The sequence below is a fragment of the Podarcis vaucheri genome, assembly GCF_965113315.1.
Source record: "Podarcis vaucheri genome assembly, chromosome: 8".
NCBI lineage: Eukaryota > Metazoa > Chordata > Lepidosauria > Squamata > Lacertidae > Podarcis > Podarcis vaucheri.
In genome coordinates, this window is record NC_138766.1 from 77,647,305 (window position 1) to 77,791,483 (window position 144,179).

At 43.8% G+C, this 144,179-nt stretch overlaps 3 protein-coding genes and 1 long non-coding RNA gene across 4 annotated transcripts; 2 read left to right on the plus strand and 2 right to left on the minus strand.

Moving 5' to 3' along the window:
• Positions 1–38,291: 38,291 nt before the first annotated feature.
• Positions 38,292–108,609, minus strand: EIF3H (eukaryotic translation initiation factor 3 subunit H). The gene is made up of 8 exons (XM_082235801.1): positions 108,334–108,609; positions 94,161–94,317; positions 52,521–52,688; positions 49,802–49,901; positions 46,061–46,210; positions 43,329–43,449; positions 41,158–41,290; positions 38,292–38,573 (listed from the first exon to the last, which is right to left on the minus strand). The coding sequence occupies exons 1-8, from the start codon at positions 108,592–108,594 to the stop codon at positions 38,476–38,478; spliced, it is 1,188 nt and encodes a 395-aa protein (XP_082091927.1). The 5' UTR covers positions 108,595–108,609; the 3' UTR covers positions 38,292–38,475.
• Positions 46,217–48,378, plus strand: LOC309539678. Its single transcript, XR_014222944.1, has 2 exons — positions 46,217–47,709; positions 47,966–48,378. It is a non-coding gene; the product is annotated as an uncharacterized lncRNA (long non-coding RNA).
• Positions 108,610–109,477: 868 nt separating the features above from the next.
• UTP23 (UTP23 small subunit processome component) lies at positions 109,478–115,528 on the plus strand. The gene is made up of 3 exons (XM_082235926.1): positions 109,478–109,701; positions 112,939–113,113; positions 115,007–115,528. Exons 1-3 carry the CDS (start codon positions 109,514–109,516, stop codon positions 115,397–115,399), a joined length of 756 nt encoding a protein of 251 aa, XP_082092052.1. The 5' UTR covers positions 109,478–109,513; the 3' UTR covers positions 115,400–115,528.
• Positions 115,529–122,780: 7,252 nt separating this feature from the next.
• RAD21 (RAD21 cohesin complex component) lies at positions 122,781–142,238 on the minus strand. The gene is made up of 14 exons (XM_082235665.1): positions 142,080–142,238; positions 137,835–138,002; positions 136,577–136,706; positions 135,787–135,886; positions 135,087–135,193; positions 132,833–133,036; positions 131,759–131,884; positions 130,829–130,951; positions 130,023–130,246; positions 129,232–129,376; positions 128,772–128,923; positions 127,400–127,549; positions 125,472–125,555; positions 122,781–124,577 (listed from the first exon to the last, which is right to left on the minus strand). Exons 2-14 carry the CDS (start codon positions 137,976–137,978, stop codon positions 124,386–124,388), a joined length of 1,881 nt encoding a protein of 626 aa, XP_082091791.1. The 5' UTR covers positions 137,979–138,002; positions 142,080–142,238; the 3' UTR covers positions 122,781–124,385.
• Positions 142,239–144,179: the final 1,941 nt, after the last annotated feature.

Here is a 144,179-nt window from a genome sequence, read left to right on the forward strand (position 1 = left end):
CTCTTCAACCCCTTCAAGGAACCGGAACCTCAGGCACTTTCCGTAATCTCATTTCTGCAGTTTTGCATGATGTTACTTAATCTGCACGTGTACTAGATGAGACTGTGAATGTGCTGCAGAATGTAACGTTCTGGCCCCCCGGCCCAGTTAGAGGCCAGGAACAAGGCATTGGCTACTCATAGGAAAATGCAGAGCATTGGGGGGGGCACATATCTTCATAAATGTCTGCTCCTTTTTTTTGTTTGCAATTGTTTTAGGTCTTTTTTATGCATTTTCAAGTATTTTTATTGTTGGTTTTTGGCAGATTTCATGCTGTTTGATAGTCACCATGGGAACTTCAAATCCGGGAAAAGAAAAGGCAGCATAAGAGGGCAGTTTAGGATGCAGCAGAACTCCAGCTCAGCTGGCTTTAAGTCCACAATTCAATCTCCAGATACACTGGTGTACAGGGGATTCCCCTTTTACAGGGGGGTTACGTTCCAGCACCCCATGGGCATAAGTGAAAATCACGTAAGTGGGGAGCACCCTCTAAACGCCCCCTAAATGCCCTCTCTGCCACTCTCTCTCCAATCCATATCAAAGACACTGTATCAAAAATATCCACAACTGGAATTAAAGTTCTGAAGCTGGCAGGAGGCTGGAAGAAGCGCAGAAAAGGGATGTTGCTGTTGTTGCTGCTGCTGCTGCTGCTGCTGCTGCTGCTGCACTACCCCACATATCACCAGTTAGGTGGGGAGGCTGGGCAGTATAAACAAAGTTCTGCTGCACCTTCAGTTTCTTCTCTGACCTCACTGAAGTCCTCTTTAGGCTCTGGGCATGCCACGAGGACTTTCCAGCTCTCTCCCTCCATTTCCCAGTATGAATTAATGGGCATTTCAGGGGTGTGGCAGGACTAGGGAGGGGGAACTTAGGTTGGATCCTAAGCCCATTCAGCTCAGTCATGTGACCTGGCGACCTGGCATAAAACACTACTTTGAGGCTTGTATTCACTTTGCGGGCCTTAGGCAGAGCAGTAGCAGCAACCCTGCTGCTGCACAGAGATGGGATCTGCTGTAACTTTATGCCGGCGTAACTTACATCGGCTTGCTTTCCAACAGTTTGTTGTGCAAAGGATTGTGTGAATGAATAAATAACAGCAGACTGGCAGGGACTGAGGAATGGTTTATTTTATAGCTGTTGCTCATGTGTCTTTTTCTCTAGGTTTTCAGCAGAAAAAAAACATATTTTCTGCATCATCTCTCTCTCTCCCTCTCTCTCTCTCTGGAAAGCTGATATTCCCAGGATTCCAGTTATAGGTCATGTGGAACCTAATTTCCAGGTCCTTCTGCAACCAGTACATATCATGGGAACTCGCATTCTAACTTGCAATCTGAAAATCTGAAATTTAGCACCAGCCCTGTGATGCTTTCCTTTAGGCATGAGTGCCTTTTATCTTTTATTTTAATGCATCTTGCCTTGTTCATCCTTTCCTGCCAATAAGATCTCTAATTTAAAAGTGCATATTTGATTGCTATCAGGCGTTATTATCTGTTTGGCTCCTTGAAAAGAAATCTGGACTCGCACCACAGCGTCTAACAAACAGCAGGGTCCCTCTGGGCATCCTGAGATTGGCAATTAGCTGAAGAGGTACGATCTTTTCTCAGATGGAGAAACCAGCAATCTGATAAAGCTTCCTTGGGGGTCACGTGTCTCCCCCATCCTTGCTCTTTCCCAGATGCAGACTCTGCAGGTCATGACACTGACTGAGGACGTAGCTCAAGGCTCTAGGAGCAAATCCCATCAAACTTTCTCTTAAGCAACATACATGGGGTTTAGCTGCACATTTGACCCATCATTCCTTCTCCCCAGGAAACTCAGAACCAGGGCCAGTCCTATCATTAGGCAGTGTGAGGCAGCTGTTAGGGATGCAAAGCTGTGGCAAGGTATTGGAGGACCCAGCTATGGGTACCTGCATTCCATACGGTTGTCTGCTGTCCTGAGGTGCAGTGGAGGTTTCTGTCTTGTCCCCAGTGTTAAAAGAAGGTGTGGTCTGGTCTGTTTTTGTGCATAGAATCGGAAGGGAGGAGCTGAATCTCTTCCTTTGCCTCAGGCAGCAAAATGTCTTGGACCAGAGGCAATTAATACTACATCCAGCAGAGCTTTACTGCTACTGAAGGCAAATGAGCATAATGGTCACAAATCCAATACCTTCAGGATTAGCACTGTCCATAAGAAATCCAGTTGCAGCAGACTTAACGTAAACTTACAATAACTTATAATACTACTTCTTCTTTGGCAATCACTTGTAGCCAAGTAAGATGGTCTTCCATAAACACAGTTTTAACAATGAGTCCGTAAGTGACTGTGGTGGCCAATTCTGGATCCACACGTCCTTCCACACTGGGGACATTGGTTTCCAGGCGGGAGTTGATCACGGTGTGGATTTGCCAAGCATGCCTTCCTCTTAGCACGTTTATCCCTTGCGTCCTGAGTTTGAGTGTCTTCAAAGCCCATGACACCTTTCGTAAAGGAACCTTAACACTATATACAGAACACCACACCAGATGAAAAAAGAGACAGAAAAGGAAAGTGTGAAACTCAATCTCCTTCTGGCCTATTATTATAGTCAGCATGACCTTGACTGAAAGAGATAACAGAACCAGTTTAAACCAGCTGTACTCAGCTTCTCTGAAGGAATAACCTAAGCATCATGAACCTTCTGCTTGCTTCTTTCATACAGAGAAGCTTCCAGAACCCTCCTGAATTAAGCAGAATAGGAAAGATCTCTACATATCAGATCAATACTTTCTATACTAAGAAATGCAAACTGAAAGAACTCTCATAACTTTGTTCGAGTCAAAGCAAGTCTAGCTCTGGTCAGTGTCTGAATGGGATATTACCAGGGGAACCCTTGGTATAGTGCTCAGAGCTCTGTTAAGGAAAGCCAATATCAAAATGAAATAAATGAAATGTTGAGAAAACTTGGGGCCGCTGCAGAGATTTTAAGAGGATGAGGGCACTACACAGCACTTGTCTGTATCTTCTGAACCATTCCGTCTGCTTTTTCTTCCCAGAAGTAGACTACATACTATAAGGATCTCATAGCTGTATATAGGAATGGAAGCCTACCTCCTAGGCAGTGGTTTTCCACCCCCACCCCCACCCCATGGCCTCTCCTTCCATAGCCTTCTGGAATTTGTCCTGCCATCAATGGTCTTATGCAATCTGGGTTTAATCCTTGGCTAAATGAATGAAGCACGTGAGTTATAGTATTGCTAGTTAGGTGCTGCATGCACTTTAATTAATTTTTAAGGGGGAAATGGCTGGATTAGCTCATATAAACAAATATTAACACGATCATTGATTGGGACCTGTGAGGTTTGTGTAAAATGGCCTTTGGCAAGCCGGCAGCTATCTGAACTTTCACGACTGTGTATATTTTATGGAATATATGATCCACATGCATAAAATATGCAGGTAAAATGTAAAATTTGAGTCTAGACTCATTATGGACATTATAGAACCCCTGGAACTTCACACTTATTATAGGCTTTGCACAGGTCTCTGACTCTTGGCCTGAATCCATGCAGTGCACCTGAATTCCATTTCGCTTTAAGGAGGCAGGCTAAGGTTTACTTGAATTGTTCTTTAGCTTTAGCATCTAGGCTTGGATCCTTCAGGCTAAAGGCAGGCTGTGCCCTCAGATTTAATGGGGAACCATAGGAGGAACAAGCCTTCCACTCATCCTCTCCCATCTCTCTTACCCACTTCATGCATGAGGGAAGATTAGAAGGCTCGGGTGCTGGTTTGTGGCAAGCCAGAGTTTGCCCTTCTGTCTGAAGCCACTAAGTGGTGGTTTGCACAAACCATAGTTTGCTGGATTTGGACTCAACAGAAAAAAATATGGTTTGAAGGAAACCAGCCTCAGAGGCTTATCTTTCCTCATCTTCTTGTGTGCAGGGAAAGGGAGGAAGGAGCAAAAGCAAATTACCATAGATCCGTCTCAAAGCTCTTGGAGAAAACTTGTTCATCATCATGCACTTAAGAAACAAGGAGAATGGAAATAGAATTTGGGGTTCACACCACTATGAGTACGGCCACCATGGAAGAATGAGCTGCACTGTGTGGCAATATTAGAAGCAGAAGTAACAAGTGTTTTAGAATGCAGTCCCTTAGGAACACCTGTTTCCAGGAAGGAACAGTTGAGCTTCTGTCCAACTCTTGACCATGGACCTTGTGCAGGAGATGTTCCTGATGGACTGAGCCCATATATTCACAACCCAATCAAGTCCTTATGTGGGCAAAAGCAAATTTTCATATGCATGTATCTGTTGCATGGAGCAAGAGGAAGAAAGAACTACACCCAAATAGGAAATAGGTAAAAAATGGCTACAACTTTGACCGGTGGTATTTGACTCCTAGTAAGTTAACAAAAATGTATAGAACAAGTACAAATACCTGCTGGAAATGTAAAGAGGAAAGAAAGTACCTTTTATCATATGCAGTGGTCGTGTAAGGTAACAAAATCTTTCTGGGAGATGATATATAATGAACTGAAAAAATGTTTTAAAAAACCTTTTGTTTAAAAACCAGAAGCGTTTTTATTAGGAATTATAGGTACCGACATTCCAAAGGAGCAGAAAGGACTTTTTATGTATTCAACAACAGCCGCACAGATGCTTCTACCCCAGAGACAGAAAGAAGAAAGAGTCCCTACCAGAAAGGAATGGAAAACTAAGCTGATGGACTACACCGAAATGGCAAAGCTGACCGGAAAGCTGAAGAACCAAGAAGACAAAAACTTCAAGAAAGAATGGGGGAAAAATATAATTTATTTAGGAGACCACTGTAAGCAAATGAGAACATTAGCAGGATTATTGTAACACTTGTAGTGTAACAAATACGATGGATAATATGGATAGATATAAAATAGATTACAATACAATACGCAGTTGAAAAAGTTGACATTAAGACCCACTGAGGGGATGGGGGGGGGGGAGTCATGAGATTCAGAGAAATCTCTCTACATGGAAATGTATTTGGTTTTGTTATAAGTTTACATTTGAAAAATCAAATGAAAAATATTACAAAAAATATATGCCTACAACTTTTTATTGGTTGCATCTTATGCAGACTCCCCATTTGAGCATTCAGCCTGCACAACTCTAATCACATGAGGCAGGAGAGATGGGGCCACACATCTGCCCATAGCTGTCAACATTTCCCTTTTTTTAAGGGAAACTTCCCTTAAAACCGAATAGGATTCCTCGCAAGAAAAGGGAAAAGTTGACAGCTATGTAACTGCCCTGAACACACCCTGCCCTGGCTTCTACTCAATGTTACCCACACATTGGGGGCATGACTGCAGGGGGCAGGCCATGCAAGTTCCCCCAATGCCTTTGCAGGGTGCAGGAGCATGCATCATCCTGCTCTCTTTACACAATTAGCCGTGTGTGGCTGAATGCCCAAATAGGGCAGGCGTTTGGCGTGGCATAGGGCAAAGATAAACAGCTCTGGTGGTCTGGCTTCTGAGCAAGACCATCACCCAGCCTGTATCTTGGATGGAAGGCAACCAATTCTGCAGGTTGTCACGGCTGAATCAGGCATGCGGCAAGTATACTAGGCCCCCAAGCTAGGCCAGGTCTTGAATCAGCACCCCAAGAAACTAGCCATCACAGCAAGATACTAGCAAGGTTCCGGCTATGTTCTATCTCCACTGTCAGAGGCAATATGAACAACACTTGCTGGGAAAGCGTGTTCTCCAATAAATGAGAGCACGTGTTGCGGTGTGGGCCACCAAGCCAGGCCTCTTGTTGCCAGGCAGGTTAATAGTTGTTGCCTGGCATCATGATTGGGTAACCGGGTTGCTGGGGCAAATTGTATGTTGCAAATTGGGTGGGTGGGACCATAGTCTTTAAATATTGGTGCACTCTGGTTTCTCTTTCTCTTTGCAGAGTGCATCGGATCACCCGCCCGCCCGCCCTCTTTCCGGTTGACCTTGCTTTGCCTGTCATGGGGTCGTCTGCTTTGGAGCAGGGGCCTAGTAGGAATTTTGCCATTTGGTGATTGGCTGTGCCATTTGGTTTTTGCCTACTGCTCAGCAATTCGTCACAACTTGTAAGGTTGCGGTTAGGCATTGGTTATAATATGCTGGTGGTGGAGGGGTCAGGCTGGGCCTGCCCCTCCTATTGCGCTGAAGGGAATTCCGTTAAAGGAATCCTGGGGCTTGCCATGATTTCGTCCAATCCCTGTTATGGGAATCCTTGTTATAGGACCGGGCAGGCAAGCTTTCGGGGAGCTGCTGGGGTGAGCGGCGTGGGTCCGACGCTTAGCTCAAATGACCCCCAAGTTTGACTTTCTCTTCTACTGGCTACCGATCGGACCTCGGGATGTCAGTTCTGTCCCAGGTGGGGGGACAGATAGTCATAAACAATGTCTAAACAACCACTCACTGATTTTGTATTTTAATAAAGTTGTGGCCAAAATAGTGCCCAAAAACCAAAACTATAATTACGTGTTATGTGTGAAGTTATTTGAGGGGTGGCCTGGGGACCTACACACGCAATCACAAGTAGGGAGAGTGCTCAGGTGCTTTTTGCAGGCTTCCCATAGGCATCTCGCTGGCCACTGTGAGAGCAGGATGCGGGACTCTGGTGGGCCTTGGATCTGGTGCATCTGGGCCATCATCCTGCAAGAAGGTCTCTCAGGGGAAGTCCGCTGTGCATCGTGCCCAGTCAGAACCATTGTAATGAAATCATAGAGCAAATTACAGTGGTACCTCGGGTTAAGAACTTAATTCGTTCTGGAGGTCCGTTCTTAACCTGAGGTACCACTTTAGCTAATGGGGCCTCCCACTGCCGCTGCACAATTTTTGTTCTCATCCTGAGGTAAAGTTCTTAACCCGAGGTACTATTTCTGGGTTAGCAGAGTCTGTAACCTGAAGTGTCTATAACCTGAAACGTCTGTAACCTGAGGTACCACTGTAGTAGAACCCCTTGACTAGGGCTACTCCCAAAATGTCAAACAGATAAGACCCTCCGGCCTTAGAATTTGCCTGCTTGGGAGCTCATTGCTTGCTGGGTGAAGGTTATAGGCTGCCGCCTTCCTCTCATATACACAGGTGTAAATCGTATGAAAGGCAACAGGGAACTGGGTACGATATCATACCGCTGTAAAAGGATTTTAGGTTCCCTAGTGTCGAGGGGCTGGGTGAGGACAGAATAGAGGTCGGGACAAATAACATTGACTCTGATGCAGACCATATGATCTGCCTGTGGAAAAAGGGGTTTTCTTCAAGGAGGTACAGCAATAATGCAAAACATCTTGCTCCCTATTCTGACGTTTCATGAACTAACCACAAAAATACTGGCATTCCCCCCCCCCTTCCACCACCCCTTCATTAATATTCTATTAGTTAAATGTACACCAGAGACAGGTTGCTCCGGAACATTCCTCTCCCTGCCCTCCCACAACCGCTCCCGACTGCCTCTTGAGAAAACACAGCCAAACAGATACCACAGCTCAGTGGCAGAGCACATGTGTAAAGCGTGTATAAAGGCCTCAAGGTTTACTGTCTCCAGTTAAAGGATCTCAGGTGGCAGCAGAGCTGGGCCCTTCAAAGGCTTCAGCCACGTTCACACCACACATTTAAAGCACTTGTTGCTGGCATCCCTCTGTCTCGAGAGACAACGGAGTACGACTCTGGGGGTGAAGCCAAACCTCTGTATTAGCAGCAACGAAATAACCTCCCCAGGGCACAAGCCTGGGCAATGTGTACGGAGGTCCTGGGCTTCCCAGAGGACAAGACCTCACTGATGTGGTCCAAAGGAAAGTGGAGCAATACATTTGGCACCAGCTTGGCTGCAGGAGACGTAGAAGGCACCATCCAACTACCCTAGGGACCCCACTATATGTGTGTAGGGTTTTACTCTTGCGGAGGTTTAGGATCAGCGTTTTCCTTTTTCTAGATGGGTTACCTTCCCAGCTTGACAAGCCACATCTGACCCTTCCTTCCCTCCTCAGCAGAAACCACCTACTTAACCATTGAACCCACGATTGGTCTCATCCGCTCAATTTGCCGGAGCCTGCCTCCACATGCAGCGGAAGTCCCTAACTCACTGAGGGTTTGAGACCCATCGGCTACCCTCACCTGGTTTAGCTGGCCACTCAAAGCCGTTTCCTAGAGTTTGACTGCTGTTGAATGCTAGCAGCTTCTAGGAGCCACAGGTGAGAACTGAAAGCACTACTGTTGTTGTTACCGTTATTACAAATAAATTTATACCCCACTTTTTTCTGCTGGCAGGACTCAAAGTGGCACTTTAAAGAGCCATGGCTCAGCCTCAGAACTTATGCCAGGCTGAGAAGACAAGACTGGGCTCTCGCATGGACTACTGCAATGCGCTCTATGTGGGGCTACCTCTGAAGGTGTCTGGAAACTACAACTAATCCAGAATGCGGCAGCTAGACTGGTGACTGGGAGCGGCCGCCGAGACCACATAACACCAGTCGAAGAAGAAGAAGAAGAAGAAGAAGAAGAAGAAGAAGAAGAAGAAGAAGAAGAAGAATAGTAGTAGTAGTAGTAGTAGTAGTAGTAGTAGTAGTAGTTTGGATTTGATATCCCGCCTTTCACTCCCTTTAAGGAGTCTCAAAGCGGCTAACATTCTCCTTTCCCTTCCTCCCCCACAACAAACACTCTGTGAGTTGAGTGGGGCTGAGAGACTTCAAAGAAGTGTGACTAGCCCAAGGTCACCCAGCAGCTGCGTGTGGAGGAGCGGAGACGCGAACCTGGTTCCCCAGATTACGAGTCCACCGCTCTTAACCACTACACCACACTGGCTCTCCTACACCTACATTGCCTCCCAGTATGTTTCTGAGCACAATTCAAAGTGGTGGTGCTGACCTTTAAAGCCCTAAACGGCCTCAGTATATCTGAAGGAGCGTCTCCACCCCCATCATTCTACCCAGATACTGAGGTCCTCCGCCGAGGGCCTTCTAGCGGTTGCCTCACTGCGAGAAGCCAAGTTACAGGGAACCAGGCAGAGGGCTTCTTGGTAGTGGCACCCGCCCTGTGGAACGCCCTCCCACCAGATGTCAAAGAGAACAACAACTACCAGACTTTTAGAAGACATCTGAAGGCAGCCCTGTTTAGGGAAGTTTTTAATGTTTGATGCATTACTGTATTTTAATATTTTGTTGGAAGCTGCCCAGAGTGGCTGGGGAAGCCCAGCCAGATGGACAAGGTATAAATAAATTATTATTATTATTATTATTATTATTATTATTATTATTATTATTATTAGGACCTTTGGGCCAATGCTATGTGGCAGCTTTGTAGGTTCAGGCAGTAAGAATTCAGTGTTGCTCTTTACTTAATGCAGCACGTTGTTGACCCTGGGTGAGGTTTGCACACCTGAACCTCAACATGCTGGATTGGCTTCTGTGCCATGTATTCAGGAATCACACAAAAGCACTTAACAAGATAGCCTGCCCCCTTTACCAACCAGCTGTTTTGGACTACTGGTCTAGACCATGGACAGCTCCAAGTGAGCCTTGTCCTCCAACAAAGGTTTGGAAGCAGGCTGAGGCCTTGTAAGTCTCTGTCCCCAGATTATATCCTCTAGGCTCCGCCCACTTGCAGAGAACTTCAGAGCCTTAAAGGGCAAACACCCTGGCCTGAAACTGGGCACCCTTCCTGTGTTCCATAGCTTCCCTCCCAGCACACTCCTTGCACTCTCAGACTAATTATGTATGGCAGGAAGCATTGGGTTCCTCAGGGGAAGGCGCTCGTGAAGGTCCAGGCTTTAACCCCACAAAGTCTTGTGGACAGTAGCATGTCCAACAGCCTCAGGCGCAATGGTCTCCACATCTTCAGCAATCAGCTGTGAACCCTGAACCTGACTTGGCTCCCCTTCTGGTGTCCCTGCAACCTCCAACTCTGTGTCCAGATCGCTACTGGATTCAGGGGTCATGACACTACTCCTTTCCAGTGTTGCTTTTAGTTATTAAAGATTTTCTTGTGTAACAAACAAACAAGTTAACAAAGAAGAGTACTGTCAGGGCTGCCTCAGGTCTCAGCTCACAAAAGACCAACGCCAAGCTCTTCTTATATACAAAGATGTTTATTGCAGTTCATTATTGGTTCCACAACCGAGGCGCACAGCCCCGCGTCTCTTAGCCTAGACATTTGAAGTCCCCTCTGAATCGGTCCCGCCTCTACACCAGTTTAAGAGGCTTGTGCTAGACCACCTCTTCCTGTCCTTTCTTTTCCGCAGGGTCTTTCTGCCCCCCTGGGTTCCTTCCCTCCTGCTCTCCCCTGACGCGGATCCCTCAGATGCCTGCTCCCCCCTCCTTCGTGCTTTGGGGCCAGGCTCCTCCTCCGGGCTCTCTCCATTTCCGCGCGCCTCCACATTTGAACTTGGCGCGCGTTCGCTACCCCTGACCTTCCTTTTGACAGCTACACTACTCCCTGTACTACTCTCCGCCCCTTCCGGCTCTGCTCCGTGTGTTACACTGGGAACTCCACCCTTCTCACTCCGTTCCTCCTGGGAAGCCGACCCCGACCTCCCACTCCCACTCGGGGTTTCCCTGCTGCTTCCCTGCTCCTGGCAGGTCCCCCCTGTGACCCCCCTTGGCCTGACTAGGGGCACCCCCTTCTGGGAATCCTCCAATTCACTTGAGAGACTCATGGAAGACCTCAAGTCATTGTCATCCTCTTCCTCACTGTCCTGGGTTTCTTCCCCATCGCTCTCCGTCTCCCCCCTCACCTGTGCCTCTGTCCCTGAACCCCTGACAAGTACATATAGTATATCCACTTTCAATTCGTAGAGTCGTTTTAACAGTTTGTTTATATTTGGCATGAGGCACTGGGAAAAGAGAGGGGGAGAGATGGGGGATAATGATCTTTTGTTTTATTGAGTAGTATTTGTGCAGGTTTTTTGTGTCAGCATCATGCGGGTAGGTTCTTTCTTTCTTTCTTTCTTTCTTTCTTTGTGCTGGCATTGCAAGAGATTGGGAGGCCCATTCCAGCGTTGAGGTAAGATATAGCTGTCAATCTGGTTGACTTCTGTATGTGGAATTGTGCAAGGGGAGGGACGCCATCTTGTTTTTCCTCTCAGCCAGCAAAATGTCTTGGGCTGGCCTTGCCAGGTGGCATGGAAAGAGCCGTGGTTGGTTTTCCTTTATTTCTTTTGTTCCATCATCTTCTTCTCCAGTCAAACAGCTTCTGCATGTTGTTATTGATGTTTTCTAAACCTGAACTGAGCAGGTCTCTCGGAACATGATTTATTGAGCCTTAGGAACATAGCAGCAAAGGAAGCTGCCTTATAACATGCCAGACCACTGGTCTATCTAGCTCAATATTATCCACACCGATTGGCCACAGCTCCCCAGGGTTTCAAGCAATGAGTTTTGCCCAGACCTAGCAAGAGATGCCAGGAATTGTACCTGGGACATTTTGCATGCAAAGCTCCACCCTTTCCTCAGACTCATTGTAGTGGCAGAACATATTCTTTTTTGAACTTTTTGAAGTGAGGGAACAAAATGTGCTTTGAGCAATTGCACTGACAATGTGGGGCGGGGGGGTACTACATCTAATCTCATCATAAAAACTGGATGGTGGATATTTCCATTTGAAATGGATCCATTTTTATGAGAAGAATACATTTCAACACGCTCCTCTACGGTTCTCATGCTGGCACCAAAAGCACAGATCGTATTTTAGCAAATCATTGTGAAATATTTTTTAATGAAACCTGCATGCAGTTCCTCCCTCTAAGGAAGCCCGATGTACCAGACTAATATATCAACAGGAGAGGAAAATGAAATGTAGAAACAAATGCTTGGTTAGGACAGCGGTGGGAAATGTCAGGCAGCCGACGGGGGGGGGGGGGGAGGCAGATTTTTAGAGCGCAACTCTCAATTTTAGCGTTAATACAACTCTTGATCATTATTTGAGCTCTCCAAAGTCAGCCACTCAGGATGAAGTGACACGCATTAATTACCTCTTAGCACATTTTAACCAGCACAAAGCCACACTGTCAATCACATGGCCTACATTGCTACAGATGATGATTCACCAAACACACAAACGCCCATAGAATTGTAGAGCTGGAAGGGACCCGAAGGATCATCCAGCCCAACCCCCTGCAGGAATCACAGAAAAGTCAAGTAGGTGGCGATGGGAGCCTTGGTGTCTATTGGACCCCACTAATCTGCTAAGGGATGTGGGTGGCACTGTGGGTTAAACCACAGAGCCTAGGGCTTGCCGATCAGAAGGTTGGCGGTTTGAATCCCCACGACGGGGTGAGCTCCCGTTGCTCGGTCCCTGCTCCTGCCAACCTAGCAGTTCGAAAGCTCCTCAAAGTGCAAGTAGATAAATAGGTACCACTCCGGTGGGAAGGTAAACGGCGTTTCCGTGTGCTGCTCTGGTTTGCCAGAAGTGGCTTAGTCATGCTGGCCACATGACCCGGAAGCTGTACGCCGGCTCCCTCGGCCAATAAAGCGAGATGAGCGCTGCAACCCCAGAGTCAGCCACGACTGGACCTAATGGTCAGGGGTCCCTTTACCTTTTAATCTGCTACTGGGATGAGAAGAAAGGCAACATCAGGAATGCAGTAATCTAAGCTGGATGTTGCCAGGTCAAGAATTACCATTCTTCAGCTATTGTTGTTGTTGTTCATTGAATTTATACACCACCATATACCCAGGGGTCTCAGAGCAGTTCACAGAATAAAATCAAGATATAAAACCACAAAATACCTAATAAAAATTAAAACAACAACCCAATAGCCCCACCCCAAAAGAAACCACATTTTAAAAGGGCATAGGATGCAAATCTGATCAACCAAAGGCCTGGTTAAAGAGGAACGTTTTTGCCTGGTGCCTAAAGGTGTATAATGAAGGTGACAGGCAAACTGCCCTGGGGAGAGCATTCCACAGACGGGGGGCCACTGCAGAGAAGGCCCGTTCTCATGTTGCCACCCTCCGAACCTTTTGAGGAGGGGGCACATGAAGGCCTGGAAGGGTCACAGCTGCCACACAATCATTTCTGGTAATGATTGCTTTGCTGCAGCTTAATCACATAGATTTTAAAAACATATTTGTTATCAGTGCTCCTAACCCGAGATCTGTGTGAGTGCCACTGTACACGCAGAGCCTCCTGGCTGAGCAAGGTAACTCGTTCACTTCAATAGAGGAAAAAGGCTCACCTGCTCGTTCTGTTATGTGTATGAGGTTTATTGTGTATGTTATGTGTATGAAGTTTATGCATGGTCTTTATGGACAAGGACAGCCCATGCAGGTACCACTTGTTAATGTCTTTGTTCAAAGGGAGCCTGTAGCGCTGCAGACGATAGACCCTTGTCTCTGACTATTGGCTATGCTGCTGGGAATTGGAGTCCAACCACAGCCACAGAGCCACAGGCTCCCCATCCCGCTTCTGTGGGTAGAGGTTGCAGTGTAGACCAAATAGCCACAATGCACAAGAATCCTCTGATAAGGGCCTCCATGGAACTACCCCAGTCAATAGGACTGGGGTGGGGTGAATTCAATTCAGTTTGCCTTTAATTTATTTATAAAAAATATTTATAAACCACTAAGTCATAAATATATATAATGGGACACAGGTGGTGCTGTGGTCTAAACCACTAAGCCTCTTGGGCTTGCTGATCAGAAGGTTGGCGGTTCGAATCCCCACAATGGGGTGAGTTCCCGTTGCTCTGTCCCAGCTCCTGCCAACCTAGCAGTTCAAACGCACACCAGTGCAAGTAGATAAATAGGTACCGCTGTGGCAGGAAGGTAAAGCATGTTTCAATGCACTCTGGTTTCCATCACAGTGTTCCGCTGCGCCAGAAGCGGTTTAGTCATGCTGGCCACATGACCTGGAAAGCTATCTGTGGACAAATGCTGGCTCCCTCGGCCTGAAAAGCAAGATGAGCGCCGTAACCCCAAAGTCACCTTTGACTGGACTTAACTGTCCAGGGGTCCTTTACCTTTACAAACATACATACATGTGTGTGTGTGTGTGTGTGTGTGTGTGTGTGTGTGTGTGGTTTACAGCAATAATATTTTTATTATTTGTTAAATTTATATTAAATTTAAAGAGTGGTAGTCTTGTAATCTGGGGAACCGGGTTCACGTCTCCGCTCCTCCACATGCAGCTGCTGGGTGACCTTGGGCCACTCACACTTCTTTAAAGTCTCTCAGCCCCACTCACCTCACAGACTGTTTGTTGTGGGAGAGGAAGGGAAAGGAGAATGTTAGCCGCTTTAAGACTCCTGAAGGTGAGTGAAAGGCGGGATATCAAATCCAAACTCTTCTTCTTCCTCCTCTGTATACTGCCCTTCACTCGAAGATGTCAGAGCAGGTAAAACATAAAAGGGACGAGGCACATCTGCCTCTTGAAAAGAAGGTGTTAAATGCGTAAAGACCTGCTAACATTGGATTGTTAGCAATGAAACAGGAGAAAGCCCTTTGTGTATGAGTGCACATCAGGATTGAAACTGACAAATATACCTACAACACGCACACAAATATGAACATTTGCAAATGTCATGCAAATTTGCACCATGGCCCTGTGCCTTAAGTCCTTTAAGTACTTAGCCACATCCCTGGCTGCTGGGGTCACTCAATTTGACCTTGGTCCGGCCTGCAAGCCAGCCAAGGGCAGTGCAGGCTTCCTTGGACTTGCAACAGATGCAACTTCTAGATGCAGCTGAACAGATGCTCGCCCCAGGAGGACCATAGCTAGAAGGCTCTTCCTTGGAAGAAAACATGCAGCAAGTTAGAAGGATGGTTGCGATCAAATGCTGCGGAGAACCTGGAGGCTATTTATGCCAAATAGAAAAACAAAGGCGATTGCCCCTGAAGAATACTCAAGCAGTATCTCTTACATCCTCCCCACCAGGCTGCAACTGATGGTAATTATTCGCTGTTTTCTATTACAACGGTTTCAGTACTCTCTCTCCTGTTTTCTTCTTCTCACCACCCCATGCCTCTTCCTAGGAGAGGGAAGGAAAGTTAGCAGGCAGCAATTTTCCATCCCTGGCTAACACATCTCTGCATGTCGAGAACGCTATGAATATATCAAGGCTGATGGAGCCTTTGATGGATGGAAAGAGAAGATCATTCTGTACACGCGGCCACTGAAACATTAGCTTCTGAGAGCAAAGGTTATTTTATCAGGAAATAAATCAAAGCTCCCTTTCACGGCGAGGGTTGTTGTGTTTCTTTCCAGCTCATCTCAGTGATGATGAGTAGGGTGTGTGTTTAGACCACAGGAATTTGAAAAGCCACCAGCTTCTTGCCCATGCTCAAGTACTCGTGGACTCTTCTGAAAGGCCCTTTTTTCCTTTTCCTTTTCTGTTTTTGCCCATCTTACTTATTTGGTTTCTTGGCAGTGTGCTTGTTTGGATGTTCTCTCATTTTTATAACCTGGGTGATTACAGCTTGCTTTGAAGACTCGGAGCCAAAGAATCCCTGGTTTTCTTCATACCACTCGCTGGTGCTAAACTGGGAACAGTCAGCAAGCAATGTAAGGTGCTCCTCGTTCCTTTCTGGATTGTTTACTGGAGCCCAGCACTGAGCTAACACCCTTTTCTCTCACTTTTAAAAACGACTTGCCATTGTCGTTGTACTACTTTAATGGTAATGGTAAAGGACACCTGGAGGGTTAAGTCTAGTCAAATTCGACAATTGGGTGCGGTGCTCATCTCCACTTTCAGGCCAAAGGAGTCAGTGTTTGTCTGCAGACAGCTTTTCTGGGTCATGTGGTGAGCATGACTAACCCGATTCTGGGACACTGGGACAAGTGCCAGGGAGCACAGAAATGCTGTTTACCTTCCCACTGCGCTGGCATGTTTTCAAAATGCTAGGTTGGCAGGAGCTGGGGCAGAGCAATGGGAGGTCACCCCGTCATGGGGATTCAAACTTCCAATCTTCCGATTGGCAAGCCCAAGAGGTTTAGCGGTTTAGACCACAGCGCCACCCGCGTCCCTATTCTACTACTTCTTCACTGCAAGACAACTATATATAACATAGTTTCAAGTACAATAGGCACTAAGGGACACAGGTGGCACTGTGGGTTAAACCACAGAGCCTAGGGCTTGCTGATCAGAAGGTCGGCAGTTTGAATCCCCGCGATGGGGTGAGCTTCCATTGTTCGGTCCCAGCTCCTGCCCACCTAGCAATTCAAAAGCACGTCAAAGTGCAAGTAGATAAATAGGTACTGCTCCGGTGGGAAGGTAAATGGCGTTTCCGTGTGCTGCTCTGGTTTCTCCAGAAGCGGCTTAGTCATGCTGACCACATGACCCGGAAGATGTATGCCAGCTCCCTTGGCCAGTAAAGCAAGATGAGCACCGCAACCCCAGAGTTGTCCACGACTGGATTTAACAGTCAGGGGTCTCTTTACCTTTACCTTTACAATAGGCACTAGGCACCAGTACATTCCATGAACATGATGCCTTTGAAACACTTGCTCTTTCCAGATGTCCAGCCTGCACACATGAGGGCCAGAGTGGGTGGGCGCCCATGTGCCACCTCTATCACCAGTGTCTCCATGCATTCCAGACATGTCCACCTGATCTTCCCACACTAAGCAGGAAGACCTTCTAAGAATATCCGGTTGGACATGCACAGAAGTGTCCTTGTCCTATCAAGGTTCTTTATTTCAGAGAGACCTCAGACTTTCATACTAAACATAAAAAGGTCAGGAATAGAGATAATAGGATGGGGAAGTGCACATGGAGAAATTGGTCTAGGGATGGTGCACACATACACGCTCATTTTCCCTGCACATGTTAAGAATATAAGTAGACTAAAGGTCCACCCAGTCCGGCATTCTGCTCTCTCAGTGGCCAGCCAGGTGTCTGCAGGCAGGACCAGATCCCCTCACAGCACTCTGCCCGCTTTTGAGTCCCAACAACTGGTATTCAGAAGCATACGGCCTCTGACAATGGAGATGGAACAACTTCAGCCGGACTGCCTGAAGATGCGTCCTGTGCAGCTATTATTTGTGTTCCTAGCGTTCGTGTTTCTTCGATAAATAGCTAAAAACAAAAGAGGCGGAAGAGCCAAAGAAGCCGGAGGAAATGGGGATTTGGGAGAATGTTTGGGAATTGCAAAGGGGCTGGGAAATCAGGAAAAGGACTGCAGGGCTTGGCCCTTGGAGAAGCACCACACTCCTTCGAAACCTGAAATAAACATGGACACCACACCTTCAAGAGAAGATACAGTTATTTAGGGACATTCCAGCATTTGCTTTGATGCTATTTCAAACCTGTAAGATATAATTTAGCTTTTGGGGGATGAAATGGGAAAACATGGCCTAAAAAACAAATCTAAGGACATATTATTATGTTTGGTTCCTGTAGCAGAGGCCTGTAGCCAGACCTATTAAATGCTTTTCTGTCTTTATTAAGTTACCTTTTCCATGTTCTGTTTTCTAATGAAGGTTTCAGATGCTAAGAGTTATTGTTTTGTTTTGTTTTTAATTTAAAGAGAATGTCCTTGATTTTTAAAAACAAACAAGCAAGGAGCTTGGACTTTATTAAGCACTAAGCGATGGAACAATAGCCTTGTGTGATTAGCAGGCTGTTCAACAGTGGAACAGTCTCCCTCAGAAGGTGGTGGACTCTGCTTCCTTGGACAGATAGATAGATAAAACTTTATTCGCATTAGCCAATGGCCATAGCAACAGTAAAACATTACAGTATACGCAGAAAAGGAAGTTTGATATAAGAGCACAATTTAAAGTCCCGAATCAGCCGTCAGTTAGTGGCCCTTATTCTGATCACCCCTGCTATGAACCTAGCCACCTTTGCTGTTATCTGCTCATTTTGATCTGATGGAAGAAAGGACATTGTGGCAGTGGCTGAGCGCCCTGGGATGGTTAGTACAAGTGGGGTGATGATCTCGTTCCTCAGGTCTTTGTAGAAAGTATAAGACAGGAGGACGTGGGCCGCTGTTTCGGTGCTACCATCTCCACAGGGGCAAAGACATTTCTCAGGTGGGATCTTTCGGAATCAACCCTCAAGTACCGCAGATGGCAAAACATCCAGTCTTGCAAGTGTAAAAGCACGTCTGTATTTTGGGATAATAAGTTTATGCAGATATCGGGCCAGAGAATCAAAATGGAGAGGTGGAAAATGAACCTACCAAGGGCAGAATTTCCTTATAGTGGCCAGGTTGTTCTGATGCTCAATATCTTTTAGGTGTTGACCAATTAGACTGTTTGTTTTAGTAGGGCCCATAGTGAGTAGGTGTTGTGGGGATAGGCCACAAGAGTGAAGTTTTTGATAGACAGTTTTAAGCCGGACTTCTGGGTTAGCGCCTCCGGCAATGGCGGATTTCCTCTGATCGGGAGGAATCCGCTCCATGGAAATCAGGGTCTGAACCGCCACGGCGAGGTGGAGACCCACTAAAAACCACAGGTGGGAGAAGCCTGTGGATGTGGGATTCGGCTGGCACCTTTTGCGCCTCCCCTACTCACGGGGAAACCCGGTTTCGGGGTTCTGGAGCGACGTGGGGTGAGCGGCGCGGTGCTTCGAATCGACTGCTTCTTTCACGGAGTGAAGCCGCATTGCTGTGGCCGGAGAACGCTGACTTTTTTCCTGTGGACAATTGGACTTTAAACAACTACCCGTGAGTAGAACGGAAAATTGGATCTTTAAACACCTTAATTTGGCATCGAAACAGGAAGGTTTCAAACAGGAAGTCCGCCTTCCTCTTTTGTAAATAGATTGAAGCAAAGACGTTGCAAACTAAAGTCTGGAAAGCCTTTTGTAAAGGATTAAATTTCCATCGGTTAAAACTACTAAGCCCCCCTTGGAAGCAGGAGAAGAGGGGGGAAATTTTAGATCGCCTAAGCCTGCAGGAGAGAGAGCGAAGGAAGATAAATTACCACCATTTTGAACCTGGGAACGAGCTGCCAGTAAGATCAACGTTTTGGGAAAGTTCATTGACTGTGAATAAAACGCATGTTGACAGATAGTTAAATAAGAGAAATATATTGGTTCCATTGTTTCCTTTTGCACTTGAAAAGGAGCAATTGTAACTGAAAATCGAACTAACTTTGTTGCTGGATCTGTGTTTAAAAGGACGGATACAAACAGAAACTGTTTCCCCTAGAGGGAGTACTTGAAACTGTTGCAGGAGTGGAGCTGGGGAATTTTCCAGCTGTAGAGATTAAAAACTGTGAGAAACAGAGATTGACCTTGAACAAGAATGTTGACAGAAGAAGCCTTAGTGATTGCATTCTGCAAGACAAGTGCTTTATTGGAACAGCTTCATAAGAAGACGGATATGATGATTATTAAAATTGACAATATGGGACAAAAATGACTGATTTGGGACAAAAAGTGAATACCTATACAGAAACAACTCAGGATTTGATTCAGGAATCTGTTTTGACATGGCAAGCTGTGGAGAAGACGAAGGAGAAAGTTGTTGTTGAACCTCAAGTAACCCAAGTGAAGAGAGCCCCAGCCTTACAGAGGCAATTTGATGAACATAAGCTGTTGCCCTTTACGACTGAATCCAGAGAAAGTCAGATTTGGAGGGATGGAGTCCCGCTTGGACTGGAGAAGGAAAGTTGGATAGACCCCCTTATGCAGGTTTGGGATCTGGATGTGGGTCAGGGGGAGATTGGAGTTGTGGGGGCCCTCAGCTTTGGAGGGATTTTGAAATACGCTCTGAAATATTTTTTGGACTTTAGTTCTGACTATGGAGAATGGGCTGACCTGTCGAGAAGGAATAAGGACATTGTTAGGTTGGAGTTTCCCGGAGATCTACTCCTCAGTGCCAAAGGAAGGAAATTAAGAACAAGATCAGCAGAAGACAAAGTAAAGCACATGTATAAATATGAAGAAGATCTGCAGAAGGGACATGGAAAAGAGTTAAGAGCCTCGGATAGAAGATCACCAGGTTGATGCACCATATGGAATTGATAGAAAGGACTGACAGAATCCAAGACCAGGGAGAAGAGACGGTGGAAGAAGATTGGAAAAAAGTTTTAAAAAATTATGAAGAGAAATATTGTAAAATTAATGAGTGTTAGAAAAATGTTGGAATGAAATTATACGGCTTTAGTAGAAATGTTATAAGGAGTTAAGTATAAATAAGTTTAAGGGTTTTAATGGTAAGATAAGGTTAAAATAAATTAAGACAATTAAATGACAGAAAACAGTGAAAGATGGAAAGGATTTGCTGAAATAATTAATAACTAGAACACAAAAAAGGGAGGTGTGAGGAGGTCAATGAAACAAGTTAATGAAAGATAAAGATATGGAAATATTGGTTGTGTTTTTAATTGTTTTTGCTTTTGTTTTTGTTCTGATGTATTGTGTCTTTTGTCTTTTTTATTATTATTACACGTACTGTAATGTATTGATTTGTATTGTTTATCTTTTTTTTTCCTATTTCGCTTTGTAATTCTTAAACTTTCAATAAATTTTATTTTATTTTATTTTTTTTTTAAAAAGATAGACAGTTTTAAGCCAGGCACTTTTATGGGAGTCTTGAAGTACTAGGGATAGTAAACCGGGAGGATTTGAGTTTAGGCGGAACCAGAAGTTAAGAGTTCTTTCTGTTTCCTTGAGGGTTTTTAAGAAGAGGTTGGGTGGCCATCTGTCTTGGATGCTTTAGTTGAGATTCCTGCATTGCAGAGGGCTGGACTAGATAGCCATTGGGGTCCTTTCCAACTCTACAATTCTATGATTCTATCTCTATACATACATACATATCAATTAGTATACAGGTGATGCGTAAATGATCATTCCACGTAAGGCAGTTTTATCTGTTCACAATAAGTGGATTTTAGCAACAGTCTTATCAGTGTGTAGAAATTGTCTCGACCAGAAATACAGCTGCTGTCTGTGATGGGGAACTCGCGATTCTCCAGATGTTTTGGACTCCAACTCCCATCATCCCTGATCGTTGGCCATGCTGGATGGGTTTGATTTAAGAAGGATGTTGACAAACTGGAACTCTGCAAAGAAGGACAGTCAAGATGATTGAGGGTCTGGAAACCAAGCCGTATAAGGAAAGGTTGAAGGAACTGGGTATGTTTAACCTGGAAAAGAGGAGACTGAGAGGAGATATGATAGCCATCTTCAAATATTTCAAGGGCTGTCACATGGAAGAGAGAATAAGCTTGTTTTCTCCTGCTTCAGAGTTTTGGACTCAGAGGTTGGGTGACCATCTGTCGTGGATGCTTTAGCTGAGATTCCTGCGTTGCAGGAGGTTGGATTAGATGACCCTTGGGGTCCCTTCCAACTATAAAAGGTAAAGGTAAAAGGTAAAGGTACCCGTGACCATTAGGTCCAGTCACAGACGACTCTGGGATTGCGCACTCATCTCGCTCTATAGGCCAAGGGAGCCGGCATTTGTCCACAGACAGCTTCTGGGTCATGTGGTCAGCATATCTAAGCCACTTCTGGCGAACCACAGCAGCACGGAAATCTGTTTACCTTCCCGCCGGAGTGGTACCTATTTATCTACTTGCACTTGACGTGCTTTCGAACTGCTAGGTTGGCAGGAGCTGGGACCGAACAAGAGGAGCTCACCCCGTCGCGGGGATTCGAACCGCCCACCTTCTAATCGGCAAGCCCTAGGCTCTGTGGTTTAGACCACAGCATATTTCTATTATTCTATGACTGTATGGTGCGAGTTGAAATCCAATAACTTCTGGGGACCACAGCGCAGACGTAGATTTGGGGGAGTGTGACTGGTTCACCCACACTGGGTGCCGAGCCAATAGGGCTCCACAAAGGGTGCCACAACATTGACTCAGAATGCAAGGCGAGAGTGGGGCACCAAATGTTGGTGTCACACAGGGCACTGCTGAAGTTCGAAAGCCCCAAGTCCACCACTGCTCACTGGGAACATAAGAATATGGGTAGAGCCTGTTGGATCAGGCCAATGGCGCCTCTAGTCCAGCATCCGGTTCTTACAGTGGCCAACCAGATGCCAGTGGCAAGCCTGCAAGGAGGACCCAACCACAAGAACACTCCTGTGACTTCCAGCAACTGGTATTCAAAAGCCTACTTCCCGCCTAGTTCCTGCGAGTGAAAGGAAAATATGAAGAAGGGCTGCGAAAGGGACATGGAAGAGATTTGAAGGCCTCGGATATTAGGGCACCAGGTTAATGTGCTAGACTAATGGGAGAAAAGGACTGACAACCCCGGGACCAGAGGGAGGGGACGGTGGAAGAAGATTGGGTTGTTTTCATTTTATTGTATTTTCTTTTTTGTATTTGTATTTTCTTTTTTGTACTTGCATTATTATTATTAGAAATGTTTGATGAATGTTGGGAAAATGCTGAAATGAAATTATTTGGCTCTTGCTAAAATGTTTTAGGAATTTGGTTAAAAAGGTAATAGTTATGAGAAGTTGGTAAAAAAGATTTAAGTTTTAAGCTCTAAGGTTGTTTTATATGATAAAATGAGAATAGAGTAAGGTAACGTAATGTTAAAATGTTTAAATATTATGAATTATGGATTTAAGTTTTAAACACTAAGATATATTTTTTTATAAGATAAGATGATAATAGAGTAAGGTAAAGTAATAACAGAATATTATGAACTTTGAAAAGGATTTGCTGTGACAATTATTAATCAAGATGGGAGGAGGAGGAGGTCATGGAAAGAAGGTATTGGAAATTGGAGAATTTGAAAAGGATGGTTCTATTTTTGGTTTTTTTTCTTATGTTTGTGCTTTTTTCTCTTTTTTGTAATTTTGTCTTTTTTTCTGTATTTTTTTATTAAAAAATTCTTTTGTCTCAATAAATATTATTATAAAAAACAAAACAAAAGCCTACTTCCTCTGACAGCGAAAGTAGAATATAGCCATTGTAGCTATTGATACATGGCATTCCTCACATACGGCATATAGAAATACTTATTAATACTTTTCCCCCAAGGAGTCATCACTCTGTGGTTCGAGCTTCAGTTTTATAGTTCGCAAAAGGTGAGCAGAGGAACTGCTGGGCACTTTTAAAAAGAGAGAGATGAAAACATGCATTCTGTACGGCAATAAATGCAGTCAAGGTATTTAACCACAGAGCCACCACACCTTAGACTTTACAGGGGGGAAAACACATTTAGCTAAACTTCCAAATATGACACATTAAGAAAAGCTGAGATGGTGTCTCTGCTCTCTAATCTTTAATAATGTCTTTCTTCCCTATGGCTGGCAGAGCTATTAGGCGAATTCCAGCCTTAACTTGAATTCTGTGTCAAGAGCTGCATTTAGAGAATAATTTGTGGGTGGGTGAGCACATTATATTTTCATTCAAAAGACTTCTGAGGACTTGTAGATCATACAGTGTTTGGGGTAGTAAGCACCCATTTGTCTAAACATTGTTTTGGGTGGGACAGGACAACAGAAGCGATATCTTTCCAAGACCAGGTAATGATAAAACCTATGAACAGCAATTTATAAGTAATGGCAAAATTCATTAGCAGTGCAGGAGGTAAACATCAATAAAAACATCTTTGAAAATGTAGTATAAACACCAACAACTGGGAATCACTGGCCTGCAAGTGCTCAAATTGGAGAACAGCCTTTACCAAAGGTGTCATGGGCTTTGAAAACGCTCGAACTCAGGACGAAAGGGAGAAATGTGCCAAGAGGAAGGCACACTTGACAAACCCTCACTGTGATCAACTCCAGCCCAGAAACCTATGTCCCCACCGTGGAAGGACATGTAGATCCAGAATTAGCCTTCACAGTCACTTATGGAGTCACTGTTCAAACAGTGTTAATGGAAGCCAGTCTTACTCGGCTACGAGTGATCGCCAAAGAAGAAGAAGAAACATCAATATCTTACTAACGATTTCTCCTGTAGTCCAGAAAGGCAGCTTCCACTCAAAATATTTTAGACCTTATATGCATTACAAACTTATATAGAAGCTTTGTACCACTCACTCTAGAATGACTTTCCCAATTCCCAAATAATCTTAGGGACTGCAGATAAGGTTCATTCGCTTTTACAGGACTGCGGTTTCCAAAGATCTCTGGGCTAAAGGGGTGCCTGGTGAACTGGTGTGAAGCCTGGAGTACAGATATAGCATTTGAACTGCAGTGAATCCCACAATCTAGGAATTACTGGGATGAATACAAAGCTTCGGCCTCCACAACAGAGTGAGATTTCCATTTTCTTACTGCAGTTTAGGGTGGCCCAGGGTATCTAACTAATGCATCTCATCAGGGCAAGATTTACCTGTACACAGAGAAACTTTCCTCCCTCAGAACCAAGTGTCTCCTAGATCTGTTCTAGGGGTTCCCCCAACCTTCGGGAATGGATTTTGGGAGATTGCAAGGTGTGCACATGGAGGGGAGGAAGAAAGTTCCAATGCAGGAGCATAAATCCCTGCAAGGACAGGTTATGTTAGTGCCAATGTGATATAGTGCCTAGAGAGTTGGACTGAGACCAGGGAGACCAGGATTCTAGTTTCCACTCACTCATGAAGTTCAATGGGTGACCTTGGTCCAGCCACTGTCTCTCAGTCTATCCTACCTCAAAGGGTTGTTGTGAGAACAGAGAGGACCGTGAATGCCACCTTGAGTTCCTTAGAGGAAAGGTGGGACATCAATGTGATAAATATTAAATAAAATTAGATACTGCTCCGTAGGTCATATTGTCCTTGGCGGGCTGTCAGAGGACAGTGAAGAGCCACAAACATATTTCTGAGGTTCATGGTGAGCGTGAGGACTAGTAACTTGGCTATTTTATAAAAGAAACCTCAGACCCAAAAGCAATGCTATATTCTTTCTGCACAGAGCTGCCAATATTTAAGAACGCTAAATGCCACATTTTACTTCCGTTGTCCAGAAGCGGAGAATGCGAGCATGTATGTCACTTCGAAAGCCATTGATCTGTAGACTAAATGATCTCTATTGCATAGTACACGTTGGCTGGTGAGCCAGAGGATTAAAATGCTACATGCTGAGAGGAATTAGGAAGTGCAAGTTTTCATAACTCCTATAATTTGTAAAGACCAAAGGGGGTGGGGGGGACCCTGGTGGAATTAATCTATTTCTTATGCTCATTCCAGCTGTGTTTAATTTACCCTTGGCTATTCCTCTCCTCTGATCAAGGAATGCTGTGCCTTACATTGATTCCCCCCACCCCATAATACTCACACTGAGCTTAGGGTTGTTTTTTTTAAAAAAATAATTGTTTAAATATGCAATGTTCCAGAGCTGGAGTAACTACGACAGCATGACAGCTATATTCTCCCATCCTCTTTGTTGTCTTAGGGGCCCAGTTGGTACATATTATAACCTCTCTAGGGAAGAAATGGATCTTATTTTGTTTCATTCTGTGGAAGGGGCATAGCTCAGTGGTAGAACATCTGCTTCGAATGCAGAAGGTTCCAGGTTCAATCACTGGCATCTCTAGGTAGGGCTGGAAGAGACTCCCAGCCTAAAACCCTGGAGAGCAGTTGTGAGTCTATGTCAACAATGCCGAGTTTGATGAGCCAGTGAATTGACTCAGTAGAAGGCAGCTTCCTATGATCTGATTTGTGTTCGAAGGAGGACTGGTGGGCAGTTGATGTTTTGAGAATCAGCTGGTGACCCATGCTTGGTGGCTTTTGATGACCAGGAGATGTATCATTTTATTCATATACAGTGGTACCTCAGGTTACATGCGCTTCAGGTTACATATGCTTCAGGTTACAGACTCCGCTAACCCAGAAATATTACCTCAGGTTAAGAACTTTGCTTCAGGATGAGAAGCAGTGGTGTGGCGGCAGCGGGAGGCCCCATTAGCTAAAGTGGTGCTTCAGGTTAAGAACAGTTTCAGGTTAAGAACGGACCTCCGGAATGAATTAAGTACTTAACCTGAGGTACCACTGTACCGCCTTTCCATTGTTTAAACCAGGAATCCCCAAACTCGGCCCTCCAGATGTTTTGGGACTACAGTTCCCACCATCCCTGACCACTGGTCCCATTAGCTAGGGATGATGGGAGTTGTAGTCCCAAAACATCTGGAGGAGGGCCGAATTTGGGGATGCCTGGTTTAAACCATGCTCAAGGCGGCTTGCAACATGAAAAGATTTACATAATTGCAAACGTAATAAAACTAGTCATAAATAAAACACATCAAAAAGTACACATTCCAACCTGAACCACTTCCACATGGAGGAGTGCCACAGGAAAGAGGCAAAGACTTATGAGTCTGCTGCCTCAGAAGGGAGGAATGAAGCCAAAAAGACTTACCTCAGAGGAGAGGTGGTTTTGGTTCAAGGTTAGGTTCAACATCCTGATGGTAAGAGTGATTTGGCGATGGCTTTGGAAGGGATACTTAGGTGTTCAAACGCTCCATCAAAGAAGAGAGGCAGGATATAAAAATATTTTAAGGATCCAGGGCAGGTCAGCAAACCTTTTCAGCAGGGGGCCGGTCCACTGTCCCTCAGACCTTGCGGGGGCCAGACTATATTTTGGAGAGAGAAAAAATGAACGAATTCCTATGCCCCACAAATAACCCAGAGATGCATTTTAAATAAAAGCACACATTCTACTCATGTAAAAATACGCTGATTCCCGGACCATACGCGCGCCGGATTTAGAAGGCGATTGGGCCGGATCCAGCCCCCGGGTCTTAGTTTGCCTACCTATGATCCAGGGGGTTGAAGGGGCTCAGCCTACTTCCTCCCTCCCACAAACTCATCACAATACTTTAGAAAAACCCACACCATCTCAATAACAAAAGTGATAAAAGTCACAGTAGCTTCAGTTTAAAGAAAGAGCACCCTTAGGTGTGAGAGTGAGGAGGGGCATTGAAATTTTAATCATTAATGTCTGGAGAGCAGACTGAGTGGCACATAGCTCACCTGGTCACAGTCTTCTCCACCCAGGTGAGCCCATCTCATGGAGAACAAGGCCATCACTAGCCACTATCTATGATGGCTATGTCCTACCACCACTGTCAGAGGGAGTGTGACTCTGAATGCCAGCTGTTGGCATTCACAGGTATGTGTGTCCCATAGGCATCTGGTTGGCCACCTTGAGAACATGATGGGCTAATCTTAGTGTCTTTGTTGTTGTTTAGTTGTTTAGTCGTGTCCGACTCTTCGTGACCCCATGGACCAGAGCACGCTAGGCACTCCTGTCTTCCACTGCCTCCCACAGTTTGGTCAAACTCATGCTGGTAGCTTCGAGAACACTATCCAACCATCTCGTCCTCTGCTGTGCCCTTCTCCTTGTGCCCTCCATCTTTCCCAACATCAGGGTCTTTTCCAGGGAGTCTTCTCTTCTTATGAGGTGGCCAAAGTATTGGAGCCTCAGCTTCAGGATCTGTCCTTCCAGTGAGCACTCAGGGCTGATTTCCTTAAGAATGGATAGGTTTGATCTTCTTGCAGTCCATGGGACTCTCGAGAGTCTCCTCCAGCACCATAATTCAAAAGTGATTCTTCGGCGATCAGCCTTCTTTATGGTCCAGTTCTCACTTCCATACATCACTACTGGGAAAACCATAGCTGTAACTATACGGACCTTTGTTAGCAAGGTGAGGGTTTTATATTTCCGTAATTATGACTAAATTTGCATCTAAAGCAGCATGTGCACGTTTCATGCAAATCTGTCCCTCTTCTGACCTCCTTCTGGTGCACGGAAATTATTAGTTTCTTGCAGTGCTATTTTTTTCTAGAAAAAAATGGTGCTGGATCTCACTGCGAACTTCTCCCCCTCTTCTTTCTTAGAATGGCAACAGCGCCTACCTAAGAGGTACTGAAGCTGAGCTCCGGTGAGCTCCAGCTGAAAAAAAAGACCTGGTTGCTTGGTTGCCCACAATTTTTTTTTTTATTTATTAGTCATTTGTGCCCTTCAAAGGAGTGGGGGGGCGGCGGGATCTCTTTTGTCATGGCAGCTTGTCTCTGGAGTACACTATCTGTTGAGAGAGACGTGTTATTCTTTATTGCCTTCTTTTGTGTGTCTGGACCCTTGAAGTATCCAATGCAATTGTGTGCTGCCATTGTTCTGTTATTTTATTGCAACACTGTTCCTTGTTTTGCTGCGATGTTTATGATCTGTTGCTTTCATTGTGGGCTTTACCAAGAGTAAGGCTTGAAGAGCAGCGTTTAAACATCCTAAGTAAAGAAATAAAAGACACGGCGCTTTGAGAGAGAGAATGGACAAGCTTTTGCAAAGCCTTTGCCTCGTCCACCTGGAAGCGATTTCTTCCTTGCAGTTGGTGACCATCCAAGAAGGTCCTACTTACAAAACCACACTAGCGCCCAGTGTGAAGTGTTGGAAGCCTTCAGCAGAGACAGCCTCTCATTATCAGATTTTAAGTTGCTTTGTGCAATATCCTTTTGCTTGCTTTAAAAAAACGACAACAACAGCCCTGTCCCATCATTTCCCCTTCCAAATTGGTGCTTTCGCTTCGAATTGACAAACAAGAAGAAACCATGGCTGTGTTGCTTGATTCTCCTCCCAGATGCCCATCAACACCACAGTGCTCCTGGTAAGCCAAGCACAGGATTCCAGTCTCCCTTGGCCACAGGTATGTTTCACCACCGTCTGGGCGGCTGCTTCTATTTATTCCACGGCGTTCTAAAAATTGTGCCTTCCAGGTTGGAAGCCAAAACCACTGCCAGAGTCTTTTCTTTATTAAAAGTAACAACTCGAAGGTATTGAAAAATCACAAGCCTTTTGGAAACATACTGAATCCTTTATGGGAGGGGAAATAATCGAATAGACAAGCTGTTGTTAATTTAGGGCCTTAATTTTCAGACACACTTCTTGAGTCAAGAGTACTTCCTGCTCTAGAATTCCTGCAGGGATACAGGTGGTCCCCGTTCGCCATCTCTGTCTACTGTACATTTAAAAAAAAAAAACCCCGTTTCTGACTACACTTAAAACAGTTCTGAAATCTCAAGTTTATGTCTAGACTATTTTAATCAGCTAAATGTCATAATAAGCCATACGCGACTCTTGATGGCTTACATATACCAGCCCTGCTCGTAAAGCGTAAGAGGTGTTTTTAAAAAGGAGCTTGTGTTTGTTTTGCCATGGAAATGGTGCTTTTAGCCTATTGTATCGAATGCCCTGGCAGGATTGGAAAGGTTCTTACGTAACGCCTGGATCAAAGCCCTGCTCCGGAGGCTGGAGATGAATCGGCCTGCCCTGCTCTTTCCGCATTTGGGCAAATTCCACACAATTTATGCCACTATCCATGTAGAACAGGGATAGGGAACCTCTGGAGGGTCTGCGTGTGTGTGAACACAACACTACAGTCCTGTCTATCTGGCTCTCAAGATGCTCACCAGACAGTGCTCTCTCTCCCACGCCAAATGTCTTCTCTCCAGGCCACACCCCTTACTTTCCTGCTTGATGCCCTCCTTCACTGAGAATGGATCATTAAACAGGGATAACGCTTCATTTCACCCTGTCCACCTGTCATCTGTAGAATGAACGATTATTGAGTTAGTGTGTAGGGTGGTGAATGTAATTACGTTTAGCCTGCATTTTAGGGTCTTTTTATGTCAGCATTGTTTTATAGGCTGCAATTATTTATAATAGTTTTAAAGATGATTTGTTAATTCTGTTGCATAACGCTATAATGATTATGTTCCGTTATGCTGCTGCTGCTTATTGTTTGTAAGCTGCTTTGGGAGTCATTGAATGGGAAAAGCTGTAGAAACTAGAATCTATCTTTTGGTTCCTCTCTCCTTTTCTGATTTGCTTATCTGCATCTCATCTTCTGATGCCTGGGATGCACCCAGTCTTCTTCGTTGCCCTGAATATATTTTCCCCTAGTTCTGGTTGTTTTGGGAAAATTAGCTCCCCTCAACACGGACACTGTTTTAGCTACCATCACGTGGAGCTGAAGAGGGTTCAGAAAGGACAATCGGAATGATCCAGGGGATGGAGCAAGTTCATGTGAGGAAAGGTTGCAGCATTTGGGGCTACAAGAGGTGACATGATGGAAAATGCAAGAGGTGACATGATAGAACTGTATACAGTTCTGCGTGGCATGGAGAAAGTGGACAAAGAACAGTTTTTCTCCTTCTCTCAGAACATTAGAACTTTCACATCAAAATGAAGCTGAATGTTGGAAGATTCGGGACAGGAGAAAAAAGTGTTGACATTTCCATTCCACTTTAAGGAGCAGACGTGTGGAAATGTTGCGTGTCACATGTCTGTTTACATTCCAGCACAGCTTGCAGGGAACTTCCATTGTGTATAGATTTTGTTATTTCCTGTTCTCTCTGAGACGACGAGAGAGACAACATGTTTGTTTGTCCTGATTTATGATTAATAAATCTGTAGTTGTAGTATGCTTCCACAAGCCTCACGCCTACTCTGTGTGCACAGTTCGATCTTCTGATCGTGTGCCCTGGCTGTGAAGCCCAGGTCCCTGATTTACGTCGGAGCAGAGTGATGGTCTTCGCAGCGGGACGGCTGGAAGGAGATGGCCCAGCTGGGGCTAGCCAGCTGGCCTCCCGGTCCTCTGCATGCCAACAGAAAGTAGTTCTTCACACAATGCAGTGATGGCTTTAAAAGAGGATTAGACAAATCAGTGGCTACCAGTTGTGATGGCTGTGCTCTGCCTCCAATCAGAGGCAGAAATATTTCTGAATACCAGCTTCTGGGAACCACAGGAGGGGAGAGAGCTCTTCTGCTTGGGTCCTGCATGCAAGAAGTTCTCTCTCTCTCTCTCTCTCTCTCTCTCTCTCTCTCTCTCTCTCTCTCTCTCTCTCTCCTTAAAGGTAAAGGACCCCTGACAGTTAAGTCCAGTCGCAGATGACTCTGGGGTTGCAGTGCTCATCTTGCCTTACAGGCCGGGGGAGCCGGCATTTGTCCACAGACAGTTTTTCCGGGTCATGCGGCCAGCAAGACTAAACTGTTTCTGGTGCAACGGAACACCGAAACCAGAGCAGTGCACAAAATCTCCGTTTACCTTCCCGCCGGAGCAGTACCTATTTATCTACTTGCACTTTTTGGCATGCTTTCGAACTGCTAGGTTGGCAGGAGCTGGGACTGAGCAACGGGAGTTCATCATGCTGAGAATATCTCCTGTATTTTTCCTTCGCTAGCAATGAATGAGAAAAGGAATTGCTTCTTAAAATTAGCAAAGAGGAGATAAAATATTGGTGAGAATCTCATGGATAGAGTGTAGGCTATCTGACACGTGAGGTGGCCAAGAGGCGTTTGTGAGTCTCTTTTCCTTCATTCTGCAAATCATCTCAAAACGCTCTGCACTCTCCAGACTTGTCCTGGGAGTGCAGGCGTCTGGGTTTTTCTTTCTTTCCAGATCAGGCAATGAAGGTAGTCAGGCAGGCTATTTTACAACGATAAAGTAGCTTCAGAATCCAGTACCCATTAAAGGACCGCCAGAGAGTCCTGAGAATGAGAGAGAAGAATGGACGCCTCTTTGCAAAGGAAGAAACTGGAGGACAGAACTTGACGCATCACTAACTTAGTCCTATGCCACTTCCATGGCCCTCCCACTTTTCTTGTGTCTCCCCCACCAAAAATAAAATAAAATCATTGACTAATAATGCATACAATACAATAGCACTTAAGATTAATATATGTAGGTTTAAAATATGTTGAAGGCAACATACTGTTGTACATCATCCTTGTAATTCCAAAACATTAGGAACAGGTTTGTGTCTCTGTTTGTGATAGGGAAAGTCTATTTTTCGCTTTTGTAAAGCACTAAGGCTCTTTTTAAAGGTGCTTAATATATAATCTCCCATAAACAGAGAGGTAGATTTAGACATTCATTAGTTTCTTGCCTGGATCACTATTTTTATATTGGGCCCATTGTTTTCAGCACTTTAGGCAACACCTAAAGGCATTCCACTGCTTTCCCCTTTTTTATTTTAAAACAGGGATGGGGGACCAGCGGCCTCCAGGTGTTCTTGGACTCTAGCTCCCATCAGCCTCAGTTAGCACAGCCCACAGTCAGGGATGATGGGAGATGGAGTCCAACAACTTATGGACTACAGGTTCCCATCCTTTTTTTAAAACAAATGCAAAAGGTGGAGAACGTAACAGATGAAAATTCTCATTCGACTGTGAAATTAGAATCTCTAAATACATATATATTTAAACATTTAAAGCACCCATGGCTTCCTATTTCATAAGAATTATATTTCTAATATTGCTGAAAGCAGTGGATTTTTGTACAGCGGAGACCTCGTTTTTCTCCTTAGTCATCTCTCTATCCGAAGAGTTACAATTCTTCAGAGATCATAATGTAATATCTAAATTTATATTAATGTTTTATCACTGTCTGTCCATTTTCTTTGCCAGGGTGGCTGCTGTGCAGGGATGAAGGTAGAAAAGGTAGGAAAGTTTTAACTCTGAAAGTTAGGACGTTTTAAGGAGGTAATAGAAGGGTCTTGCCAGGTAGAGTTCCTCTGCTACACTAGCCTCCTGCCAGGTGGGGCGCTGTTGCTTATAGAGAGGGGTGCAAATGGATTAGCAGAGCCAGTCGGACATTCCCATTGCCTCACATCTCCCCTTCTTAGTAAATAACAATGACCCACTTTCTGGGAAGTTGCTGTAGCAGCTCTGTTCCACCTGCCCAGCCACTTCTGGCATGAAACACACTAGTTAGTCCAGCTTTCTCAAGTAACATTTGGAATAGAAGGCTCTCCAGCAAGTGACTCTGACCACATTGGAGCCATACCTTTAAAGCTGTGATACCACTTTAAACAGTCAAGGAGCGCGCACACCCGGAGAATTCTGGGAGCTGTAGTTTGTTAAGTGATCGCTAGTCCCATCACAGAGCAGAACACTGACCATGCTAATGGGAGCTGGGAGTACAACATCTGGAGGGCCACAGGTTAGCGAAGTGAAGTGGAGGTTCAAGCCATGATTCCTCCTTGGAAAGAGCAGTGGTGTCAGCTCTCCTGTTGAAACCCTAGCTCGGCCTTTGCAAAGTTGTTTTGCAAAGCTCCAGGTATTTGGGGCTACGACTTTCATCAGACTCCAGCCAACACAGGAAATTTGAGGGGCATCCAAAACAACTTGGGGCATAATAAAAAAATTCCTTCTAGTAGCACCTTAAAGACCAACTAAGTTAGTTCTTGGTATGAGCTTTCGTATATAGAAGGATCTGGCAACTTCTGTTTCAGTGTACAGTGGTACCCCGCAAGACGAACGCCTCGCAAGACGGAAAACCCGCTAGACGAAAGGGTTTTCCGTTTTGGAGGCGCTTCGCAAAACGAATTTCTCTATGGGCTTGCTTCGCAAGACGAAAGCCCATAGGGAAATCTCCGGGACAGCGGGGAAGCGCAGCGCGTCTTCCCCACTGTCCTCGGACCTCCTCCAAAGCCTGGCGGTGGGGCGGAAAGACCTCCTCCCGCCGCCAGCCTTCGGAAGGATGCTCCGAAGCCTGGCGGCGGGAGGAGGGCTCTCTGCCCCACCGCCAGCCTTTGGAAGGCTGCTCCGAAGGCTGGCGGTGGGGCGGAAAGCCCTTCTCCCCGCGCCAGCCTTCGGATGGCTGTCCTGAAGACTTGCGGTGGGAGGAGGGTTTTCCTTCCCACCGCCAACATTCAGAATGCTGTTCTGAATGTTGGCGGTGGGGAGGAAAAACCCTCCTCCCACCGCAAGCCCCGGGAACAGAGGAGAAGCGCTGCGCCCCTTCCCCTCTGTTCCCGTACCTGTCCTGAAGGCTTGCGGTGGGGAGAAAAGCCCTTCTCCGCACCGCCAGCCTGCCAAGCGGTTTCCATAGGAACGCATTAATTGATTTTCAATGCATTCCTATGGGAAACCGTGCTTCAAAAGACGAAAAACTCGCAAGAAGAAAAAAACTTGCGGAACGAATTAATTTCGTCTTGCGAGGCACCACTGTATCTGAAGAAGTGTGCATGCACACGAAAGCTCATACCAAGAACTAACTTAGTTGGTCTTTAAGGTGCTACAGGAAGGAATTTTTTTATTTTGACTATGGCAGACCAACACGGCTACCTATCTGTAACTTGGGGCATGAGATCGAACAAGGCTGTGCCACAAGATCTTCCATCATAAACGTTAACACCAAGAGGAAAGCAAACGATCCCCGTAAGATCTTTCTGTCCAGCAACTGCTGGGGGCATTCGGCTGAGCTGGACATTTGAGCCGTTTGAGGTTCAGCTACTTCCAAGTCCTGAGGGATAAATTCTCATCTCTCTCCCTGCGTGTGGGGCTTTAATTGTGCACGTCCTATTAGTGCTAATGGGACTTGTGCACCTAAAGTCCTCTGTGTGAAATGAGTCCAATAAATCCAAGGTTACAACCTCATTAAAGGCAGAGTTGCTTATTTCATGTGTAATGGGCCTTCAGCCTCCATGATCTGGCAATTCGTGACTTTTACGCGTCTCCTTTGAGAGAATTCTTCAAGGTTCCTTGCTAATAAATATTTTTCACCATTCTTCCTAGGGTGACCGGCCCCCTCGCGACTCTAGCCTGGCTTCACAATGCTTGCACCAGCTAATGAAACAAGCTGCTATCAGGTCAGCCAGAAATGTGTAGGAGCATTCCTGAGGGAGAGCTGGGCTTCACCAGCTTCTAATTTCCCATTTGAAATGGCTGGCAAGTCAGCCACCCGCCTCCTCTTCTGTGGTGCTATTAGCTTTTGAAAATCCAGCAGCATTCAGCATTTTGTTGTTGACTGCACATGCCTTGAGGGAAAACTTTCTTTCTGCACCCAGAGATCTAGAGTTAAGAAGGAAAGGTGTCTCTCTGCAGATGGAAAAGCAGTAGTAACCTTGGCTTTTTAGAAAAATAAATAACCCAAGAAGAGAAATTGTTTTAAAAAAATGTGACAGCTAGACTGGTGACTGGGAGTGGCCACCAGGACCGTATAACACCAGTCCTGAAAGCTCTACATTGGCTCCCAGTACATTTCTGAGCACAATTCAAAGTGTTGGTGCTGACCTTGAAAGCCCCAAAGGCCTTGGGTTCAGTATATCTGAAGGAGCATCTCCACCCCCATCGTTCAGCTCTGAGGGCCTTCTGGTGGTTCCCTCACTGCGAGAACTGAAGTTAACAGGGAACCAGGCAGAGGGCCTTGTCGGTAGTGGTGCCCACCCAACTGAATGACCTTCCATAGACATTTGAAGGCAGTCCTATGTCAGGAAGCTTTTAATGCCTGGTGCTCTGTTGTGTTTCTTTATATTATGTTGGAAGCCACCTAGAGTGGCTGGGGCAACCCAGTCACATGGGTGGGGTACAAGAAATATTTTTAAAAAACATATTATTATTATTATTATTATTATTATTATTATTATTATTATTATTATTACAACTACTACTACCACCACTACTACCACAAAGTTACAGGACTTCAGCAGGACCTCAACTTACAGGATGTGCACTGATTGGAAGAGAAGCAGTATGACCACCCCAAAAAGGTGGGATCATATATGACAACCCTGGCAGCACCATGAATGAGCAAGGAAAATGGCATCTGCAGGGTTCCTAGGAGTCTGCGTTTACATCCAGCTATCCAAACAGCTGCTGCAGGGACAACTTGAGAATGTGAAGGAAATAGTGAAATACAATCAAAGATGGAAGACAGCTCCATCATTTAATTGCATTCCACTCCTGTACTTTCCATTAGGAGTTATGGTTCTTAGACGAGCCTGGGGTTTTCTTCGCTAACTGCCTGGGTTACTAGCACTCAAGGTAAGGGGAAGAGCTGGGTGTTAACATGCTTTGGTATAAGATTATTAACAATGAAGTAAATTCTTCGGTGCTGGCCAAAGTAGTTACAAGAGGGCTTTAACTGTGGAAAAATTGACCAAATTTCTTCTTTACAACAGTATTAAAGACACATCAGTGTGTCAAGTAAAACAAACAAGGATTAAACATACACTTGTCTATTAAATACAAAGTGAAAAAGGCCCACCGTTCGCGTTTCACAACCTAGAAAGCAAATTCTTGCCACAAGAATTTAGATTTTGACTTGTTTCCCTTCAAGTGGGCTCCTTTTCCCAGGTCCCTTAGTTTGCAAATCCATTCACATGATGCATTAGGCTTTCAAATGAACGTTTCCCCCATTAATATAAGTAATACCCTGTGAACATTATACCAAAGTACCCAGTATTTCCAGGAGTCGATGGATGGGATTTCATCTTCAGAGCATCAATAAAGCTGACAAGAATGAATTTAAGTTCTCTAGTGCTGAAAAGCGAACTAGGACTTTGCGGGGGTTGGTTTTTTTTAAGACTCTCCTGGGTTGGTGTGTCTGGGCCTAGCACACCAAGCCAACAGCATAGGCCAGGCCATCCAGTGGTCCTGCTACGCTGGAGGCCTTGTGTATTTTGGATACGGTGATCTCCCAGAAGCGAAGTCATTAGCAAAACAATACTGGCTTTGAACAAAGGATTGCAGCATCTTTGAAAACTCTGCTGCCACCCAGCAGTTGCATGGCTGCATACAGACCAACTAGCTCCCGATTCAGCGCAGCCGTAGAAGCAAACAGGTGCAAGACACACACACACAATCCGGCCTTCGCAATCTCCCATGGTCCAAGCCTACAGACCCAACCTTATAGATCAAGAAGTGGAAGGTGCTTCTTATATAACTGTAGCTTCATGGAGCAGTCTTTGGTGTGCAGGAGCTATTTGGTTCAAATGTCGATGTGGCCTCCTAGACTATTTTCAGAAACCCTGAAGACTACCCCCTCTTGTCTACGAAGCCTTGGTTTTCTATTATAAAAAGCTTTAATTCCTTGCCAAATATATATAAGAATTTCGCTCAAGGTTCCTGGACGTGATTTCTGTAGAATGGCGGCACTCAAGAGTGGGGCACTGTGCAGAGTAACAGGATATTTAATCAGATTCAACAGTTTAGATAAGCAAGGCTGTAGAAACAGTCCACTCTGAACTTTGAAATACCACGGCCCGCTCTGACACTTTGCCAAGCGCCTGAGGTTTGCAAACAATTTGCATATACATTTACATAATGCGAACAATCTCTATAAAGTTAAAGGCTTGGGAGTTTCTGAGGGCGGAGGTGGGGGGCGTCGACACAAAAAGTTTCCTTTTTGACAACTGGATTTAACACTCTCACAGCTTTATCTCTCTCAAACCACTCCCTGCCTCCCTTTATTCCATGCACTTGTCCCCTTTCAGAGTTAATTTGAATCAATCCCCTTTTGACATTTTTGGCTGAGAGCAAAAGCACCCTTAATTTCCCCAATGCAAAATAAATATATCCCCATCCAAAATAACCCGATAATGAATTAAAACTGAAACACACCGAGTAATTCTACTTCTCGCCAATTATCCTCCTCTCCTTTTGAATACAGAGGCTTTTTTTGGGGGGGGGGGGATCACTGAATATAGCCTTTGCAATCTTGCTATTTTCTTCCCCTTTTTTTGCCTTAACCACTGGGAAGAAAGGTGTTTGCTTAAGTGAGAATTCTCCAGTGTTAAAAGCCACTTATGACATTTAGTCTATTCACATTTTAAAAACATGGTCATGGCAACAGCTAGGAAACAGCCAAAGGTGTGAGTCACTGTATCTACCAGAAGTGCCTGTTGTGAGTCCCACATTTTGGACCATATGATCTGCTATCCCATGATTTTTGCAAACAGTAGCTGGGCAGTGCTGCAGGGCAAGACGACAAATTTAGATTTGGGGCTGTGTCATTAGCATTTTGTTCCAGCACCATTTTCCTGACTGCTATTTGTCCCACGGAAGAAAACTTTCAGATAACCAACTGGTATCTGTATATTTCTTTTCACAGGGGCAAAGAGAAACCTTCCCTCCTTCAATGCTGTGGTCCTAATCTGAACTGGGGTTCTCACTCGTGGCTGCAGGCAGTGCTTTTTTTCTTTAAAAAAATGTTTAGGGGTACTCTCATTTTGACTCAAGAAAACCACCATGTTGTAGTTCAAATTGGGAAAAATAAATACAGTAAATGGACAAAAGTACAGAGATTCACAAAATGTTTAGGGGTATGCGTACCCCTGCGTACCCCCAGAAAAAAAGCACTGGCTGCAGGTACTATTTTTTTAATTTTTTTAAAAAAACCTCACAGGAGATCCAGTTCACAGATCTCTCCCAGCATTACATCCAAGCTGGCCCCTGAACTTTGGGTTTCAGTCTAGCGGTTTTCTTAACTTTTTTTTTTTTAATGCAAAATGGGAAATCCAGTTCAAAGTAGCCTCGGCTAACTCTGTTGAGAAAGGGTATTTCTTCTGTCCAGTAACCTTTGTCATTGTGCAGAGGAAGGATTTTTTCCCTACTGCAACGGCAAGTTTAAGTGATCGGTTAGATCAAACACTCATGTGCGAGTTACAGTACGTGGCATGTAAAAAATCCTGGAGATAGCTGCCCAACAGTCAATAAGAGCACATGCTAAAAAGTTTAAAATTGGTCGTTTATTTATTTATTTTAGAAGAGGGATAACTCTACTCAAAACACACGAGGGAGTCTATTTCTTGGTTCATTTTGCAACGAACAATGGAAAATGTCTTAAGCAAAAATGAGCTGAGATTCAGAGCATCTCCTCCCTTGGGCAAGAGACTGCTAAACACTTCATCTTCCTCCCTAGTTGTTGTGCTCTTGAAGTGCCTGAGCCATGAAGAGTTTGCCCAGGTTCTGCGCAGTGAACTCCTTGATGTTCTGGCTGTAAGTATTAATTTGACCTGCAAATGAACAAAAAGTGGGAAGTGGGGAAGAGAAAGAGAGAGCGAGAGAAAGAAAGAAAATTTAAAACTGTGAATTCATGGCCCTAGAGAATGTCCTAATATTCCATCCCATCCCACAAACATTCTCTCGCACTTTATAGCATGACCAAGAAACAGAACTCGAGAAACACATTTGCAGACAGGAGCTAATATATGTCAAAGACCTGTCAAGTTGGATGGGAGGCAGAAGTTAAGAGACTGGGAGAGCCCCCAAATTTTCTCCATCCTCTTCCAAATATTTGGCCCCCCCATCTCCACAAACATTTTGCCACACACCAAGAAACAGAATGCCAGCATATAGACAGGAGCACCACTGAGTTTTAGAGGGTGAAATAAAAAGGGGTTGCCATGAGGTAACCCAGGGATCAGCAACCTTTTTCAGCTGTGGGCTGGTCCACTGTCCCTCAGACCATGTGGTGGGCCGGACTATATTTTTTTTTTTGGGGGGGGTGAATGAATTCCTATGCCCACAAATACCCCAGAGATGCATTTTAAATAAAAGGACACATTCTACTCATGTAAAAACACGCTGATTGCCGGACCGTCCACGGGCCAGATTGAGAAGGCGATTGGGCCGCATCCGGCCCCCGGGGCTTAGGTTGCCTACCCCTGAGGTAACCTGTCCCTTGGGCTGAAAAAGGGCCCCCGGTGTGGGTGGTTGTGTGACATGTGATGTTTTCTGCTGGCCTATGTGGCTCACATTTGTTTGGTTAATTGCTCAACATGAATTGGAGGTTTGCTGTTAAAAATGCAAGGTTGTGTTTGTTAGAATCCCATCGAGGCAGCAATACTGTATGTAACATGCTCCCAGGACTATACAGGATCCCACATTATTTGATATGCTACAGGGATTTCTGGGAAGGCTATGAAGAGAAAAATTCAGACTGTTTCTCTTCGACTGTGGGTCTGGAAACTATGCTTGCCTCATCCACCTGACATTTTGTGGGTCATGTTTTTGTTAGTTCCCTCACATTATTAGTAATTTCTCGAGCCGGCAGGCTGTGAAGGCTTTGTCTGTACAAAGTACTGTACAAATAAAAAAAAGTGTCTCCAACACCCCATTTTATTATTATATTTGTACGCACACTGCCTCTACAGTTCATTTCTCTAGCTAGTCAGGAAGAGCAAAAGAAAGAGAAAGAGAGAAAGACAAAGCCGGATTATCAAAATTAGAACTGCTTAGCAGACTAACACACTTCCAATTTAATGCTCTACTTTAAAAAGTTTCTAAATGCCTTAGAAGCAAAACCACCCAAGTCTCAGCTTTGATCCCCAACTTAATTCCGCGTGCATTAAAATAGTGAACGTTTTCAGGTCTTTTCCTGACTCTGCTAAAAAGAAAAGCATTTTGGCTGAAGGCTGTTAGAGCGTCAATTGGCTGCTGCTTGCTTAACTTTAGAAGATGGTCGAGGTACAACCCACCATAAAACAGACATAAACCGAAGCGTAATTTTTTAAAAGTAAGAGCTGGGGTGTGCTTTATCTTTAACAAGCACTGGGTTGCTGGGAGAATTCATTACCAGAATTTAAACCATACCCATTTGCAAACAACAACAAAAGGGGGGGGGGGTTGCACTACATGGTTGCACTATAAAATTGTTCACTGTGTGCTATTTGTGAAAAAAGGGGAGCTGCAGCATTTTTTGTGCGCATTAAATTTCACTTATCAATGTGCCATCCTCAGCCCTTGCTCTTGAACCAACCTGGGATAGGGGATAGACCTGAAAACATAGCATCATAGGAATGTAGAGTTGGAAGGAATTGTCAAAGTCCAACCCTGAGATTTAAGAGTCTTGTGCTCTACTGACCAAACTACCAAGGTGGATAAAAATCTGGGTGCTTGGCGGGTAGCTTTCAAACCGCTGATGCAATTAATAGAAAAAGGTCCATGTTTCTGCAGCATGAAAAATGGTTGTCTCGCCTTGCCTGTTCACCTCCTGTCCATTTCACAGTGTACTGTCCACTCTTCTGCCTTGAGCTGGGATTTGTCTACCTCTTTTTTCCAAAGGCAAAATATCAAAGAGAGAAAAACCATGCACTACCTGTTGCATCTCACTTCGGCCACCTTGGATGAACAGGGAACAATGTGAAAATGCTTTTAATCCCAAACACTACAGGCTCAGTTAAACGAGGGAGGGCAGCCCAAGGAACTACTATTAAAACAACTTTGCACCCTTCTGGAAAGAAGGGCAGCAGGGCGGCGGGGGCTAGATCTGAAAATCTTGCTGGGATCACCAGCCTGACGTTAAAGCTCAGTTGTGTAGTTCCAGGACATGGTATGAAGGCACAGGATAAAACCACCTTGCTAGATGGGGAACATGATGCCTGGAGCTCCATGGAAGAAAGGCGGGGATATAATGAAACAGAAACACAGAAACACACACACACGTTATTATGGTTCCCATTTGGATATAAAATCAGGACTCACTGCCCAATGCTGCATCTACTTTGCAGCATTTTGTTGATTCTCATGAAAGCATTACTCAAAGAACAGCAGGGCCATTGAAGAGTCACAAAGAAAGAAGAAGGCTGCAAGTGTTACCTGCAATCAACAGCGAGTCCATCCTGGGAGGTGGCTGTGGCGGCTTGAACAATTTGTTCATGTCCTCCTCCGGAAGGGGGGGCTCTCCCCTACTTTGACGCTGCAAATTCTCTTGCTGACGTCTCTGCTGGTACTGGAAAAGGAAAAGAGAAAACATGGTGGTAAGACTCTCTCATCCAAAGGATTTCTCTGAAGAATGCAGAGGAGCTGCCTTTCCATATATTGAGCTTACTTCATGCAGCTTAAGCCGGCTTCAAAACGTTCCATTTTGCTGGCACAAAAATGCTGTTAATTGTTGTTGAGCTTTAAAATGAAGTGGTTCCCATCTTGTTTCCCCCCAGGCTAAGGAACATGGCAGTTTCAACCCCTCTCTCACTGGGTGATCCATCTACCCCACCTAAATCAGCAATGTGGTCTACAAAAGAAATTGGATTGGGTTTGCGGGGTGGGGTGGAGGGAGAGGCCATTGCCTAAATTTGCATCACTGGAGATGCTGTTGGACTGGGGGGCCTAATCACCATTTGGTCTGGCCCCAGAAGCTTCTGAAGCAAAACAGGCTTCGCTGTGTATGCTGCAAAAAGGACTACAGTGGTACCTTGGTTTATGAACAACTTGGACGAAGAACGCTGCAAACCCAGAAGTAGGTGTTTTGGTTTGTGAACTTTGCCTTGGAAGCAGAACATGTTCCACTTCCTGTTGAGTGTGTTCCATTTGTAAATTGAGTCCCCCGCTGCTATGGGAAAGCACGCCTTGGTTTAAGAACGCTTTGGTTTAAGAGTGGACTTCTGGAACAGATTAAGTTCGCAAACCAAGGTACCCCTGTACTGAGACTCAGAAGCCAACCAAACTTGTGCCCAACTCTCTGGATTCCGAGAAGTTCAAAAGCAGAACGCAGAATGGGTCCAAGAAGTAGACATTTATGCGAAAATCTTAAGTCCATCTATTTTTTTCTGAACTGGGTTTTCTACTGCCAATTTTGCAAGTCGGTAACTTTTACCATGGGATCAAGAGGCGGAACATTACGATTAGCAGAGGAGGGGGTGGATCATAGAATCATAGAATTCTATTGGGGGGATATTGGGGGGGGGAATACATAAAACTCTGCAAAATCCTTTGCATCCCCGCGCATGTAACAACTCAATAAGGTTGGAGGAAGGAGGGGAAAGTGGTACAGTTTGCCATCTGTTTGAGAAAGACTGAACAACTGTTCTGGCTTTAGTTATGTAAAGGATGAATCTAGTAGCACTTCCAGAGCAGCATTTTCAATACACCTTAACCTACTTATTTAGATGCAAAAATGGAGCAACTGGCAGCAAGGGAGAAAAGGCAGTTAGCAAAACATTTATTCTCAATCGTCTCTAATCTTTAAAGGAACAATGGTGTATTATTATGAGCTACCTAGGAGAGCAAAAGGTACAAAAACCTCTGGTTTGTGAAGCATTCATAATTTGCTGGTTTTTGCTGCTCAAATGTCATTTTCATTTATTTATATTTTAAAGCTGGGTTTCTTAAAGCTTCTGACTGTAGAGCAAAGAAATGTGTGGTGACATTTTATTGCTGGATAGCAGAACCAAAATACATCCAGATTTAGAAAATGTTAGCAAATAAGAGCTTAAAGATCTGTATCTCAGACAGCACGAAAGCCGAAAGAAATCGGGGAGAGGAGAGGAGAGGAGAGGAAGAAGAAGATGGATATCAGATACATTTATTTTTTATACTTTGCACTGAGTAGGTGCATTATGTACCAAAATTGCTTGCTCTTGCACAGAACTGTTCTATATCTCAGTAATGAACAGACTTGAGCATGGTGCAATGAGCCACATTTACAGCAATTACTGTATAAGTTAAGCAAGAACTGGTGGGGTAACAGTCCTGGACTTCTACCACCACCCCTCCTTCAAATCACTTTTTCCATCTCCAAAATCTTCTCATAAATTTGCCCCTGCAGATTTATGTTGGCAAGCGAATGAGCTAGAAGGAGCCATAGCTCAGCCCATGCTCTGCATGTAACGAGCGTCTAGGATACAGAGATTAGATTTCCGAAAAGGGTTGTGTATTTAGGAGATGCAATTCAAAGATCCTTCAATTTGCATCTATTACAGAAGCCACATAATGTGTCATTTCACCCCCAAACAGATGTGATTCAGCCCCCCCCCCAAAAAAAAACCAACCTGGTGTTTCTGCTGCTGCTGCTTGCTGGTGTTCCTTAGATAGGTGTTGTATTTGACAATATCCTGGCTCATCTCATCCACTCTGTCCATCAACAGCTGCAGGCTCTTTCCAAGGTGATTACTGAAATGCACAAAGAGAAATGGCATGGTAAAGGTTTGCAGCAGTGACGACTGGACACAGTATTTTGCTTCTGCGGGAATATTAACTGATGCTTCTCTGTGAACTCACAGCAAGTTTAAGCCCACTTAAAGATCATTTAGGAGAACAGCTCTGGTAATTTAGCTCATGCACTAAATAAGAAAGAGTTGAGTACGACCAACTGGGCTTGATGCACTTCTCCCAATGCACCCTGAGCACCATCAAGTTAACACCGTGCGCCACCTCTGTCAGGCCCAGAGGTCATCAGAAACCCTAAGTCAGTGTTGGCCAGACTTGGGTCTCCAGCTGTTTTGGGACTACAATTCCCATCATCCCTGACCACTGGTCCTGTTAGCTAGGGATGATGGGAGTTGTAGTCCAAAAACAGCTGGAGACCCAAGTTTTGCCAACACTGCCCTAAGTGGTCAGTGGTTACTTCAAGGCCACAGCTAAACGATAAAGCTCCTGATTCGATCCTTGGCATCTTCTGGTAGGACGGAGAGATCCCATCTGAAATCTTGGAGAGCGGCTACCAGTCAGTGTAGACAGTGTAGACCATATTGAGCTGGGGGGGGCAATGATTTGGTTCGGTATAAGACAACTTCCCATGTTCCTGGCTTTGTTACACAGCTCACCAATATCCTATCTCTCCTATGTCCGCTCTCCAATTACACTCTTCTTATGCTCAAATACATTATTTCATGTAGCCCAAGGCAGGATCAAGAAAGTGACATCACCAGATTCTTGCTCCTAGATTGGCTGAACTCACAACCTGCCCCCAATCACAGCAGCCTTATAAGATCAACTGTCCCATGCTGAGAAAGTATGGTTTTTTGTTGCTGCTGTACCGTATTTTAATTGCTTGGTTTTCTAACTGTTCTCTTCCCCCTCCCACTGCACACGGGTTTATTTATTTCATGCTTTTTATTCTTTGACTGTAAGGGATTTAATTAAATCATATTTCATGAATACTGTGATCCAATAAGGGGGCTCCAGCCACTTAGTAAAAGGAGAGTGAAAAGCTAAAATTAAACTAAATTAACTGGGATTCAAAACAGAACCAGGTATGTCTCGAGAAGGAAGCTAAGGCTGCTCCGCATTGTCTCCTATTCACAGGATATTTCCCTTTAAAAACCAATTTCCTGCTCAACCACCTGAGAATCTGTGACATTGCTTGCTTAAGCCAACAACTGATTTTCTAGTAACAGTTCATCTCCCTAAGAGAGGGCCTCAAACAAACAGCAAAACATTCCCAGGACTCAAGAATATGTAGCAGTATTCCACATTTAGTGTTCTTTTCTTATTGTACCTCTTTCCCCGTCCCAAACTGCTTTTTTAAAAAAGAAAAGAAGGTAGGCTTGTGGGCAGGGCTTTAACCTGATGCAACTAAGGCAGAGGCACAATGACAACAAGTAGAATAGACTTCCATTTGCACAACACAACTTTTCCTTCCTCTTGTACCTGCCATGCCCTCCCCCATTCTGCTCCAGAGTAGATGGGGGGGGGGGAGGAAGAGGACATCTTGGTACTTAAGCATTATTGGGTGTGCATGTATGTCAAGCTAAGCCTTGTGCACACCACCCAGTTTTGTAAAGGCCTCACTGTAAAATATTCCTGAATCCCATTCCCAATAAAAACACAAAAAACCAAGGGGGCTCGTTGAAAGTTCCTCCTGAATTAGGAAGTTGTTTCTAGCATAAAGGGAAACGTTCTTCTTCTCCTCTGAAGGAAGGAAGGGGTTGCACAACTAAATCCTGGCTACACATCAATATAGTGCATGCCGCTAACTCAACTAGCAGGGCATGGAAAACTAAGGAGCAGCTCCCCACAGATGGCAGGGATAAATAAAAGCATTTAGGTCAGCCTGTGTTACTGGAGTGGGTGGGATAGAGACACGGAAATAATTAATACCAGCCTAAAGGGGGAGATATGTTGAGAAGGAAAGAGATAAATGGGGGACTCTTTTTTTGGAAGAGAGTGCTTAGGGACAGAGGTGGGTGGTTTTGCTATGAACCCTGTGCCACAAAACTACTAACAAGGCTATTCTGCACCAGGAAATACGAAGTGTGATGCCTAGCAAACTATTAAATAATATTCAGTATGTAAGCTGGTCAGGGTGTGTGTGCTGGGATGGGGATTTTGGTTTCTCATTTGCTTTCTCAAATTACAACTGTACGGCCTTTTTTTGTACTTTTCTTCCAAAACAATAAATATACAGTCGTACTTTAGAAGCCAAATGCCTTGTAACTCCTATGTTTTGGATCCCAAACGCCGCAAACCTGAAAGTGATTGTTCCGGTTTGCAAACGTTCTTTGGAACCTGAACGTCCAGTGCAGCTTAAGAATGTTTTGGAAGTCAAATGGACTTCCAGAACGGATTCCGTTCGACTTCCAAGGTACGACTGTATACAAAAATTAATAATAATTAATGGGTTAGGCTTTCCTTTCCCACCTTTCCCCAACCTCTCCTTCCCACACCTCCTGGTTAAGTGATGAGGCACATGGATCCTGAAGTATACAAGATGCTGTTCAACAAAAAGAGCAAAGAGGTTTGGAAATGGCGCACTGCATTTTCCTTTCAAAGGAGCACTTACTTGCTTGCGAGACTGAGCAGCTCGTGTCTATCTGCCACTCCCGACTTCTTTTCCAGCTCCCAAAGAAGAACGTTGATGAGGTAGGAATTCTTGATAATGATTGGCACCTCTTCAAACATGTTTTCAAAGGCGATGTTTGCTTTTTTCAACCTGCAGAGAGAGAGGTCTCCATAACAAACTTGGCATGCTTGTGCATTGTTGATGGGTTCACCTGGATCGAGGAAAAATACTCTGCAGGTGACTAAGGAGAGTCCCAGCTTTTTTCTTTTTACCCTTCCAATTCAGCAAACAGTCAAACTTTTATAGCAAACTTGGGAAAGCGTGTGGAAAACCCTTTTCAAAAATTATTCTGGGAGCTTGTGAAATACTTGCGGGAAACAGAGAGAAGTAAATTGGCTTGGATTCTAAATACTGTACAGTACAGCAGTAGCTTTCAAAGCAAGAGTACCTTTTAAGCTCACTAGAGGTCCCTTAATGAGGAAATCAGTAATGGTGGAATAAATGGCTCTGTCCCAATACTGATCATTTCCAACTGTATGCAGTTGCCTGAGTGTATTGGGAGTGTTCTAGGGCCATAGTCATTAGCAGACCTGGTTAGTATTCTGTACAAACTAAAGAGGATATGCCCCCAAATCCTCTGCAACAGGACCTTTTCAGTGGTGGCACCGCAGCTTTGGAACACTTTCCCAGAGAGGTTTGCCTGGTATCAAGTTTGTTGCCTTTTATGGTTCAAGAAGCAAACACTACCTTCTCCAGGCTATTTAGACCTCTAATTTGAATTCAGATCTTACCTGGACAGGTCTGTTCTTGCTTTTGTTCATTTTCACTTATTGTATTTGTTAAGTTGCACAACAACCTGATGTTGAAGTTTTATACGCTTAAAGTCAAGATGCTATAATAAGGTCCAGTAAAATCTGGGTAAAGGTGCTGGATTGGGAAAAGTTTCTAGCAGGTGCCCCAAAAAATTATATAGCAAGGGTGCCTGTCTAATATCAATAGGTGGAAAGTTCTGAAACACAGGTTCCGCCACACTAAAAGACCAACAGCTTGTAGTTAGTGAATGAACATTATGTGGCACCTGTAAAAGATCCAAGTGATCAAGCAGAACACACACAGAGCAAAGCAATCCTTCAGGTAAGCTGATCCAAATCTGGCTTTACGTGCCAATTTATGAACTTGGTCTGGTAGCAAATTAACATCCAGTGCGCATCTCAGAGCATGGGGTGTGAGGTGCTGCCAGGATCTAACCCTGTCAGTAATTGAGCTGCAGATTTCTGCAATAGCCGCAGTTTCTGAACCAACCACAAAAGGACCCCCACCTAGAGTACAATGCGCTGACAATCTTGACTACTGTGGTCAAGGTATTATGGCCAAGGAACAGGTGGTGGAAGGCGTGTCAGCTTGGCCCTGCTACTGTGGGTGCCCGGGTCTGTGGGTGCCATGCAGCGTGCATGGCTCTGGCACTGAAATTTGTGGGTGCCAAGCCCCTTCATGGGGAATTTTGTGTGTGCTCGTGTCCACTTGGAATCTACTTGGAAGTCTACCCAATTACAAATCAGAGAGGCACCATCTCTGTTGTCTTTTTGCAGCCTAGTGAACACCTTTCTTTTTCCATAAGACCTTCAAAGTGGAGATTTTTATCCTAGCCTGTACCTGTATACAGTGGTACCTCTGAATGTGAATGGGATCTGTTCTGGAGACCCGTTCGCATCCCGAAGCGAACACAACGCGCATCCCTGGATCTGCGCGGGTCGCAATTTGCCGCTTCCGCACATGCACGTGACGTCATTTTGACCGTCTGCGCATGCGCAATCGGCGAAACCCGAATTTAACGCACTCCATTACTTCCGGGTCGCCGCGGAGCACAACCCAAAAATACTCATCCCAAAGCTACTTCAACCTGAGGTATGACTGTATTTGTTTTTATATATGAATTGGTTTTACATACATTCTTTTTGTTAAATTGCTCAGGATGCTTCACAGGAAATGGCTCACAACTGGAATGAACTAAAATAAGATTAGCCAATATCTGAAAATGTTTTCTGGGAGGGTGGTGGTTTCTTTTGCAAAATTTTAAGGTAAAGGGTAAAATGATTATTTCTCCCCATTCTTTGCCATTTTGCTTATATTATCTTCCCAACTTTTCTATTTAATTTTTAACTCAAACAATTCTTGAGACTAGGAAAGAAAAGGACAATCTGTTGGGTTTGAAGGTGGGCAGAGTGCTGTGTAAATATTTGTTTCACAAATTGGAGAATGAAGTGTTGGTTCCATCCTTTTAGAGACTGCAAAAACCACCAGTGTGTATTTGAAGATGGGGGGGGGGGAAATGTGGCAGAATAGTAATTGAGTTTCCTTTTGAGAGAAAAAAAGATCCCTTTGGACGTTTTGAACAACGAAGAAAATGCAGCATTCTTCTTAATCTAATACATAATAAAAAGCAGTATCATAAGAAGAATGTGTTCTGTAATGCCCATTAAAACACCATCTCTCAACGAGAAAATGTTTTGGAAAGCATATTTACAAATATATATGAATAGTTTATTTTTCAACGTTTTTCTTTAAAGTGGGGAAATCTGTTTCAAGTTCTCAAAACGGGTTGACATGCAGGAGGAGGACAGCTGTTTGGGCAGGGGGTTGTGAGAGAGAATGCTGAGATAGAATTAAATCTCTCTCCTGAGAACAAGGCAATCTTTTACCCTTTCTGTAGTAGATAGGTAGCCGTGTTGGTCTGCCATAGTCAAAATAAAAAAAATTCCTTCCAGTAGCACCTTAAAGACCAACTAAGTTAGTTCTTGGTATGAGCTTTCGTGTGTGTATCTGAAGAAGTGTGCATGCACACGAAAGCTCACGAAAGAGGTGGGCGATTCTTTGGGGTTTGAGCCATTCAGAAAAAGCTCCGCGTCCATTTCTGGCACAGGGCTAGTATTCAGTTCAGATTTATTAATAATCCAAAAGCATCTAATAATCACTCACTCACACATGCACCAGCCACATGTACAGAAAATACAACAGAAGAACCCATTTCTAATCAAACAGATTTACTGACCTGGGGCTCTAAAATGAGCCTGATTCCCTAGTCCTAATTGTCATTAAGTTCCTAATCACACCACTAAAATGCTTTGTGTTTTGTAGGGCAAATGAGGCTCCACATCTGGAAATTGCTGGTAAATTGTTGTTATTTAAAAGATACGTGATGTGGGCTATTTGCAGTCATGGAACCATTCTGGTCCAAAATGGAAAACAGCCATATCATCCTAATGACTGGATAAAGAAGATATCAGTATATGAGATCATGGGAGCATACACTCAGTATTTCCAGAACTGGAGATACAGAGAGAACGCTCAAGACTAATTGTCTGGAGAAGGACCTATGTAGACCAGTTCATGATCTTCTAAGTTGGAACAGTTACAAGAGAAGACACTGCTGCCACAAAGATTTCATAACTCAGCACTCAGGCTCAGAACCCTGAGCATCTCATTTCCTCTCTTCCCTGCTCAATTTCGTTTGCCTTTAACGCTCATCTTCTGTTTGGGATGACAGAGTGCAGCACATCTTTCTGCGGCGAAGTAAATGCTGCATTCTTTAACCCTATTCACCTGCGGAGGCCTCAACTATTTGCAGCTACTGAGAGAGTACATGCATCATCCGAGGCTGCTACAGGGCTTTGCTGCGAGGGATTTCATCTCTTCGCTCCCTTTTTCCGCCACCCACATTCCAAAACATCCCCTCACACTTACGCTTCTGGAGAGAAATCCTTCTCTTTGCAAACCTCCATCAATTTAGGTGTCAGCCTGTACGCTTTTAAGGAAAGGTATCCGTGGGCAGTTTTTATAGGATCTGAGAAAGAACAAGAGGAAAGCACAAAAGATACGAAATATTCATCAACAGCACTTTTATCTGAGCACTTTCCCCTGGGCAGGTTTCATTTCATTTTTAGACATGTTTCTAAAGTTTTGCTAAAGAGGTTTTTTTTTTTAAGTCAACTTTGAGGAACATTGTAATGCAAACTGCATACAAACACACCATGCAAAGTCTGTTCCAAAGACTCAAAGCAGCAGACCAATCAATAAAAACGTTTAACAGTGGAAACAGATCCCTCCAAATGAACAATTGCAAAATCCGCAAATCTTTAATAAGGTAATCAGCAAAATAAAATGAAATAAAAATCTAGATTAAGAGGATGATGAAAAAAGAAGATTTCCTGTAGACTTCCTTCAGGGAAGAATCTTAATAGTGGAATTGGTGCACAATAGGGGTGGGGTGGGGGGTGGAGAATCAGCTCTAAGCCTTAACCTCTCATGGTGGCTGGACAGGAGAAATCTGTTGCTGGGAAATGTTACTGGGCTCAGTGTCCTGGGCTCAGAATGCCAAGTTCTGCACCTCCATACAGCTGTAGCTAAGACTATGCTGCAATTCTGTTATGAGGTGCACAGACTATACCGCGGGGATTCCAGTCTTTAGAGTTGCAAAGACAGGCCTGTCAACTGTATGGGCAATGCTGGGTGACAATTCATCTGTTTTGCACCCAGATGGGCCCAGGTTTGGCCCAAGTTATCTCCAGCTAAAAAGAACAGGTAGCAGAGGATGGGAAAGAGAGATGTGTGTGGCGAGAGGTTGATTAGACTGGGCTAGATGCACACATAGCCTGTCACTGTGTAAGGCAGCGTCTTATGGTTTCTTGGTGATAGCAGAATAGGGTCTTTTCTTCCCCAGTGGCCAGAAAGCAAAGACATCTGTGGTTTGCATAACTACTGCCTCTTCCATATGCCTCACATGCTGCTACTAAAATGCCACAACAGTTTTGAGTTTGTTTTTTTTTAAAAAAATAACTAATGCCAAAAGCACCGTATCAATCCATGGATATTTACGATTTCCCCCCACAATTTATGCTCTTTCTCTACATAAGAGACTTCTTCCTTGGAATGGCTCCTACATGGTATTCAGCCCAAGATTACTGAATGTATGGCCTACCAGGTGATAAAGCTGTGTCTTAACCTGGGCTAGTTTGGACAAGGTGTGTGTTAAGTGTGCTACATGACCAAATGCTCTTCTGTCATAAACTAGTCCATGCATGTAGAAACTTAGCACTGTCAGGGAGAAACCTGGGCCAGAACATTTATCCCTGACATCTAGTTTCCAACATGCGAGCTGGGGGAAATTGCATGGGAGGAACTCTTAACCGTTAAAGTCTCCTACTGCAGTTTGAAGTGGCACAAGCCAGGTACCAGTTTATTGCCTCTGTAAAAACTAGACTTACTTTACAGTGACAATGGAATAGACCTCCTGGGTCCTGGCCTCAGACCTGCACCTGGTCTGGCAAGCTCCTGGTATTCTATTAGGAAAATATTTATTTAGGTAACTGTTTCCAGTTGCATTCATTTTTTTTTTTAATGTGTACATAGTTTTCATGCTCACATGCTATCGCGAAGAGCGGAAAAACTGTATGAATAAAAAAACCCTATTTAATCTCTGGACAAGGAGCTTAACATCTGTAGCAAGATAGCAGCCGAGGCAGGCTTGCCAAATAGTAAACTCACTTTTTTGGGGGGAAAAAGTTAACATTTGTGTTGTCTGAAACGGAACATAGTAAAACCTTTAGCAATCAGTGATAAAACAAAAACCAAAATAGACTGAAACAAGTGGAAAATTCATCAAGATCTGATGATGCAAAGTTTCCAGCCAGTATAAGTATACTTTAACAACTTGTTCTTTACTGTAATCCAATTGTTAACATACTGAAACAATTTTGGGGCAGCTCATAAGATTGATCGTATTCATTAGTATTTTTTCTGACAGATACTCAGGACGTTACATTCGCTTCTCAGCTGGAAACTATATGCGAGCCTGCCAGATATGGCAAAACTGTGAGTGTTTGGGGAGGGGAAGGCTATAAAGCTGTTAAATTGCCTACGGTTCTGATACAGCGCAGAACATCTGGTCTGGAGAGCTTGAGGAAACGCCATTAAAAAAAAAAACCGGCAGAAAAGAAAAAAATCTTTGTGCTACGGAACAGGCCAGGTTTTGTACGCTTCTGTCAGATGCATAAAAAGGAGGGGAAGAAAGGGGGGGGAGGAATACTTGGCAAGCTGCAGGATGATTGGTCAGTCACGTACGGAGCCAGACGCTCTAGCAAGCAGGGTTTGTTAAGACATCTGGTCGAGTTCCACCAGCCGCTTCCACGACGGAGGGGAGAGGCGGAGGGATAAAAATGAAGCAGCTACCCCAGCATTCCAAAACGTACACATCAGGGCTCTGATAGCAAGAAAAATAAACAGAGAGAAGGAAACCCTGTCTAGACTTCGCTGCTGCTGAGGCTGCTGCAGACACAGGGTTGGTATTTACTTGCAGAAAGCCTGCCAGGGCCGCTCTTGCAGGCGAGGAGGTGGGGGAAGGCAAAAATAGCCGTAATAATATTGGTGCGCGTGTGTAAAATAATACAGGAAGCGGCACACTGACCGTAAATGAGAACGACAGATTCCTCAATGGCGTGCTGGTAGCTGAACTGGGAGTCCAGGAGGGCACGGGTGACAAAGGAACCATAGTAGGTGGACTGGTACCAGCCGACGTGAAGATGGTCGATGTTGACGTGGCGGAGGCTCCTCATCATCTCCATCTGATACTGAACTGAAGGGAGAGAGAGAAAATCAAGCACTTTAAAGGAGAAGCTCAGATTTGCATTACCCAATGTTGGTGAACAATGCACCGAATAAAGGCGATTTGCTACTGGTGGTAGAATGGGCAGGAACTTGAACCAGGAGCATCTCCAGACTGCACAATTGAGAAGGAAGGAAGAGAGTCGTTCTATTCATTCCTGGCGTGTTTTTAAGACAAACATCTCTCTCTCTCTCTCTTTTTGAACTAGGCTTGGGCAGGTCTGCTGCCTTGACATGAGAGATCTAGCAAAAGAAGTGGGGGGTTCTTTATAAGTGTCCGATCTTTCTGATTTTATCCTGAAAACTTTATCAATATCCAATAGCATCTCTTCTACCTCTACTCCCAACCAGTTTGCAATCTCCTGTTTTTATCTCCTGGCCCTTTATAAGTGTCCGATCTTTCTGATTGGAGGACACGTTTTGCTCGCAGGAGATCTCAGCTTCTGCCCCGGTCGTCTCCGGTCATCGGCCTAGCCTGTTAAAAGGTTCAAGAAGAAAGTGGGAGGGACGGACCTTTGCTAAGAGTCTTGTGAGCTGCTGCTGTCTGTCAGAATGCAGATAATACTGCAGCGATGGGAAGCAGGCAATCTCCCTAGGCTCTGCTGAAGGACCAAACCCTGAAGGTTCAAACCCCTCAGGCTCTTTCAACTGCCACCTAGCAGAAACCGTTTCATCTGGCTGCAGCACAGGGAGGCACTGTTTAGACCAGGATGGCTTCCATTTAAGGAGGTCGTTACCAAAACCCTGCCATAGTGTGCTACTTTCCTCTTTCCCTCTCATCCTTTTTCCCTTTTGCGCCACATCTCTTCGATTATAAGCCCGAAGGCGGGGAATGTCTCGCCTCACTTGTTATTTATGTCATATTAAGCTGCTCTGGGAACCTTTTCCACCCAAAAAGCAGGTTAAAAACGCTTTAAATCGGGGCTGGAGAACCTGTGGCACCTCCCAACATCACTGGACTACAGCTCCCATAGTCCCTGACTACTGGTCTCACCGGCTGAAGATGATGGGAGTTTTAGCCCAACAGCATTAGAAAACCAAAGATTCTCCATCTCTGCTTTAGACAAGTTCCTATTGTGAGAGTGTGCCGATCGAACGGCCTTCCCCATCTGTTAAAAATGACAGCTTCCCTCAAGTACGCATTCCCGAACATGTCAGAAATATAGGATATTGCCTTTTCTTACATGGCTGCTGCTGTTTTTAACCACTGCAATTTTTGGCAGCTTCTTAGTCCCTCTCGCTCCTTTAGTTTTCTCCCAGCTCTATGCTTAGTTCCAGCCAGCATCCTAGACAGTCCACTGCTGCCTCCTGATCTGACCTAGTTATTATATATGCTCCCAGGTCAGGCCTGTGTTTTCACCCCAGCAACACCCTGACTGTTGTGTAGCTTGGTGTCCTTGCCCGTCCAATGCAACTCTCTTTCAAGTCCAGCAGCTTCCACTCTCTGCTTCTATTCTCATTCTAGCCCAGCTTGGATCTGAATTGACCTCGTTACAATCCGCCCTTGTGCTCCATCCCATTCTAGTCCAAACCCTGGTCAGGATTCCCATTTCAATTCTGCCGTAAGCTCCATTTCCTACTGCCCAGTCTTTCCCTCCCCTCAAAGAAACCCTATGAAGCCAGTTTTGTTTTATTCACAGTAGATACTTGTTTAAGACGTACCTGTAAAGTATATGTGCAGGGTGCATACATTTGTGCTAATCAGATCTAACCCAGGTATAGTGGTACCTTGGTTCTTGAACTTAATCCATTCTGGAAGTCCGTTCGACTCCCGAAACATTCGAAAACCAAGGCGCGGCTTCCGATTGGCTGCAGGAGCTTCCTGCACTCAAGCGGAAGCTGCATCGTAAGTTCGGCTTCCGAAAAACATTTGAAAACCGTAACAATTACTTCCAAGGTTTTGGCGTTCGGGAGCCAATTTGTTCATCAGCGAAGCCGTTTGAGAACCAAAGTTCCACTGTAGAAGCATAGGAATGGGCGGGCAGTCCCATCAACAGGAAACCAATGTTCTCATGGCCAGGTGGGTGGAACTTGTGGAAGACGCTGGGAAAACAGTGACACTACTGGCCGTGTGTTGAAAGTGCAGGACAGTGGTTTTCATTGAGTAGCGTGTGTCTACTAAAAAATACTTAAGTTCAGAGGGCCCTCGTGCAAATTAGTACTGGACACGGATATTCAGCAGGGAAATCTTTATTAGAGTATAGAGTTAGAGCAAGTGTGGGGGAACTACCACATTGGCTGTCCTGTCTGGGTCTGATGGGAATTGGGAGTACGGGCATACAATTTGGGACCGTTTACATGCTTAGATACACTTGGCGGTGCTTTTCTCACTGGTATATTCCCAAGCTGGCAGAAGCCAGCTTGGTGACTGGGAGTGGCTGCCGAGACCATATAATACCGGTCTTGAAAGACCTACATTGGCTCCCAGTACGTTTCCGAGCACAATTCAAAGTGTTGGTGCTGACCTTTAAAGCCCTAAACGGCCTCGGTCCAGTATACCTGAAGGAGCGTCTCCACCTCCATCATTCAGCCCGGACACTGAGGTCCAGTGCTGAGGGCCTTCTGGCGGTTCCCTCACTGCGAGAAGCCAAGTTACAGGGAACCAGGCAGAGGGCCTTCTCGGTAGTAGCGCCCTCCCTGTGGAATGCCCTCCCATCAGATGTCAGAGAGAACAACAACTACCAGACTTTTAGAAGACATCTGAAGGCAGCCCTGTTTAGGGAAGCTTTTAATGTTTGATGTATCACAGTATTTTAATATTCTTTTGGAAGCCGCCCAGAGTGGCTGGGGAAACCCAGCCAGATGGGCGGGGTATAAATAATATATTATTATTATTATTATTATTATTATTATTATTATTATTATTATTATTATTATTATTATTATCTGACCCTTAGCTGTGTTTACAGCAGAAAATAATGAAATCAAATAATGAAAATAAATAATGAAATCAAGCCCTCTACAACAGGGGTGGGTGGTAGGTAGGTAGACCTCTGGTTGAGCTGTAGGAGATCAGCAAGGGGCCCCTTCCAACACCCCACTGTTTAAGGATGGCAATGCAACAACCTTTCCCACCTCAAGTAGCCTGCTGGCATGAAGAAAACCAACCAGGTGCATACTTTTGAAAGAAAAGACTGTGAGTTCAGATTGGATCAGATTCGGGGTGGTGGTGTCTCAGAATAGGCTCAGAGGCATCCTGCTATTTTATTCTGTGTACTATGGGGCAGACCCACACAATACGTTTAAAGTACAGGATTCCCCGCCCCCCCCAATCAAATGAACTGTAGCTTTGTGAGAGGTTATGTGCTTTAAAATTAAATTTCCATTGAATATGCTGTTGGTGTGACCTATGTCTTTTGCACCTGACTCCGGTTGGAAGGTCATGGGATTTGGGGGGGGGCACACTTCCAAATATCTCCCACGAGCCTGAAGCCTACACAAACCTGTTCTACAAAACTTAGGAGACCTAATGGCTACAAGGAACTTGGAAAGAAGAAATCAAGGTGCGCGTGAATAACTCAATTTAAAACAGGCAGTTAATATTTTGCGGGGAAATGAAAGAGGCAACAGAGACCTAGGGACACACATACACACTCAGGAAAGGTCAAGATACAGAGAGTAGCACCATCTGTATCACACATTGAAAGCAGTATTATCCCACTTTCTCTCCCACCCACCCAATAACTCTGGAAACCGTGGTTTGTTAAGGGTGCTGAGAATTGTTAGATGACCCCTACTTCCCTCACAAAGCTATGATTTCTAAAACTGGCATGTCTAAGCAACAATTTGGACCTTTCTCGCCTCCAGTCCCAGCATTTGACCCACTGAGCAGTGGCATGCTTTTTAAAAGATGGGGAGGGCATGCTGTCCTCTTATTTATGACTGGTTTTTAAGTGCAACAACATGTCTGTGAAGAAATGGTGCTAATTTCATTGTTTCAAGGTGGTGAAAATAAAATCAGTTCTCTCAGTGGCCAAGTCTTCCCTCAAACTGGAATTTACTTTGCAGTGTTAATAATTAAGTCAACAACAGAAGCTAAAATGTGTGGTAAAGGCCTTCAGCTTCTTCCCCACACAAGCAGGCTCCAGTTGGAGAATGGAGACAATTAATATACTTTCATATAATATTCACACATGCACACACACATTTCCAAAAGGCTAAATTACATTTTTAAACTATTTGCAGAGGAATATGAAGGCTGAGTATGTGTGCGCTAGATCAGTACCATTTCCCCCTTTGTTAAATATGTAAAATATTAACCTATGTTAAATGTAGACCTGTAATTGAGAAAATGTTTTTAAAATTAAAAATCTGCAATACATCAAAAACAGAGCTTGTTCATCTTTAATTCTGCTTTCATTTCAAATTTTCATTTTTAAGTAAAGGCACTTAGAAAAGAATGGCAGGGACTGTGTGTGTTTTCAATTGTTAGCCCTTTAATTTCCAAACTAGCATGCAAATATTTCCCACTGTTTCCAAACGTTGGTTTGGATGAAACATTAACTTTAGTAAACAAGTCTTGCCGCTCTCAGGCTTTCAGATCCCCCCTTCCTTTTTCTGCTGTGGCCTCAGAGAAGAGTTTGGACAGTTCTGGTTAATCAAAACCATAGCCTGAGCCCAGATAAACTGTGGTTCATCATAACTAACGTTAAACTAACTTAATGCCACAGTTTATAAAACTGGCTTGTCTCCACTTACTATAGCTAATATTCAGCACAACTTGAGCTCAAACAACATGCTATACTGTGGTTTACCTAAAATGGGGAAACGTGCATGCCCAGGAAAAAGAAACTAGGCTCATTCTCAATTTTCTAAACAATGGTTTAACCTTATGTCTGAATACAGCCAAAGCCTGGGCAAGAAAGATGCTTTCCACCAACAATTTAATCCTTTTGATTTTCACAGTTTACTGATTTGAGAAAACACAGGGATGTCCAGTTTGGATATAGCAATGAAGCCAAGGTTTGGGATCACCAAATCATGCATACTGTCCCTCAACCCACATCAAAATTCCTGATGTCCCCATTTACATGGATTAAGAATAAAGTCTCAATCAGTGTATATGATCATAGCTAGGCTAGTTTTTAATAGTCACATGTAACACTGGAAGATGGGAAAGAGAAATCACACGAGAAGATGTACGCAATCAACCTACTAGCTTCTATCTAGCCCCTAAATTCTAGTCCCAGTTATGTTCGGACTGCTCCAGAGAACTAAAATCCACAGGTGTAGCTTCTCTACAGATGCATTCAGTCCTAAGTAGATTCCTAGAAACATGCTTCAGTAAAAATGAATAGGATTTACTTCCAAATAAATGCATTTAGGATTAGGATGGGTGTATTCAGAAGGTTATTCAGAAAGTAATGAATCAGGGCCATATGGGCTCAAGCGTTTGAAGGAAAGGCCTTATAAGAAGCTTCAAGATAACTGGAGGTCTGAAGGATCAGGTACAATTGATTTCAGTGTGTGTTTCGTTTGCCTCCTTTTAGGTGAAAGATGCGGAAATCTCCTATTTCTAGACTTTGCTAGTAATAATCCATCTGTCTAGACCTGTGTGTGGCACCAGACATGTACACAGACACCTATGGGAAGGAGTGTGTCTAAGCAACCAAACCAGCAAGTTTTATAGAGCTGGTTTCCTTAGCTTTTTAGTTTAGGCCATCAGCATACGTGACGTCAGAGGGGGAGACCGGATGCATCCTACAGCCCCTGGAATGCTGTCCCAAGGAGTCAGAGAACTGCAGCCCTCAACTCTCTGTAAAAAGGGTAAGTTTTAAAAGTTTCTTGAATGCCAGGACGGAAGACGCCACGCAAATGTTAACTAGAAGAGAGTGCCACAATTGTGCTGCTTATTATTCTTTGCTTTGAGCTTTTCTGAAAACGAAGGAGGTCATAAAGCAATGAGGAAACAAATATCAAGCAAGGCCCGTAATATATTTTGTAATATAAAAGGATGAATGTGTCAACAGTATGGGTAAACCTATGTATTATACAGTTGTCAGTGAACTGATATTGGTTGCAGCTTCCCGTGCGTACATTTGGTGATAAAAGATGAATTTGCTGTTGTTAATCTGTGAGCTTCGGTTCTTAAGAGTACAGAGAATGTCAGTATGTGTAAAAATAACCCGTATGGTAATTTTCTCAAAAGAATATCTCTTCTGCTTCGTAAGTTAAATAATGTGCTAAACTGCAATCCAACTCAAGTACTCGGAGGCCTATTGATATCAATGGGACAGTGTAAAGCACACAGTTAACTCTCTGACTGAAAATGGTGGTTGCCCCACTTTGGCTAGACATTTCATTGTGCCCTTGAAAGAACTTTTAAAAGTAGTTAATTACACAGAACCCCCAACAAGGAAGCAAACGGGGGTAGAGGAACTGAGCAAGATTTTACTCAAATGAAAAATATTTTCTTTATTTTAGTTTTAAAGGAAAGCTAGGATTGGCTTGCCAATTCTGTTCTCAGTTCCAGGGGGATGTAGATTCTTTCCAGATTACAGACTATCACCTTTTTAACCCCCCTCCAAAAAAGGGGGGGTAAATGCGGCATCATGGCAAGGCATGCAACATTTCCACAAGGTGGGGAATAACCATACAGTACTAAGATCTATTAAGAGGGTTACTTTCATTTCTGCTACTCTCTTCCTAGAAACAAAAATCCAAAATGTGTAAAAGACGGCTTTTTTTTTAAGGATGGGGAGTTAAATAGTATACTGTCCTGAGAGTATATAGAAATTGTCTGCCAGATTCTAAGCTGCAGTTCAGTAGTGGTTAAGGAATGGCAACTGAGACTGAGTACCTGAAGTGCTGATTGCACATATTCCACTGGATAGATTCCAAAAGCCATCAAGACTTCTATCCAGAAAAAACATACAATTTCAATGCATGTCCACCCATGGCAAGATTTATCTGCCTTGATCTAATTCGCCAAATATTGACAAAATTGCATGCTTTGCCACATACTGCCAACTCACCTTTGATCCTTAATACTGTACAACATACTTTTACTATAGCCTACTGACAGCAGTGTCCATTCTCTAAGTTTAAGCCTTTGTTTCTGCTTTTCTAATGAACAAACAGATAAATCAGTGCTTTACTAAAACACACCGAACAGTTAAAAATAAGATTGAAGACCAGCGCAGATGTCAACACAAAAGTTGCAAGGGTGCGAAATAGCAATATTTTGTCTTTTTCCTGTTCAAGCATAGGTGTTCAGAGCAAAATTAAAAAGAGCCATTGCATGTCCAGACATAGCAGTCACCTGGACCATGAGATCAAAGGCAATGCCACGCCAAGTTGTAGTGTAGACTCAGGTACATTCCATGGTCCAAAGAGAAAGGCTGGAATTTTGACTCCAAATACCAGGTTTTATAATAGCTGGCAAAGAGATCATCACATGGATAGGTTTGATCTTCTTGCAGCCCATGGGACCCTCAAGAGTCTCCTCCAGCACCATAATCCAAAAGCATCAATTCTTCGACGATCAGCCTTCTTTATGGTCCAGCTCTCACTTCCATACATCACTACTGGGAAAACCATAGCTTTAACTATATGGACCTTTGTTGGCAAGGTGATGCATTACCCACACAAAAATCTGCAGCACTGGACCTTGGGAGAACTGGGTTCATATGCCTGTTCAATCATGAGACTCTCCTTAGTCATGTTTAAGGGTTACTGTGAGAATAAAGGTAAAGGTAAAGGTACCCCTGCCCAAACGGGCCAGTCTTGCCAGACTCTGGGGTTTGTGCGCCCATCTCACATTTATTGGCCGGGGGCCAGCGCTGTCCGGAGACACTTCCGGGTCACGTGGCCAGTGTGACAACGCTGCTCTGGCGAGCCAGAGCCGCACACGGAACGCCGTTTACCTTCCCGCTGGTAAGCGGTACCTATTTATCTACTTGCCCCCGGGGGTGCTTTCGAACTGCTAGGTTGGCAGGCGCTGGGACCGAGCAGCGGCAGCGCACCCCGCCGCGGGGATTCGAGCCGCCGACCTTTCGATCGGCAAGCCCTAGGCGCTGAGGCTTTAGCCCACAGCGCCACCCGCGTCCCATTACTGTGAGAATAGTAGGGGATAAACCTTATTCAAAATATGTTGCCCTCCTTGGAGGAGGGTGGGATTTAAACATTGGGGGGGGGGGGGAGAGACACATTCCAACATGCTATCTCAGCTTAAGATGAGAAATATACAAGACTTGTGTCCATGCTGGTGTTGTGATGTCTCTCCCTCCCTTTCTACTTGCTAGACAGAAAGCCATCCAATAAGCTTTTGTTAACCACAGTTTACTGTATAGACAAATCAGGAAACTGTGGTTATGTGGTTGAACAAGTCAACTTTGCATCATGGCTTAAAATCCTGGCTTGTTTTTTTAAAAAAAGAAACATAACCATAGTTTCCTCTACACCCAAACTTGGAAACTATGGCTCCTAAAAACTTCCAGGGTTGACTGCTGTATGCCAAAGACTGGAAAGAAGGTGATGAGAGAACATCTTAATCAAGCCTAAAATGACATACAACAGGGAAAATTGGTGACCTTGCTCATCCGTTAAATGTAGAACCTGACACTAATAACTCACATATGTGACTTCAGCTGACTAAGGAGAGAAACCTAGTATTAAGTGTCACAATAATGAATTGAAAGGCTTAGCTTGATCTATGGGATAACTCATTTCTGTGTCTGCATATAAGCAGTCTCAGAGATGATTTGTCAGAAAGCATCTAGAATTTATAAATGTGCCATTACAATAGCAGGAAATGCAGACACTTAAAATTCTGTATAAAGTAATGGCTGTTCACAGGGGGAAAAATTGAACTGCACTAGTCTAATACAAATATAGCTTTTGTTCAAATGCTATTTTATTCAACAGATGGTGACGCACGACAGGAAGGAAACTCGTTGTTCATGCTTAGGAGATGGCTCACCACCAAAGTGGTGTCATCTTTACTAATACAACAATTGGGAAGAACGAAATCTTAACGTATCTTAGAAGTACAAAGTCACAAGAATAGCGAAAGCTGCCTTATACCTAGTCAGGTCACTGGTCCATCAAGCCTAGTGTTGTCTAGCCAGACTGGTAGCAGTTCTACAGCGTCGCCAAAGAGTTTCTTTCCTGGAGATGGCAAGGATTGAACCTGGATCTGCGCCACAGCTCTGTGGGTCAGCATCTGCTTTACATGCAGGAAGCCCCGGGCTTAATCTCTGGAATCTTCAGTTAGGGCTCGGAACATCTCACCTTGGACAGCTGCTGCCAGTCAGTGCAGACAGTACTGAGATAGATGGACCAATGGTCTGTCAGTATAATGCAGAATCCTGTGTATTCAAAGCACATATTCTGCCACTGAGCTAAAGCCCTTTCCCAAACGTGCTTCACAGATTTGCAGGTCATGCTTGCACAGGGTCTCTGTTTCATTCCAATTTTAGTATAAATTAGGGTTGAGGAAACTTTGGCCCACATGCCAGCAACTTTGGGCAAGCCACGCCCAGCTGTCCTATACCTGGCATCATACAGCTTTCTAAATAATACATTTTTTTTTATACCCCGCCCTTCCCGGTTCAAAATCTGAGCTCAGGGCGGCCAACAACAAATCCGAAAAACCTAATTGTAAAAGCAGCACAAAATACAGTATAAAAACATGAATAAAAATCAAAAATCAATTTAGGGGAAATAAGCATTAGATAATCCCCAGGGCCAGCTGGCTGAATTGGTCCTACTTGGGCCAGCTAAAGCGCAGAACTGGGGCTGACAATGTTCCTTGCAGTATGGTCCCCTAGTTAGAACTTCAGACAATGGATCTGCACAGGTGGGCTGGAAAACACACCCTTCAATCATGTGGTGCCATGTGATTGACATGTGAGTGGGCCTGCCAACTTTGGTCTGTGAAACCGATCCTAAATAAGGATCTGGTCCACAGCGCTGAAAGGGCTCCCCACCCTTGATAGACAACAAAGCGAGCAACTCTATTGGAAAAATTGCACTACGGTTCAAAATACAGATTTCCCCCCTACTTTCCAGAACCTCCCAGCTCCATGTCATGTACTATACAGGAATAAAACTGGAATGGAGACTCCAGATTTTGGATCCCAATTCCAAACAGGCTCAGCCACCATGGCCAATGATCAGGGGTGATAGAACCTGCAAGAAAGCACCCCAGTTTGTGGCAAGAAGCCAGTCCGAGCCCTTTTGAGCTGTAAAAATAGGTGGTGGGGAGGGAAAATGCCTTCCTTCCTGCAAGTCTCAAAAAGCACTGCAAGGGAGGTTTTCAAGAGGCTGGGAAACTGCTGAAAAAGAAAGGGATCATGTTTAATTCGACCATGACAGTACACAAAGGCAGAGAAAACTTTTACAGGATCTGTATTTGCACAGCAGGGTTTTAAACTGTGCAGCTTTTGCAACATCACAAGGAGGAGATTGGAGACATCTAAGAAAAGACTTCAAAAAAAGAGAGCAACTGCTATTCATAATATTATCACTGCTCAAGAGCAAAAGAAGTTTTCTAACTTAATATCTAATTTTATTTTCAATGTTCTTTACGAGCAGCACCTAATTTTAGCACAGCAGGGAGTTTTTGCTTTTAGCAGGGTACAACCAAATTTCCTCGCACTGCCATGCCTGTAAAGAGCCTTTTCTAAGGGTTTAAGAAACAACAGCCATTACCCCTCGCGCACACATGTACACACAATTTAACACTAGGATGCTACCTAAAGAAAAACGAACATCTGGCAAAACATGTCATAAGCTCGGGGTTCCCAGCTGCTACTATATTTAATTTCTATGCTCTACAGCTGTAAGATTTGTTCATAATTCTGAAGAACAAGAAGAATAAAAAGACGACCCCAGATTTAAAGTGCCCTCCCATCATTGAAACAATCAACCATTTTCCCCTTCAGATGAAATATATTAAAAGGGCCCTTCATCTTAGGTTTTTTGTTTTTTAGACATTCAAAGTAACTAAAAGAGGAGGAAGGTGCTTTGTGTAATGTCGATGAGCAATTTAACAAATGTTTCTTAATATGCTCTTTTGAATATAGTTAAGAGCCACATTTTTAAATTTAGATTGTTCGGTCCAAGGCACCAACTTTCATAAACTAAACGAAGGGAACCCAAAAACAATCCACCCACCACTTAATGTTTTGAACTTGACAGCATTGCCAAGCCAATACAAAATAAGCCAAGCTATTCCTCAAGATCTTTTGAGAGAATGCTTAAGTATTAACAATGCATTGCTGAATTTTTAATATTCCTTGCTATAAACTGAAGAAAGTGGTTACAGGCAACAAACTGCTGTGAATCTTGTAGCTGAAAAAAGGCCCTGTAGTGCTACAAGGAGATATATATATATTCCTAATTTGGAGTCCCCCAAAATAGGGGTGTCATATACATGGGGGTGTCCAATACATGGAAAAATGCAGTATATATTTTAAAAAGCAAGCAAAGATTTGCAGAAGAAGGGAATGCACACTTGCATTTTCAAACAGCTGTGAAAGATCACTTCTCTGATGGAGCGGAAATCAATAGGAAGTTCAAAAACATATATAGGATATAAAATATTCCATCTTCTCACATGCTCAGCCACTTGGACAGTATTGAGCATGGGGGCGGGAGGAGAGTAGCCTTGTAAGAATACAGGCTAATTGGAAAATGAGTACTAAATTAGCCTATTGAAAGGCGAAGGAAAGCAAGAAATAAATGTTAGTGGAGTTGTTGCAGCTGTGGGTTTATTGTTTTACGACTGTTAAAACCAGTGTTTATAGCCAATTGTGTGATTACTAAATGCAAGATATTTATCCCAGTTGTTATCTGCATTGCAAGGCTGGGGGACCTTTGGTCTTCCAGATGTTGTTGGACTACAACTACCATCAGCCTCAGCCAGCCAAGCCAACCATTGGGGATGATGGGAGCAGTGGTTCGGCAACATCCAGAGACATCACAGGTTCCCTAGCCCTGCTGTGCTGGAATTGAATTGATGCTATACATGTGCTATCATATTAAACTGTGTTTATACATCATTATTTTTAAGAACGGCGTATAGATGCAATTGTTTTAAAGGTGTTGTATGCTTTCACTGTAGTGCAAATTGCATCAGGATGCTTCATGGGACGCGATTCATAAATGAAGTAATACTCAGAAGCAAGCCCCACTCAGTTCAATGGGCCTTAAAGGTAAAGGTCGTGACCAACTCTGGGGTTGCGGCACTCATCTTGCTTTATTGGCCGAGGGAGCCGGCGTACAGCTTCTGGGTCATGTGGCCAGCATGACTAAGCCGCTTCTGGTGAAACCAGAGCAGCACACGGAAACACCGTTTACCTTCCTGCCGGAGCGGTACCTATTTATCTACTTTCACTTTGATGTGCTTTCGAACTGCTATGTTGGCAGGAGCAGGGACTGAGCAATGGGAGCTCACCGCGTCGCAGGGATTCGAACCACCGACCTTCTGATTAGCAAGTCCTAGGCTCTGTGGTTTAACCCACAGCGCCACCCGCGTCCCTTGGACCTTACTCCCAGGTAAATGTGTATAGGGTTACAGGCTTAACCTAGGAACTGCTACACTTTGCTGTGGGGCCTGCCCCGAATTTTCCTGCGAGCAGTTCTTATTTCAGAAAGCGTGTATGCGTTTTAAAAAGATCTGCACTGTTACTCAACATGACTGATACACCCGTCCATTAAAGACCACAGGTCCAGTGAGCAGAGTGGTACAGCCTTCCTTAGCTTTGAAATGCCAATCTGGAAACGCAGCTCCTCTACCCACTTAGCATCTGTATTTGTATCTCTTTGGCAGCGACAACTGCTAACAGCAGCGCACCGGGAAGCATCAGTTTCACCGCCAATGCAAAATAGCAGGTGGAAGCAGAGGGAGCTCCCATGCACGCACGTTGGCATCAGGTATCATCATGCCACCTTGCAAACATGTTCCCAGGGGGACTGCGATTAAATTCATTTACAATTAAAATGCAGAATACAAACAAAACGTACTCAAAATAAAGGGCAACAAGTTGGCAAAAGGAACAGGATTAAGACTGTATCTAAAAAAAGACAAACACTAGCATGGTCTTTTCCGAGTGCTGCAAGACAAAGTCTCCAGGCAAACCTTTCTGGGGACAGTCTTCTGCAAGTTGGGGGCCACCAAAGAGAAGGCCCTCTTTTTGGAATACAAGCTCAGCTCAGATGGTAGAAGCACCCACAGTTGTCCCTGCACGGAACATCTTAATGCTTGAGTAGGTGCATATTGAGACAAGTGGTCCTTCCAGTTGTTGTTGTTCTTTAGTCGTTTAGTCGTGTCCGACTCTTCGTGACCCCATGGACCAGAGCACGCCAGGCACTCCTGTCTTCCACTGCCTCCCTTTGACCAAACTGTGGGAGGCCGTGGAAGTCCTTCGAGTGATCTGTTCTAAAATGTAAGTACAAAGCTTTACCACTAAGTTTCTGTTCCTAAATGGCTCTGTCAAGTCGCCCTTACTCTTTAGGATTGCATGCTGCCTCCACACGTATGACCTGGGCGACTGATGTGCACAATTCCAACCAACCCCTTGCTACCTAAAAGGAAACAGCAGATTCAAAGGGGCCGGGCAGCGTGAACACTGCTGAGCTCAGCCCCAACTATATATATATGTGTGGGTGGAAAAGTCACAAGTCCACCACCCCATTGCATGTTGGGAAGTATGTGAACAGTCCCACAGTGATCTGTGATGTTACAGTTTACTCAACGATGCACATGTGATGCATTCCACCTAAAGGCACAAATGAAATTATAAAGCAACCCCCAACCTTTCCTGTTTGCCCAGTGGGAACCCAACTGACCAGGATTTCCAGTTTCTCTTCTGCCCCCACCCTTGGTCCCCTACAAAATCAACTCCAGAGGGTCCCCCAACCAGTGTTTGAAATTCCCCAGGCGCAAACATAACAAACAACAAGCATAATACACAACAATACAAACAACCAAATAAAAGACTTCTTTTATCCTGTTTCTGGATTATGTTTGTGTCTGATGGGGGTGGATTTCTGTGTTGGGGGGGGGTTGTGTTATGTTGTAAATAATATTTCCAATAAAAAAATATTTTAAAAAAGAAAAGAAATTCCCCATGCACATTTTGCTACTGGCGCAGGTTCAATTGCAACTACGTGGAGATGTCTGGGTGCTAGGCTGGCGACTGACATCTCTCCACTGAGCCAAGTGACTCACACGCAGGAGAGGAACGCATGTCTTGTGCTTCTGCGCTGCCACGCGAACCATAGACCCCTTGCTGGGCATCTTAAGGCTCCATCATCACATCAAGGAAAGCAAGTGCAGGGCTGAGATTGGATAAACAGTAGTACCTCAGGTTATGAACTTAATATGTTCCGGAGGCCTGTTCTTAACCCGAAACTGTTCTTAACCTGAAGCGCGCTTTCGCTAATGGGGCCTCCCGCTACCGCTGTTCAGCCAGCGCACGATTTCTGTTCTCATCCTGGGGCAAAGTTCACAACCCGAGGTACTACTTCCAGGTTAGCAGAGTTTGTAGCCCTAAATGTTTGTAGCCCAAAGGTTTGTAACCTGAGGTACCACTGTACAGTGGTGCCCCGCAAGACGAATGCCTCGCAAGACGGAAAACTCGCTAGACGAAAGAGTTTTCCGTTTTGGAGGTGCTTCGCAAAACGAATTTCCTATGGGCTTGCTTCGCAAGACGACAATGTCTTGCGAGTTCCTGCTGGTTTTTTTTCCTCCCCCCCCCCCTTTTCTAAGCCGCTTATCAGCTGATCCGATCAGCAGATAAGCCGCTAAAAGCCACTAAAAGCCACTAATAGCGCTAATCCGCTAATCCGTCAATGGGCTTGCTTCGCAAGACAAAAAAACCGCTAGACGAAGAGAATCACAGAACGGATTCTTTTTGTCTTGCGAGGCACCGCTGTATTTGATTGTGCTGCAGTCTTTCCACAGGACTCCCAAATGGAACTCACAGACCACAGTATAAAAAACTTCTGCCTTAGTCCATATTTCACTCCATTTCCATTTCCACTGTGTGTGTGTGTTTCTCGCATACTGGGACTACTGAATTGTTGTAAGAGCAAGCTACAGTCAAGCAATGCAGCTGAGATCAAAGAATCGTAGAATTGTAGAGCTGGAAGGGACCCTGAGGGTCAACTAAACCAACCCCCTGGCGAACAGACATTCTGCTACGGCGACTGTAACCTTGGTTTAAGGTGCCATTTGGCACCTAGCTTATATACGAGTTTGTAACACTGCCCCCAACTCACCAGAGCAGATATAGAGGGTGTGTAGGGGGCTGCGGGGGGGGGGGAGGAAAGGAGGCAGAAACCCCCCCGGCACATGCAACATTGGATCTCATTCTCCCTTTTGAAATTATTCACCCACCCACCCCCGTGATAATTTGTTTTAATTCTTTTTAATATCGAATTGTAAATTGCTGCAACCCACCTTGGGACATGCTGGTGAATGGCGGGTGATAAGTTCAATAATAAAAACAATTAATTATAGTTAACCTTTGTTGTGGCTTTCCTCCCAGATGATTCTGGGATTAGTAGTTTAGCGAAAGTGCTGGGAATCCCCAGTGAGCGATCCCGAGGACTGCCTGGGTAAATGGAATGTTGGTAGTTTAGAAACGCCATGAATATCGGAATCCAAGAGGAAAGGTGCATGGGAGTTAAATTCCTTTTAGCTAGACATGAAGAACACTGTACAAGTGCCGTTTCTTGGTTTGTATTGTTCCTAGAGGGGTGATGGGTATATTGGCTTTACAAGACATCTGTTTCAAAGATTTGCTTTGCTTTTTAACATTACCGATCCATTCTGCTTCTTTAGCACTACACCGAGAAAGACATAAATTCTAAATTGCAAGAAAGTACCCTCAATGGTTCCCTAATCCACTTGCTGGTAATCCAACCAAACTGTAAACCTGTTTCGTTGGATCCGGTCTCATTCCAGAATGCCCTGTAGTTTGCAAATCTCTTAAAACCTCAAATGGGGTCTTTTAAAAATATTTCTCACACTCGCCTATATAGGGAACATATTTCGGTTTTGTAAAATTATCTGTGTTTTCCCTCAAGTCAAATTAAGGGCTACCAGCCTATTTTTCTTAGCACATTTCTTCTCAAGAGATTACAGTACAAGCTACCATTTTTCAAGGCTCTGGCACAGTGGCGCTCTCAGTAATAAATTACACATTGTTAGCAATTCAGCTGCTTTTATTTCTTTTGTTCCTTATTAACTTGGATCAATGCCATCTGGTTCTCCTGATTTATTACTAGTTACCTTCGTTTCCACCTGTACGTCTCCAGTATCAACCACACAGCTGAGCTTCTGCGCACATTCCTACAAAAGCCGCACACTAACCACCTGGGGATAGAATCCAAATTGCGGGGCCATTACCTCAAACTCAGGCCTCATTCCCAAAGACATGAACACCCTCAAACAACAAGCCCTTCTAACCCACCCTAAAATAAAGAAATTTACTGGATGCTAATGCTGACGAACATTCCTAAATTATTGCTGCAGACTGCCCCCAAACTACTGAAACATTAGCATGAAGAACCCTATTTCCCCCCAAGGGGAGGGGAGATATTTCAATTATTCATTTCAAGGAATCGTTATGGGTGAAGCAGGAATGCTAATTGACATTAGCAATTGTGCAGAAAGAGTTATTCTAAGTTAATAAATTCCCAGACAAGAGCATAAAAATGCAGTCATTAAAATCTATGCATATTGAATTATTTGGGACTAAAGAAAAGTTCATCTCCAGTCCAGTACCATGTGAAACACATACACCCACCTTTTTTAGAGATTTCTCTTTGTAGTTAAAAGCCTTCTATGAGGAGAGAACAGTGTTATGGATTTACTGCTCCTGAGCTCGTCCACCTTCTCAAAACAGGAGCAGGGTATAGCTTCACCTTCAAAATTATCATTCCGAACTTTCTGAGCTAACAACAAAGTATTCTGAACTTTGTGTGTGTGCGTGTGAGCACACACTTTGTTAAATGTACAAAACTTAACAATAGCTGCTACCCTGAGACAATCAAGGTTTGCAAGAAAAAGCAACATATGGTATCTTGCAGAGCTTTCTGCACCTTGATTTCCTCGCAAGGCAACGACTGGTGAAGGCTCAAACCAGAATAAGAACGGCAGGGCTTCAGGTATCCCGTTTTGCTCCTTGTGTGCTTTCCAAGGCAGCCACTATACATCTTCCTCTGCTGCTCATTACTTATCCCAATTCAACACCCATTCCCTGTGTGCCCGAAAGTTTAGAATTACTTCTGAATTTTGGAGGCATAATACATTGGAGGTAAATATAATCGTATTTCATTTTACATCAGGCATGTGGCTGGGATCCAAAGGAGGCTTATGTCTGAAGCACCCGTGGGGAGGTGGACAAGCTGTCTATGGTTATTTGTGCAGTGTAATATAATGTTCTGGAAAGTGCCTGAGTTTTCAGAAGAAACTTTTTGTGAGGAAGGGGGTGTGGGAGAATAGCAGGGGTCTCCCAAGTGAAGACCACATACAGCGGTACCTTGGTTTTCAAATGTAATCTGTTCCGGAAGACTGTTCAAGTTCTGAAATGTTTGAAAACCAAAAACTCAATAGCCGACAGCTAGGGCTCAGGATCTTGCACTCAGCGGAAGCTGCGTGACATATTCAACTTCCAAGGCATGTTCAAAAACCAAAGCATTTACTTCTGGGTTTGTGGCGTTCGAAAACCAAAATGTTTGGCAATGGAGACGTTTGAAAACCGAGGTACCACTGTATGCCTGTTTGAGAACTGCCAAAAGATCATCATCGTTTCCTACGGCAAAGGAAAAACTCTGGATCATGCCATGCAAACAGTGCTCCAGAAGCAGTGGGAACGTGCTTATGGACTCAGCGGAAAAGAAGCCTAGCCAATGTCCCTAGAGGTTTATTTCTCACAACACCCAACACGAGGACCATGTGTGGTATGAAACATTGGGCTACCCTGAGCTAGGCTATCAATGACTTAAGGTCTGCCACCTCTTTTGTAGGTTGAATGCCTCTTGAATACATGTTACTGAGAATCTCAGGTGCAGAGAGCGCTCTTCACTCAGGTTCTGCTCGCAAGGTTTCTCATGGGCAAATGGCTAACCACTGTGAGAACAGGATGCTGGACTAGATAGGCCACTGGCCTAATCCAGCAAACTCTTCTTATGTTCTTAGTTAAGTACCATTTCCTGATTTCTTAAGTGCATCATTGTCCTCTACGCTAAATAGCTTATCAGTGCTGCTACGCTTCTCTCTCTGGGCAGAATTTGAGCTTCTCTGATGCACTTGCACCAGCACATAACCCCAGCTACTACTGGCTGCAATTTGCAGTAATAATGTCTCAATTTTCCATTTTTACAAGTATATCCCATCACACAGTCCAAAAGGTCCTCATTATCCCTTTACCCAAGTTTCCTTTCAACACAGTACTTTTATTTAAGTAGCAAACTACAGTCTGCCCCTCTTGCAACTCCTACATGCGATTTCAAACACGCAGATCACCAGGATCATCCCCCTAGATAGGCATTTAATATGCTTGTGGAAATCAAAAACAGCTAATTCTCTATTCAGAATGGTATTTGGAGGCATTAAATTTAATAAAATGACCCCAATAAAAGTTAATCAGAAGTGTTTAAATGTATCGGCAATAAAACAAATTTTATGGCTAGCAGAGTCAGTTATCTTCTGTGACAAATTAACTGAGCACTCAAAATGAGATGCATCAGTACCATTTTAATAATGAAAAATGAATGCAAATCAAACACAGTCCGAAAAGGACCTGGGTGCCACTTTGCAAATGGAAATCCTCGCATAAGAGGATTTGCCCATTATCGCGAAAATAAGGGTCAACAAATTCTGGCTGGCCTTGACGGACAACTGAAAATAGATAATTACCAAGACCTTGTCCCTATGCAAGAACAGGGGCCTTCTTCTTGACCTCACACATCTAAAATGGGCTGTGGGGTCAGGAACACCCCCCTGCCTTCCCTCCCACCCCTGTGCTTTGAGGGAGGTGGGAATTTGCCTCCAAAGTTGCAGCACATTTCCAAGGGCCTCAAAAGCCCAGCTCAATTGCATAACGGATTGCTCTACTTTTGTGATTTTTTAAGTCACAGCTTGTACACTGCACTGTTAAACATCAGTGGTTGCCAACATGGAGTCCTGCACATTTTGCCGGACCATAATGGTCAGAGATTATGGGAGTTGTAGTCCAACACCACTTTGGCAGGCACCTGCTCTACATCACATTAGTGAAAACTGAGAACTCACAGAGCTTTTATGAGTAACTGCTATTAGCAAAACAGATGTAAGAAATGAGGTTTGGGGAGGAGAATGTATGTAGTTTTGTATTCCTTGGTTATCTCCCTGAAAAGGGGCAGGACCTTTTAGCCATCTAAGGATCAGTTCACCTTTGGCTTGCAATTCTTCCTTCCTGACCCAATGCCTGAACTACTTATTCCAGGGTTAAGGCTCCATTAATGAAAGGCGAGCTTTGTATCTCCTTTAAGAAGTCCTTCCTTTAAGAAGCAGTTGCATTTAAAACACATCTTGCATCCTTATTAAGAGAGAAGGTGGATGAGGCGATAACGAGAGTAGGGCAGGGCAGCCTCACACTGAAAGTGTGTGCAAAATTAGAGCCGCTTGAATATGCAACCTGATGGTTATGCTTGGCGGCCTGATCTGCATCGTTGCTTATTAAGAAACAAGGAGAACATTCTCCTGGGAGGATGCAGCAATGGCCAAATGGAACGATTAACACCAATTATCAGTCTTGTCAAGTCTGCAGGATCTAGAGGGAAAGTTCCGTTCATTTCCCTCCTCTCCAACTCCTACAGTTTAGCAAGCTGAAGGTCAGCACTGGATTTTGGCAGGCTCCATCTATTAATTGCAGATTCTCTCTTCCGCTCATCTCTTCCTATAAGGATAAACCCAAAGGGAAAGGCTGGCATGTATACTGAAGGCAACACATTTTTAAAAAGACTTGGGGATTTTAGAGAGGTAGTTTATATTCAGATTGAACTGTTCCAATATCTTAACTGCATTGTGATTAACATATATTTGTCATACTTTCTCCATTACAAATGCCCCCCCCCCAATTCTGTCACCCCCACTGAAGATAGCAGAGCCATTATCAGGAACACAGATCCACAAAAATAGAATGCCCAAACACATATGATGGGCAAATCTTATTCACAGAATTAGGAAATTACTTTTCCCCCTGCATTTTTTAAAAAACATCATAAAACCAGCCACATTTTGTCTCATGTACTGTGGTCAAAGGTAAAGGTAAAGGGACCCCTGACCATTAGGTCCAGTCGTGGCCGACTCTGGGGTTGCGGCACTCATCTTGCTTTACTGGCCGAGGGAGCCAGCGTACAGCTTCCGGGTCATGTGGCCAGCATGACTAAGCCGTTTCTGGTGAATCAGAGCAGCACAGGGAAACGCTGTTTACCTTCCCGCCGGGATGGTACCTATTTATCTACTTGCACTTTGACGTGCTTTGGAACTGCTAGGTTGGCAGGAGCTGGGACTGAGCAACGGGAGCTCACCCCATCGTGGGGATTCGAACTGCCGACCTTCTGATAGGCAAGTCCTAGGCACTGTGGTTTAACCCACAGCACCACCCGCGTCCCGCACCATGGTCAAAATATCAACATAAATAATTTCTTAATTGAATTCCTTAACAGAATGGTCTGAGGGCATCACAATCCTGTACCAAGAGAAACTGTGACTTTATTCAAACCAAGTGAGATCTGCACATTCATACTCATTTTGCATAATCTCTTTTTCCCCTGCTAGTCATGTGGAAGGGCAAGGAGCCATGGCGGGCCCTAGGGCTATTTCTAAGAGCTCCTTCCATGCACGCATGGGAAAGGGGGCCTGCACCCAACAGCTTCGCCTCCAATATCCATGTATCTCCAGCTTCTGATGTTCTGCCCAATGCACAGCTATTGGGAGCAGCATGGAACTAGGAAGTGCATCCTTGTTTCACTTACCATGCGTTGGGGAAAGACCGTAGCTAAGTGTCAAGGAATCTCCTTTGCATGCAGAGGGTCCCAGATTCAATCCCAGGTACCTCCGGGTAAGGCTGGGAGAGATCTCAGTCTGAAATCTTGGGCAGCTGCTGCCAGTCAGTGTTAATAGTTCCGAGCTAGATTGACCGATCGTCTGATTCAACGCAAGTCAGTTCCCTATGTTCCTATGCATTGACTATAGGCCTGGAGGGGTGTTTTGATGAATAGACCTATGAGGTCTTATCCTACTAAATACAGTGGTACCTCGGGTTAAGTACTTAATTCGTTCCGGAGGTCTGTACTTAACCTGAAACTGTTCTTAACCTGAAGCACCACTTTAGCTAATGGGGCCTCCTGCTTCTGCCGCGCCACCAGAGCACGATTTCTGTTCTCAACCTGAAGCAAAGTTCTTAACCTGAAGCACTATTTCTGGGTTAGCGAAGTATGTAACCTGAAGCGTATGTAACCTGAAGCATATGTAACCTGAAGCATATGTAACCTGCGGTACCATTGTACCCCTTTGGACAGGGACACACACACACACAATCATGTAGAAGCTTCTGGGATTTTTCTGATTAGATGCCACCCATTCCCTAGAAGCGGATTCTGTGCGATAAAAGTCGTTCTAAATCAAAGCAGCAATGGGCCAGAAGACAAACAGCTTGGGGTTGCAAGAAGCAGACCCTCGACCTAGCAAAGGGATGTCTGCCACACACAAGCAGCTTCTACTGAGAGTGGAGCTTCGGCCTAGAAACGCCACACCTTTCCAACCTCAACTCCACAGCCAAAGCCGGTGCAAAAGTTTTCATGTGCTAACAAGTTTCCCCTTTGTTCTGGGGTCAGCGCCCGTGTCTGAACTTGCACCTCCTCAGAATGTACACTGGGCTTAGCGTGACACCTTCCCTTTCACAAGCCTCAGTTGAGTTATATCAACCTGAGGTCTAAATCACAAAAGGAATTGTAGCCGTTTAACACGGACAAGTCTTGAAATAATATTGTGATCAAAGTAGAAGGCAGCCTAATAAAACCCAGGTGGCTCGGGCTTATCATACATGGTACTCATTACTCCAATTGCTCTGTTTAATAGATTGCCTGGTGTCAGCAGAAGGAGGTTTCTGGTATTAATTCCTCCAGTTATAATCGTACATGTGTTTTCTGGAGCTCTCTGATAAATCAGCTTTGTCCAGGAAAAACTTAAGGGGGGGGAATCTATTTTAGAAGTTCAGACCTTTTGCCACTGCTGGCAAAACCACAGAAACCACTGTGAATTTGCTTTATTCACTATTAACACAAGGCTAAACGAGGTTCTTGGGAGGTTCCAGATGACTCAAATCTGCCGAAGTTCTGTGTGGGTTGATGTGTTTTTTCTGCCCCGCCCCACCCCACCAACCCACATAAAAATGCTAACTTTGTTGCAGGAAATGTTCTATAAATTCCAGATAAAGGTGGCCTGTTATTTTCAAATCTGTCATTTCATTGGGTTTGCCATTTGAGCTGGGTTCGAAATTAGCAGGGCGCTAGGCACCTTTTGCGCCTAAAGATTCTCCATTTGCAAGCACCTCCAAAAATCTGGGTGCCATTTTTTGCATCTGGCTGACACTCAAGGATAACTGGAATGTGTGTGCTTTGAAACCTCAAAGTGTATGTTAAAGATAGACAATGTGTTAAGAAGTTTAACCATAAAGAGTAGAGTGTTTTGAAAACTGAACTACGGTACCAATATTTTTATTGTAAACAACCAAATGAAACATGTATTATCAATTTCTGTTAAAAATGTGTTATTTACAATGTGTCACTTATGTGAATTGCATATAAATTCATGCTTATCAAAATAAAATAATAAGTGTTGCCAATTACCCCTCGCCCCCCCAGTGGAGGCTAGACATTCTACTTTGGTCCCACAACCCAGGTCCCAGAAGCCAATCGGAAGCCACGCTGGACACTTGGGTTCCAAAAAAATGTTTGTAAACTGGAACAATCACTTCCAGGTTTGCGGTGTTTGGGAGCCAAAACGTACAAGTGCCAAGGCATTCAGCATCCGAGGTATGACTCTAAACACAATGCCATTTACACCAACAAAATAACCAATGAAGAACTCACACCTTATAATGATCTGATCCCACACAGAAAGTCATAATAAAACATAACTTTAAAATGGAACAACTTACATCAAATAAAGTAACATTCAATAGCCTATTAGAATATAATAGTACACAATAAAATTAACTCTCAAGACATCAGATAATAATAACACCAGCCTATATTAAGCCATGTGGATTGGCATGAGATCAGCATGTCTAAAGCCCAGCAGCACACATAGTCCAGGTTCTGGGCTCTATAATTTGCAGTGATGAAAGTGAGGAGCTTTGGAGCAAACTAGCATCGCGATCCTGTTACTGCTGACTGTGCAAGCTCCTTACGATCAGAGCATATCGAAATGGCCCCTTGGTGCTTGTTCCAATGAGGGAAAGAGTTCTGCAGCAGGCAGAAACCTAGAGAGGGTCAGCTCAAATGCCTTAATCATTTATTTCTGTTCTGCGCAAGTAAACCTGGATGCAGTATTTCTGGTGAGAGGCTACTGGGATCCAAGGCTCTGGGGGTACAACCATAACTGCCAACACCCCCTGTAAGCTATTCTCCTGAAGGTTCCCCCCCCCTCCTTACCTTCTTCACCATCTTAGCAGAGCTTTCAAATTCCCCAAGTGGTGCTGCTTTGAAACAAAAAAAGGGGGGGGGGGCTCTTTATAAGTCTGAACAGCTCCACACACAGTGCTGGCAATATATATGCAGTAAGATAAAGTGCAGAGACAAAGTGAAAAGCCAAAGAAAAGACTGCCAAGCAGTGCCAGGTTGACCGATTCAGTTTATCCCTTCTGGGATTTTGTGGTGTTGTGTTTTAAACCCCCCAGCCACGCAACGCGCTACTCCCAAGGATGAACTGTTTTCAAAGCCTCCCAAATAACAAGACTTCCATTTTCAAGGCTGTTTCTTGTTACAACTGTTTTTTAAAAAAAATATTTTATATCTATATAAAGGTGCTCTTTAAACTGGCTCCAAGTGTTTCAGGAGTGGCACCCAGTGTCCAAACAGATTACTTACACCAGATTCCTTACTTGGCTCCCAACAATTGTTCCGTTCTATTTCAGCATCTCTCACTTCACCACCTACTGGAAACAATATTGCACGACTCTGTGTGTTCGGAAACACTTTAATATTAGTTTTCATGCATGATACTCAATCAGTAGCATAGGGCTCTTTTTAAAAAATAAAATAAAATCCAGCTCCTTAAGATAAAGAACTCCAGGCTATTCTGGTTAACGTAATAAGATATGCAATTTCACCTACAGTTTGTGCTAAATTCAGAAATAAGGCATAAAATAAGATTACAGACCTTATTTCCATATTTGAGTTAAGACAATGCTGGCAAGGTAAACAACACACTGATCTGATGCTAAACCTGAGTATAGTTTCCTAGTACAGCTAAGACCCCTACCTGCCTTGAATGAGAAACTACTTCTGCCAAGCATATAGCTGGCCAGACCCACAAAAGACGCTTGCTAACATACAGATGATTTGACTCTACAAAATTGGCAATGAATCATTTAGAGAAGACATGACTTTAGGTGGCTATTTTTATTCTGTTCCTACTGCTGCTTTAACCCTAAAAATCGGTCCTTCCTAATTTATAACATTGACTTGGTCCAAGGCACTTTCTACACAATAGCCCCCAATTCCAGACACTATTATGCCCATTTTTCTGATAGGGAACCTGTGCTGACTATCTCTTTCTCCACAAACGATGAAGCGTTTGGGGTAGTTCTAACACTCTTCCCAGCACAGCAAACTAAACTGGTCACATTGAGCCTAACTTTCTGGGAGAGAATCCTCTTGAGAGCCACAGGCATCTTTTCAAGCTACACATAAGCATCTCAGAGGCAACACACTGCCCTCTCCTGTATCAATGCAATTTTCTCTACAATCAGTTTATTCACAGAAGGGCTTTTTTCTGTTGCTTTATTTTGTTTTAAGAAAACAGGATAGCTATTCTAAGAATTGCAAAGCATTCATAAATTCACCAAAGTGCTCGTGTTGGACATCCCAGGCACGCTTACACAACTGTGTTCCATACATTGACACCTTCTGCTGTAAAATAATAATAATAATTGCGGTGTCGGGAACAGCTGGCACCAGAGTCAGGAGACCTAAACCCTTTGTGGTGAGTTTGGGTTCCACAACGTAATAGTCTCAGCTTGAATGGCCATAAACACTAATAAATGTTAAATCCATCCTACAACTGAATGCTGAGGACTTCAAATGAAAGTCGCAAACAGCGCCGGGTTTTCTTTTTCTTTCTTGTAGGGATGAGAGCGCCGTTTTGAAAACGACAAAAACCTTACTAAAATCTCAAACTTCTCTATAGACTCTGAAGTTTTACTATCAATTCCCAAAACCGGAGTGGGTGGGCGGGATTGAATATATCACTTCTGATACTTCTGTCAAAATACTATTTTCAAGCTGCACATCACAGATTGGGTCATGTTCCAAGTACTATTGCAGTTTAAGGAATTAAACTAAACATTCCTTTAATGTAACTCCGAAACAGATTTTTCAATTCTTTGACTTTTTAATGTGACCCAGGGGCTTTCTTGTTCTTAACCTACCTACTAAAGTGCACCTACTAAAGAGAAGGCGAAGTTACCCTAAACAGCAAACCCTCGCAGAATAAGAAACTGAAAAGGAAGTGTCCTGAATTCAGTTTCGGAAACTAAGGACTGAACTCGTGCTTCCAGGGCTAAATATCCTATACTCAAGGATTCCTAGGTGCAACTCAAGAGACTCCACTTTCTCAGCCGGTAGAGCATGAGACTCTTAAATCTCAGGATTGTGGATTCGAGTCCCATGTTGGGCAAAAGATTCCTGCATTCCAGGGGAGTGGATTAGATGATTCTTGTGGTCCCCTTCCAACCCTATGATTCTAAAGGATTCTATGTGCAGGTTTTCACATGGCATCACAGGCAGCAGATGAGGCTCTCCTAACTTTGGGATGTAGTTTCACTGGTGGTGTGGTCAACATGTAAGTCATACCCTCCAGTATTTTTTATTCTTCGAGTACAAGAGATGTAGTAACTAAAGCTTCAAAATTGTGATGTTGTCAGAAACGCCTTCATCATCCACCTTTTATTTCTATTACAGTGGTACCTCGGGTTACATACGCTTCAGGTTACATACACTTCAGGTTACAGACTCTGCTAACCAAGAAATAGTGCTTCAGGTTAAGAGCTTTGCTTCAGGATAAGAACGGAAATTGTGTTCCGGCAGCGCGGCAGCAGCAGGAGGCCCCATTAGCTAAAGTGGTGCTTCAGGTTAAGAACAGTTTCAGGTTAAGAACGGACCTCCAGAACGAATTAAGTACTTAACCCGTGGTACCACTGTATCTCTAAATTTCACTCCCTAGGATGCATGGTAGCCAAAAATGGGAAAAGGTGTCAATTGCCATTTCCCCTTGACTTAGCCAAAGCAAATTATACCCTATGGTTCTTACAGAGGTTTACAGCACAATCCTGTTTACTCCTAAATGTCCTATGAAGCTTACTTGCAGGCAATTGGGGTTAGTACTACAGCCCTAGAAGTTGAAAAGTATGGTAAACGTATAGAAACAAAGGATGGTGGTGACACACACTACAGGGGGGGAAATTCCCTGTCTTTAGCTAACAAAAATCAGCCTGCATTAGGTAGTTGTAACCAGAAATTTGATTCTGGTTCTCAAGAGTTACGTCTTCCTACCACCATTCCCCAAGTACTGGATCACAGCCTATTTTCATATTTATCTATAATAATATAATTACAACATGTGCACATGTTACTGTATCTGGGCAAAGTGAGTGACTTGTTTAATTTAATTTGATAACATCCAAAATTATGTGCTGAAAACTATTAGTGGACATCTGAACCTTTATCGGCAAGTTGCCAGGTTAACGGTTGTGCTAACAATTTTGCATGATCCAGGCAGATAGCATTTGCTGGTGTTTGATTCGCCTCCAACATCCTATTAACTAGATTAAATACTGGCATTTACCTGTTCTCCATAATCTGATTGTGTGCATTTTCAGAATACCCTCAACTACTGTGTCATTCGCTTACATCAGATATATTTGTTTGTTGCTCTCGCTTTAAATAGTAATGACTGACTTATCACAGTGAGTGTTAGATGGAGCAATACAAAGTTTTGTGCAGAGGCTTCTCATTCTTCACAACTATTAAAAGGCACAAGGTCTCTGTATCGTATTGAATTAAGCAAGTCTAGCCGAGGAAAGATTTTCTAAACAAGTCCCAATCTCAATCTGCTGCACAGAACTGTAGCTGAACAAGGGCTAATATTCTGCAATATTACAGCTCCTTGGATATACTAAAATGAAGGTATAATCTGGTTTGGCAAGAAGGAAAATTACCTTTGGCCATTTTATTTTATTAAAAAAGATAAAGAGCACTGAATTCCCTTGTCCCTCCCCTCCCCCCAAAAATGTTCAAAAAAGGTAGTTGCGCTAAAACTCGAGTCTTTGAAGCAAAGCTAACATTTCCCAAACGATATTTGCACTTTAATTAATTTTCTCTCTATCCCACTGTTTTCCCCTTTCTAAGTGGATTAATCACATTTCCTTCTACCTCTAATTGGTTAACCGTGCCATAAATATTTACTCCTGATATATCCTCAGCTTTTATTTTACTTTACTTTTGCAGAGACCAAGTTCATTATGTTCCACTTGCCACAAAGGTCCCGGCACTTATTGGAGCATTCTTATTGCTTCTCATAACGAAGGTCTTGTCATTATTAAAGTCTATAAGAACCCTGGTCTCTTCAGAAGTAGCCTTGAAGATGGATGTGGCAATGGACATAGGCATTTTTTTAAAAAAAAATATGCTCAGAGAACTTTGGCTTTCCCCCCTGAATTTAATTCACACGTTTCTTCTTTGGTCAGGGTTTGCAGTATTAACATAATGGAAGTTCCCGGTTAATTCATTTGAGTAATTAAATCTCAAGTGGAAGTGGATTCCAAAGGTGTGAAAGGAGGGGGGGCGGGACAAAGGTGTTGAAGCTAGAGTTGGAGGGTGTACATAAATCACAAACAAAATATTCATAAAAACCTGAAAAAATCATATTTTAAGAGACAGCCTGCGAAGTGTGGTGCATGAAAGAATAAGAGAAAGCATGTTCGTAAGTCAGCTTTAATTTCTTCATATATAAAACTGCCAGACATCCCAAATATATAAAGATACGTAAAATATATATTTATATTTTAATTAAAAGCAACTGCTGAGGAGGAGAGCTTTTTCAACAGCAAAAAAGGGGGAGAAAACTAAGACAACAGCTTGATTTAGGCAAAATCTAGCTCGTCCTTACAGAATGTATTGTTTCATATTAAAAGTAATATAAATTGAAATTAGATGTCCTTCAACTGACAATTCTGAAATTCACTTGTATGCGCCCTGTTTCTCTGATCTCAAATTTGCTCTAGAAAGGTTATCGTTAAATCCTTATGGGTTTTTTTGGGGGGGAAGAATTTTTGAATTTCAGCTTTGGCATTTTAACTGAATGTTAGCAATGCCAAATCTGAAAGTATTTTAGATCAACCTAACAGCTGGACACTTCATAAATCTCAACCCTGTAAAATATTTTAAGTTTGAAAAACCAAGTACATTTTTTAAAATAAAAAAAGCCTTACCTTATGCAGCCATGTATTAAATATCAGAATACACTTACACTTTGTTTTACTATGAAAGTGATATTTTAATGTTCCTAACTTTTAAATAAATACAACCATATAAAAATGTACAATCCTTTCCTTTTAACATATTCACAGCTCAAGTATGAACGGATGCAAGAGAAAAGCCATTAATATTACTCTTGATACGTCATATTTTAGTTTCAACCCTCATATTTCAACTTTAAGTTATCTCAGCTGCTGGAGACTAAAAAGGTTTATATATTTTAAATTTCAGTTAAACGGTGCCAAGGTCTTTCCACAACTTATCAGAATAACCTACAAATGGAACATTCAACACATTTCTTACCAGGAACGTTCAACCGTAAGCCAATAAGCCATAATAAGTTAACATTTTCAAAATATTGCCATACGAAGCAGATGCCCACACAGGACCGAAAAATATTAATATTACATATATATTGATTATCTCTAGTTACACACCTGCACCATTTCCTATGCTTTTTCTCCAGAGATTCATTCTATCAATTTAGGAAAAATGTGGGGTTTTAAAAATAATTTAGAAGATTAATAGAACATTGGAGTTTTTCCCCCATAGAAGCGCAGCCACAGAAAGGTGATGAAGTTTTGTGTTAGCGTTTTAGACCACAGGAAAAACTTTTTTTTTAATTAAAAAAAAAGGTTCTTAAACAGCTGTTTGTCTTGTAAGCTATAAAATGCAAACAAAAATTCATAGAGTACACCGCAGGCTTGTATGTCATATAATTATGACTAATGGGAAGGAATTTAACTTAGTTGAGACAAGCATGCTACAGAGGCAAGACCTGCAGGCTGTTAATTTGATGAGAACATGCATATACTGCAATGGAATCAAATGAAAGATACCAACTCTGCGAGGCAGAGTGAGTGGATAATTCTTCCGGAGGGGTGACCATTTTCAGCTTCTCTCCTTTAAATAGACAAGGCAAGAGCATGGTCCTTTATGCCTAAAACAAACGATAAGGATGGTGTACCCCTTTCAAAACAGGCTCCCTATCCGGCCATTTTGTGTCACCTTCCATCCTCTCTCCCTTGCCACTTGGACAAAGGAGGACTCAACTGGCAGCAACAATACAGGGAATTATTTTAAGCGCACCTAATGGCTTATGTGGGGACGTGGCACAGAGCCTATGACTTGCCGATCAGAAGGTTGGCGGTTCGAATCCCCACGACGGGGTGAGCTCCCGTTGCTCGGTCCCTGCCCCTGCCCAATTAGCAGTTCAAAAGCACGTCAAAGTGCAAGTAGATAAATAGGTACCACTCCTGCGGGAAGGTAAACGGCGTTTCCATGCGCTGCTCTGGTTTGCCAGAAGCGGCTTAGTCATGCTGGCCACATGACCCAGAAGCTGTACACCGGCTCCCTCGGCCAATAAAGCGAGATGAGCGCCGCAACCCCAGAGTCGGCCACGACTGGACCTAATGGGGTCCCTTTACCTTTGCTGGCTTATGTGTGCCCCCACAGCGAACTGCCTTTGCTGTGTCAAATTGCTTATCTTACATCTCAAAAGATATAGCCTGTGGATCAGGAGCTCCCATTCAAAACACACGCAACTGCAAGTGTCCGCCAGCCTAGCTGCGCACTAGGGCTGTGGCCCCACAGTCTGTATTAGCCCCAGATAGCACAGCCAATTAGTCGAGGATGATGGGAATCGCAACCATCCCAAAATATAGACGCGCCTTTACATTGGCTAGATGGGATGTCCTTCCCTCTGCCGTACTCGAAGGTCGTTACCAAAAAACGCCATTTGAAAAACGACTCTGCCCATGCAGAGATGGCAACACGGAAACAGTGTCCCACGTCCTTTTATCCTGCCCCCTTTATAGAGACCTAAGGAATGAGATTATTACTCCACTCATCCTCTCCAATCCTGGCCGTCCACAAGACATTACACTGCTCTTTCTCTTATCTGATACGGACAGCCAGACAACTGAGAAGGTCGCAAGGTTAATCGAGAGAGCTGTGAAATTAAGGGCCACCATCTGAGTGACAGACGTATTCACCTGACGGACCTCTTTTTGTTTGTTTTTATTCCCTTTTTATGTTTATTTTATTTTATTTTTAATTCTTGTATAGCTGTGGCCTGTTGGCTTTGCTAATAAAGTTCTGATGGGAATCGCAGTCCAACAACATCTGAAGGGCACCACGTTGGCATTCGCTGATCTCTGTGTTACGAAATCATACGCCAGCTGTCAACTGGCATTTCTTCCGCATCATGTGAAAATGGCTACATGCTTTTTATTCTTCATTTTAAATGTCTTAGCAATATTCCTGTTCACATCCTTATGGCGATGCTTATTAGCTTTAAGCACTCATCACATATTCCTGCACGATGCAGACTGAAATTTTGTAAAATGAGGACGGGCTGAGAAAGGAAAATCTGATGCTCGCTCAGACAAGTTCCGCGCGCCGTCTAAAAATACCAGCAAGCGGTTTATGGAACCTAAGGAAGAATAGTGGAGATTAAACATTAAAGGATGACGTTAATGTTATTCTGGTGCTAGGATTCTGCAGTAAAACCTAACACACGTCTAGTTAACGTCCGGAAAGAGAATCACCTGGTAATCTGCAAAAGGCCTGTTCCTCTATTTTTCTATAATGCGAGTAGGATTTGACCACTTTTGGAGGCAGTATGCCTTTGAACAGCAGCTGCTGGGAACCACAGACAAGATGAAGGCTGATGCACTGGGGTTGCTTGTGGACCTCCTATGGGGATCTGGATGGACTAGAGGGGTCTCTGACCTAAGCACCAGGGCCTGGATAGCTCAGCTGGTTAGAGCAGGCTTCCTCAACCTCAGCCCTCCAAAAGTTTTGAGACTACAATTCCCAGCATCTCTGTCCACCAGTCCCGCTAGCTAAGGATCTTGGGAGTTGTAGGCCAAAAACATCTGGAGGGCCGAGGTTGAGGAAGCCTGGGTTAGAGTGTGGTGCTGATCATGCCAAGGTTGCTGATTCAATCCCCATATGGGATAGCTGCCTATTCCTGCTTTGCAGGGGGGCTGGACTAGATGATCGTCAGCGTCCCTTCCAATGCTATAATTCTAAGATTCTATTATTCTTACGTTTTTACACAGTCAGTTACAGATGAAATGCAAAAGCAGCGTTATAATGCATCATCTGAAATAGGCTACTTATCAAAGGAAAAATAATAATAATACGGACGTCACTTAAGGACCAAAAGAGATATTATAAAAAGGATATTGGCTTCTCCCTAGTAATGCCTATGAAAGCCAATGCCTGCTGTGATATCACCATGCTCAGAATTTCCAAGCCTCCACAAGCAGCAGCCAGTAAGGGACAGAGAAAGCTGAGTGTGATGACTTCACGCTTTTAAAAAGCAAACGCTACTAAGAATAGGTGGGCTGCTGCTCTCAGTTGCAGTTAATGTGTACCTTGCAACACCAAGTTTGAAATGGTCACAGGTCAGTGGAAGAGTGCATGAAAAATGGCCCCAGCTTTAATGCCTGGCATCTCCAGGCAAGGCTGAAAGAGACTCTTGCCTGAAAACCTCAAGAGCTGCTCCCAGTCAGTACAGACTGTAGACAGTTCTGAGCTAGAAGGACCAATGCTCAGGGTTTGAAACTCAGATATATAAGCTAATCACCAAATGGCACCTTTAACCTAGGCTATGGTCACCAAAACGGAATGTCTAGGCGCCTTTCCCCCTCCAATGAGATTTATTATTATTATTTATTTCATTTCTGTACCACTTTATATGTTAAAGAAAAAAATTCAAAGCGGTTTACAACACATCAAATAAAACAATCCAGAATAAATCAAATTCAAGCTTTAAGGAAAATATTTCAGATCCTTCTCTAAGTGACATTTTTCTTTACCCATATTCATTTACCTACTTAATTCATAGACCTGTCCCATAGAAGAAGTACTCCAGGAAGCCAGTGTAGTGTAGTGCTTAGAGTGTTCGACTAGGACCTGGGAGATCAGGGTTCAAATCCCCATTCAGGAAGTTCAATGGGCCTCTTAACCTACCTCACAGGGCCGTTGTGGGGATTAACTGAGGAGTAAGGTAAACCATGTACTCCCAGGAGAAAAAGGTGGGATATACCGCATTTTTCGCCCCAGACCATAAGACTGTTTTTGGAGGAGGAAAACAAGAAAAAAAAATTTTTAAATCCCAGAAGCCAGAACAGCAAGAGGGATCTGGCTTCTGGGATAGCCTCTTGCTGTTCTGGCTTATGGGATAGCCGCGCACAGCCTCTCCTGGGCAGGGGGAGCCTTCATCCCCCTGCCCGGGAGAGGCTGCACGCGGCTAAGGCAGAAGCCAGGACAGCAAGCTGGCTCACTGCGCAGCCATCCCGCTTGCTGTCCTGGCTTATGGGATAGCCCCGTAAAGCCTCTTGAGGGCAATGAAAGGCTCCCCCAAGAGCCACACTCCCTTTAAAGAGCTCGCGGAGCGTGTGTGTGGTTCTTTAAAGGGAGCACTGAGCAGAGCCGCCCGCCTGCATTCGCTCTATAAGATGCACACACATTTCCCCTTACTTTTTGGGAGAGGAAAAGTGCATCTTATAGAGCGAAAAATACGGTAAATGCAATTAAATAATCTCTCCTACTTACCTGCTTAAGAAAGCTGGAGGGGCCAGGCGGATGGAGATGTCAGTCGCCAATCTAGTGCTTGGCGCCTGGCTAATTTTGAACACTGCCAATGATTTCATGCAGTAAAAGGCAGAGTCCTGTGTTTCTACTATCCTCTGACAGAACCGTCGGCGTTGGAAGGGATCCCAAGGGTCATCCAGTCCAACTTCCTGAAGTGGAGGAATCCTGCCCACAACCATCCTTGGTGGGCTTGAGCCACTAACCTTCTGGTTAGCAGCCAGGCGCACTAATCCATTGCACCACCGGCCCTACAGCCCTTCCCCAGCCACTAGGTTTCGTTCAGCTTGTGATGATATAGTACAACTGTAAGGCAAGGTAATGCTAAGGTAAGATCTTGAGATGGAAGCAAGATGGAAATTACAGTGGTTATTCCTTTGCGGAGGAACAGGTGGCGTCTGATGAACCCATGGTCTGTCCCTAAAGGGGTTTATTAGAGCAGAATGGAAGAACTGTGTTGGGTTCTACACAGAGTTCTGAGATAAATGCATACAGGTTTGCAGAGATTACCTTAAGCACCTGCGCTTTCTAAGCTAGCAGAGTTTGCCTGATAGGACAGCCAGCAAATTTATCGGACAGGTATTTAAATCAATGCGCTGTGTATCATGCTTATGGAACCTGGTTGTATAAAACAGTAGTTAAACCTTAGCAAATGAAAATAGCTCTCCTTTTCCCGCCCCGTTCCGCCGGCACCCGTTTGCGAGCCTCACTCCTAGCACAGCCAGCATACACAAATGAGATGTGACTGGTTTTTAAGCTGGGTAACAGTGCCCCCTAATGGGACTTTCAATAAACAGCCCATTTTAAAAAACAACCCCACCTTGTCTCAATTTTCCTTTCAGTTCTTATAACAGCCTTGCTTAATTGCCCGAAATAGATTTATTTTGTAGCTTGTCAAGTAAAAGGAATTGTAGCAGATGAGCCTTCATCTTGGGGGAAAAGATCCCAATGGAGGCATGTGAGAAAATAATTCAAAGTAATATGCTTTTGAAGCCCCACAGAAAAGCCTTTCCGTTAACAACATAAAAGATAAAAGTTTAAATGAAGAATTATATTGTTTGTTCTAGATTTATTGTCTGCTCTGTCTGAGGAAATTCACAGAGCTGATAAATCTCTTTTCCGCTCTCTTTGGCAAGTTCACAGTGAGAGGTGGCTCCATATCCCCCCAAAGGGTTCACAATCAGCAGATGAAAAGCTACAGAATACCTGCTCGGCATCAGGTTCTTTGGAAAGCCACAATGAAAGCCTCCATGGGGTAGCCTAGTACAGTGGTACCTCGGGTTAAGAACTTCATTCGTTCTGGAGGTCCGTTCTTAACCTGAAACTGCTCTTAACCTGAAGCACCACTTTAGCTAATGGGGCCTCCCGCTGCCGCTGTACCGCCACCACGCGATTTCTCTTCTCATCCTGAAGCAAAGTTCTTAAGCCAAGGTACTATTACTGGGTTAGCGGAGTCTGTAACCTGAAGCGTCTGTAACCTGAAGCATCTGTAACCCGAGGTACCACTGTATATGCTACGCATGTGCAGCAGGCTCTCTCCCAAACCAGAGCCACACCAAGAATGGAAGACATCACTAAGAAACAGGCCCCAAGTACCTGAGAAACCACCTCCTTCCCTATAGACTACTATAGTGGTACCTCGGGTTACAGACGCTTTAGGTTACAGACGCTTCAGGTTACAGATGCTTCAGGTTACAGACTCCGCTAACCCAGAAATAGTGCCTTGGGTTAAGAACTTTGCTTCAGGATGAGAACAGAAATCATGCAGCGGTGGCAGGCCCCATTAGCTAAAGTGGTGTCTCAGGTTAAGAACAGTTTCAGGTTAAGAACGGACCTCCAGAACGAATTAAGTTCTTAACCCGAGGTACCACTGTACACAACCTTTCCAATCTGAGAGTAGCCATTTACAGGTACAAGCCACAATTGCCAGCACAGTGTTAATTTAAGACTGCAGGATAAAGAGGACAACACCACACCATTGAGTGGTGGCCTTTACTGCATTGAGTGCAGTGTGCTTTTAACACAGGAATAGACAACATGGGCTAACCCTCTCCGTAAGCTACTGATGGGATTCCATCCAGAACTGGCCAAGGGTCAGGGATGGCAGAGTTGCAGCCTGACCAAAACCAGGTGTCGCACACTGACTGCTACCCCTGTTTTACGGTTACAAAAGCTTTAGATCTAGTTCCTTGTAGGAGTTTTCTACAGTTTTGGAGAGACAAGTGCTCACTTAATAATCAGGCCAATGTGGGTTTGGGGTCTTGGGAGAGCAGTGTCGGATCATCTGAATAGATGATTCATTTGTCAGAGATGATAGTTTTGACAGTACAGTTCCTAAGATCACCATCAAATGGAGTAGAAGGGTTGTTCTTGCAAAGTCTAATCTCAGTTTATATAAAAGACTCGCTGCTCAAGAGCTCTAAAAGGCAGTGTGAACAGAACAGACACAAAGCTGCATTACAAAGTTAGCACCTCATAAGCATTTGTGCTCCTGAGGACTTCAGCATCCTTCACATTCATCTCTGCCCACTTCCCATCAGGCAAGTTAGCAGTCCTCGGGTTATGCGGAGAATTTAAAAACCAGCAAAGCTTGCCTACAGACATTTCTGGATTCAAAAAGTGGAGCCATGGTGTTCCACATGACCTCCTCTCCCCCCAGTAACCCCCCTCTTTTTAATATACCCATTTCTCTTTTCCAACTTCTACCTCTACCTCTATAGATCTGCTTCTGTATGAAATTTCTGATTTAGTTCTGTACCTGAAGTGTTATTTCAGGCCCCAAGATGAAGCTAGGTATGGCTCTGTGGTCTAGAAACATGTTCCACTTACATGTCTGATGCAACCTTAACAATTCAGATTGCACCGAGAAGATTGAAACGGGATGGTTTGCACACTCACATCAAACCATAATTAAAAAGAAACAGTGGCTCAGTGTGAACATGCAGGCTTTTGCCACGTGAACAATTTTACTATAAATGTATGGAATGTTTGCTTTGATTTTTCCCGGCGTTCTTAAGTTGCTCAGGCTACTTTCGTAAGGGCCAGGATTGAAAGTGATGTGTGCATACAGCAGGAACCGAGAGCCCAGAGTCAACAAATGCTGTGGCTCCATCATCCCTGATCACTGAGCATGCTGGCCGGTGCTGATGGGAGTTGGAATATAGCAACATCAACCGGGAGGATGGGACACAGATTTGCCACCCCCAGTGTACAGCTGGAGCTTTGCTAACGCTTTCTGCCTCACAGCATTTCTATTTTCTGCCTCACATGCAGATATCCCCCCCCTTCCCCATTGCCAAGGGAGTTTGTCTTCTCCAAGTGTGAGCATGCACACAGATATTGCCAGGTGCTACAAGTTCTCTTCACTGTCTTCCTCTCTTCTCGGCTTATATAAATAAATACACAATCTACCGAAATTCAGATTCTGCTTAATAAAACAAAACCCAAGTGGTTTACAAAAATGATACATAACACTCCTAAGAGAGTGCTAGTAAAATCAATGCTTTGGAAACAAGTAGACAAAACAAAATTATCAAAATAAAGATAAAACCAACAGTTACATCCATGCGGCAGGTAGACTTGCCTAAGAGAGAAGTTTTTAGCAGTCCTTGTACACAGTACACCCAAGGCGACTGCCTAGTATTAATAGGCAGAGAGTTCAAGAAGGTTAACTATTCAGAGAAATCATTCCAACAGCACAAGGATTTTTGGCTGTGCAATGGAGCTTCCCCTCTCCTTCCTCTTCCCACAAGCATCCAAAATATGTCCTCCCAGATTTCTCCAAGCCCTTCAGAGCAGATTTGGGGGAGACGCAGCGCATTTGTGTAGAAAATGGGAGGGGGGAATAGTGGTGCAACTGACTTCCGACAGGCACACAGAGTGCGAACAAAACTGAGTGTATGGGGGGGGGGGGCTCGTTTAATTTCACTGCACACAGGTGGTGTAGTGACAATAAAGGTTTTTTATTTATTTTATTAAAAGTGGAGGGAGTTATGTTGAGTATGCAGAAATCTTTTATGCTAACAGAGCATGTGCATTGGCTACCAGCCTTAGTCCTTCCTTTCAAACGTCTCAATTATTCCAATCTACCCTCTCTTCCCCATCCCCCATATGCTGCTCCTCACAATATTTGCTCTAGGCAGGTACAACCTTCTGCTTACACCTAAGGTTGCCCTCTGTACTCCTCTCTCCCAAATCCCTTCTCCCTAGCAGAGTCCTTCCTACATTACAATTGCTCCTCCACCTAACACTGAATGTTATTATTACACTGAAGTGCCTCCCTGAGACACATCTGGCCGCTTCATTTTGCTCTGCTTTCCTCCCAAACATGCCCCATTTCTACCTTGAGCCTGCAAGCCTGGGGGCAGGCCGCTTGACTTGCAATTTTCGTCCCTAGTGATTTTAGGGATCGTCACCATCTATCTTTGGAACGCGGGTGGCGCTGTGGGTTAAACCACAGAGCCAAGGACTTGCCGATCAGAAGGTTGGTGGTTCGAATCCCCGCAACGGGGTGAACTCGCGTTGCTCGGTCCTTGCTCCTGCCAACCTAGCAGTTCGAAAGCACGTCAAAGTGCAAGTAGATAAATAGGTACCGCTCTGGCGGGAAGGTAAATGGCGTTTCCGTGCGCTGCTCTGGTTCGCCAGAAGCGGCTTAGTCATGCTGGCCACGTGAGCCGGAAGCTGTACGCCGGCTCCCTCGGCCAATAAAGCGAGATGAGCGCCGCAACCCCAGAGTCGGCCACAACTGGACCTAATGGTCAGGGGTCCCTTTACCTTTACCATCATCTATCTTCTTCTTAACCATTTGCTAATAGGAAGAAAGAGCAATCCAAAGTGTCTGCACAGATCTGAAATCTGAATAGGAGATGCTTAGATTTTACATAAAGCTACAGGTTAGGGGCCCAGGGCTAAGACTGCAAGAATCACAGTACTGTGGTGCATGCCTACCCGGCTGAAATGGGATTGGTTACCCTGCTGCTACTTTTCTAGGGCCTTCAAGGCCAAGACAGAATCTGAAAACATGCAGGTTTCTTTTTTTTTTAAGAAGTCACAAATCCTATTGACTGTAGAGGCCTATTTTAATAGGCAATGGCACATTTGGAATGTATTTCTCGGTGTCAAACAAGATACCCACCCCTAATTTTTACAGTTTTTATGTATGCGATTTTCTCAGCTTATGCTAGAAAACCTTGAGTTAAGAATTTATCAGAACCCAGGAGATAAATTTAGATACAAGACACAACACATCAGAGCAACTGATTGTGTTGGAGTAACAATAATTTTCAGCAAAGAAGAACAATGGTCCATAGATATACTAAGAAAGACGCAAATGCTTTCTGATTTAGGAACAAGATATAAAATGCTAGCTTTTTTTAAATCAACAGGTATAAGCAAAGTTAACCAGATCTTTAGAACAGCAATATGATTTTTCTTTGTAAATGCCACCTATATTTATCGTTTGGCACTTCAAAGCTCAAAATGTACAAAATTTATAAGGAATAATAGCATTTATAACCCAAAGCACCATACCTTCTTTATTTCAGTGACAATTATAGCAGTTAAGTAAAGTAGAACAGTATTAACCCCATAGGTTGGGGCAGCAACTAAGGTTGAGACTTACCTAAGACCATCTTGTGAATTCATAGAATCATAAGAGTTGGAATAGACCACAAGGGCCATCGAGTCCAACCCCCTGCCAAGCAGGAAACACCATCAGAGCACTCCTGACATATGGTTGTCAAGCCTCTGCTTAAAGACCTCCAAAGTAGGAGACTCCACCACACTCCTTGGCAGCAAATTCCACTGTCGAACAGCTCTTACTGTCAGGAAGTTCTTCCTAATGTTTAGGTGGAATCTTCTTTCTTGTAGTTTGGATCCATTGCTCCGTGTCCGCTTCTCTGGAGCAGCAGAAAACAACCTTTCTCCCTCCTCTATATGACATCCTTTTATATATTTGAACATGGCTATCATATCACCCCTTAACCTCCTCTTCTCCAGGCTAAACATGCCCAGCTCCCTTAGCCGTTCCTCATAAGGCATCGTTTCCAGGCCTTTGACCATTTTGGTTGCCCTCCTCTGGACACGTTCCAGTTTGTCAGTGTCCTTCTTGAACTGTGGTGCCCAGAACTGGACACAGTACTCCAGGTGAGGTCTGACCAGAGCAGAATACAGTGGCACTATTACTTCCCTTGATCTAGATGCTATACTCCTATTGATTCAGCCCAGAATTGCATTGGCTTTTTTAGCTGCCGTGTCACACTGTTGGCTCATGTCAAGTTTGTGGTCAACCAAGACTCCTAGATCCTTTTCACATGTACTGCTCTCAAGCCAGGTGTCACCCATCTTGTATTTGTGTGAATTCATGAAGAGGGATTCTAAACTGAGGTGGTTATGGTAGAAACTGAAGCAGAAGACTTCTGGCTCTGCCCACCACTTGTCCCCCTAGGGCAGGCATGCCCAACAGGTAGAGCTTAACAACACTGCCCTGCTGAACCCCTAAAAAGGGGCCTTTCCTCCTCCCTAAAAAAAACTTAATAACTTACCCCAAGAAAGGGGGCAGATCACTACCAGTTTTTAACTCTGTGAGTAGATCGCAGTCTCTTGGGAGTTGACCACCCCTGACCTAGGGTATCCAACATCTGGAGGGCTCCAGATGTTGGATTTGTTCATCCAACGATAAACAAATATTCTTGTTGTGCTTCCACAGATAACTCTGATCTCATGGCAATACTACCATACGGATCCAGACATTGCTGGGGCTAAGAAACTGAGATCATCCTCTGAGGCTCTTCTTCCTGTGCCTTCCCCACGAGAGGTCCGGAGGGAAGCAACATCAGAGCAGGCCTTCTCTGCAGTGGCTCCCCATTTGTAGAATGTGCTCCCCAGGGAGGTTCAGCTGGTGCCTTCATTATACACCTTTAGGAGCCAGGCAAAAATGTTCCTCTTCAACCAGGTCTTTGGCTGATAGACATCGGATGCCCTTTTAAATGTGGTGTGTGTGTGTGTTATTGGTTTGTTCTTATTATTATTACTTTTTTATTTATATTGTAATTTTATGTTGTTGTTTTTTATGTTGTGAACCGCCCTGAAATCTACAGATAAAGGGTAATATACCAATTTAATGAAGAAGAAACAACTGAACTGTTCATACAGCTTCTGATGAAGGAGACTTCTCCAAAACGCATTGGGCTAAATCAGGGGTCTGCAACCCGCGGCTCCGGAGCCGCATGTGGCTCTTTTACACCTTTGCTGCAGCTCCGGGACGGATATTAGCAAGGGGAGGAGGCGCATTGTGTGCCCCGACACTCCCCACTGTGGCGGGCGCTGTACTGGCTGTGACGTCGCATGGGGGCGGTGCGTGCGTTAGTCACGCACTGTCCCGACGTCACCTTCCCGCCCGCTGTCAGATCGGAGGGCAGTGGCGCGCATGCTTTAAATGTCGCAATGGTTTTGCGGCTCCCAGTTTTTTTTCCTTCGGAAACGGGTCCAAGTGGCTCTTTTTGTCTTAAAGGTTGCAGACCCCTGGGCTAAATAAACACTGCATTCCCAGGAGAGCTGGAGATTGCCTTCTTCTTGTTGCCATTTCTTTGATGCTTGCTCCCTCTTCCTGCCCCCCAACCCTGCTTGAAAACAAAAGAATTCCTTCTGGACCTAGCTTCACCCAATCCAACATGCTTTTCCAGTGGCCCAATAACCAGCAGGCAGCACAACAGAATGGGCCAGCGATACACCAGAGGACCTTGGTGTGCTTTTCTGCCTGTCCCTGCCTTACATTACATATACCTCTCAAACAGAGCAGGGGCAGCCAATGGAGTGTTCTCTCGATGCTGCAGGACTACATCTCCCATCATTCCAGACCACTGGTCGGGCAGGCTGGGCCTTATGGGAGTTGGAGTCGCAGCTCCACTTTGGCGGCCACCACATTGGCTACCCCTGTACTAAAGACACTTATTTCCCCAAGGAGAACCTACCTAATATTAGTGGTAGGTTCCTTCTCCCATATGGTCTCCAATTTACAGTGTTTTCAGCAGGCGTGCTAGCCCCAGAACGAGACTTTAACATGATTATTATGAATTGTTACCTTCATCAAAGTCGGCGTCATCCTCTGTATGCTGGGGAAACGGAAAGCAGTTGGTGATTTCGAGCCTGTCTTCCACCACTAGCCCCAGCAGCACACCCTGGACCACTTCATTGCCCTGGCCTTCTTCCTGGTAATGCTTGATGATCTTCAGCACTACCTGAAAATACAGATTCGAAGAGCCTCATTTAGAACAGATCATTCGGTTCAACTTAGCAGGTAGTTTCCCAAGAAATACAGGGGACGGAACCAAACATGAATAATTGAAGCATTCCACTGCCCAAAGTTTGACACCACGTCCAGACAATCTAAATATACTAATAAAATTAAGAAGAATAAGAGCAGGTCCAGGAGATATGAATCAAAGAGATGTCAAGAAATCCCGTGTACTTTGTCCTGCATACTTGCTCAAAACAAGAATAAAGTAGAGGATTTGAAATTTAATTTTTACCTTAACTATAGGGTTAGGAAATGGACTTGCTTTAATGGAAAAGCAACACAGAAATATAACATGTCAACTACATGGAGATCAGCCCTCATGAGGGTCGAAGACTCTAGCAAAGGTAATCATAGTGAGAGCAGATTTTCTTTTCTGGAAAGCCAACTCAAGAGTCACATATTCTGCTCAAGCTGAAATAATTGCCAAGCGGAAGAGCAGGTTTCATTAAGTATTTTTTTGATGAGGATTAACCTTCTGCTCAAATACCCTGTTAAATGAAACAGGCAATTGGTATGCAACCCTGTCATAGGATGTGCTTGTGCATTCCCATAGAAGCGATGTCACTTTCCCAGTCATGGCCACCAATCACTGAAGTAGTCTGAACATTAAGCATTTTGCGCCTGGCTATCGGCCACTTGCAACCAAGTGAAGATGTCCAGGCGCCAGGATGACACCTGAAGTCTCTACCACCTGGAGGGGCATGCCTGCTGATCCTTGGATCCTGGCTGTTTTCACACACTGGCAACAAATCCTGTAGAATTCTATCCATTATATTTTATCTGCACGATCAGAATGAATTTCAGGAACCAAAAAGTCATATTGAAAAATACGACTTCCAAGCCATCTGACCCCAAAATGGCAACTAGGCATTCTGTTTTGGCAACTGCAATCTTGGTTTAACAAGCCATTTGGCGCCTAGTTTATGTATCTGAGTTTTTAACACTGCTCACACAGCTAGCAAATACTGGAAACAGAGTTCAGCTCAACGTGAAGTAAACAGCCCCTGTAGCCTGAGAGTCAGAGGTGATGGATGCCTGCCAGAATGTTCTCCCAATCTTGAATCCCTAGAACTCTCCTATGAGGTTCATACAATTTCTTATTAATCGCCCCAGCCCCTACACTGGTGGCATGCGTTTTAAATCGGCTAAATTAAACTTTCAACTTAAACTGGAGCCTTATGCTTGGAATTAATTTGGCAGAACCATCTAACCCCCCCCCAAAAAAAAAACATTAGGGGCAACACAAACTGATCCTGTTACATGACATAACTGGGAACAGTGAACTTGCCTAGTGAGAAGGATGGCAGCAGGAGGCTCCAAGCCATCATTTTCACTCGGATTATTTATTTATTATTTATGGAATTTCTACAACACCCTTCATCCGAGCATCGCAGGGCGATTTACAAGATAAAAACCACAAAAATGCATACCATTGTAACAAACAAAGGCAATAACCTCCCCCCACCCAACTAGACATCTGCATAAAGCAGCAGTAGGAACCCTGTGGCCCTCTAGATGTTGCTGACTACAATGCCCATTGTCCCCACTGGTTATGCTCACTGAGACTGATGGATCATGGGGGTCCAAGATCATCTGACAAGCCACAGGATCACCAGCCCTGGCATAAAGGACTGTGTGTGAACATACTTGAATCAAATCGGGAGGCAACATGATCCTGGAAGTTAACAGTACTGTATGAATGTCATGAAGAAATGAGTTTTGCTCCCTCTCTCCTAACGCTGTAACTCACGAATGTTGGAAGATTTAGGACCAAAGAAAGCACTTCTCCACACAGTGCATAGATCAACAGGAATTAGCTCCCACAAGAGGCAGTCCACCAATTTGGACGGCTTGAAAAGAGGATTAAATAAATCCCTGGAAAGGAAGACTATCAATGGCTACTAGCTCCACTAGTTCAACCTCCACTTTTGGAGGCAGTCTTGCTTCTGAATAACAGTAGCTGGAAACCCCAGGAGGGGAGAGTGATGTGGCGCTCAGGTCCTGTTTGTGGGATTCCCACAGGCATTTGGTTGGCTGCTGTGAGAGCAGGATGCTGAACTAGGTGGGCTGATTCATCAGGGATCTTCTTATGTTCAAGCAGCTGTCCCAGAACTGGCTCCATGTCTAGGGACCCCACCGCAGCCCCGTTGTTCGAGGATGACGCTTCCTGGCTTGTGTAGTGAGACAACCAAGGCTGCTCCATGCAGCCGAACCTGGAGAAATGGCCTCTGGCTTGAGCTGTATGCATCACAGCACCAGCCAATGAGCTGCAGTGGTGGTCCCCACAGAGGCACGAAATGCATATGGGTGGTGGGAGGAATAGCTAAAAGGGGGAAAGTATCTCCTCTTGGCTTCGCCCCTGCCCAGAAGTTTTTTGCAAGTCCCCACTTGCAAGCTATCTAACATTGCAACATGACAGCGGCAAGACATTTTTACATTCTCCAAGCTGCATCGCTATCAATCACTTTTACGCTCCCTTTGTAAGTGCCTAGGTCTGCAGGAAATAAAGCTATTGAGCTTTGTACCTTTACAACATGTGCTATTAATCTTGTGTAAGCAGCACTGAAGGCTTATTGATCTGTCAAAGAAACCAGGTACGCAGACGGAAGGCCTGGAGCATTCTTTTTTTCTTTAAGGGCATCCGTGTCCTTAACAGGGCACCGCCATGGCCTGTGAGACCGCGAGTCAGTCTGCACTGTGACAAGCACAGGCTCTTACAATCCTTAGGGTGGTTTGACCAAAATGAAGTTTAAGGTTTTGAAAAGCAGTGCCGAAAGCGGCTAATCTAAATGTGGAGTGCCATTGTACCCGTTCCACGAGGCAAGTTTATTGCCATGGAAACTGCTGACCAATTCCACTGTAGGAACATTTCTGAAACAGGTGCCCTGAGATTCCAATTCTCCGAGCTCCAGAGAATGCGGGCACTCAATACCGTTACACTGCAACCATCAGGGCACAGTAATAAAATCCAAGAATTTCCTAGCCGAGCTGTTGGTTCTTTCTCCCCTTTCAATCTTAAACAAAACAGGTTCAGAGTTTGTATTGTTTTAAAAAAACAACTTATGATGGCTTTCTTTAATCAATGGATCACTTTTTAAATTCCACCTTTCTTCCAAGGAACTCATGTTGACAGACATGGTTCTCCCCCTTCAACCCTCCATATTTTATCCTTTCAACAAACATGCGATGTCAATTCAGCTGGGAGATAAGCCTCCCATCCACTCCAGAATATCCCAGCACATGTTATCACTGAATATTTCAGGGTACAGTATCTAAAAAGCCAGAATGAGCCTCGTGGCAGAACGGGGATTGCACCTGTTTTCCTTGGTCCCAGTCCAGTACTCTATCCAAGGGGTGGAGACTCTATGGTCCTCCAGATGTTGCTTGACTCCAACTCTCATCAACCTCTGACAGCATAACCAATAATCACGGATGAGGGGAACTGGAGTCCAAAATCTGGAGGTTCTTCACCCTGCATTATCCACTACACCATACTGGCTGTCCAAAACAGATGACAAAAACACAGTCTCTTTGATAACATATTCTCAAACATGAGAATATGAGGCTCCTTAAACTTTGGGGGGTGGGTCCTATTTTATTCTCCAAGACTTAGACTCTAAATTTTAGAAACACAATAAAGAAATGAGCATATTGTAAAACCAACACTTAGTATACAGCTAAGGAAGACAAACAAGGAGGGACAGAGTCAAATGGGAAACCCAGTACAGTGGTACCTCGGGTTACATACGCTTCAGGTTACAGACACTTCAGGTTACAGACTCCGCTAACCCAGAAATAGTACCTCGGGTTAAGGACTTTGCTTCAGGATGAGAACAGAAATCGTGCTCTGGCGGCGCGGCAGCAGCGGGAGGCCCCATTAGCTAAAGTGGTGCTTCAGGTTAAGAAGAGACCTCTGGAACAAATTAAGTACTTAATCCGAGGTACTACTGTAAGTGTTTTTATAAAGGACAGCCAACGTTAAAGGGCTAGGGAAGGTTGAGCCTCGCAAATATAATTATTTCTCATGTTGCTTCTTGTTTTCCTGTTTGGATCATGACTTTCCCACCAGCTGCTGGAGGAAAAAGGTGAGTTGGAGCAGAAGGAGGAACAACACCTACTGTCACAATGAAAAGTACATTCACAACAGGAATTCCATAAGGAATTAAGGAATTCCATAAGGAATTCCATAATAGGGATACAGCCTATTTCTGTACCCAGAAACTAGCTCCTGGCAGGGATACAGCTATGGAAGAGGAGAAACCATACAAACATATGATTTTAAAAAGAGGAGTCCCCAAATGCATGTTTCAGTTAAAGGTGGATCCTTTGACTGAAAACATTGAAGGCTACTGGCCTAGAGGGCTTTAAGCTCTACCAAGGAGTAGGTCAATGAAGCACAAAGTTTCTTAAGAAGCAGGTGTCCATAAACTAAGAGTTCCTGGGTTACCAGCAGTGCCTAGAAATGCAATTCTAGCAGGAAAAGCTTCTACCAAATTCTGCCTGAAGCATAACAAGAAGCTGAAAAAACAGAGGCAGAGTATGTTTCTTTCAAAACAGAATCAGGCTGCATCCTTTGCCAGGACACAACAGCAGTGTCCTACAACAGGCCCATATGCTGCCTTCCTCCCAGTTGGAGGGCTTCCATCTTCCTTCACAGTCTCACCCTCAAACCAATGGATTCAAACTCTAAGAAAGGAGATTCCAAATAAATATCAGGAAGAACATTTCTGACAGGAGAACAGACTCCCTCAGGAGGTTGTGGCTTCTCCTCCATTGGAAGTTTTTAAGCAGAGGTTGAATAAGCTATCTGTCATGGTTCTAGCATTGCAGGGGGTTGGACAATCACAAATGGGGAGTCATTCCACACCCACAATGCCACATTTTTGTCCTGCAAGATTAGGGGTTCCAAGGTTGAACCTGTGTCCTCCTTCAGCACTGGATGCCCAACTTTAAAAAAATATCTTTTAAAACACAGTAATATACTGCTTTCCTGAATTATTATTTTTTACACCACTGCAGATACAGTGGTACCTCAGGTTACAAACACCTCAGGTTACAAACACTTCGGGTTACAGACTCCGCTAACCCGGAAGTAGTACCTCGGGTTAAGAACTTTACCTCAGGAGGAGAACAGAAATCACGCGCCGGCAGCAGGAGGCCCCATTAGCTAAAGTGGTACCTCAGGTTAAGAATAGTTTCAGGTTAAGAATAGACCTCCGGAACGAATGAAGTTCGTAACCAGAGGTACCACTGTACCTCCGCTCACAGAACACGACTTCACATTCGTCTCCTTCCCCTGTGACCCTCCAGAGAATAGTTTGGAGGCACATTGTGGGGCAAGAAAGTTGCAGGGAGGAGGAGAAAGGATGAAATCCTGTTACATGAGCAGTGGTCTGCTTGCGCTATGTTGGGTTCCACCCTTACCTCTAAAAACCAATACCTAATATATTGTCACTCCAGTCCTAGTCCTACCTGGCAGCCCATTCTCATCACCCACATATTTATTACATATGAGAGTAGGTTCACCTAGTGGATTTGCAGTTAAGTCAAGGCATGAACTGGAACCTTCCTAGTCCTGAACTGCTATGCTACATCATCCAAGGGCAGAAAGTGGAAAGTTCTTTCCTACTCAGCTTATATCATCAGGCAACCCAAGCGCACTCAAGACACATCAAAATTAAGCTAGGGACAAGGTGACATCCCTGTCTCATACTGTGAGAAGCCAACACCTCACTATTTCACAGCATACATGGAATCTTAAACATACCGCATAATTTGCTTTTTGGAAACTTTAGAACTGCTATTTCGTCTTCAACAGTCTTCTGTTGAGTAACTAAGAATCAGAATTTCAGCTGACAGCTGTACACTGAGATGCGTTCTGCTACCCTACTGAAATACCAGCCTTCAGTTATTATTATTTTTTGCTGTACTCATGAGCTGCTTACTACTGCCATCTGTGCATAAAAGCACTACTCTTCAGGCTTCAGCTCCCAGCAGTCGCATGTGTGAATATTTTGAGATGACAGCCAAGTGCAGCAGCAGTTAACCTCATCATCATTCAACAAGCCATTTTTCACATGGATTTGAGCTGAATTTCTACTGTCGTTTTGAATTTAGAGGAAAGAGCCTGCAGGGAGGGGGCCGGGAAGCATTCTACATATAATCTGGCCATCAGAAATGGTTGGAGCGGAAGGCAGAAAGCAAGTGCTGCGACTGATGCCTGAATGATCTATTTTGGTTAGCCTAAATTTAAGCATGCCTTAGCCCATCTCAGGATCTCATCCGCAACACGGCAATTTAAAAAACAAACAAACCCAGAGAGAAAATACAAGTTAGCCATTGGCTACGCCAGTCTATCTTAAAACAGGATTTCAGCCTGAATTCTGAAAGAGCTGTAAAAGCATTATGGTTAGATGCGCCCAGTCCTCTGAAGTTCATGGTCTGATATAACATGAATAAGCCTTGAGTTCACATGCTCCTTCCACCCCCTTCCTCTCATGCTTCAATCAGTTCCTTTGGCTTTTGTGCAAACCCTCCACATCAGGATTGCAAACCATGATCAAACCATGGCTAGGAGGGATCATGCAAACCATAATTTGCCTGCTGTAATGCAATGGCTAACTGTGGTCTCTGAAAAAAGAAACTTGTGAAGGGTGCGTCTGGAATAAGTCCCACTGACTTCAATGGTGCTTACTTCCAAGTAGAAATATGCAGCTGAACTGTAAAATTGAATTGTACAGAATTTCAGGGGAAAGCCCACAAGCGCAAAGTTCACCAATGCTTGGTGTGACCTAGATGTCACATAAATGAAGACGTAGTAAAGAAAATACCCATCTGGCCTAATGTTCTGGCCATTTTAAGTAAGAAGGATGGCATGCAAAAAAAGAACAGAAAATAAAGAAGTGGATCTGTGTCCCCCACTCTCAGAAAAGGAGTTCTTTTATCTTTTCAACTATCGTTCAAGAATTCTTCACAGGATTTTACAAGCTTGAATATTGCTTTTTGAGACACTGCACATCAAGGCACGCCCCCAAGAGACACTAAATGAATAGTAGAAGGGAATGATTTTTACGTCAAATCAAATGCATGTAATCTTCTAATTACAGAATGAGGGAAGCTGAACTGCTGCTTTTTTCATCACTTGTGAAAACTGCTGAAAATAGACCCCTATATCCTGGTCTAAACCAATCCATGTGTGAAATGAGCTACTCTGTGTTCAGCCAACTGGCTCCTCTGCCCACCTTTTGAAGAAAAACTCTATCTACACTCCAGCCCAACATCACAAAGAGGCTGAAACTTGAGACCAGAAGTGGGTATGGATACAGGAAAGAGATGCCATTGGCATTACATTACATTACATTACATTACATTACATTACATTACATTACATTACATTACATATAGACAACGGAAATCCCTATCCATGTTAGACAATATGATGTTGTCATGCATGAAACAAGTGGCTGGTGCTACAGATGGTTCTGCACACAGCAAAGGAATTCCTCAGGAAATTGACAGCTTCAAATATTCCATAAAGTTAAAAATATATTTTAAAAAGCTGGTCTTGGTAAGTGGCAAGAGCTATTCTGTGCCTCTGGAGTCTGGATCACTTGTTCATACCTGCATTTTAGAAGCAGGGGTCCGTCCCCCCATTTCCCAATGAAGCGACAATTCTACCTAGCCAAGAGATAGGAATCCTCTGGCCCTCTAAATTTTGTCAGATTCCAACTCCCATCAGCCCAGTATAATCAATGACCACGGACGATAGGAGTTGTAGCCCTCCAAATGTTGCTGGACTCCAGGTTCTCCATCCCTGACCTTCCTTAGTACGTCAGTTGTAGAGAGAAGACACCTCCATGTGACCTAACATCACACTATGAAACCTCTGGTAAATGGCAGTTTCGCCCCATTATTTCTGTTCCTTGTTAGTGTTCTAATTAAGAGTACTTGTATCCAAGCTTTTACTCTAGGGTTAAGGGACCTAATTTGGTCTCCTCCATTAATTTCAATGGGTCTACTCCAAGAACAAACACCACATTCAACCCAAATGCTTGACTTTTAACCATCATTGATGGGTCAAATGACTAAAGGAAGTTTTGACTAGTCAAAAAAGCCAACTCTAGAGTGACTTGTATTTTGTCACGGTTTATTTAGATGATATAAATACTGCCCCTTGCATAGGGAGGTTTATAATAAAAGCAGGTAACCAAGAATATATAAAACGCCGTCCATTAAAAACGTACAACAAACCACTCAATGACAACTCCGAATTGCACTGCAGGTCACCATACCATACTTTTAGAACTGCAGACCACCGGCCACTAAAAGAAAAGCATTTGTAGACATAAAAAGAAGCCCAAAATGGCACCCCTACCCAATAGCAGGCCACTCTTGAAAGGGGGAGGGGCAGAGTGGTGAAAGAGAAAGGATGCTACCCTTTCCATAATGTCCTATAGTTGCAAGAACTATATGGTTCTTCCCAATTCAGTTGTACTGCCTCCCTCCCTCCACATCTCCTACAACTATAATCAGTAAGAGAAGTGTGCAAGAGTCCTCAATTGATCTCTGCAGGGTCTCAAAAGCTCTTCCTTCAATCCTTGCAGACCCTGCAACACTCCGACCACTGAATGCCATCTCAAGGCTGATTTGTCATGAAACAAGCGCTAAGCAGGAGAAGACTCTGGCCTTAAGACGGCCCCAGCCTAGGACTTAATTGGGATCAGCTTCTTGTGAGCTTTGCACAAGGTTGCTTTAGCTCAGCAGAGCCTTTTTCCCCCTCCTGGAGAAAAGCAGAACATATCTGCTGGTGGCAATGAGAGGATTAGCTGCTAAGAAGAGTGCCTTTTAAGAGAAGTGCATCACCAGCATACCCCACAGTGCTTTGCGGATGTAAGTGGAAACACACATTGTTCACGGCATTTGTAAGTAACAGCCCGACAAACTGGCACCAAGAGACCAAACTCCATCAGCCTTTTCAGCTATGCATATATAATCGCAACACAAGGGACCCATCCGATGAGAGAAGTAATGAGAAGCCCAACTGTTAAAACCACAGCGGCACAGACAAGACGACCAGTTGCCAATTTTCCCTCCAAACAGGAAGCGCTATTGTCAGGCAGAATTCCATCCATGAACCTTGAAGTACAACACGTAGGCCTGATGCTAGCTCACTCTTCAATGGGGCGCTAGCTTAATCATGCCAAATGGTACCAGATGTTGCTCTTTCAAGCTTTTTTGCTGCTGCATATTTACCAATGGCATCATCCTTTGAGGAGGCGCTGTGCTCTTTGGCATACAGCAATAAGGATGCGGAGACTTTAACCTCCAGATTGAAATGGAGACAAGCCAATCTAGCCTGGCAGATTTCTTCAGTGGTTTGATTGCCTTGCCTGAAATCTCCTGGATACTGTCTATCCCAGGCACAAAAAAATATCCTCCAATGTGCTTGCGTCAAAAGGTTAGGAGCACTTCAGCACAACTCTGATCTGTATTCCCGCCCCCCGCCCCCCAAAAAAATTGTTTCTTTGGCATTTGAGGGAGAGAAGGTTTTAGGGGATTTCACTGTATCTTGCGTTCTGTTCAGTTGTTTGGCTATTTACCCTTCACCATTTTTGTTTACCTATCGTATTTCCTGACATTCTGGAGTTGTTGTTTTATTACATTTTTTATTTGCCATTCTTTATTTGAAACAACAACAACATAAAAGGAAGTGACAACAGCAGTCTAGAGTTAAAAATGATGTTCTTATGGTAGAAATCTCACCAGCCCCTGTGGTTTGCAGAAGGCTGCGCTTTTGAAGCACTACAACCCTTCCTCAAACAAAACCAATAGGAGCAAAAGGTTTGCATTCGACGGGGTGAGCTAAATGAGCACAGACTGAGAAACGAAGCTGAGAAACAAAATTCCATTCCTGCCCCTTCCCCCCCAAAAAGTCTATGAAAAAGAAGAGTAAAATGTCTCAAAGTGTCCAAGAAAACCTCCCCAAGGCAAAAGGCACTGCTAGTAGTATTTGGGACGCTCAAACATTTTTATCTTACTCTTCCTCCAAGCAAATCAGGGGTGGAATACACTGTCTTTCCCCCAGCCCACTTTATCTTCACAACAACACTGAGAGGTAGGTGAGGCTTTGAGATAGTAACTGGCTCAGGTTCACCCAGTGGGCTTTAGGGATACAGGGATTCTAATTTAGGCCTCCCTGGTCCATAGTTACTCTCTAACTGCTACACTGAATCTGCTTTCTTGTTGTCTAAACTAAAATAAATGAATTAAGCTTGAGAATGGCTGCCCTCACTTTCATCTCAGGCTCATGAAACTGAAAGAGTAGCAAGTACAATGTTGGCACTATCTACTAACACTGAGGAAAAACTATTGGTAGAGCCCAGCAGGATATGAAAAATCAAACAATTCAACATCTGAACACCTATACACAAAAAAAGCAGCTTTTGAGAAGCAAGGATTGGCCATACTGACCTCCGAGTATGTCGCTAAACCCAGGAAGAAGCTACAGCCTGCACAACTGTTCGTCTTGTAATGATTGGGAAGGCCAATAGTGGCAAAAGGCAAGAGAGCCTGTGAAATTCCTAGACAGTAGCAGGATGTCCCAAGGTCTGCATGTGTCCTGCAGTGCATCCCAACAAACAGCCAGTGTTGGTTAGAATATTAGACCCTGGGAGACCAGGGTTCACATTTCCATTTATCCATGAAGCTCCATTCCATTCATCCATTGGGCAAGTCACAATGTCTCAGCCTAATTTACCTCACAGAGTTGTTGGTTTGTGGGTAAAATGAGGTGTGGAGAGAATTGTGTACTGCTCCTTTGAGGAAAGGGTGGGATATAAATGTAAAAATAAATAAGAATAAATCAAACTTTGGATCTCCTTGCCAAAAGTATTAACCACCACAGATTCACATTTACAAAGAGTCACTTAGAAGCAGCTGTAACAGGTCAGTGCATCTTTCCATCCAATGACAGGGACCTGCCCCACTATAATAGCAGTGGGCATTTCACGGCACAATCCTATGTCTACTCAGAAGCAATCCCACAAAGATCAATGTGACTTATTCTCAGGTAAATGGGCACAGCACTGAAGCCCAAACTTTATTGATATCTGGATAATTAAGAATGGGCTTACTAACCTGCTAGCAACACATTAGAATAATCTATTCTGGTTTTACACTTGTAAGTTGTTCTGAGCTCATTTTTACATCCAAGACTGACTGAGACTGATATACTTATGCACATTCAAAATTGTGTGCTTATTTTTGTCTGCACAATTAATTCCTCCTCTGTTAGACACAGGAAGACCAAGAGCAATGCTGGCTACTAAAAATGCCCATGAACCACTGGCAATCGTGCCCAATCCTCCATTCACATTGTGGCTTCTGAAGTCACCAGGTTCACCCATCTTTGTAGTCTTAGTAAAATGCTAAATTTGGCACCTGATCCTAATGTCTGTATTTGTGGTGGGGCAACTGCAAAAAACCCCAACAGCAATATAACTAAGAGCCGATCAACTAATAGTTCAGTCCTATACAGTCGTACCTTGGCTCCCGAACGCCTTGGGAGTAGAATGTTCTTGCTCCCGAATTATCAAAAACTGGACGTGAGTGTCCCAGTTTTCAAACACTTTTTGGAAGCTGAACATCCGGCGCGGCTTCCGCTATTGTTTCCAGAGTGCCTGCGCAATCAGAAACCAACAGAAGCCGCGCTTTGGTTTCCAAACAGATTCCACTTGACTTCCGAGGTACGACTGCACATATCTACACAGAAGAAAGCTCCATAGAGTTCAATTGGGCATACTTCCTGATAGGCTTATACAGGATTGCATTGAAAGGTGTTAAAACGTAATTACATTGTGGAAACTGCAGCACTTACCAACTCTAAAAGTTCAAGAGCTCAATGTGATTAAATGAGTTTTTGCTATACTATTCCCAGAGAATACAGAAAGCAATATAGGGAAAGACTTCATGCTAAATACTGTAGAACAAAGCATCTGAGTCTCTTGTAGACCTTTCTGCTGTATCTTTGTAACATTTGGGTGGTAGTGGCACCTGCCCTGTGGAACGCCCTCCCAGCAGATGTCAATAAACAACTATTTTACTTTTAAAAGACAACTGAAGGAAACCCTGTTTAGGGAAGTTTTTAAAGTCCGATGCTGTATTGTTTTTAATATTCGGTTGGAAGCCACCCAGAGTGGCTGGGGAAACCCAACCAGATGGGCGAGGTAGAGATAATAATAAAAATTATTATTATTATTTATATTATTATTATTTCTGTGCTGTTTGAGCACTGATTGAGATATACCTTAACATACATGTGGTTACTTACACAAAATGCCCACCTGAACTTGCAACTCACAGCATTTGCAGTACCTGAAACAATGCATCTGATAATCAAATTGGCAGCTATATGCATAACGCTGTCTATCACAATTCAAAGGAATCTGTGATATATAGAGAGAGATAGAAGTGGGATCATTTGCTTTGTACGCAGCAGGTCCCAGGTTCAATCTGGCATCTCCAGGGATGGGAGATGCTGCTGCCTGAAACAATGGGGAGTCACTGCCAGTCAGTGTAAACAAAACGGAGCAAGTTGGACCAATGATCTGACTCCATATAAGGCAGTTTCCTATGTTCCGCTAACTCCGGGCAGCCCAACTTTACATACTGCAAGAGTACTTCAACATGGAGCCCATGGGGCACACACTGCTTTGTCGCAGAGGGGGAAGGGAGAGAGGCCAAAAAATGACACCCCAGTCCTTGTGCCACCTTCCCAAAGTTAAGTACCATATTTTTCGCTCTATAACACGCACGTAGTTTTTAGAGGAGGAAAATCCGTAGGCATGCCACCCGTAGGCATTCCCTCCATAACATGCACAGACATTTTCCCTTACTTTTTAGGAGGAAAAAAGTGAGTGTTATGGTGCAAAAAATATGGTAAGTGTGAAGCTGGGCTTTGGAAAAGAGGCATGCAGCTCTAGCAGGGTCCTAGAGCTCTCCTACCTCTGAGAAAGCCCTAACTAGGTTTGGGAAGGAGGTGGGAGGACTCTAGGATCCTGTCAGAGCCCTCACACCTCCTTCCCAGAGCCCAGCACCTCCACACCCAGCTTTGGGAAGGCTGTGCAGTTGGAAGGGAGAGGAGGGGGGCGTAATGTTGCCGAGGGTCACCCAAAAAGACCTCAGGTCCCCATGCAGCCCTCTGGCTGCGCGTCGGACCACTCTGCTCTAGCTGAACTGAGATTGCATATTTAATAATGCCTAGACTGCATCTTGACAGTTTTGTCCAACCTATCAGACACCTGTACATCAGCCTGGCCAATATGATTTCAGTAAAATGATTAAATTGCCTTATAAGAGGTAAGCACTCTTTGTTTCTGTGCTGGTCACAGGGAAAGAGAACCACCCTCTTCTGCCATAAGCAGAGAAATACAGTCTATTATTACCAAATTATAGGAATGCAGCTCAGAGTCTAGCAATTCTTGGCTCTTCTTTCCATTCCGTCTGGTCATTGCAATACAGTGGTACCTCGGGTTAAGTACTTAATTCATTCTGGAGGTCCGTTCTTAACCTGAAACTGTTCTTAACCCGAGGTACCTCCTGCTGCTGCGCCGCTGCAAGATTTCTGTTCTCATCCTGAAGCAAAGTTCTTAACTCGAGGTAATATTTCTGGGTTAGCGGAGTCTGTAACCTGAAGCGTCTGTAACCCGAGGTACCACTGTAATTCTGAAATAAAGGCCGGTGCCAGAGCTTGTCTTCCCCTCCCCCCCCATCTTTTTCCTTTTATGTCATGTATTTCAGATTATAAACCTGGGGGCTGGGACTGTCTGATCACTGACATTTGTAAACCATTCTGGGTTCGGCTAGATGACCCTCGGGGTCCCTCCCGACCCTGTGAAGAACACGCGGCAGCGCGCCCGGCGGCTCAGGCGCCTCTCCCGGCTCCCCTTCCCTCGCTCACCACGCCGTCGATCTGCACTTGCTTGACCGCCGAGTCTCCCGGGGCCGCCTTCGCCTTGGCTTTGACGGCAGCCGAGGAAGAAGCGCCGGCGCCGGGGGCGGGTGTCTCCTTCCGCGACGCCATCTCTGGGAGAGGAAAACGAGAGAGGGAGAACGCACACCGGCCGGAAGAGGAAGAGAGCGAGGGGAACCGGAAATGGATCCCTCTCAGAATATCTTCCGGGCGGAAACCGGAGGACTTCCGAAACACAACCCCAAACATGGTTCCGCTTTCATATAGTTCCTATAGGACTCTTTATGTTTGCATTTTGCTTTTCCTCTGCGCCGATGCAGTTTCGTCAGACGGGAGCTCGATCCCGGATAGCTGCCATTAACCGACCAGGAAATCTATGGAGTGGTAGTTTATGGACTGCATTTATTCCCTTTCTTCCTCCGATGAGCTCGAGGTGGCGCACGTGGTTCTTCCCCCCCATCTCATTTAACACCCCCCCTTACAACAACCCTGTGGGGGCAAGCTAAGCTGAGAGAAATAAGGCAATAAGCAGCTATCTTATTTTTAAAAGTCATCTGAAGGCAGCCCTGATCAGGGAAGTTTTAAAGATTTAATGCTGTATTGTTTTTAACACTCGATTGGGAGCCGCCCAGAGTGGCTGGGGAAACTCAGCCAGGTGGGCGGAGTATAAATAATAAATTATTGAAATTATTATTATTATTATCGTCCAGCGCCCAAGCGAGAGCTTCATGGCCGAGCGGCCTCCCCCAGAGCCCCAGCCCGATCCTCTCAACCACTACATCTAGCCCTGATCTTTTTTACCCGTGTATTATTCCTGCACGGCAGGGGGTTGGACTAGATGACCCTCAGGGGTCCCTTGTGGGTTCTATTATAACCGCATTTTCTCATCCTCAGTTCTCGCTCGCAGCAATAACGCCAGTAACTCAACAAAAAGCAAGCATCTGGGGCGAAGAGTCAGAGCGCGATCCCTCCTGGACCCGTTACACACTCCTAGACACGTGCTTTCCCCGACGGCTGCTCCACTGCGCGTGCGTCAACTTTCGTTACGGTGGTTGCTTTAAAAAAAAAAAATAATAATCCGGCAAGGACTTCCGTCGGAAGAAGTAGTGGGGCCCGTCTACTATTCCGCCCACCTTTCCATCTCTATGGTCCTCCTCCAGCCGCCGCTATGAAGATCAAGCGGCAGAAGCACGCCAAGAAGAACGTGGGCTTCTACAAGCACAACTTCGGCTTCCGCGAGCCCTTCCAGGTGCTGCTGGACGGCACCTTCTGCCAGGCCGCGCTGCGCAACAAGATCCAGATCCGAGAGCAGCTGCCGGGATACCTGGCCGGGGCCACGCAGCTCTGCACCACGCGGTGAGCGCGGGTCGAGTGGGACGGGGAGGCGCGGGACGTCGAGGGGGGAGCCGTAGCTCAGCGCGTAGGGCGCCTGCCCGGCAAGCAGAAGGGGGTCCCGGGTTCGAGCCCCAGGGAGAGCCCCGGTGCTAGACCAACCGGGATTCCTCCTGGACCACAACTCCCATCGTCCCTGGACCACTGGCCCCGCCAGGTGTAGTCATAGAATCATGGAGTTGGGTCTCCACGTGTCATCTAGACTCGGGGTTCCCAGCGTGGGGAATTTGATTTTTTTTTGGGGGGGGGCTGCAATTCGAGAATGAGTTAGACCAAGTTAATGGAAGTGAGAGCTGGACCATAAAGAAGGCTGATTGCCGAAGAATTGATGCTTTTGAATTATGGTGCTGGAGGAGACTCTTGAGAGTCCCATGGACTGCAAGAAGATCAAACCTATCCATTCTGCAGGAAATCAGCCCTGAGTGCTCACTGGAAGGACAGATCCTGAAGCTGAGGCTCCAAGACTTTGGCCACCTCATGAGAAGAGAAGATTCCCTGAAAAGGACCCTGATGTTGGGAAAGATTGAGGGCGCAAGGAGAAGGGGACAACAGAGGACGAGATGGTTGGACAGTGTTCTCGAAGCCACCAGCATGAGTTTGACTAAACTGCGGGAGGCAGTGGAAGACAGGAGTGCCTGGCGTGCTCTGGTCCATGGGGTCACAAAGAGTCGGACACAACTAAACGACTAAACAACAATGGCATTCTAGGCTTCCTCCATGCGAATAGGAGTTCACTTTTTGAATAATACAAATTATATGTCACAGGGGGTGGGGAGGGCATCAGGACTTTAGAGATGCTTAGGTGGGACAGGGCAAAAAAAAAAAAGGTTGGGAACCACTGATCTAGATCAGTCCCCTGCAATGCAGGATATCCAGAAAACCTGTGGCTGCATATTTTGGTTTGCCTATTCAGGGATGGGGCTGAACCATAGCCACTGCTCTCTGGAGTGTACATCTGCCAGGAAAGCTTTAGCTCAACAACTTTGATGAAGGCTCCTCCAAAAAAGCTCAACAACTTTGGTCAATCCAAAGGGTTCCAGTTTGTTTGTTTGTTTGTTTTTAATAGTGGGAGTAGATCGCAGTCTCTTGGGAGTTGGACATGCCTGCCATAAAGCAAGACTTCCATTATGAATCAGGTGGGGAGGAGAAGCAGAGGATGGCTGCTGGCCAAGTGCTATTCTCTATTCCTTGACTGTATTTTGGAATTTATTCGTGTATAAGCGAATGCGCAGGGTGGATGACCTTAGAATGTCCCAAATAAATAAAGACCAACCATACCTGGGGTCCCAAGCTTGAGAAAGGCGGGTATAGCAGGGCTGAGCCAGATAGACTGTGTACAAAGCAGCTTCCCATGTATCCTACACGGGAAGTGCGGTGGGAGACAGTTGGCTGCTTGGTCCTCATAAAGGCGGAGGAGCTACCAGCGTGAGCAGGATGGGTCAAGGAGGCATTTAGGGCAACACCAGGGTGTGTGTAAGGACTGCAATTTGGAGATGCAAACTCATATGCATAGATGCAAATGTAGAAGTAATTTGAATTCAAATGCATCTTGCCATAGAAAACTAGACTAGGTGACTTTGTAGGTAGACACAAAATTCATAAACTGCTGGTAGAAATAGAAAATACAGTAAGGTAAAGGGTCCAGTCGTGGCCGACTCTGGGGGTTGCGGCGCTCATCTCGCTTTATTGGCCGAGGGAGGCGGCGTACAGCTTCTGGGTCATGTGGCCAGCATGACTAAGAGCAGTGCACGGAAATGCCGTTTACCTTCCTGCCAGAGCGGTACCTATTTATCTACTTGCACTTTGACGTGCTTTCGAACTGCTAGGTTGGCAGGAGCTCACCCCGTTGCGGGGATTGAAACTGCTGTACTTCTGATCGGCAAGTCCTAGGCTCTGTGGTTTAACCCATAGTGCCACCCACGTCCCAGAAAATACAGTAAATATCGCTAAAGGGGGGGGGGGAGACTACGGTGAGGTGGTCTGTGGCTGCCAAGTCTGCTGTACAGGTGGCCTGTCTGCTGTAAAGGCCAATAGAAAACCTCAGTGCTCCTCCTTCTCATTGTTCTTTAGTTTTAAACCACACTTGTGCCTGAAAGCCCCTTCCACTAGAGAACTGTCCTCTGTAAAGCTAGGTCACCCTATAGAGAGACCCTCTGTATATCCTTTGTGCTCAGTTGGTGAGGCCAGGCAGCCAGCAGGCAGAGTCGCCGCATTAAGAGCTGTTTAAATCTCCAACTGAGCTGCAAACCTTGGTTGACTTCAAATCCCTCTCATTCCTTCAGCTTACTTGACCTCACAGGATGGTGTGAGGGTAAAATGGGGCCCGTAGTAGACCATGTATATTAATATCTTTGGCTCCTTTGATGAAGGCCTGCAGTTCCTGGCTTTGCAAACTCCATATTCATGCTTTCCTCTAAGGCAGCGCTTAGCAAGCATCCTGCCAGCGTGAAAATTTCTGCCCCCTCCTCCCCCCATCAAGTCTGTTCTGGGGTTTCCCCAATCTATATATATATATATATATATATATATATATATATATATGCAGGTTTTGGTGTCTTCGGGTGTCTTCCCGTGTAAGAGTCGGGGTGTCTGTGCGACGTTTCGACGAGGTCTCACTCGTCATCTTCAGGCTGGTGCTTTCGGCTTCTTGTTACTGGAACAGAGCCTGTTCCAGTAACAAGAAGCCGAAAGCACCAGCCTGAAGATGACGAGTGAGACCTCGTCGAAACGTCGCACAGACACCCCGACTCTTACACGGGAAGACACCCGAAGACACCAAAACCTGCATTCCTGTACCCGTGAAAATCTACGAAAGCATATATATATATATATATATAATATTTATTAGAGTTTCAGAAAAAGGAATTACATAAAATCAAAAAATACAAGAATAAAAGACAAAAATAAAAATACAAGAAAAATACAAAATAAGTACATTTACAGAAAAAAGATAAAAAAGGAAAAATAAAAAATCAACCTTTCCATATCTTACATTCATATCCTTGTTTCCCTGACCTCCTCATACCTCCCTTTTTTGTATTCCAATTCAATTAATTAATTCAGCAACTTCTTTCCCTCGGGGTTTCCCCAATCTTTGCACATGGGGTAGACTTTGATACAAGACATAATGGGGACTTTTGTTCAGAATTTGAAATGCCTTCGTTGAACAAGAATCTCTGCTGTTATTTCTTCTTCTTCTAGATGTGTCCTGAAAGAGTTGGAATCCTTAGGGAAGGAGCTATATGGGGCAAAACTAATTGCACAGAGATTTCAAGTTCGCAATTGTTCTCACTTCAAGAATCCAGTGAGCGGCTCAGCCTGCCTCCTGTCCATGATCGAGGGTGGGAATCCACACCATTACTTCATTGCTACGCAGGTAATGTTCTTTCACTTAAGCTCATGTGAGCAAAATGCCTCATTTCCTTCATATTTTGGAATCTGGCCAGTTGTTAATGAGTTTTGAGAATTACATCCACGCTTTCTCCTTTGGCGCTGCGGTGGGAAAACTTCGGCTTATGCAAATTTGAACGGCACCTGCACGTTTCCAGCGTTACAAGAGACTGTTCGAAACACTGCCTACAGCCTTGTTTTAAAACACGTTTACTTGGAAATGAGCCTTGTTGTGCCTGAGAGGGCTTGCATATGCCTTTGATGGCAAGCTCTCCTGCAGCAAGCAGCCCAGCATAGGATTAGAGTTGCGGAGGGAGGGCATTTGTAGATAACAGTTTTATTTCACAAAGAAAGGAATGAAGATACTTGGCAGCTTGTTTGCATGCTGTAATTAATGTCTTAGTTGCTAGATCAGGAGGCAAGGCACGTCTAAGCATCAGCTAAAGTTCTAAGCTTCGAGTGCATCTGAGAAAAGCAAGTCTGCATAGAACCAGAACGAAGAAGTATCCATGCCCAGCTCTGTTTACAGAATAAGTAGCAGGGATGCGGGTAGTGCTGTGGTCTAAACCACTGAGCCTCTTGGGCTTGCTGATCAGGTCAGCGGTTTGAATCCCTACGACGGAGCTTCCGTTGCTCTGTCCTAGCTCCTGCCAACCTAGCAGTTCGAAAGCATGCCAGTGCAAGTAGATAAATAGGTACTGCTGTGGCGAGAAGGTAAATGGCATTTCCATGTACTCTGGTTTCCGGCACAGTGTTCCGTTGCGCCAGAAGCGGTTTAGTCATGCTGACCTCATGACCCGGAAAGCTGCCTGTGGACAAATGCTGGCTCCCTCGGCCTGAAAGCGAGATGAGCATCGCAACCCCATAGTCACCTTTGACTGGACTTAACCATCCAGGGGTCTTTTACCTTTACCTTTTACAGAATAAGTGACTGTCTCACAATATCTCTTACCACTTCTGTCTTGCCCGAGAAGGTTGCTCAGAAAAGTGAACTGCAAAACTGCTTGAGTGTTATTTAGCAGCATTTATTTATGATGTTTGGGTTCTATTTTATAGCTCCAAAAAGCTTTCATAGCACTTCAGAATAAAAGTCACATGAAAAGCACTTTACCTACATTGTCTCAGTAACGCTCACTTCATTCCATGGCATGGGACTCAATTTGCCGCACAAGGTCATTTCCCCCAAACCATTAGATGTGGGACAGTTAAAGCCATGGGTACAGAGGAACAACTGGGAGGATGTGCTCTTGATAATTCCTTGACAAAGAGGGCTCGCTCTAAGAGCCAATCAGCTGATCGGTAATGACAGGAAGCCCAGCAGTTTGAACTCCATTTGCAGGTGGTTTGTATTCAAACAACTTACCAATTGACTTCATAGGTCCTAACTTTTTGCCTCAACCAGCTGTTTGGTAAAGAAAGCCTTTCCTGTGGTCCACAGCACAAAAGGGATATAATCTTGCTCAAGAAATTGTAGTCTGTTTGCTGGATGAAATGAAGAAAATAGGGATTTGCATCGTTATTATATATACAAATTTATATACCACTTGACTTATCTTATTTTAAACTACATTAAATAATCCTTAAGAATACTTGGCATTTATGCCTCTAGCCTTCAATAACTTTTCCAAATAGTAATTGACCACATTGCATATTTTGCATTTTTATAGAATGTTATACTAGTTTACCACTATAGCCTTCAGCAGCTTGAGCAACAGTTGGTAAAGCAAGCAACAGGGACAAGAAAATTGGGTGTTTCCTGCCACTTTGACAGTGTTCTTTTCCAGGGTGAGCAATCTGCTAGATTTTCACTGCCTTGAGCTTTCGCTTGTAAAGAGTGCATATAGATTTACTGTTTGTGTCCCCCACCCCCATTTGATAGGACCAAGATCTGGCAACAAAAGTAAAGAAAAAGGCTGGAGTTCCCCTTCTCTTCATAATTCAGAACACAATGGTTCTTGACAAACCTTCCATGAAATCTTTGGCTTCGGCACAAGCAGCACAGACTAACCGACTTATTCCGGAGCACCAGAAACTAAGGATTGAACTTCTCAAAGAGGAGCAGGGTCTGGCAAAGACCTCGGAGCCGAGAAAAAGGAAACGGAAAAGGGCCAGTGGCCCTAATCCTCTCAGCTGCCTGAAGAAAAAGAAAAAGGCACAAGAGACCTTGCAGCCTTCGGCAGCTAAGAAAAAGGGGAATAGGAAACGCAAGAAAAGGAAACTGGAAGCAGGAGGAGAGACTGTGCCGTCTGGGTCACAGAATGTGGAAGCATGAAATCATCTCAGAAAATGGGTGGGCTCGTCTGTTCCATGAACTTTGGGTAAAGCCAAGGTCTATGACTAAAGCAGTGTGATAATCCTTGCATTTAATCATTATTTTATTAAAGGTCTTGTTTTAAAGGTCTTGGAGTATTAGGGTGCTCGGTCAAAGTGAAACACACACACACACACACTTTTGATATCATTTTAAATTGGGTCTTAAAACTGCACAAGAACAGACCGTATAGCTAGGATGGCAAACTGATAATGCCTAAAGCACGACCTGTTTGTGTCATGCAGAGGTGCACATTAAACATACCAGTTACTTCTTGGTAGAGCAATCAAAGGGGCACAACTCATCACCTGCTTTGAAAGGAAGTGTTTCACAAATCAATCCTGCCTTCCAACCAGGCTTTCTTTCCTGAAGTCTTGCTCACACTATCCCAGATACATGGAAGCTAACTGCAGTTAGTTGCTGGTGAATTCAAAAATGTTCTAGTACAAAACCAGATTCAAGAGTGTGTTTTCAAAAGTGGTTAGGAGAGTAAAACCCACATTTAACTCTTTTTATATTTTCATTATATTGAGTAATAGCCACTTGTGTAATGTCTTCGTTTAAAGTAGAAGCCCTTTGAAGCATTCAATTTATTTCTGCCACTGAAGATTAATTTTCAGTGCATTATCAAATGTAACCCCAAGGAGTTAAAACGTAATCCCACTCCATATCCAGTTTGTTTAATTGCAAGATCTGAAATGGATAAAACCTTTCAATGGAAATCCTTTATCTTTCCCTATTAGCTGGCTCCAGTTCAGTCAGGTTCCTGCCCACTGGGGACTGAGCAATTTCCCCGAAAGACCTATTTGTAGTGCAGAATGACAAATCCTGGAGCCATATAATAATCTTTGGAAAATTCTATACATATTACTTGGACTCTCAAAAAGAAAAGGAGGGGTGTGTGATTAATGGGCTGTCCGTGGTCTGGACATGATCCATGGTATTAATTACTACAGAAGGTTGAAAAAGGCAAATACTGAAATGATTATAAGGGTAAATGCTGAGAGAATGAGAAGTTTGGATCAGGTAGATTTTGGGTTGGAGTGGGGAGCTGATTATGGATCAGGACCACTTCAGTTAAAACTAGTAGCCATCCTAAATCATGGTCAGCAACTAGAGCTGAGGTTGAATCCTGACAGGACACAAGTACTGGTCCTGAATGGGGTAACTGTACCCCTGAAGGACCAGGTGCTCAGCCTGGGAGTCATTTTGGACTCACAGCTGTCCATGGAGGTTCAGGTCAATTCTGTGTCCAGGGCAGCTGTCTACCAGCTCCATCTGGTACGCAGGCTGAGACCCTACCTGCCCGCAGACTGTCTCGCCAGAGTGGTGCATGCTCTAGTTATCTCATGCTTGGACTACTGCGATGCGCTCTACGTGGGGCTACCTTGGAAGGTGACCCAGAAACTGCAATTAATCCAGAATGTGGCAGTTAGACTGGTGACTGGGAGTGGCCACCGGGACCACATAACACCGATCCTGAGTGATCTGCATTGGCTCCCAGTACATTTCCGAGCACAATTTAAAGTGTTGGTGCTGACCTTTAAAGCCCTAAACGGCCTCGGTCCTGTATACCTGAAGGAGCGTCTCCACCCCCATCGTTCAGCCTGGACACTGAGATCCAGCGCCGAGGGCCTTCTGGCAATTCCCTCATTGCGAGAAGTGAGGTTACAGGGAACCAGACAGAGGGCCTTCTTGGTAGTGGCACCCACCCTGTGGAACACCCTCCCTTCAGATGTGAAGGAAATAAGCAGCTATCTTATCTTATAATTATTATATATTATACATATTTAAAAAGGGACGCGGGTGGCGCTGTGGGCTAAAGCCTCAGCGCCTAGGGCTTGCCGATCGAAAGGTCGGCGGTTCGAATCCCCGCGGCGGGGTGCGCTCCCGCTGCTCGGTCCCAGCGCCTGCCAACCTAGCAGTTCGAAAGCACCCCCGGGGGCAAGTAGATAAATAGGTACCGCTTACCAGCGGGAAGGTAAACGGTGTTCCGTGTGCGGCTCTGGCTCGCCAGAGCAGCGTTGTCACGCTGGCCACGTGACCCGGAAGTGTCTCCGGACAGCGCTGGCCCCCGGCCAATAGATGTGAGATGGGCGCACAAACCCCAGAGTCTGGCAAGACTGGCCCGTTCGGGCAGGGGTACCTTTACCTTTACCTTTATACATATTTAAAAGAAAGCCCCATTGAGTTAAAATGGACTTGTGCCCTGCTAAATAGATTGCAGAATTGCAGACTTAGCTGCTTAAAAACTGCCTATGCTGCCTGTAGTTAAGTGATGAGCCTTGGTAGATCTATCCAGGAGGAAGGCTCTTCCAAATTTTAAGCACAAAGGGTCCTATCTTTCATAACCACCTTCCATACTTCTGTTGGCAAGCGTAGCCCGAGCAGTCTCCAAAATGGATCACAATACTTGCCCCAGTTGTTATGGGTGGAAGCAATCCTTGCTTGTAACATTACACCTGCGGGAGGGAGAATACATTCTTGGCCCTGCTGATATAAGTTCACACTTGAAACTAGTTCTGTTGTGAACCTTCCTGGGACCTTTGGATGAAGGGCAGAATACACATTTAATAAATAATGATAATACGTCACTTATTTCTCTTTGTAGCTGTGCAATGTATGCCTGGCAGCTGACCATCTAAGCGGGCTCTGCTGTAAAGAATTCCGCCTTAAGGCAACGTGACACAAAATGAACGGGATGCAAAAACTGAGGTGGCGCCATGCTCGCCGCATAGAATCACCCCTTTGTGAAATGGATCATCTCAAAAGATCCGAAAGAGCCTGTGGGCTAGCTCAGAGCTCTGTGGCTGTGAGTGCCTTGTAATCGCGCTACGGTTTGAAGCAAGCCCTCATCGCCACCTGCACCTTAACTCCTTGCAAAACACTACCCAGAGCAACTGTATGAGCCCAAGTTGCTGCACCCCTGCAACGTCGGCGAGGTGAGACGCCACATCCGTTATTTGCCGCACTGTGCCCTTGCACCTGTTTTATATCCACATCCTGCTTTTGCAGAGTTAGGTCACAGAAGCCAGCTGTGATCTTGGAGAAGCTATTGTCACAAGTCTTAATGTAAAGGGGTTCTGCTTTTTGAACAGCCACACAATACAAAGGACTAAAGTGGATGCCCTCCATTTCTTACACCAGGGGTCTGCAACCTGCGGCTCCGGAGCCGCATGTGGCTCTTTTACACCTTTGCCGCGGCTCCGGGGCAGATACTAGCGAGGGGAGGAGGTGCATTGTGCGCCCCGACACTCCCCACTGTGGCGGGCGCTGTACTGGCTGTGACGTCGCATGGGGGCGGTGCGTGCTTTAGTCCCGACGTCACCTTCCCGCCCGCTGTCAGATCGCGGCTCTGGAGATATATTTGTTTTAAATGTCGCAATGGTTTTGCGGCTCCCAGGTTTTTTTTCCTTTGGAAATGGGTCCAAGTGGCTCTTTTTGTCTTAAAGGTTGCAGACCCCTGTCTTACACTATGTAGAAACATCAATGTTTCCCATTGTTTCAACCGCGAGCCCTTGGCAGTTGTAGCTGCAGTTGGCTCGTATATTCTTAAATCAAGTGGTCAGATCAATATGCCATTCCTTTGGACCAAAATACAGTGGTACCTCAGGTTACATACGCTTCAGGTTACAGACTCTGCTAATAGTACCTCAGGTTAAGAATTTTGCTTCAGGATGAGAACAGAAATTGTGCTCCGGCAGCACGGCGGCAGCAGGAGGCCCCATTAGCTAAAGTAGTGCTTCAGGTTAAGAACAGTTTCAGGTTAAGAATGGACCTCCGGAACGAATTAAGTACTTAACCCGAGGTACTACTGTAACAGCTTGGAAAGATGTTCTTTTCTCGTTTCTTTTTCTGCATCTTACCGTAACAAGCGCTAAGCAACCTGGGCCAAGAAAGAGCTCTTTGGAAAACTGATAAGGATTCATTAAATTCTAAGGCTGTGATCCTATACCTATGTAAAGGTAAAGGTGCCCCTGACCATTAGGTCCAGTCGCGGACGACTCTGGGGTTGCGTCCTCATCTCGCTCTATAGGCCGAGGGAGCCGGCGTTTGTCCATAGACAGCATCCGGGTCATGTGGCCAGCATGACTAAGCCACTTCTGGCAAACCAGAGCAGCGCACGGAAACACCGTTTACCTTCCCGCCGGAGTGGTACCTATTTATCTACTTGCACTTGATCTGCTTTTGAACTGCTAGGTGGGCAGGAGCTGGGACCGAACAACAGGAGCTTACCCTGTCGCAGGGATTCGAACCACTGACCTTCTGAACAGCAAGCCCTAGGAGTAATCCCCTTTGAATGCAGTTAGACTTGGGAGCAGACAAATTTATTTGGATTTTCCTTGTATGTAGCTACTGACAGGGGTGCCAACTTGAATAAAATATTGGGGGGCCTAGGTAAGCACCGCCCTGAATCACATGACGTGGTGCGCCCTGAATCACATGACGTGGTGCACTCACACCATTTGAATGACAATGGCCATCAATGGCCAGGGTAGGGGGCTCGAAGACGCCACAAACCCTAGGAGTTGACTACTATGGACAACACCTCTGCTCACACAAGATGGGACACCTGATTCTTGTTTATTCCCCCTACCCATCCACTATAGTCCTTTTGCCCTCTAAAAATCTTCCAGTGAGGGCTGGGGAGGCCCACTAGAGCAGTATGGAATCCAGTATGGAATCCACTTGGACGCTGGCTAACGCAGCCGTTTATCTTCAGCCCCAGAGGCACGCTTCATTGTCTCTTGAGACAGACTGATCACAAACACACATTGCTGCCAAAATGGAAAGCTTTTGGCAAGGGGAAAGCTACACACAGCGGATGCACGTATCTTCACAGAATACAAATGTTTGCAGACAGTTTCCTAAACAGCAAATGGACAAAACCTGAATACAATTGCCGCATCCTGCCCCGATGAGACCATTTTCTCCTTTGCATCAGGTATTTATTCAAAGTGAAATAAGGCAGCTTTAAGCTTCAGCAGGTCTTGATCCCTTTAAAAAGCAAATGCTTCTCGTTTCCAAATTTTCTGTGTCGTTTCCAGTACTTCTGCAAGGCTACCCAGACACTCTATGTAGTTGCATATAAATAACAATGGGCCACAGCTGACAGTAGCATCCCTAAACCATCACACTGCAGCTTGGCTCAGAAAGAAAGCTACCTCTGCAAGCAGAGGATTGCTCCTGACAGATGCTGTAATTTAGTGCTCACAGGTCCCAAGGTTCCCTCAACTCGTTTCAAGCTCCGTAAGCCATCAAGACAACATAATCTGCCTTCTTAAATAGCTTTTAGAGAAGCATCTAAGGTTTGTTTTTTGTTTTTAAAGGGGGGGCAGGTTCTAAAGAGGATGCAAAGCACTTATTTCTTAACAAAATCCCTTCTGCCGTTTGGTTGACGTTTAGAAAAACGAGATGCAGCAACCTAGAAACAGACTTGTGCAAACAGTTGCCTCAACTTTTGGAATCTTAGCAGCAAGGCTGAGTGGGATCTGTTGCAAAATGTCGCAGTAAGGAGTGCTCTCTGATCCAGATTGGGGTGGTGGTGGTACAGAATAGTTCAAATAATGAGCAATCGGCATTTTATGGTCATTTTCCTGGGGGCTGCCCCTCACTCTCAGGGCTCTTTTCTGAAACCTGCCCCTCATGTGGGGATGATGACATAAAACATCAGCACTCAGAGCGTGAACATCGGAAATAGTTTGATATTCAATATGCTTTGCTCATATGGAGCCCAGGATGCATATTTTTAAGGCTCATAAATATATCTCTTAACATCCAGAAAAGGTACAAAAGGTGGGGGATGCAAAAATGATCAGGCTGCAGCATTTTCCCCTGGAAGGAAAGATGATGATGATGAAAATTTATATCGTTTGAGCATTTGTTTAGAAAAACCTGCAGTTAAGAGGAGGGCGATATGTATATAATTGAGGTTTGTAAAATTATCCACGGCATGAGGAAAGTGGGTAATTTTTTCTTCCTGTGATGTATGTATGATGTTTCTGGGGGTGGTCTTGGACTCCAGGGCGGGCAATTTAAAATGTCTATATACGGGCGGGCACATCTTGGTTCTGGGTCCTCCTCCTCTCCCCTGCGGGTGGGGGAGCACCCCGTTGCGACAGATCAATAAAGATCAAGCTTACTAGCTGCTTTGCTTCTCAATATTCTCTGGTTGGTCTCTGTTATTTTCTCCTACCAATACAGAACCTACAAAAGGACTCTATATGGGCTCTTGGGTACCCCATAAAGGAAAAAGAGCAGTTTTTTTTTACTTATAACACTCACGTCCCAATTTGTTTGTTGGGTCTGGATGCATTTCTTCTTTGCTGTTTGGCTATGGCCCCCTTCCTGGCGATGCTCCCCTTGCAATTGGCAGTTGGCAGCACGCTGGTTCAGAAAAAAAATGGGACAACTCTGATGGCGCAAGGGACTTTTTGTGCATGCAGAGCTTCCTCTTCCTCTCCTGTCCTCAGGGCCTTTGTGTGCCCTCAAAATCAGCTCCGGAGGTTTGAGGGGACCCTCCAAAGCAGATTTGGGAAGTGTGCGCAAATGGGGAGGATCCATTGAGCCAGTGAGACCCTGCTGGTGCAGACACACCCAAAGGTTCTTACATTCATTCACTGTCAATGGGCTTCTCAGAGACACCTGGTTGGTCATGGGCGAGTGTTTTAGTCTGACGCAGCAGAGCTCTGATCTTATGCAGCCAAAATGTCATCACAACATCACACACCACAGGGAGGTATCAGCAGGTTGCAAAGGTACAAATAAACTAGTGAAGGGGGAGATGAGCGCAATAAAGAAATAAAACTTATTTAGGATAACTCGCTCAACTCAGATTCAGGTAGGTGGCCGTATTGGTCTGCCGTAGTCGAAACAAAATAAAAAAAAAACCCCAGTAGCACCTTAGAGACCAACTAAGTTTTTTACTGGTATTTTGTGTGCATGCACACAAAAGCTCATACCAATAACAAGTTTAGTTGGTCTCTAAAGTGCTACTGGAAGGAATTTTTTTATTTTGTTTCGACTCAGATTGCTGACTGATTTTGGGGTGGGGAGACAAACAGAAAACTAGGGGAATAGAGTATATTGGAAATGAGCATGGCTGGCTGGAACCCAGAATAGGGGCACAGCACACAATAGACACATTGGGTTGGGAACACCCTAGCTTCAAACTCCAACACCCCCAAAAAGCTGACCCTTATGGTCAGTGTGGAATAGCTCACAGAAGGCTGCAACAGGATGGGGAAATCAGGGATCTGGAGGGCTGCTTTGTCATGCAAATCGGAAGACATCTCTGAAGCCAGAAATACAATCGACACAGAGAAAGGCCATCAGTATGCAATAGCTTATAACACAACTTTTATTAGAAAAGTTATACATAACAGCAACTATTTTCAAGAATATTAACCTTGAAAAGCAACAAAAACAGACTAACAAAGTTTAACAAGAAACTAATGACCTCTATAATTAAACATTCAAGTTATCTACAATGTCTCTTTGTACAAAGGGGGGAAACCATGGTTGTACAGGCACATCATGTCAAAAATAAAGCTGCAGTAACTATTTTATATAGTTAACTTTCTCAAGGATTATGAAAACATGTTGCAAATTTTTAAACATTCACATAATTTTACACTTGGGTATACACTGAAATCTTAGTTCCAGAAGAGAATCATTTCACAAAAGTGCCAACATTTAAAGTCAGAAACTTTAGTAATTTTGCCCCACCTTAAAAAAAATGTTGATGTCTCCATCAACATAGTCACATGATTTCTGGTATGGCCTGGTCCTGATAATAAGTAGTAAAATCAAATCAGAGTTTATTTGTAAATCTGCTCAGTATTCCAGGAGTGTGCATTATTGTGAAATACACTGTTACAAAAACTGTAAAGGTCATTGGAGATCTATTAATACTTATTACACAACAAGATTATGTTCAATAAATGCAAGTTTCTCCTGCCTCTAAAATATACATATGTAGCTTGCTGTTCGTTTCAGGGTCAGTGGTGTGCCACATTTGTAAAAAGAAAGGAAAGAAAACGGAAAAGGAAAAGGAAAAATTAAAGTAGCATGCTCAAACTGAGACCCTTCTAGCTACCAGCATACCTAAATTACTGTAAATTGCCTGTAATTCAGAATTATGGCATTTCTCAAAAGCCTTTAAAATTCTCAATAATTTTCAAATCAACAAGTAAAAAAAAAACAACCTTTATTGCAGTTGGTGCTTTACAACAGAACTACCCCATCCTTGCAGCTAGCTATCAGAAATGGACCACACTGAGATGGAATGTAAAATCCAATGCCAGAAATGTATTGTCTCTTGCACTTAAATAATATTTTTCAAGGACACCCATTTACATTTAGCCCCAGAGCTGCTTAAACTCTATTCTAAAGATACCATGGCACAGCAAATACTCCTGCCAGGCACTAACATTCATATTGGCAGCTCGAAGAACACCATCAGAAGTAGGAAGATGATAATAAAACACTGAAAGAAATGTGGGGCAGGAAGAATTCACTACCATGAGGAAAAGAGACCACATTTTAAGCATGTTTGGCAAAAACCTGTAATGAGACAATAGGGTTGGCCATTTTGGGTCTTCTGGAGTAGCATTCTAGCTTACTAAGCAGGTAATTGTAAAACAATGTATTAGTCATAGTTACATGCACCAATATTGCACACATCTGTTTTGATTTGTTTTAGAAACACTCTTTATTAGGTCCTTGAGTCACTTTCTCTCATCTCTGCAACTGGAACTCAAGTCACCCAGTGCAGAAGTTACTAGAAATGCAAAAGTGGTAAAATGTAATAGAAACAAAACACAAAACACAAAAGTAAATGACTGTACAGGACAATGGACTCTAGTTTTCTTCTTTTGTAGGCCCTACACATTGGGCAATGTGTAAGTACTAATGATGCTAACTATACAGCAAGCCAAATAAACATTCAAATAATATGGAATCTGGGACCAGGAGTAGCAATGATGTCACTATAAGGTTCTTCCTGTGTCAGCTCAATAGCTTGCTGCTTTTTTAGTACCAAGAAACTGTAGAATTTTGCTGCTGCTTGTTTGCGGTTTGTATTCCTACACAGCTCAAGCAAACTGATGGATTCTGCTCCAGTCTTGGCAAGAGCTCTCTGAAAACAGAAAACAGCGTTATAATTACTTCTGAGCTTAATCTAAACATTTACTACTGGACCACAATTGAACCTACTAGAATATCATTGAACATATTTTATTCTTCTAAGACCATGTGTCATTCTCTAAAGCCTGAAAATGCTAGAGACTCTTCCTAACCATGTACTTAATCTTAGAAAGCAAAAGTAGAAATTTTGCTGATTTCTGAGCCTCTCCCAATTTAGCAAATGCAATACCACCAACACCTCCAGCTTGAAGGGATGAGGGCGAAGACATGCCACAGCAGTCAACACTGGGCACGTGTAACAGCCAAGACCCCACCCCTCTACCTCAGATGAAGACTTATGAAGAGGCAATCTCTGGCTATCATAGCCAGTCAAGATGTGTGAACCCCACCCAATAAGTACAGAACCAAAACTGATCAAGTAAAAACATAAGCAACCAAGGGGGAGATTATAAAATATTTAATAGTAAAACAGAAACTTACTAGTATCTGAATGTGAAAGTGCTACTTCCACCCTGTACATGAGTGCATGCTAACACAGATATGTTAGCATAATTAACATGAACTTCAAATTATGTAGAGGCTTTACTACTACATGTGGAGTGGAACAATCCCTTGCTTATTTGGGAATCTTTCGGTTTTAGAAAAGAGCACAGAGAGTTTGAATTGCTAGATCCTAAAATCTGTAAGTCACGGGATCCCCACTGCATACTAAGTTTCCTACAACACCAGCTATTAGTCAGCAATTATGGGAAGATCTTGTTGCATTTGTGACCTACACGTCTGCTTGCTGGCTGGCCTGTGTGGGGAGACTCAGGTATGTACTGTCTGCAAAAAAAAAAGCCACGCTCAGAAGAACTCTTCATTTACTACTGAAACCATTTCATACCTGAAGACCATGAAGCATTTGTTGAGTTCTTTTGTTCCATCGTCTTTCCTCTTGATCCTGGTCACCACCAGTACCATCTTCCTCCTGCAACCAATCACATTTTAGATAGGGCTAGATAGTCTGTTAAAATGATGCTTTTCTGCTATTCTAAAAGGCCGGATTGACTTGACTTTAAAGCTCAGGGCACAAAAGAAAAGGCATATGAAGAAACCATAATGGATTATGGTTACATGCATGAACCGTACAACAGCAGAATAAAATTCATTGCCTGTAGATTTAGAATACACAAGAGTACAATGAGCAACTTATAATATGATGCTGCACCCATCTACAAATGAGTTGCATTGCATACAAGTGCCTTCCTCCCTTTAAAAGCTAAGGGACAACATTCCTAATCCTGAGCAGTCTTTCCTCATCAGTTATCTAAGCACCATGGAATATCTTTATATTTTAGTTCCTTCAATCTGTGGCAACACTTTTGTAAGATGTAATTGGGATATACCTAGTTCTATGCAATACATATGCTAAAAGCAATTCTGATATCTAGTTCTTCTTTACAGGACTCTCATGCTAAGACCATGTACAAAAGATCTGTCTCCATAACTAGTTTGATTGAAGTACATTTGAAAATCTCTCTGAAAATCATTACAAGAGCTTCATAGTTCTTTTTATTTTAGGCAATGATGAAGTACACACAACTATAAATCCTAAGATCTTAAAGTATTTTTACCATGCTGTCATATAAATATTGTTAAGAAAAATGATTAAGAGACTTCTTTGAATTCATTCAATAACTGCAAAATGTTCATATACCAGATTTTTTGTACCTTCTGTTTCAGAATGGTTTATTAATAATTTGTACCACTGCTAAAATTAAATAAAGAACTGCTCAAAGGAACAAATGTAACTTTTACAGAAAAAAATGATAGGGTTTGTGATGTTTCTGAATAGTGGTCATGCCTACTCTCTCAACTTTTCCAGGTAAAACTATTTACATAGTTTCTAATTTCTACTTCTCTATTATTTTTAAACAACAAGAACTTTCCTTGGTGTGTCTACCTGATGAGCTTTTCAAGTGTTCTATTAGCAGAACAATCTACTCTACCGAGAAGTAAATCCACTGAGCTCAAAAGAACACACTCTCAGTGATTGTGGGACTGCAGACTACTATTGTTTAGCCCTGTTTAGGGAAATTTTTAATGACCTATGTTTTACTGTATTTTTAATCTTTTGTTGGAAGCTGCCCAGAGTGGCTGGGGAAACCCAGCCAGATGGGTGGGGTATAAATAAAAAATTATTCTTATTATTTTCACAAGCTTCCTATAGAACAAATTGTTTAAATGTCTGCCCACATTTTAACTTACTAACTGGCCTGGCAACTGCAAGCCCAGAGGTATGAGAAACATTGCTGGAGGTTAGACTAGATGATTCTATGATTCTATACCTCTTCCTCTTTCATGTTCCTCAAACATATCACTAGATGCAAATTTACATGAGGGTGAGAGGGGAGAGATAGAAGAGACACAAGGAAGATCCTGGTCTTCCTGCAAAATTAGTGGTTGACAAGGGATTTAAATGGGTTCAAATATACCATTTAGAACGAGAAACAGCAGTTAATCAAACCCAGCTGAGAGATCAGCTCATGCATACAAATGCAGCCAAACACATGATTGTAAAGCTTCAGCATTTTTCTATATCTGTAGAAGCAACAAGTAATAAGAGATCCAGGTAAATAAATATGCAAAATCCTGTTTCTGCCTGCTTAATTCTGCAATGGAGATATACAAAGTAGTAAATGTAATCCTTTTCGGAGGCAAGGTAGGAAAAATCCAAGCATACAAATGTATTCAAGTTCTAAAGGCCACTGAATTAATTCGGCCAATAGAAACTTCAGAGTTGCACCCCTGTTATAACAACTCAGTACCTACCTCTTCCTCCTCCTCTTCCTCCTTTTCCTTTTCCTTTTCTTTTTCCTTTTCAGGCAAGAGCTCTAGCTCTGGAATTAGCTGGCAGATGTTTTGAGGCTCTTCTGGAGGCAGTTCCACTGGGGGCATTTCTATTGGTTGCAATGGTTGAGACTAAGGAGAGAAGCATTCAAGTTATAACAACTGAAACTAGATAACTGTACAACTATTGAGTACATAATATCATAACTTAAAACATTCAAAAGCTTTGTGTAGTCATACTGCATTAAGCATAAATGCATCCACATTCTGTTAAAATCTCTTCAATGACTCTCGCTCACATCTTTCTGCAATGGCCAAAATTGTTGTCATTTATTTACTTATTTCATATGAAATACTCCACTTCCAATTGTAGTCATACTGCTACTAAATGACATACTCTTAATATGGTATTGAAATCAGTTGGTGGAGAAAGCTTCCTTCTTTATAGCAAAAGGAGAAAACTTTTAATATTTATGTATTTCTTGCAACATTACAGCTTGTGGACTCATGTCCTTAACATAGGTGGTATTTTTTTAAGTTTAATAATGCCCCCATGCCTTTTACATTTAAGGTTACTACTTTTAAGCTAGCCATTTTATTTATTATTTTATAAAATTTATACATCATTGGATATTGGGTTTGTTTTTTGTTTCTTAAAAAAAAACACACCTCAAAGTGGTTTACAAGACTGTAAAACAAGAAAACCAAGACAAATTTACAACTCTATTTTAAAACATACACAAGTTAAACTACTAAAGATACAATCAACTTACTACGTATCTGGAACATAAATATTTTCAGCAAGTGCCTAAAAGAGTACAGTGAAGGCACTTGGCTTGATCTAAATAGGGAGCAAGTTCCAAAGTGTAGATGCTGCCAAAATAAATGATCTTACAAATGCAGAACAAGTTATAAAAGAGGAGTATCCAACACTATTGTTCCACTGATGCAGTAGACTTCTGCTTCTACAACACAACTTCCTTCCTCCTCTCTTCTCTCCTGTAGCCCTCTCTACTGCTCATCTTCAAAAACTGCTCCAGAGGACTGTGATAAAACCCAGGAATTAGGATAGTGCTAATCCCAAGTTGCTGCATTGTTCAGAGAGGATAGTTTGAAATGCTGCCAAGCATAGCATATACTTTGAATTTACACTTATTTCCTATAACATTCCACATGAGAGTCATAGTTCTACTTCTGAATGCCCTCAACACATCGAGCCTTGCACAGTTTACAGGTCATTTTCTTCCCTATGTTCTAGTAAAACCTAAAAGTGAACAGAGAGACTCGCCTCCCAATATAATTACGCACAACGTTGGGGAGTCAACAGCAAGCAGAAAAGGACATTGTCACTCACGGGTAGCACAGGCTCTGGTTCCACTTGCGCAACCTTTCGCTTTACACCTGTCTGAGGTGGGGGTGGCGGCATGACCGATTCATCCAAGTTGGTCCTGCTGCCTTCCACGATGGACTCCTGAAGACGACTTGGCTCTTCCAAGATGGGTTCATCTATTGCATAGAAGTAATGATAAATGGCTACCTTACTCAAAAGTCATTTAGGAGTTTGTAGCCCTTTCTATTTTTATTTTACTTTTTAAGCATGTGTTGCAGATTAATGTACTCTATTGGGGTGTGGGGAGAATACTAATACTCAACATTTTCCTGTTTATGACTAGAACATTGCTTTGCTCTAAACTTAGATGATCCCAATACACTAAAGCAGCTACAAGCATTGAGCACTAAGATTATGTAAGTTTTTAGATGTAGATAAGTAAGTCTCTACAGGTCAGGAAGGATGCCATTAAAGAAGCACAAACCAATAACACTGCGCTGTGGTTCCTCTCTGGGCACTTCTGGGTTCTCAAAGTCTTTCAGGAACTCATCCAAGTTATCAGCTTCTCCACCTTTCCTCCTCTTTCTAAGATCTTCTGGTACAAGAGGTGTAAGACAGCGAGTGAAAAGCTACAAGCAAAACAAAGAAAGGTAAGTCTTACATGGGAACAGCAGCACTTTGAATAGCCTTTGCAGCCAAGTCACTTCAGGTGATTTAGTATTAAGACCAGAAAGATACAAAATTTTATGAAAATGATTTTAAGCAAAATGGCAAGCACACACATATACCGTTATATTAAAAAAAATTCATATAAACTTGCCATTTGCAATGTATGATATGCTATTGTGTATTTAGCTTAGGATAACTGTTATTTTTAGGGACACGGGTGGCGCTATGGTTTAAACCACTACGCCTCTTGGGCTTGCCGATTCGAAGGTTGGAGGTTCGAGGCCCCACGACGGGGTAAGCTCCCATTGTTCAGTCCCAGCTTCTGCCAACCTATCAGTTCGAAAACACAGCAGTGCAAGTAGATACAATAGGTACCGCTCTGGCGGGAAGGTAAACGGCATTTCCGTGCGCTGCTCTGGCTTTGCCAGAAGCGGCTTAGTCATGCTGGCCACATGACCCAGAATAACTGTCTGCAGAAGCGGACAAATGCCTGTAAAGCGAGATGAGCGCCGCAACCCCAGAGCCGTTCGTGACTGACCTTAAATGTCAGGAATCCCTTTACCTTTACATGTTATTTTAAAATATATTTCCCTAAGTTTGGTTTACCTTCAACAGTCTGTTATTCCACAGAGGCTGAGCAGGAAGAGAGAAAAGTTTTTCAACACCCCCAGTCTCTTTCCACATCATTAACTTCTTAGTAGGAGGTGCCAAATCCAGTGTAGTGACAATATCAGAGTAGTCACTGAGTTGGGCTCTTATAGTTTTGCTGTCCAGTTCTTTTACGCTGTCCACAATCAGTTTTCTCTTCCTTTTTGCCTTTGTTTCTTTAACTGGTCAAGAAAAAAGTAATGTGTTAACACTACTCAATCTGCAAAAATAGTTATATTTAGAATCAGGTCACACCATTAACAACTTCAGGATTCTTTACAAGTACTGTGCTGCTCAGGTATAAAACTTTTTTTTTTAAAAAAAGATTTCTCTTAAGACTTGTCAGCACTAAATAGTATTAAGGTATCACTAGCAGTTAATAACCATATGCACCAGGGACTGAGTATCAGCATAATCATGACCACTGACTAAAAAGGACATATTTTATCAAGGTCAACAAGCATAAGCAGCTGATATTGTTTGTTTGCCTGTGTGAATTGTATTTATGTACATACACAGGGTACGCAGGTTTACTTAAAGCATGATATGGTATGGTATGTTTTATTACTTGCAATTAATAATTATAAATAAAAACAGCTTTTTTCACTCTCAGTAAAGTCAACCAGGCATCCACCATGTTTATATCAAAATAAATTATTTTTAAAATGCCACAAGGCTCCCTTTTTTGACACAAAAGGCTAACATGGAAATTCTTCAGTCAAGACTATTCTAGTACAAAAGTGAAAATACAATCCTGTATTTACCAGTTATATCAATTGGCTCTAAAGCAAAAGCTTCTTCTTCATTTGGAACCAGTGTTGTCTGATCAGTCATAGTTGGCAATGGTTCAACCGGATCAACTGAGTCTGGACTATCAGGTCCACCCACTGCGAATCAAAAAGATAAACTGAGTTTCCTAATAAATGGTTAAAAGCATGGAAGTTCACACAATTCAACCCATTTCCAATTTTCACACACTGCCCATCCATTTATAATTACATACCATTCAACACATTCCCACACACTCAGACAGTGTGCTTAGAATAGGATAATTGGGGGTGTGTGTGTGTGAAGGCCTAAAATTAAGGAAAAGGCAAGTAAGTCAAGCAACGGAGCTGACTTGCAGCTTTTCTAAACTCAAACCGTCACCCTTGCCCTTTATTCCATTAGTGCAATACTAAACAAGAAATATAAGGCATACTGGATCAGGCCAAAGGCTGGGAAGCCTATAAGCAGAACACAAGGCAATAGACCATAGACCTCTGGCATTATTGTTCCTCAGCAAGTGGTTTGAAATACCAGACACAGTTTGCTGGGGGTCAGGGAAGAGAGGAAAGAAAAAAAGAAGAGTTTGGCTTTGATATCCCGCTTTATCACTACCGTAAGGAATCTCAAGGCGGCTAACATTCTTTCCCTTCCTCTCCCACAACAAACACTCTGTGAGGTGAGGGGGCTGAGAGGCTTCAAAGAAATGTGACTAGCCCAAGGTCACCCAGCAGCTGCATGTGGAGATTATTCCTTCCCTTAAAATATGCCTTCCTTTTAGTTTCCAGCCTCATTAGCAAGAAGTACTTTCTCAGTTACTGTCAAGATGCTTATTAACATACAAGATGTACAGACTAGATGAGTTCAACAGAAGGTCTATGAAGCGCTGCCCATTTTTTTCGGTTTAAAACACTAATTTAAACACTCACTTGAGACATTATCATCATCATCAATATCATCATGCGGAGGTTGCTCAGGCATCATTACTCCACTTTCTGAAAGAGCAGGTGGGTCATCAAATATGCCTCCTTCATTGTTGCTGAGAAGTTTGTCATCTGAAAGGGCAACTCAAAGAGTTAAGATTGAAAGCGCATGCCATGTACCAAAATGTGGCATAGTGGTGGGAATTACTACAGGTAAAGTTGACATTAAAGAAAAAACAAAGCTGGTATTAGTAATAAAAATAATTTGGGCTTTTCGTTGAAAAAGGAAATGAATGACATTTGGACTTAAATAACTTTTTTTTATGTAACTGGAAGATGGAAAATCAGACGTTCTTGTTTTTCCCTTTTTCTTTCTTTCTTTCTTTTCCTTTTGCAGCTGTTTGTCTTTTAAAATTTACAGTAGTTTTCTATATCTAACTGTATTATGAAAAACTTTTATAAAAATCGTAATATGGGGGGTGGGGCGGTGAAGACACTTCTTTAAAGGCAGCAAACATCATGAGCTAGCCTATGATACAAGAGCAACTTGCAAGGACTGAAGAATCCACCTGTGGAATTCCATTCCAAGATGACATACATAACCCAAATCCTTCATCTTCAGGATTTTAAACCAAATTCCCTGTTCACCACAGCCATCCATTTTTAATATCGCCTAAGGAAAGAATGGCATGTATGCAAGGGGGAGGATGTCCTTGCACTTTAAGACAGAAAGAATACATAGAAGGATACATCAGGACAGTTGTTCCCCATACAACCCAGAAAACATGTTCCTATTAGTTACTGGTGCTACTGTCCAATAACCCCACTCAGTAGCTAGCCTGTCTTCTACAGTAGTATTTTCTCAACTAGGCGTAGGGTCCGATCTCATAAACACGAGTTCTATGTTTTGAAAACAGTGAATCAGAACCTCAGGGATTGGATAAGTAAGTGATGCTGCCAAGACGTTCAAACAAGCTTTAAGATTTATTTATATACTATACTATATTCTCTTTAAAACAAAATTCACACAAGGTTAGACCCCTTAAATTATGTAGGGTGAAATATGAATTACCAACATACCCAGGATGCCACCATCATTTCCCTCTCCAAAATTGTCATCTTTGTACTGATCTTCATACTCCAAGTGATTAGATTTCTCATTAAGGTGACTGGTGCTCTGCTCAGGCTCCAGCAGAAGGTTGGAAGCACTAGTACTATCCAACATGTCATCCGCAAATGCACTATCTTCTCTCATCATTTCACGATCATCCATTCCAAAATCACCTGTTATAAAAGCAGTCATCATAAATGCAAGTGGCATTGAAGAAGACCCTCAACTGCTAATACAATATCATTATACTACAATTTATAAAATCCTCTACTTCTAATTTTAATCCTACTGCTACTGAACGGCATAAATACTCTTAATACGGTGTTGAAATTGGTCAGTGGATTCTTTATGGCAACTGAAATGAGCTTTTTATATTTATGTATTTTTTGCAACATTACAGTTTGCAGACTCATGTCCTTAACATAGACGGTGATTCTTTTAGGTTTAATAATGCCTCCCATGGCTTTTGAAATTAAGGAAACTATTTTTAAACTAGTGGTTTTATTTTATTTATTTATTTATTTATTTATTTAATAAAATGTATATACCACTTGATTGTAGAAAAACCCCTCAAAGCAGTTTGTTTACCGCCATACCTATACATATACACAAATGTTAAAATACTAAAACTGATAAAACCACCTCAAATTTCTAAACATCTAGGTGAACTTGTCTAATCAATGATGCTTTTAGCAGATGTCCTGCTTGATCTCATCAGGCAGCGAGTTTCAAAGTATAGCTGCTGACACAGTAAATGGTAGCATCCTTACAAATGTGGAATGGGTATTATGTGGCACTTTTAGTAGTGACGATTCCACCGATCGAAGCAATCAAGTGGGCACATGTGGCGTAAGGCAATCTCATAAACTGGACCCAGCAGTGCAGTTCCTTCAGCACAGGTGTTATATGCTGACAAGGCCTCACTCCTGTCAACAATTGTGCTGCAGTATTCTGCACTAACTGCAGCTTCAAGTGGAATAATCCAGTCTTGAAGTAACCAACACAAGAAGACATGAACTACTGTGGCAAGGCTTTCGTGGTCCAGCAACGTCAAACCAGTTGCAGCTGGTAAAAGGAACTTCTAGCCACTGAAGAGGTTAGCAATTTGGGGGTGCTCCTGGAACCAGCTGTCACTGGAGGCTCAGTGCCTCCATCTCACCAGGATTCAAGCTTAGCTTGTTTTTCCTCATCCATTTCACCACTGAGTCCAGGCAATGGCTGAGGGACTGCAGGGCTTTTCCTGATTCAGATGTTATGGAGAAACAAAGCCGAGTATCATCAGCATAATGCAGGCACCTCACGGTGACACTCCTAACGACTGACTAAACATCAGGAAGAACTTTCTGAAAGTAAGAGTCGTTAGACAGTGCAGTGGACTCCCTCTACAGGAGGTTGCAGGCTCTCCTTCCTTGGAGGTTTAGGTTTTTAAGCAGAGATTGGATGGTCATCTGTCAGGTTTTAATTTTTTCTAAGCTTTGACGTTAATTCTTCCTTTTTGCTAAATCTCAAGAATGTCCCTGGAAGGAGAAGAACCTTTCAGTTTGGCAGCAAGTGCTCTGAGAGACTCAACGTTCATGGCCAAGCTTTCAAAATCAGAAATGATGGAAATCAACCAAACAGCAATATGGAAGCAAAATGGAAGGGGAATGATCCTCTGCTCACTCCAGAATCAAGCAAAAGCGGGTTTTTCCATCTTCTGTTTTCCATTTCTTCAAGCTTTTCTTTTATAATCTTGTTCTCTTTTCTGAGAAACACTAGTTCTTCATTTTTTTGAAAGCCAACGCCAAGCACCTCCGAGGCACAGGTTAGCCATGTCATCAAGGTGTATTCCAAACTGTATCATTTTTGTTTCCAGAGGCTTAATTATCATATTCCAGCTTGTTGTTAAACCCACTGCAAAATGTGCTTAAAAAAAATCTTTTTTAAGTTACCATAATCACAATCAGTCTGGATTTGTGTTTAAGGTGTTGCAAAGATCATTGCGTTCTTGGTGCCATTTTGTTCTGGGTGACTTTCGTCTACTTATTCCAATGAGGCCTAATCCTGGTCAGTTTTCTCTCCTGGTCTAAAATAGTCTATAAATTTTCTTTCCTTTTTCTAACTAAGGCAAGACAGAGCCAAGCAAACTGCCACAACACTATACTAACTGCTTCTGTTGTAACATCATATAAAACTGTAGTGCAATTGCCACAAATACATTTATGAACAATAGTTATACTTTACCAAAGTCATTATCCTGAAGGATACTGATGTTTCCCACTTCTTCCCTCATTGTAATTTCTTCCACTCTGCTTTGATTTAAACTGAATTGCTGAGCCACATCAATATCACTTTGAAAGAACAAAAAAAAGGAGAAAGATCTTCAGTTTGAAACCATCTCAAAACACAAATCAACCAGTTTGAAACCATCTCAAAACACAAATAATAAGCAGTTAATTACAGAAGATCAGATTTACCAAATTAATACTACAAAGAGACTTACTTTTCTGATCAACTTATGTTTGTAAAAGTAGTTACAAGTATCTTCAGACACAATTATTTGTTTGAAAGAATTTAGTTAAAATATTGGCACCATAAAGTAAGGAATATACAAGAATGCTACAAGGATACATTCTGAAAGTAGCCTGGGTACAAAAAGCACTATGCATTCAATAGCTTGTATCATTACAGCAGATTTAGAAAAGTGGTAGCTATCCAACTATGCAATTTAAAAGACAAATGAACCACATGCACTATAGTACAAACATTCAGAATTTGGCATGTGTCAGCCTTCCCCAAAGCAGACTTAGTTGAGGCATTTGTGTGTCTTACAGGGTTCAAGTGCTTACACATAACACAATTAGAGGAATATGAGAAAATATCAACAACCATACATTCTCATGGATAGCAGTTCTAGCAAACAGCAGAAGACAAAGCAGCTTACTCTAAATCTGGCAAGGGTTGGTCAAAATCATGGAATTCTTCAGGTAAGGTGATAGCATTGTATGCAGCTTCTCTATTTTCCTCCGGCAAATCAACCACACCTGAAAAAGCAGCGTTATAAAATTTGTAAGGTGATACTTTTAAACAAGAAACAACCATCTTGGCACATGGCATTTATTGTGGCAGGAGTCTTTTTAGCCAATGAACTATTCCATCAAATGAAATAAAACCTGTTCTTTAAGTAGTATTTTCTGTTATGGTGACGCATCATGTGCTCACAGACTATTGGGTCTTTAAAGGTTCCACATGAAACCTCCTGTAACTCTATGAGCCCACTGAGTTATTTGTGTGGCAACGTATTTGTAGCTACAAGAGCACCTAAACAAATATGCCTCTGGAGAATTTCAAAGGGTAATAACTTAGGAAACAATCCTACTTATAAAATATTCCAATATTCAACAGGCCTTACTCCTACTTAAGCATGCAAAGGGAGGCAAATTTAAACAGGCTATGAAAAGAGAGTGAAAAATGTGTAAAACAAGTAAATGTTGCTGTAATACAGGAAAACCCCAATCTGTGTGGGGGTTTCACTCCAGGTCATCATGCACGACAACGGAGCACACATAAGCCCGATCCATCCCCATTTTTGGCCACTTCAAGGTCACGACAATGTGCAGTCATGCACATATGAAACACACATAAAATCGGTCATTGCTTGTACTAAATTCCAGAGCAATTTGCTCTTTATGTAAGAGCAGTAACTTTGTGAATAGCAATTATGCAGCAAATACCTGGACGGAACGCCATCTTGATCTTAATGAATGCCTCATTACAATCTGCAAGGAGATATTTAGCTTTCCTGTGATAAATTCTAACGACTCCCAGTAAAAGATGTCCTGAAGTCCGAAGAGCCATCTTCACCTGAAAATTTACTTATAGTTAGTATGCAGCAGTCAATCATATCTGATGGAGAAACAATTTTTTTGGAGAAAGATAATTCCTCAAGCACACAAGTTGGAACTTCTTTTCGCTGTCAAAAATATTGATAACTTTGAGAAGTACTTTGCAAGACTATTCTTCCTGGATCTCCAAAACCATGTTATGATGTTTCTCTTAGAAATTCAGTACAAACTTGACCAATATTTTTGTTTGTTTGTACATGCAAATAGTCACACACTCAGTGTCAATGATGACAAATGATCATTTTCCAGCATGCAGGTAGGGATTACTTTCTGTAACCTGGCCAAGCATGAATTCTACCCATTCACCAATTCAACTATTGATGTACCACAAATTACTTAAACTGGTATCCACAAGCTTGAGCTTGTAAATTTATGTGGCTTTAATATCAAATATGTTCTATTACTATTTTTAGCAATCGTGAAAAATATTTATTTCAGAAAGACTGACAAAAAGACTTGTTGCAGAAGCATCCAGAAGAGGATCAGGACCTGAACAATGAATTATGAGAATAATTAGCTAAAACAGCCGGTTTCCACTGTTCTAGGTCATTTTACATGATGCCATCTTGCCTGGATAATATAATACCTGGTATATTTTGTTAAAGACAATAGGGAGTTAATTAAAGCAATGTGGGTTGTGAACACAGAACATCAACAGTAAAGTAAGCAACACAAGCATAGATGAGATTCAAAAGCAGGTGTGAACTAAACTTCATCCTGCAAGTAGGATCAGTTTCTCATTCTGCATATAGGAAGTCTACAACAATTCCTAGTCATGATAGATAAATGATATCTCTTTGTTGAAGCAAATATACCTCTGAATGCCAGATGCTGTGGGCAAATGAAAAGAGAATGACATATGTCATTCATGCCCTAAACTGAGTGCCCAGAAGCACCTGCCTGGTTACAGCTGGAAACAAGACACTGGACTAAGTGTATGTTGGTCTGATATAGCAAAGCAGTTAATGCCATGTTCAATGAAGCAGCAACTGAATGAATGCACCTTTTTATATCAACACTTCTGATAGCACATGAAAAACACAGAATCCTATTATCTCTAAACAAAATGCTATTACTTTTGTAATACCTTAGGCGAGATTATGCTTTCCACACTGCTCTCCAAATTGCATTCAAACACATGGGCTTTGGTTAGCTTCTTATCCCAATGGGCCGCCAGCCAGATTTTGGCTAGCGGCCCTCGCTTGCTCAGAACAAAGTGAGCGTAGAACATCGTGCCAACTGTCTATGCCACAACCTGTAAAGAAATACAAGTAAACTAAATATTATGCAACAAAAAGGAAACAGATTAATTCTTGCAAGTTATTTTGTAGCAGTATAGCTGTTTTCTGTTTAGCAGCAAAAGCCGCCATGGATTTACCTATATAAGGGCCACTTTGTACAGTAGGGTTATCAGACATGACACCTGGGAACATGCTCTCTAGAAACACCACACACCAGGCCAAACTTTGGTCTCCAGCTGTTTTTAGACTACAACTCCCATCATCCCTAGCTAACAGGACCAGTGGTCAGGGATGATGGGAATTATAGTCCCAAAACAGCTGGAGACCCAAGTTTGGCCAACACTGTCATATACCAACCATGAATTTGTGCACAGGATTGTCAGGTAGCAGGTTGCATTGCATCAAGTAGTTCCTTAAGCTTGTTTCCTCATGAAACAAGCCATGTGATGCCCCACAAACAAACTTCAAGGCACTATGCTAAAATACCAGAACCTCTCAGTTGTAGAGACAAAAAGCAGAATTGAGATTTTTCTGCTTCAGTTATTATATTGCTTTCATTCCAGTAGCACAACAACAATCAGGTAACAAGTACAGCAAGAATCTTAATTAGTTTAAACCTCCAGAACTGTTTCCCTAACCCAGTATGAAGATATACATTTGCAAGCTTCAGTATGAGTCCATATTATTCTCCCTTTTGCAAAAGTCTTCTGCAAACTATGTACTTAACTGCAAGCCTTGAAATAAAATGCACATTTCATGAAGTCAAACAATTTACAGCAACTAGTCTGCAACTGCATCTGCTAGCCCCCCAAATACCAATATTGATATGATTTCACTTGCTTGCTCCACTTTTCTTAACTGCATATTATAGACAATCTCCCATTACTGTGACAGCAATAGCAACACTATCAACACCAGGACTTGTTCCCTTCCAGCAACTAGGAGCAGCAGAGAGAATTTTCAACAACAACCAGGTATAAACTTTCCCCTCAATAAGTGTAGCCCTCTTCTCATATTCTGTACACATTCTACCAAAGTGTGGGAGTGAGATTTTAGCCACTGATCCTCCCTCACTTCATCGGCTGATTGCTCTCCATTTGCTATATTGAGCACATGGTGAAAACATGTTTTATGTATGGTTTGTACTTGGGATCAGGAAAACTAGTAGTTTCCAACTGCATGTACAGCTGTGCCGATATATGAAGCCCATCCTAATCTACTAAACATACATAGATGGAAATTGGTGGGTGTGATTCTGTCTCCCTCCACACACTGATTGAAGTGTGAATGGAACACAAGAGGCTTTATACCCAGAAAACAATAATATGTTTATATGAACTACACACAAACATTACTCTTTAGGAATACTGAAATTTTTATGCCTCATTCACACATCACACTAAGCCAAACCATGACTTAGCATAAACAAACGAACTCCGATTGAAGCCATTTTGCTTTTCCTTATAATTTTGCTACTACACTGAGCGAAGCCATGGTTTGGTTTAGTGTGTCATTTCAATCTGGGCTCATGGTTTAGCTATCTGAAACCAACCGCATCCTGTGTACTCTGAGACAAACTTTATTATAACTTGTGTTTGACTAGAGAGCTAAACAAAAATTTGGGTTCAAATGACATAAGCCAGCATTGTGCAGGACAGCAATAAAACTTCTAGGAGTAAAGCAACCACAATCTTCTCTCTAGCACATATCCTCTGGCTGAGAAAAATCAAATGTTCCCCTTAGGAAAAACTTAATTAAGAACGCCAGTCAAATAATAGTTGCTAGCCACTGATTTACAGTTATTCCACCTCTGTGATCCAATAAGAATTACTATCATGTTAGGTACTTTTCAGAAAAAGATTACTAAAACCACAGCTGGGCATGCTTTGCTGCTTCAGTGAATGCTATCCATAAACTCCTACTTTCATGTCTTCAAGATGGGAAGAGCATCTCTGGCACTGCAATAGTGGGATGAAAACTATCAAGCCTGCTGTAATCCTAATAATAAAGCATCCAACAAGCCTGAAATTCTGGCACCACAGGAATTTGACTTAAATGACCTTTGACATTACTTGTCCTTCCAGATGCAAGTGCTCCCCACTGCCAGTGACCAAGAATGTTTGTCAACACTTCTCCTTTATTAGGAAATGTTTGTGTGTTAGTTTAATTTATATAACACCTTAATCTTCCAAGAAGCTTAAGGTGGTGTACATGGTTCTCAGTGTTCGAAACTCCCACTGTTCTAGGCGTATTTTGCAAAAAGCGAATTTCATTAGTGTGAGCAGTTTCTGAGCTCTGAGGGCACTAGGATTTCAGATTAAAACTGCAGAGTGGAAAGGAAAGGAGGAAGTTTTTCTGCCTCCCCACTTCCAACTATTCTCTGAAGATTGGAAAAGAGACCCTCTTAAGAATATTAGCAGGTGGGCAAAGGAAGGACTAGACCATGTGAAAAATGAACAGAATATTTTACTTGCAGTTCATTCATTTTCAGCTTTGTATTCTTGTTAGAAAAAAAGCGTACCTAGACATTCTGTTGTTGCACCCATAACCTAGGCTTAAGGTGCCATTTAGCTCCTAGCTTTCATATCCCTGTTTCTTACACTGTTGGTTCTCCTCCCCACTTCATCCTCACAAGCAGCCCTGGGAGGTAGGTTAGGCTAAGAGATGGTGACTGGCCCAAGATCACCCAGCAAGCTTCAAGGCCGAGTGGGGATCCGAACCCTAGTCTCTCAGGTCACAATCTAACACGCTCACCAATACACCACACTGCCTGGACAGTCTAACTCTTCTGTAAATTCATATATGCAAGAATCCTCCTCATCCTGAAATTACAAGTTTAACAGATGACTGTGCCTTGCCATGAGATACCAGCTGAGGAAATCACTCAACCCTGGAAACACGCATGAGATTCCCATGGCCTTGGTCTGTCTCCCAATCGCTCCCACACAATCCAAACATTTTAGGAAGCTGAGCCGCCTGATAGCAGAACCTCCAGCTGTCACGGTCCTTCTTTTCCTAGGCATCAATTAACATCTCACCCTCTTAAGCACCAACAGTAAATTCAACCTGTGGACCTGTAGTACGTGAGGCCATCTCCCCCCCCTCCTTTTTTTTTTTACAATGAAAGGAATCATATTATTACAATGCTGGGCAAAACGCAGGAGAATTAAAAACATACACCAGTTAACACAATTATGAACAAAAAGTTTCCAGCACAGCCCTATACCTATTTACTCAGACATGTTCAACGGAGTTACCATGGACTGGATTGCAGCCTTTCGAAATTTCACTTAAATGAACCAAAAAAAATTTTTAAGCACAGGAAGAGGAAATGGGGGGGGGTAGATTATATCACTACGTGCAAACAACAATTGCATATATGCCAATCTAAGTAACTAAGTGTTACTTACCTAGTTATTACCCAAATACATATATGGTTTTTTATAAGCTGAGATAGATATAGAAAGTTATATAGATATATATTTAATAAACGCTTTCAAAATATCTTTACACTTGTCCAGGCAAAATCTGCAAGCAATCCGTCCGTAAGTTGCGAGTCTTGTTCTATCTTCAATTGGGGGGGGCGACTGGATCGTAGTCTTTCCCCCCCCTTTTTTTTCCCTTTAAGTAGACCACAGGGAAGCAAAAAACGCAAAACACACAACCCAATTTTCTGCGGCTCGAGACCTCCTTTTGCAACCGTTTGCGCCCCGCAAGGGGCTTCTTCTTCGAAACAAGGGCGCCCGCCGCCTTCGAGGAAACGGGGGGACGAGGCGCGCGCCGAGCCAGGGGCGAGAGAGACTCGAGGGGCAGAGGCGGGGAAAGGCTTCCTCCTTCCCTGCCGAGCCTCTCCGGACACGCTGCGGCGACGTCGGAGGCGAAGGCGGGCTTGTTCCCCCGTCAGGCGGAGGCCGAAAATCAGCCAAGGCCGCCTCCCTCCCTCCCTCCTCTCGGCCCTCAGCAGCTCTTTCCCGGCTAAGCCAGGCGGTTCCCTCAGCGGCAGCGGTTCCTCCTCACACGGGCACCTGCCTGGGCCCGAGCCTAGGCCTCTTCCCCGTTCCCAGCAGGGTTGACGGCCTCCGGCCCCTTACCTCGATTCCTGCGCGGCCGCCGAGGGCAGCGGGCCCCACGGATGAGCGCTGGGGTGAGGGTAGCCACCCGCCGCCGCTGCCCCTTTCCTCGCGTCTCCCCCTCACCCCCCCTTCCGCGAGACACTCAAACAAACAAGATGGCGGCCGCTCCCCTTCCTGCCGCCCAAACCAGGCGTTTAAAAATCGGCAGGATGTTTACCGTTAAAAAAAAATGGAGGGAGGGGGGAGAGACACAGAGAGAGATATTGATGGGCGGGGGGAGTGGGAGCGGGCCCCAACGCGCCTGCGCGCACGAGCCTGGCGGCGCTAACAGGCCGAGGCTTGCGCAGGCGCCAGTCGCAGCGTTGACGTTGGCCAATGAGGTGCGGAAGCTGGTAGGAGAGACCGATAGTGGGGCGGGGCCGTCGTAGAGGCCAGCGTGTGAGGGAAGTGGGGAAGGCGAGCGGCTTGAGTGTGGCGCATGCGCACATATTGACCTGGGAGGAGGAGCTCTAGTTTGTGTGTGTTTCTAGTACAGTATATGGTGTTTCTTGGTTTGGTTACTGTTCTCCGAAAAAGAAAGAAAGAAAAATAAATGCATTTTGCAAAACATTACTGCATATTGGAGGATTTGATGTGTGTGTGTTGAGCATGTGCAAGTTTTTTTTGAAGATTCACAGGAGTCCTGTTTGCTATTTTGCTCAGAAAGACTCCAAGCATATATTTATTAAGAAATAACAGGAATTAGGGAATTATAGAGTTGGAAGGGAGCCCGAGAGTCATCTAGTCCAACGCTCTGCAATGCAGGAAACTCAGATGAGCATCCATGACAGCTGGCCATCCAATCTCTGCCTAAAAACCTCCAAGGAAGGAGAGTGACAACATCCTGAAGGGAGACCATTCCACTGTCTTAACAGCTCTTATTAAAATAGCATTAGCTGCTTCTTTTTTTGCTGCTGTTGCATCACACTGTTGACTTCGGGTATAAAAGTTGCAAAGGAAAATGCAAAGCCTTTTCCAGCTACAGTGCTGCAGCGATACTTAGGGGAGTTCTACCTTTTGTGTGACTTACAGGCATATGCAGCCTTCCAGGGCCTGAAGAACAGCTGGTCATAATTCTGCTTTCTTTTTAGACTGCCTTTCGTCCTGGTGACCAACATTCACTTTCCACGCTGAGCCGCCAATTCCTGCGTTCTCCAGTAGGCTGCCTCATTTGCTTGTCTTTCTGCTGCCCTACAAAAAGCGACTGGCTCATATGCTAACTCCTGTCCATGCCTTACCTGCAGCTTGATAGACACTCCTCAAATACAGTACAGTGGTACCTCGGGTTACAAACACTTCAGGTTACAGACACTTCAGGTTACAGACTCCACTAACCCAGAAATAGTACCTCGGGTTAAGAACTTTGCTTCAGGAGGAGAATAGAAATCATGCTCTAGCGGCACGGTGGCAGCAGGAGGTGCCATTAGCTAAAGTGGTGCTTCAGGTTAAGAACAGTTTCAGGTTAAGAACGGACCTCCAGAACAAATTAAGTTCTTAACCCAAGGTACCACTGTATGTTGAAAAGGGCTTCTGTGATAAGTAAAACGCAGTGGCAGCTTTACAAGGAATTGACAGGTGACAAGACTTGGCCTCCTGCAGCACACCTGAAATTTCTGCTGCTGCTCAGAAATAAAACAAAAAACTGGACACACTAATGTCAAACAAAGCTGTCAATAAATAAATAAAGAAATAAATGTGATCATGGTGTCAGAAGAATTTTTGCTGTTTAAAGCCACCACCTGTGGTTTTATGTTTGAACAATCTATAGGAAAATGGAAAGATGGAGATCTGGACAATTCAATGACCCAGTGCCAGGGCTGGCCCTTCCTTTGTGTAAAGCATATAGAGTGAAGCATATAGATGTCAAAGAACAGAACTGTGTGTGGCACTGCATCTTGCTAGCCTCTTGCTCTCATATGCAGAGGAAGATGCTGTCCTTTCAAAATACGCAGCAAAAGGGGTTCCCAGTATAAGCAACCAAAAGACAAACTCACAGGAACCAAATAGCATATTATGAGAACAAGCAAAGAGAAACAAAACATATCAAGGTCGCTAGATAATAAGAAACAAAGTACACCA

Excerpts from the sequence above, each read along its gene's own strand:
- RAD21 (XM_082235665.1), bottom strand. The coding sequence starts at position 137,978 with ATGTTCTACGCTCACTTTGTTCTGAGCAAGCGAGGGCCGCTAGCCAAA. Across the intron at positions 133,037-135,086 it reads CCTTCAGGATAATGACTTTG|GTGATTTTGGAATGGATGAT; the intron begins GTAAAGTATAAC and ends CTTTTATAACAG. Across the intron at positions 131,885-132,832 it reads AAATGATGGTGGCATCCTGG|ATGACAAACTTCTCAGCAAC; the intron begins GTATGTTGGTAA and ends TTGCCCTTTCAG.
- UTP23 (XM_082235926.1), top strand. The coding sequence starts at position 109,514 with ATGAAGATCAAGCGGCAGAAGCACGCCAAGAAGAACGTGGGCTTCTAC. Across the intron at positions 109,702-112,938 it reads ACGCAGCTCTGCACCACGCG|ATGTGTCCTGAAAGAGTTGG; the intron begins GTGAGCGCGGGT and ends TTCTTCTTCTAG. Across the intron at positions 113,114-115,006 it reads ATTACTTCATTGCTACGCAG|GACCAAGATCTGGCAACAAA; the intron begins GTAATGTTCTTT and ends CCCATTTGATAG.
- EIF3H (XM_082235801.1), bottom strand. The coding sequence starts at position 108,594 with ATGTTTGGGGTTGTGTTTCGGAAGTCCTCCGGTTTCCGCCCGGAAGAT. Across the intron at positions 49,902-52,520 it reads ATCTGTCGTTCTCATTTACG|ATCCTATAAAAACTGCCCAC; the intron begins GTCAGTGTGCCG and ends GTTCTTTCTCAG. Across the intron at positions 43,450-46,060 it reads CTGCTCAGTCTCGCAAGCAA|TAATCACCTTGGAAAGAGCC; the intron begins GTAAGTGCTCCT and ends TGTGCATTTCAG.